This window comes from Oryza brachyantha, chromosome 4 (genome assembly GCF_000231095.2).
Source record: "Oryza brachyantha chromosome 4, ObraRS2, whole genome shotgun sequence".
Classification (NCBI taxonomy): domain Eukaryota; kingdom Viridiplantae; phylum Streptophyta; class Magnoliopsida; order Poales; family Poaceae; genus Oryza; species Oryza brachyantha.
The window spans coordinates 12,797,497-12,916,035 of NC_023166.2; the positions used below are offsets into that span (position 1 = coordinate 12,797,497).

At 44.2% G+C, this 118,539-nt stretch overlaps 20 protein-coding genes across 25 annotated transcripts; 8 read left to right on the forward strand and 12 right to left on the reverse strand.

The window, feature by feature from the left end:
• The first annotated feature begins 4,829 nt into the window (after positions 1-4,829).
• Positions 4,830-9,262, forward strand: LOC102700982 (pachytene checkpoint protein 2 homolog). Its single transcript, XM_015836014.2, has 15 exons — positions 4,830-5,001; positions 5,114-5,177; positions 5,266-5,319; positions 5,784-5,890; positions 5,971-6,038; positions 6,439-6,542; positions 6,646-6,750; positions 6,865-6,954; positions 7,030-7,105; positions 7,324-7,393; positions 7,853-7,923; positions 7,997-8,087; positions 8,360-8,487; positions 8,720-8,848; positions 8,935-9,262. Exons 1-15 carry the CDS (start codon positions 4,830-4,832, stop codon positions 9,073-9,075), a joined length of 1,470 nt encoding a protein of 489 aa, XP_015691500.2. The 3' UTR covers positions 9,076-9,262.
• Positions 9,263-9,591: 329 nt separating this feature from the next.
• Positions 9,592-15,767, reverse strand: LOC102700329 (protein FLX-like 2). Of its 2 annotated transcripts, XM_006652354.3 has the most exons (5): positions 15,460-15,767; positions 14,750-14,850; positions 10,926-11,465; positions 10,694-10,833; positions 9,592-10,155 (listed from the first exon to the last, which is right to left on the reverse strand). In XM_006652354.3, exons 3-5 carry the CDS (start codon positions 11,459-11,461, stop codon positions 9,608-9,610), a joined length of 1,224 nt encoding a protein of 407 aa, XP_006652417.1. In that variant the 5' UTR covers positions 11,462-11,465; positions 14,750-14,850; positions 15,460-15,767; the 3' UTR covers positions 9,592-9,607. The 2 variants fall into 2 exon arrangements, with proteins under 2 accessions (XP_006652417.1, XP_006652418.1); XM_006652355.3 differs by lacking the exons at positions 14,750-14,850; positions 15,460-15,767 and adding an exon at positions 12,528-12,856.
• Positions 15,768-18,444: 2,677 nt separating this feature from the next.
• Positions 18,445-22,236, reverse strand: LOC102701256 (isocitrate dehydrogenase [NAD] regulatory subunit 1, mitochondrial-like). The gene is made up of 4 exons (XM_015836655.2): positions 21,576-22,236; positions 20,400-20,639; positions 19,495-19,573; positions 18,445-18,989 (listed from the first exon to the last, which is right to left on the reverse strand). The coding sequence occupies exons 1-4, from the start codon at positions 22,119-22,121 to the stop codon at positions 18,715-18,717; spliced, it is 1,140 nt and encodes a 379-aa protein (XP_015692141.2). The 5' UTR covers positions 22,122-22,236; the 3' UTR covers positions 18,445-18,714.
• A 1,560-nt stretch (positions 22,237-23,796) lies between these two features.
• LOC102708054 lies at positions 23,797-28,628 on the reverse strand. 3 transcript variants are annotated; one of them, XM_006653461.3, is made up of 3 exons: positions 27,768-28,628; positions 24,721-24,791; positions 23,797-24,020 (listed from the first exon to the last, which is right to left on the reverse strand). In XM_006653461.3, the coding sequence occupies exons 1-2, from the start codon at positions 28,563-28,565 to the stop codon at positions 24,744-24,746; spliced, it is 846 nt and encodes a 281-aa protein (XP_006653524.2). In that variant the 5' UTR covers positions 28,566-28,628; the 3' UTR covers positions 23,797-24,020; positions 24,721-24,743. The 3 variants fall into 3 exon arrangements, with proteins under 3 accessions (XP_006653524.2, XP_040379660.1, XP_040379659.1); XM_040523726.1 differs by lacking the exons at positions 23,797-24,020; positions 24,721-24,791 and adding an exon at positions 26,883-27,682; XM_040523725.1 differs by lacking the exons at positions 23,797-24,020; positions 24,721-24,791 and adding an exon at positions 26,883-27,686.
• A 6,425-nt stretch (positions 28,629-35,053) lies between these two features.
• LOC102708333 (eukaryotic translation initiation factor 4B1-like) lies at positions 35,054-38,772 on the forward strand. Its single transcript, XM_006653462.2, has 3 exons — positions 35,054-36,319; positions 37,174-37,575; positions 38,385-38,772. The coding sequence occupies exons 1-3, from the start codon at positions 35,163-35,165 to the stop codon at positions 38,407-38,409; spliced, it is 1,584 nt and encodes a 527-aa protein (XP_006653525.2). The 5' UTR covers positions 35,054-35,162; the 3' UTR covers positions 38,410-38,772.
• Positions 38,773-41,002: 2,230 nt separating this feature from the next.
• Positions 41,003-42,559, reverse strand: LOC102708615 (probable high-affinity nitrate transporter-activating protein 2.2). The gene is made up of 2 exons (XM_040523651.1): positions 42,240-42,559; positions 41,003-41,744 (listed from the first exon to the last, which is right to left on the reverse strand). Exons 1-2 carry the CDS (start codon positions 42,472-42,474, stop codon positions 41,281-41,283), a joined length of 699 nt encoding a protein of 232 aa, XP_040379585.1. The 5' UTR covers positions 42,475-42,559; the 3' UTR covers positions 41,003-41,280.
• Positions 42,560-44,051: 1,492 nt separating this feature from the next.
• LOC102701534 (SWI/SNF complex subunit SWI3A) lies at positions 44,052-48,924 on the forward strand. Its single transcript, XM_006652357.3, has 7 exons — positions 44,052-44,254; positions 44,392-44,912; positions 45,688-46,173; positions 46,267-46,430; positions 46,505-46,551; positions 46,872-47,026; positions 48,258-48,924. The coding sequence occupies exons 1-7, from the start codon at positions 44,164-44,166 to the stop codon at positions 48,456-48,458; spliced, it is 1,665 nt and encodes a 554-aa protein (XP_006652420.3). The 5' UTR covers positions 44,052-44,163; the 3' UTR covers positions 48,459-48,924.
• Positions 48,925-51,225: 2,301 nt separating this feature from the next.
• LOC121054176 (surfeit locus protein 2-like) lies at positions 51,226-53,969 on the forward strand. Of its 2 annotated transcripts, none has more exons than XM_040523133.1 (5): positions 51,226-51,602; positions 51,902-51,999; positions 52,408-52,692; positions 53,493-53,553; positions 53,629-53,969. In XM_040523133.1, exons 1-5 carry the CDS (start codon positions 51,295-51,297, stop codon positions 53,708-53,710), a joined length of 834 nt encoding a protein of 277 aa, XP_040379067.1. In that variant the 5' UTR covers positions 51,226-51,294; the 3' UTR covers positions 53,711-53,969. The 2 variants fall into 2 exon arrangements, with proteins under 2 accessions (XP_040379067.1, XP_040379068.1); XM_040523134.1 differs by having other exon boundaries at positions 51,237-51,602; positions 53,632-53,969.
• A 4,750-nt stretch (positions 53,970-58,719) lies between these two features.
• Positions 58,720-60,793, reverse strand: LOC102708893 (cytochrome P450 71A9-like). The gene is made up of 2 exons (XM_040523669.1): positions 59,848-60,793; positions 58,720-59,543 (listed from the first exon to the last, which is right to left on the reverse strand). Exons 1-2 carry the CDS (start codon positions 60,754-60,756, stop codon positions 58,923-58,925), a joined length of 1,530 nt encoding a protein of 509 aa, XP_040379603.1. The 5' UTR covers positions 60,757-60,793; the 3' UTR covers positions 58,720-58,922.
• A 3,202-nt stretch (positions 60,794-63,995) lies between these two features.
• LOC102702088 (glycosyl hydrolase 5 family protein-like) lies at positions 63,996-68,244 on the forward strand. Its single transcript, XM_006652359.3, has 4 exons — positions 63,996-64,413; positions 66,341-66,588; positions 66,698-67,218; positions 67,646-68,244. The coding sequence occupies exons 1-4, from the start codon at positions 64,000-64,002 to the stop codon at positions 68,134-68,136; spliced, it is 1,674 nt and encodes a 557-aa protein (XP_006652422.2). The 5' UTR covers positions 63,996-63,999; the 3' UTR covers positions 68,137-68,244.
• A 2,073-nt stretch (positions 68,245-70,317) lies between these two features.
• On the forward strand, positions 70,318-73,498 carry LOC102709173 (glycosyl hydrolase 5 family protein-like). Its single transcript, XM_040523220.1, is given in 6 exon segments — positions 70,318-70,343; positions 70,450-70,504; positions 70,506-70,949; positions 71,040-71,287; positions 72,121-72,641; positions 72,742-73,498. Coding segments are annotated over 6 exon segments (1,821 nt in total). The 3' UTR covers positions 73,269-73,498.
• Positions 73,444-77,510, reverse strand: LOC102702368 (probable galactinol--sucrose galactosyltransferase 2). The gene is made up of 14 exons (XM_006652360.3): positions 77,248-77,510; positions 76,887-77,128; positions 76,705-76,795; positions 76,574-76,622; positions 76,350-76,441; positions 76,136-76,243; positions 75,702-75,809; positions 75,207-75,617; positions 74,996-75,137; positions 74,843-74,910; positions 74,612-74,746; positions 74,307-74,524; positions 74,144-74,232; positions 73,444-74,058 (listed from the first exon to the last, which is right to left on the reverse strand). Exons 1-14 carry the CDS (start codon positions 77,424-77,426, stop codon positions 73,759-73,761), a joined length of 2,232 nt encoding a protein of 743 aa, XP_006652423.2. The 5' UTR covers positions 77,427-77,510; the 3' UTR covers positions 73,444-73,758.
• A 363-nt stretch (positions 77,511-77,873) lies between these two features.
• Positions 77,874-79,052, forward strand: LOC102709460. Its single transcript, XM_006653465.3, has 2 exons — positions 77,874-78,446; positions 78,528-79,052. The coding sequence occupies exons 1-2, from the start codon at positions 77,964-77,966 to the stop codon at positions 78,840-78,842; spliced, it is 798 nt and encodes a 265-aa protein (XP_006653528.2). The 5' UTR covers positions 77,874-77,963; the 3' UTR covers positions 78,843-79,052.
• A 39-nt stretch (positions 79,053-79,091) lies between these two features.
• LOC102702650 (protein-L-isoaspartate O-methyltransferase) lies at positions 79,092-81,232 on the reverse strand. Its single transcript, XM_006652361.3, has 4 exons — positions 80,755-81,232; positions 79,956-80,226; positions 79,658-79,822; positions 79,092-79,532 (listed from the first exon to the last, which is right to left on the reverse strand). The coding sequence occupies exons 1-4, from the start codon at positions 80,899-80,901 to the stop codon at positions 79,282-79,284; spliced, it is 834 nt and encodes a 277-aa protein (XP_006652424.1). The 5' UTR covers positions 80,902-81,232; the 3' UTR covers positions 79,092-79,281.
• Positions 81,233-81,986: 754 nt separating this feature from the next.
• LOC102702930 (protein MHF2 homolog) lies at positions 81,987-83,990 on the reverse strand. The gene is made up of 5 exons (XM_015836366.2): positions 83,898-83,990; positions 83,685-83,780; positions 83,497-83,536; positions 82,368-82,421; positions 81,987-82,272 (listed from the first exon to the last, which is right to left on the reverse strand). Exons 1-5 carry the CDS (start codon positions 83,934-83,936, stop codon positions 82,169-82,171), a joined length of 333 nt encoding a protein of 110 aa, XP_015691852.1. The 5' UTR covers positions 83,937-83,990; the 3' UTR covers positions 81,987-82,168.
• Positions 83,991-90,247: 6,257 nt separating this feature from the next.
• Positions 90,248-95,997, reverse strand: LOC102709737 (protein JINGUBANG-like). The gene is made up of 3 exons (XM_040523221.1): positions 95,914-95,997; positions 90,757-92,248; positions 90,248-90,312 (listed from the first exon to the last, which is right to left on the reverse strand). The coding sequence occupies exons 1-2, from the start codon at positions 95,995-95,997 to the stop codon at positions 90,785-90,787; spliced, it is 1,548 nt and encodes a 515-aa protein (XP_040379155.1). The 3' UTR covers positions 90,248-90,312; positions 90,757-90,784.
• A 4,533-nt stretch (positions 95,998-100,530) lies between these two features.
• On the forward strand, positions 100,531-104,996 carry LOC102710018 (ABC transporter B family member 15-like). The gene is made up of 6 exons (XM_040523660.1): positions 100,531-100,737; positions 100,822-100,876; positions 100,977-101,631; positions 101,717-102,257; positions 102,339-103,051; positions 103,140-104,996. The coding sequence occupies exons 1-6, from the start codon at positions 100,531-100,533 to the stop codon at positions 104,770-104,772; spliced, it is 3,804 nt and encodes a 1,267-aa protein (XP_040379594.1). The 3' UTR covers positions 104,773-104,996.
• Positions 104,997-105,629: 633 nt separating this feature from the next.
• Positions 105,630-107,785, reverse strand: LOC102710300 (probable long-chain-alcohol O-fatty-acyltransferase 5). Of its 2 annotated transcripts, none has more exons than XM_040523679.1 (2): positions 106,646-107,785; positions 105,630-105,901 (listed from the first exon to the last, which is right to left on the reverse strand). In XM_040523679.1, exon 1 carries the CDS (start codon positions 107,711-107,713, stop codon positions 106,667-106,669), a length of 1,047 nt encoding a protein of 348 aa, XP_040379613.1. In that variant the 5' UTR covers positions 107,714-107,785; the 3' UTR covers positions 105,630-105,901; positions 106,646-106,666. The 2 variants fall into 2 exon arrangements, with proteins under 2 accessions (XP_040379613.1, XP_006653531.2); XM_006653468.3 differs by having other exon boundaries at positions 105,630-105,920.
• A 2,084-nt stretch (positions 107,786-109,869) lies between these two features.
• Positions 109,870-111,099, reverse strand: LOC121054303 (probable long-chain-alcohol O-fatty-acyltransferase 5). The gene has a single exon (XM_040523719.1). The coding sequence runs from the start codon at positions 111,097-111,099 to the stop codon at positions 110,056-110,058; it is 1,044 nt and encodes a 347-aa protein (XP_040379653.1). The 3' UTR covers positions 109,870-110,055.
• Positions 111,100-113,300: 2,201 nt separating this feature from the next.
• Positions 113,301-116,117, reverse strand: LOC102710586 (peptide methionine sulfoxide reductase A2-1). The gene is made up of 2 exons (XM_015836017.2): positions 115,545-116,117; positions 113,301-113,778 (listed from the first exon to the last, which is right to left on the reverse strand). Exons 1-2 carry the CDS (start codon positions 115,869-115,871, stop codon positions 113,542-113,544), a joined length of 564 nt encoding a protein of 187 aa, XP_015691503.2. The 5' UTR covers positions 115,872-116,117; the 3' UTR covers positions 113,301-113,541.
• Between the last annotated feature and the right edge of the window lie 2,422 nt (positions 116,118-118,539).

The window sequence follows — 118,539 nt, forward strand, 5'->3', positions numbered from 1 at the left end:
TTTTTTGAAGGTTCGATTTTTATCCATTATAAAAAAAATATGCCTAGGGAAAAGCTGAGCTCATTTTAGAATTCAGGAATTTGACCTACGATTTCAATTTGCTCTCTTTTGCGATTTCTTTTAGCCCCGTTTAGAGATAAGTCGTCATGTATGCACACGACTGCTTTAACAACCCAATCCGTATCATCTAATCAACCACCAATTCATCAAAGCGTTGAAGATGTTTGCATCTAAATCGTTGTTTACTCCGCATTATTCTCTCTATCCTGTCACCATATACACACACATATATAATTACCGGTCAATTTGCATCAAACGATATAAACAAATCCATCTCATAGTTCTTTCCGATGGGTATTTTACATCCACAGGCGAGGGTTACACATAGTTTAAGCCTGGATGATCGAGATCATCAAACAGACGTCCGTGGTGTCACTGTCAGGAAACGAACTGGCCGGCCGGTTAATTTAAATTTTTGAGTTTAGTCGGCGAAAAGATGAAACTTGGCAGAAATTTACTGGGGGTAACGACCGCTTCGTTGGACTTGTGCTGCATCCATGTCTAAATTTCGAACTGGTCCGACGAGTTGGGGACTTTGGGGGTCACTTTTTTTTTTTCTGTTGTTGTTGTTTGTTTCGTTTTCTTCTCTGACAGCGAAGGGTAGACTGATCGTATGGTGTTTGGATCCAGAGACTTTTTTTTTAAGTTCTTTATCATATCGAATATTTGGACGTTAATTAGGAGTATTAAATATAGACTGATAACAAAACTAATTATATAAATAAAGACTATTTCATTAGACAAATTTTTTAAGCCTAATTAAACCATGATTAGCAAATGTTTACTGTAGCATCACATTCGCTAATCATGGCCTAATTAGGCTCAATAGATTCGTCTCGCGTAATAGTCCAGAGTATGAGATGATTTTATTAATAGTCTATATTTAATACTTCTAATTAGTATCTAAACATTCGATAGGATATGGATTAAAGAAAGTCCTATAGTTTCCAAATAGGGTTTGAAGCTTTCGTTTTCTTATTTTACTGTTTGGCTCGTGGCAGAATCCAAAGGCCGGATTTCCCCTTTACAGCGATTTGTGGTCGACGCGATTCGGATTTTGGAGGCACAATTTGACCAACCGGAGTTCAAAAGGCTTAACATCTGATTGGGTTGTTTAACCCCTTTCGCCATTGTAGTGATAAACAACACAGGAGGGTTGTGAATACAAATCCACTCGCACACACATAGGGGGCGCTCTTTTCCTCTCGTTATTCTCATACTTTTCGTCAGCATTATGTGCACGCTTATCTTATAACTAAATGGTATTTTTTTAATATGCATAGAAGTTCATTATATTACCTTTTTCAAAATATATTTTAACTTTATAGTAGCTAATTTAATTATTTACATAATTAAATAGCTATCACATAAATCAGACAATCTTTCAGTGTGGTGCTCATTTGATCAGACAAAAATAAAATAAAATTGGACACGATTTTGGTCTTCAACTAATTTTGATCGCTAGAAACTTACGATCAATTGGTCTTAATAAAATAATGAGTACATAAAAAATCAGAATCATGGATTTTTTTATGATTTCATAGCACAAAAATCACAAAAATTAATATTACGGGTGCAACTACATATAATGCATCCCAGTCCCAACGCAAATTCCCCCCACCTCGTACTTCTATTTCCAATTTTGTTTCTATTTATGTTTTATCGTTTTCGAATTAGTTTCCTATAAATAATATGGTTGCGGAGATGTTTTGGTTTCTTTTCGATGTTTTCATCCCTAAGTATGAGCGTGTCAATAATCTTACGCGTTGCCTTCCTAGGGAGAGTATGGATGTGGAAATTAGGGTCAAATCCTATTAAACCTATTGGGTTGGAGGTTGCATTTAGGATTTTTTTAATTAATTTGTTTTTTAGTTAACCAAGGTGACTAGCCGGATAGACCGAACAAAATGCATTCTTTACTACCTGAAACCATATTTCTTGGTCAAGGTTTTTTCAGTCACGGTCATGGTCTTTTTTTTTATTTGGTACTATCTCCATTTCATAATTAAGATGTTTAATTTTTTTAGTTACAACGTTTGATCATTTGTCTTATTCAAAAATTTAGTACAAATATAAAAAACGACAAGTCATGCTTAAAGTTCTTTTGATAATAAAGTAAGTCACAAGCAAAATAAATGATATTTCCTTATTTTTTTAATAAGACAAATGGTCAAACATTACAAGTAAAAAAATCAAACATCTTAGATTATGAAACGGAGGGAGGCCGCGTTCGGCCGATGCCTGTTAGTTAACTTATGGCCTGACACGAAAAACGTAGTAATAGATTAGTACCTGATTAATTAATTATTAATTATTAAAAAATATCAAATAGATTAATATGATTTTTTAAAACAACTTTTCTATAAAATTTTTTTATAAAAAATATATCGTTTAGTAGTTTGGAAAGCGTGCGCGTGGAGAGATAAGTTAACTAATAGGGGCGGCAAACACGGCCGGAGTATTTTGGTTCGGTCTTTTTTGCCACCCCTAGCACGTACTAATGGGAGGTCAGATGAGCCCTATGATCAGAAATTCAGAATCAACAATCCACCTCGAGAGGATCTATAGCTAATACTAATCAAACTAATCATTTTTTATGTTTCTAAGAGCGGCACATAAGCAATGCACATTTAGGCCTTGTTTAGTTCCCAAATTTTTTTTTCCAAAAACATCACATCGAATTTTTGGATACATAAATAAAGCATTAAATATAGATGAACCAAAAAACTAATTGCACAGTTATGGAAGAAATCTTGAGATGAATCTTTTGAGCCTAATTAGCCCATGATTAGCCATAAGTGCTACAGTAATCAACATGTGCTAATGACGGATTAATTAGGCTCAAAAGATTTGTCTCGCAGTTTCTAGGCTAGCCGCGAAATTCGTTTTTTCATTCTTGTCCGAAAACCCTTCCAACATCCGATCAAACATTTGATGTGACACTTCTCCCAAAAATTTTCTCAATCTAAACACCACCTTAGTGGCTGAAATAAGCTGCATTCAAAACAATGTGAACATGGTTTCGTCTATATATAACCATTTTATATTTCTCTTTCTTAATTTATTGTCACACCATCAAAAAGTATATACATGACACCTCTATTAATGAAAAATTCCTACTGGGAGGGGCCTAGTTGGTAAGGCATAGCACAATGGCAACACACAACCATTTCTGATTTTGAGTCAGATGTGGAGAGTTGACGATGGACAAGCTTTATCCTCAACACAACCATTGCTTTTCTCAACATCTTCTTGTTCACCGGTTCATGTGGAAGACAAGGACGACACCTCTTATCCTCTTCCTCCCATCTACTAGCAAAGCTTTGACAACGTCAAGGCGACGGCGAGGTCTTTCTTCCCCATCCACAATGAAACACATGCGAAACCGTCTCTATCCCTCTTCCTCCTCCCTTCGTCCTCCTTGCCAACGAGCTTCATATCTCAGCCCCAACGACATTGAGAACATGTGGCTCCTTCCTCGGCTCTAGCCAACTTAAAGGTTTATGTTGAAATGCCTATAACTTGAAGAAGTTTGGCTCAATGTTTAGGTTTGAGTGTTTAGATGAAGGCTTCAGATATTTAAATTTTGAGATGAAAATTACATGTTTTGGATTTTAAAGTCCTGTGATTTTTAATTGAAACTTTTAGATGTTGGAATGAAACTTTATTGATTGTGAATCGGAAGTTTTGTGATTTTGAATGAAAATTTTTCATTAGGTAGTATTGGGGATTTGGGAAAGGGAATGCACATATGCTCTCTACTAATTGGAGTTCGTCCCGTGTTGCCTCGAACGTTGACCGCCTTGAGCTCGCCACAGAGGATGGATATAACAGGATGAATGATAGTGTGACAATGGGAGGAAGCAACCCCAAGCGACCGACGCAAAGGGGACTTGTATCCCTCGTCATTGACAGGACTCCATCGCAACTCCTACAACTCCCCTATCACCGAGGACCCCTGTCGCCATCTCTGGAACTTCGCTCGAACCCATTACCCATATATCTGAAGTAACGCCTAATAACTTGAGAAATCTGAGAAGCAAGCATTTAGCAACCAACTGCCCTATGATTCTATCTCTAACCCTAAGCTCTCTGGTTGACTTGTCAGCCCACGTTCTCCCTGTCGATGTAGTTGCATGGTACATCTTGCAGGCCCATTGGCAACCTCCTCCTTGCACCTACCCTACACCTGTCATGCCCTTTGTAGAAGCTTTGGATACCTACATTGTTGCCAGTTTATAGCTCCTGCTAACACATCTTGCCCTCTTGGCTAAACTGAAAGCTTCACCATTGGACGTCTTAACCGCCTCTACCTAAGTTGTGCCACCGACTCTACCTCCACTATTCTAGACTCCTCCCAATCTGATCTGGACATCACTATTGTTGGTCTTCTTGCCTTTGACACTTGATAAGCCTCATCCAAACAACCAAGGCAGATAAATTAACCTGGTCTTGATTGTCGAGGAGGCCTCCATATCTGATTTACGGTTAAGAGATATAAATCAAACTCGACCGATGGTTGAGAAAGTCAAAGTTGACCTTTTCCAATGCAAATATACCTTCACCTTTTGTTTCTCTCCTACACCTGGGCTGTATGAATTGTTGGGCCGATCAGGCAAAGCCCAGGAGCAGTCCGCTACATTGGTAGCGCGGGAAATCCAAAATTTTCCTCCCGTTCCACCGGCCTCGTCGTTCCCCGTCCGAAACCCTAGCGGGAAAATCTCTCCTCCCAGCATCTCGCGCACTGCTCGGCCGCCATGAGCGCCCCCATGGAGGTCTCCTTCTCCGTGCCACCTCCTCCGGATGCCGCATCTGCTGTCGCGGCCTCCGCCGCGGCCCCATCACTGGCGCCCACCGTGTCGGCGGCGGCGGCCGCCGTTTCCTGCTCGCCGCAGTCACCGACGGCGCCGCCCGCGGCGGACGACAGGGTCCTCGTGTCAGGTGGATTCCTTGGCCCTCCGACCCTATCTATGCGCGATTACTGTGGTTAGCGAATGCTGAGCTTTGTGGCTGTTCTTCTTTCTTTTTTTGTCTTGTCGATTTGTGCTTGCAGTTGAGGTGCTTCTGCACTCCACAAGCACGGCTCGAGCCGAGGACGTCTGCGCGGCGGTGGAGAGGTTGATGCTTGTTCTCAGCTTATCCCTGTGGCTGTTATTTTTCGGTTTGGACTTTGGTTATGCGTGAAATTTAGGTGTGTTGGTTCAGAAATGGTGGGTTTCTGGAATTTTGGGCGATGATTTTGAACATTGATGGAAAGCGGTGAGTCGAGCTTTTGCAGTCGACTTGGCGGAATCTGTTGTGAGTTGGTGACAAACTAAGATTAATCGCATTTCCGATGGTGTAATACAAATGCTGTGTATCTAATACATCAGAACCTGAGGTTCTGCATGTTCAGAAGTTGCAGCAAATTTTGGTACTGCAACTAGTGATTCAATGTAACATATTGATAATAGTGGTAAAAAAGCATCAACCCCAAGTCCCCAGTTCTGTGGAAGGTTCCAATAGCAGAATAATGATAGCAGACTCTTGGTGGTGCTACGGTGGGGGCCTTGGGCAGAGCTGCCGATCGCTACTGTGATGGACTTAACAAAGTTTCCTGAAGAAAGTTTCTGGATTTTATTACTCGCTCACAGAGTTGGCACTGTTATTGGCATCTTATTTCATGAGGCATTATCAGCTGTTATTTCTCGTACTTAATATTTACAACTTGCTTGATCAATCAGGATGTTAGAAGCTCGAAGCTTAAGCTATGTCGATGGCCCTGTCCCTATTCCTAACGATGATAATTTTCTTCTTGCAAATGTTAAAAGGATCCAAATCTGTGACACTGGTACGATGATCTATCTAGTCTAGAAATTGTCCTTTCTTGCCCTCGTTACCTATGCATCTCTATACTTGCCTTTTATGTAGATGAATGGATTGAGAATCACAAAGTTCTGTTGTTTTGGCAAGTGAAGCCTGTTGTTCATGTGTTCCAGGTATGCAACTATATAGTACTCCCTCTGGTTTTTAATGTTTGACACCATTGACTTTTTGGCACACGCTTGATCATTCGTCTTATTAAAATGTATGTTAGCTTGCAACTGCTTAAATCTCTTCCACCTCTTTCAAGAACTGTGATTATGCATTTTCCATTGACATGTGGCCTATCTTGCTTCGTTGATCAATTGCATGCTCAGTTGACTTAGTTTTCTCATTTTCTTTTTCTTTGGAGAGTGGAGACTTCCAAAGTTACACTGTGCATACTAATTTCTTAATATTGACCCAGAGGAGTATTTTCCTTCCAAGAGAAGGATTGCTTTATGTTGTTTTTTTTATTGAATATAAATTGCTCTAGTTCAAATGTATGTACCTCAATCTGGTTGGTTTATGCTACAGTTGAGCGAAGATGGTCCAGGTGAGGAACCGGGTGAGGATGATACACTCTCTAGCTTCAATGAGTGGGCTTTGCCTGCCAAAGAATTTGATGGATTGTGGGAAAGGTTTGTTTTCAGTTCATTTTAGGCTTAACCTGTACAACTTTTATTCCCTTGATCAAGTACACTATCCTTGTCTATTCTGATGGTGACCTCTAAGTCTTTGCAGCTTACTATATGAAGTTGGTCTCAAGCAGAGGTTGCTGAGATATGCTGCTAGTGCTTTGCTGTTTACGGAAAGAGCTGTAGACCCATGTCTTGTTTCATGGAACAGGTAAGCATATTAGGTCCAAATGCCTGAGATATTAATGAAAAAATGAGTCATATTGAATTATACAGTGGCCTTTCCCTTCTCTTAGTAGTTTATATATTTTTTAACATATTGCAGGATTGTGCTTTTGCATGGTCCACCTGGAACAGGAAAGACTTCCTTGTGTAAAGCACTCGCACAAAAACTTTCCATTCGCTTCAAGTCAAGGTTCGTGCTGAATGAGACACAGTACTATATTTTTGGGTAATGAATATCCTTTATTCAATTCTACAATTCTATCAGGTATTCCATGTGTCAACTGATTGAAGTCAATGCCCATTCGCTGTTCAGCAAGTGGTTTTCTGAAAGTGGAAAACTGGTATGTCCTTTTTTGTACTACCCATAAAGACTGTTATATTCACTTCTTTATTCATATGCTAGCATAAAGGCTTCAATATGTTTGTGCATGATTTTGCATGGCATGGAAGTTTTGTTCTTATGATACATTTTGGCTTTTTTATGCTAGACTTCACCCAGTATAGTTAACCAATGTATATACATCTTATATTGTGCATATTTGTGTGCAATCCTTTTTAGGTGGCCAAACTTTTCCAGAAGATTCAGGAGATGGTGGAAGAAGAAAGCAATCTGGTATTTGTATTGATAGGTATGTGTTTGAGCAGTGAGGCAGTGACAAGTTAACACTCTAATGTGACAAGTAGCCCAGACCGATTAAATGACTGAGTTTTCACTGTATGGTTCGTGAATGTGAAGTGATTAGATGAGTCCACCCTTTGCTTATCTTGTATATTAATAGTTCATGAAAACCAAATTTTTGTCCCGACTTGTCAGTTACTTCTCTACTAAACAAACATATACTACTAAACAAACACATCTGTACTAACTTATAATCAACCTTGGCCACCTGTTTGACATATGAGTGAAGGATCGTTACAATCTATATTATGTTCTCTTTTGTGTGTGACTTTAGATTATAAGACAAAAAACTGATTTCATGAAATTGACATAAAAATTTACTTACCTTAGCAATGCCTCCTGGTTACAGATTAGCAATTGAGCATTGGGCAAGTAGAATGATTTGGTTTGCTTGATTTGCAATTTGTAGATGAAGTTGAAAGCCTTGCCGCTGCCAGACAGGCTGCCATATCTGGATCTGAACCTTCAGATTCCATAAGGGTAAAGTTTTTATTTTCCACGTACCATTTATCTGTAAATGTTCATACCTTATTCTTCATTGTGCATTCTGCAGGTTGTAAATGCGTTACTTACACAAATGGACAAACTCAAGTCTTGGCCAAATGTTATAATTTTGACGACATCAAATATCACCACAGCTATTGGTATTAAGTTTTACCTTTTATACTTTTATGAAGTTAGTAAATTGCCCATCCCCTAATCATCTAATCTATCATTTTTGTGAGAGGTCACTATCAGCTTTTGTCTGTATTTTGAACAGTAGCACTGCATTATCTTTAACATACTGGCATTCGTTCTTAGGTTGTTAATTGTTCAATCTCTGCAAATTCTCTGTAGATGCCGATGTACAATTTATCTTGTTCATGGTGATATTGGCTCTACAGCGAGTAAATCCTAACTTTTGTCTAGTTTGCAGATATTGCATTTGTTGACAGAGCAGACATCAAGGCATATGTTGGCCCCCCTACTCTTCAAGCACGATACGAAATCTTGAGGTCATGCTTACAGGAACTTTTGCGAGTTGGGATTCTTACATATACTCAGGTATTTGTTCTGTGCCTGCCAACTTGGCTGATGCCTATGGTACCCACCTTTTCATTATTATGATCCAACAGACACGAAAGTTGCTCTCGATTGCTTTAGGCATGGGGCACTTGATTGGAGCAAACAATGCTTTTGGACCTTGATCGATGAACCGATCAAAACTTTTCTACAAAGCTTTGATCTTTTTTGTAAATTGTCTGAATGCTAAATAAACTATTCTCGCAAATTGCAGGGTGGCAATTCGGTTTGCATTCTGAGTTATTTTAGTCTGAAGGAGAAGCAGCACTGTTCTGAGTTCGCAGAACCTCACGGTTCGCTTCACCTCTCTAACCTACTGCATAAAGCTGCAGAAATATGTGAGGTAGGTAATTGAAATGACGCATGCGCCATCAGCGGTAATCAAGACATTCTCATCAGGCTGACAGGAACATTTATTTTCTGTTACAGGGATTAAGCGGCCGATCATTGAGGAAACTTCCTTTTCTGGCACATGCCTCTGTTGCTAACCCTTCATGCTGCGACGCTTCTACTTTCCTGCATACGTTGATACAGACTGCTCAAAGAGAGCTCTCCGAGTCTCGTGGCTAGATGATTCATGCCCGTCACTTCGAAGAGCAAATGGTTAGCAGTTCAATTCAAGATAGTTCTGAAGAGCAAGTCAGGATAGCTGGAAGCTGGTCCAAAGTCTGATGCTGAATACCGGCAGACCCCTCTCATATCATCGTTAGGTTTAGAAGAGAAGAAGCCCAGAATTGATCTGCTTTGATACTTTTGTAGATTAGGAGTATTATATAGATGATGTCAAATTGTACACTCTAAACCTGGTGTTTGTCTAGCAAAGAAGCCCTGTTTTACGTGTACTGCATATACAGCAAGCACACTCAACATGGCCATGTCTCGGAGCACTGAGGAAAACAACCATTCAGTAAATTGCTGGCTGACGATCTTAATGCAGTAACTCAGTATACAATTAATTCTCGACAACAACTAAATGTATAGAGAAGGAATCTACAAGAAATGAAATGGAGTCATGCTGTTGTTGCACTCTCCCAAAGATCTTACTACAGCTACACCACAAAATGGGTATGGCAAATAGCAACTTCGGTTTGGAACTGGGATTTCATCTCTGGCCTGCTCTGGTTGGGTCATACGCGCCAGGATAAGTTGCTGGTGCTTGTCCTGCATTGGCAGCTGCAGCTCCACTGCTTGACTGAACAGCTCCAGTAGGATATCCAGCACTACTGACCACACCATACATGCTCGCAGCATCTGTAGCTACCCCACTGCTTATTGGGTGCTGAGGTGCAGCATAAGCACCAGGATAACCTTGTAGGGCGGCCTGTGTGTAACCTGCAACCTGATAGCCAGGATAGCCTGCATATGCATTCGCTTGCGCAGCATGCATCTGGTAAGCGGCAGCAGCATCATAAGCAGTTGGGTAAGCATATGCCCCAGCTTGGGCAGATCCTTGTTGATACACCCCAGCTTGGGTTGTCCCTTGCTGATAAACCCCAGGTTGGGTGGCTCCTTGCTGATATGCAGAGGCATGGCTGGTAAATGCATTGGCATATGGGTTTGTGGCAGCTGGCACTGCTGTAGCTTGTGCTGCCCCAGGTTGCGAAGCTGTCACATGTGCTGCCCCCGCCTGTGCTGCCACTGACTGTGCTGCTGCTTGTTGGAAGAGTAAGATGGAATTGAAATACTATAGTACATTATAAAGCACAGAAGGCACAAAATAGATGCACACATTTATAGATATATTATGGATATGCACACAAATAAGCCAATCATACAAAATAAATAAGCATATACTGAAGTGAGCAACAAGCTCTGGATACTAAAATGGGGAGTAGGCTTTGTATGTTGTGTAGCATGGATATAGACATTTAAATGTCATTAGGACGAAAATTTTTGGCAAAAGATAGTTATTTTGGTCTTCCAAAGTGTCATGCATCAGTGACTGGAGTATATATATCTTAAAGCACTGATATGGCTGTTGCATATCTCAAAAGCATTGATATATCTATCACTCACAATTCACAATACATATGGAGATCAGATATAAATCAAAAGAAAGGATTTAAGTAACTAAGTGCAGCAGGGGTTCAGAAGGGAATGAAACTGCCCATCTATGAGGACAAGACAGTCTGGTCCTTACCAAAGTTACAACTTACAGTTAAACAATAAGGGAATGAGGATAAATTACCTTGTGCTCGCTTTTCAGCATTTGCCACGTCAGCACGTAACTTGTCAGCCTCTTTGGTCATAGTCATTAAATTTATTTCCATCGTCCGCATCTGCTCAACTTGCTTGATGTTTGTATTTTTCTCATATTCAAAAGCAGATCTAGCATGATTAAAGAAAGATATTATCACAGGCCTGTTCGCCACCAAAGCTCAGGAGTGTATGGAAAATGTGAAAAGAACTAACTCACAAACCTTAGACCCTGATGCTCTTTCCGGAGCCCATCTAGCTCAGCCAGTAATTCAGGAAGTTTCTTACCGTCACCAGAGAGTTTATTTATCTCTTTAGTTACTTTATCTATCTCAACGCTAAGCATCTGCCTCTCAGCAATAAGTCTCTTTGCCTCCATATGCACGTGATGAAGATCCGTCTTCACTGCATCACCAGCTTGTATATCTGCCTCCATCAACCTCATTCTCTCAGCCAAATTTCTCATCTGCATATCAGTCTCTGTCTGAACATCGCTTAGGTGAGCACGGATCATTTGCATCTCTTTCTCAGTATCAACAATATCCTGCCTCAAGACCACATGGCTTGTTGCCAATCGTTGATTCTCTCTAATAAGCTTTTCTGCCTCGGCAGTCTGCGCAGCAAGCTTCTTTTCCAAGATTTCCAGAGTGGTGGCAGTATGATCCAAAGGTTGGCGGCCAGAAAGGCTGGATCCAGGGAAGGAGCCATCACGCATCAAACCTAAAGCTTGGCGTCCATCCAGTTGTCCACGGTATGCCATTATACTGAAATAGTAAGTAGCACCAAAAGGACCTTAAATTGGGGAATTGGGAGCTTCGTTCAAAAGCGAAAAATGATATTACCTATGTTTCACATTATAAGATGTTCTAGTCCTACCTAGATTCATATAGATGCTAATGAATCTGGACACATATATAAAACACACCATTTATCCATGGCTGAATCTAGGTACGGCCAACCATCTTGTAATATGGAGCAGAGGGAGTATTAAAATTGTCATGTTAAGCCTTGCATACATAACAACACCTGACATGGCACTCAACATTAAATACAGAGCACATTTTAGTCTCATCATAGGTGATGGTAATTTGAAAGCTTGTAGCTCCTACAGTTGTATACATGAAGTTGCTCAAAGAACATGTGGGCACCGAGAGGTTTCCTTACAAGGTGAAATACAAAGACTCCCTATTAGTACCACGTCTCATCATAGGTGATAATAATTTGAAAGCTTCTAGCTGCTACAGTTATATTAATGAAGTTTTTCAAAGAAGATGTGGATGCCAAGAGGTTTACTTACAGGGGAAAATACAAAGACTCCCTATTAATCCAGTAGAACCGACAGAGGAGATTACATTGGTGGAGTTAAAATACAAAACGGCAAACGGCTCACACATGATCCTGCTTTGAAATGCATGCACAAAAATACTCTCGGAAATCACATAAGGCTGATTTGCTGCTAAGTGGACATCAAAATTCCAAGCCAAACCTGTATCAACAATCCATAGACCTAAACTAACAGGGGAGGACCTAAGGCCATACCCAATGCAAAAAAAAAAAAAAGCTTTCCACGCCATTAATTAACCTTACATATGAACACAGCCTTGAGAATGACCTAAATTAGGGCATGGGGTTCAGCTCAACCCCCAACTTTTTTTTTTAACAGACCAGTGCTGCAACACGCACGTATCACACAAAGGAAATCTAGAAGATACTGGGTAGATCAATCGAAGGGAAATCAACCTAGGTATGGATCCCCAGTCTACACCACGCCGGCCTCATGGAGCGCACGGGAGAGGAGGGAGGGCTACGAGAGAAGAAACCGATACCTTACAAGTCGATTTCACCGAGACGAAGACCGGCGGAAAGAGGCCAAAGCCGCGTGGAGCCTCCCTGGTTCCAAGGCCCTGCTCGCCGGCAGGGACCCCGCGCGCGAGGGAGATCGCTAGGGCGCGGTCGGGGACGAGAGGAGACTAGTCCGTCCGCAACCACGTGTACGCTGGACTGTTCACCGGCCGCCCGGGCGAGGGGGAGGAGGGGCGGGGGAGAAGGCCGGCCGTGCCGCCACGGCGCCGCCGGTGACAGAGCTCGGAGAGACGAGGAGAGGGTAGAGGCAAGGAAGGAGGAAGACGGTAACTTTATTTATTGGGGCTTTTATAAATTCGTTATTGTATTTTTTAAAATTATATGCCATTAGACTGAGGTATTTTTTATACTAATAAACGTGCACGTGGAATCCACGTCGCTAATAAAATAAAAATAAAACAAACAGTTATTTGTTCATATATAATTTAGTTTAGGTTTAGGACCGTGTGTTCAGAATATTTGTTCAGTACTCCTATAAAAATAGCCAAATCTATATCATATGTGCGCAATATAAAAGTTAGGATTTGTTTGACGGCATTTTCTTAATCGTCCATATTGTTCTTGGATATTTGTCTGCCTTCGATATTAAATCATCTCAGATAAATATCGAGGTTAAACTTGACATACAATTCATTGATAACCTGAAAGAGTTTATCAATCATCTAACAAAGATTATGCATGCGGCTGTTCCTGGATCATTAGTCATATGGTAGGGCTGACAAATTAATATTTCTTACTGTATTATAAGAGGCCACGTAAAACTTCGTTTGGTGAGTTTGACAAAATTATCATGGTGTCTCTCCGTTAATGATACATCGTTAACTATAGAAAAGATAATTAGTTATAAATACAATAATCTATGTCAAATCTAGGATTTAAACTTGATGGATATTTTTCTACCATAAAAAATCTAACCAATTGGCCTATATCTTGTTCTGTTTCTATTATTGTTGTTTGCATATGTCTGCATTTGTCTGTGTTCCCCTTTGTACTTGTGTATATTTGAATTTTTTTTACCCATAGCAACGCACGGGCTATTTTCTATATATATACATATATATATATATATATATATCTTTATCTTTACTACTTAAAAACACGTAAATTTATGTCTTGGTACATCGTGTGGGCCCCGCGTACTAGCCACGCTGCAATCTCTTCTCGCGCGGCGCCTTGCCTTCACACGCGTGTGTTGCCGCCTTGTCTTCATGCGTGCATGTCGTGCTTCCGTTGGGCCACCTCGCCCCCGCTCTTGGGCTTCCTCAGCTGGGCCGGCTCGCCTCCGTGGCCCAGTCGGCCAGCGGCGCACAAAATTAATCCCAACTGCGACTCCGGTGTTGATGTCTGCCCGACCTGTGCTCTTGCAACGTAGCCAAATATGTCAACTCGCAAGTACTGAACTATTCCATGAGGAGCAAATAGAAACTGTTCGTTCATTTTTTCCCTTAACATTTTTTGACATAAGTTTAATTATTAAAAACTTTGTGCCGATTATTTAACTATTTAATAGGGTTAATTAAATTCATGTCGTTATAAATTTGTCAGTTTTTAATAAAACATATGGTCAAACGTATGCCAAAAAGTTACTCGAGTATTCATTAAATAATTTATACATGACACATATATATATGCCACGTATTTTAATAGAATTTTATATGAAATATTTAATTTTATCCCGTGGCGAAGCACGGGTATTATACTAGTAAAATATACAATATATTAATAACTTAAAATACCTCGTATAGATCTTTCCGATAGAATCCAAAATTTTGTATGTAAATGGAGCCCGTCTCACAACAATAGATCCTTTCCGTCAAAGATAGATAACAAAACATTCACATGTCAAGTCCACCAATTTACATCATATCGTACAAATATCAATTACATGACTACAATATATATACTAAAATTTAGACCCAAACTTGCCAATCCCCAAAATATTAGGTCACTATCTATTTCTTGAGGATGCACCAAGCTTGAAATACATAAGAGGCATAGCAAATCAGTTAAAGAACATGTAATAGCAGGATCATAGAGATTGAGCTCAAACTTGGTACTATCACACATGATAGATTATCTCACGGGACCGAAGAAATGCAAGTCATCATATATAATCCAACACCTACTCCAATACTTCAACCAGCCCTAGATTCTTCTTAAACTTGAATGTAAGCCAGAAAATTACCTGGATGGCTATTAGCTTTGGATGATTTCAACTGTCCTTTTTGTTTTCCTTGATCATTATATCAATCTTGATGTCAAGAGGGGCAAACCTAATAGAAACATCTGAACGGAAATCATTTGCAAAATCAGAACAACAATGAGAGTAAGAATAAGCCTGAGAAGAATCAATTCCAAAACTGAAATCAACCATAGCAGTAACTTGATGCACTTCAACTGAATTTGAGCTTCCATAACCACAAACCTCTTCCACACATGATTGATACTTTTGAGGGATAAAGATGGTCAAAATCTATCCTCTCTAAAGTTTAGCTAAAGAATATTCTTAATCAAAGCACTAAAATATGCATTAGATTTACTGATAAACTAAGAAACTATGAATATTGTGTAATGCAATATAACAACACTGAATTGAATTGCCAGACAGGTAGCTTGAGATGCTTTAGCTTTTTGGTTGGCTAACATACCCTCAGAGAAAAAACTGCAGTTAGTATTTACACAATTACTGATAACTCAAGTGTTTACGCAACAAACAAATCACCACACAATTGCATCGTCCTTCCACCAAAATCAGTCTACTGCCATCTTTCAAAGACTAAAATCATACGCATCCATGAAAAGAGAAAAAATACGAAGAAAGAAAAATATCCAAATCCACCAATTCTGCAGAACAAACACCATGAATGAAAACAAATCCCAAATCCATAGCATAACCTTCAATTAATTGTTTCTCCCATCTGCATAGAAGAGGTAGCATGGGCGCAGCAGGTGGCCGTCGTCTTTGGGGTGGAAGCAGGCGGCGGCCGATGGAGTGGGCGCGGTTAGCAGCATCCGGCCACGGCGGTTAGAGTTCAGTCGGGAGCAGGCGGCGGTGCTGGCACCGGCGCCGGTCGGGAGCACGGGCGCAGCGCCGGCCGGTGTTGGGGCTCCGGAGGTGCGCGTCGAAGTGGGGGCGAGAGCCAGCGCCGGCCGGTCGGAGTGGCAGCGTTTGGCGTTGGGGTGGTAGCAGGCAGCGACCTTCAGCGACACGTCGGGACGGAAGTTTTCACCGGCGTGGTAGGCATAGTTAGAGGGTGTGTCCTGCGTAGGATTGCAAAAGAGATATTTTAGATCGTTTTAGTCCATTGGATCTGTACATCTAATGGTACCAAATCGATTTAGTAGATCATGTGTACATTTTCTTGGGTAGCCATAGAGAAATTCTAACTTCTCTTTTTTATATTAGTATAGATTTTTAGGGGCAGTTTGAGTGTTTGACGGTAACATTTCAAATCACTGGTAAATTGTAATTGTCTTTTATTTATTTTGTTAAATACTCTGAAAAGGAATCCAGATTAGGGTTTATGTTATCGGAGAAATCTCGAAAACTGCCACTCGACAGATCGTGATTATCGTAGTTTTTCCGCGTTTTTAACTATTTCTTCTAATGTTTCTTCCAATAAAAGTTGTCGTTTTCACGGTGTTACTATCACCGGCTAACGCTGACCTATATAACTCAAGTCTCTGACCGTGCCTTTGCCATAAACCCTTACTCTAAAGGCATAGGTATCTTTTATATCACAGTAAATAAAAAGAAGTACATCTGCAATGTACTCTATTTATTTTGTTAAAGCCATATTAAGGTAGTTTTAACTATACAAACTGACACAATGGTTGACGATTTCATTAAAAACCACGAACCGTGATATCATACATTCATACGTACTACTCCCCTGTTTAAAAATATACGACGATTTTAACCATTACACAAATAACAGGTAATTGATTTGTTTATGTAATGTGCCGAAGATGCCTTGTGATCCATTTATATATTGAATAGATAGTTTTACTAACATGAATATTTAGTATTTTAATAAATTCCAAAGCCTCAATGAGAATCAGTACTCTATTACATCTTTTTTTTGCACATTCTAGAGTTGTTTTAGTTCTTCTAGAGTTTTTTTGCAACTGATTTGATTTGTGTACAGTGTGGGCCTTGATTATATCACACCATCTTTTCGCTTATGCTTATAAGCCAAAATTCAAATTAAACCTTAAATTTGGAGTTGATTTTAGGATTTTTTTCACCGAAGTTTATTTTTCAGCATTGGCTTTGAGATCGCTAAAAATACGTATTTAAACTTTTAAGTTTTTCCTTAGAAACGAAAAGTAATAGATATTTGTGAACAGGAGAATTTGCTAAAAGCAACGAGTCTTTATATAGTACATTTTTAAAATATGGATTTTCTTATTATTGATGGCAGGGGAGCCACCCATAGCCAACCTTGGGAACATGTATGGCTTCAACCATTTGGAAACTTCTTTTCATCAGATGGTGTTTCTAGATAAATGCTGGTACAAACGTAGTGATGCTTCGTTAGGTTTCAAACCTTGAAACTTTACTACTAAAATGCATGAAAAGCTGATTCTTGGGGTAATGTGATGATGTATAGATTAAGAGTTGTCGGTCCTACAGGATTATATGTGTTCATATGTAGGTTGAGATTTGGTTAGCATGAAAAGATAATTCTTAGATGTGCCTCCTATGGTCTTATTGTGTTTATGTTGACGAGAGTTGGCTAATGCGGGGATGTGATTCTTAGGTCGAACAACCCTATATTGTATTTGTGACAATTGAGAGTTGGTTGCTTGAGATTGAGAGTTGGTTGCTTGAGGCCAAGGGGGACACTTCAGTGTTGACTGAAAGGCACAAACAAAACAAGGTCACCTAGATCCACAAGTTAGGACCTCTTAGAAGAAAGTAAATACGGAGGATTTTTGTAGGATTTGAATTATATAGCAAGTTTTCATATATGGCTCTTTAGAAGCAATGATTGCACATATTTGAATTATATGAATTCCCTTTAGAGTTCATTTGCACATGTTAGGCCTACTTGAAAATCACGAAGATTTTAAAATTTTGGATTATCTGAATTTTTTTTATTAAGCAATTTAAGGACATAAACGGCTAAAATAACTACTGTAAATTAAAAATGGATGTTCCATAAAGACCTGATGAACTTTTACATAGAATATTCTTGCATGAAATACACCATTTATGCACCCAAAAAAATCCAAAATGAAGTACAACCTGTTGTAAATTTTCATTTGAGACCATCTCAGTGGTATGATTCCTATGCTTTTTATACACTATCCAAATACTCCCTCTATTCCAAATTATAAGTATTTTGTATTGTTTAGTAAATATAAGAATTGTGTCAAGATAACACACTTTTTTTCGAAGAACCACCGGGTGGGAGAGATTCCCCACCGGAAGAGATAAAGCAGCTAGGAAATAGCTTGCAGGGCAAGAGGGGAATAAAACTAAGAAGCTGTTAATCAGTGTTGATCTGCAGGCAGAACCTGGAGGAGCTGCTGCTTCCTATACTGTGATGCATCCTAGAAATGCTTATATTTTAGAATAGAAGAATAGTTGTTCCTGTATTTTTATCATAGCCATTCCAGTCGGTTATTCCTGCGTCTATCTTGTGTTTTGCATATGATAGTTCCTGCATTTCTCAAAAGTAAATGGTTGCTCAGTGTGTCCCAGTCAAAGACTGGACTTTTTAACACCAAAAGTTCAATGTTCCAAACTTCCAATGGTGGGCAAAAGTAGATGGACGATTCGGTAGCAATGCAAAGAATTATCATCTTGAGGTACGGGGAGGTTAGACAGCCACTGCTGAGAGGACTGAGAATCAACTCTCATAATCATTTTAGTTAAAAGGAATTAAGGCTGCCAGCATTTCCATTTGCAACAGAAGGTGTTGTACCTTGTTACACAATACCGTGTGAAGAATAATCCTCGTGGGTTCCTCCTGAATTATTTGTGAAACAGAACAAGAAATAAGATGCCTCACGATTCCTTCCAGGGAAGCGTCGTACAAATTGACGATCTAGAACTCTATACGAAACGAAAAATAATCGGAAGTCAGGACTAATGAACTAGTCCTCCAAAAGAATTAATCTCAGGCGTGCATCGTCCAGTATCTAATCCAGATTGGCAATTACTGCATCAGTAACTTCCTGAGTGGTGCTGGTGCCGCCCAGATCCTTTGTTCTGTACTTGCCTTCTGCAATGACACGCTTCACCGCCGTCTCCAGCCGGTCTGCGAATGACGGGAACTGTAAATGCCTCAACATCATGGCGGATGATAGAAGCAGCGCGACAGGGTTTGCTTTCTTCTGCTCCAAAATATTCTCGTTTCCGACATTTCCTGCAGAAGCACCTTGCTCGAAGACGGCATGGTCCTGACCCACATTTCCTGCAACAAGATGGAGAACACAAGGATTAGTAAACCACGTTGAACTGGGCGGTCCGGTCCGAACATGTAAAACGAGTGACAAATGTTGACAATCAACTAATGTAATCGTTCCAAGAGAACTGATGAAAGCTACAATAATGCATGATGCATGGACAACAACCATCTAGACAGCTGCATTAGTTGGTGACAGAAAACTAACATCTTGGCTGCCAGTAAGAGATTCTTTAGCTTGTTGTTGCTTATACGAATCACCTAAACAAAGTAAAAGCTAACGCCCCCATAGTTCTGCCAACAGCTTATAAGCATAAGCGGAAATTTGAATTTTGAACTTAACTTTGAAGTTGATTTTTGGGTTCTTTCAACGTAGTTCATTTTGCAACATTTGTTTTTATATCGCTAAGAACACGTATAGTAAAAGTTTTATCTATAAATTCTTTTTTAATTGTTGATAAGCCGTTTCACATATAATAAGTATAAGCCAATCAACGAGGAGCTAAGATCCTACCTCCAGGCATAACACCTGTCCCTCCAGCAATACCTGCAGCCGTGTTAGCAACCAAATTGCCGTAAAGGTTAGGTGTAACCTACAAAAAGTATCAAAGGAAAGCAAATTAGAAATTCTGTAGCAATTAGACAAGGATACATAACAGGGAATCATTTGGGAAAAGAAAGCCAGTGTTCAGGAAAGTTTCCTGTGGAACCGAAAGAAAAGGTAAACAAAAAAGTTGAATTAGACAACTGCAGTCAGCTAACATGCTTTATAAATCATATCAAGCTAAGTACACTGTCTATGGCTACATGATTGCAACATTTACATACCATTAGAGGCATGCTATAAATTAAAACATTGTATTCTCAATCACTAAAAGAACAAAATTTAATTTGATTTTCTGCATTTTCACATTATTGAATTTTTTCTTTCCTCCTATAAAGATGATGCTAAAGTAACCAAAGGATTCCCAATCCTCTGATGTTGTTCAGGACATAAAGTTTCCCGGAATGCCTTTAAAATTTTACACAAAAATTAGGTCAGATTTATAGAAAGCATTAGCAAAATAAAAAAAAATCCCAATGCAAAATTGCAAATGACTGAAGGAATTTTAATGTGGAGGCCAGATATGCCCATGCAAAATTTCAAAATCACAAACTAGTTCTAATACATTTACAGGAATGCATGCATGCTTCCCTAGTAATAACATCTCATAATTTTTCTCATTCAGAACCGTACTTTCTGAGGATGTATACATATTTACATTTATTCATCAAACATAAAACCAAAAAAAAAAACAAATGCTTAAATCGCATCAGAAATAGCAAAGCACATGCAAAGAAACTCAATGCAGTACTGGAAGGTAGCTCGTACTGAACAGATAGTGGTGTTTCAAACAGAATGTACAAAGAGATGCATACCATAACATCAAATTGCTCAGGCTTTGCAACAAGTTGCATACAGCAGTTGTCGACAATGATCTCATTATACTGAATACCAGGATATTTTGAGGCAACCTCACGGCAAGATTCCAAGAACAAACCATCAGCAAGCTTCATGATGTTTGCTTTATGCACTGCTGTGACTTTCTTTCGGTTGTTAAGGTAAGCATACTCAAAAGCATATTTGGCAATCCTCTCAGAGCAAAACTTTGTTATCACCTGACAAAAGTTAGTCAGTGAGAAAGATGGAAAGGAAAGTTTATAAAAAAGTGCATTTCATTTCATTGGTAATCATGTAAGACAACTGATCGGTGCTCAAATGGAAGAAAAGAAATAAGAACACATCTGACAAATTCATGTGTTCCAAATCAATAAACTTCAACCAACAGTCTACCTATTCCCAATAATCTATTTCCAACATCCCAAATCCATGAAACTGAACTGATTATACATCATATAAAAGCCTGGCCAAATAATCAGATCATTAGATTCTTCAAAATGCCAGCGTGTTTGATAAGAATACACGAATCAGGAACTAAACTAGCATTTAACAACTGAGTCAACACGCACATAATATTGAAGTCAACAAAACAATTACTTAAATTCATAGTTTGTATTATCCATATTCATTACAAGGCAAACGACAAACCATGGGCCTAAACTGGTCAGTATTGATAAAAGACCTGTTAATCCGCATTTTGAGATTGGAGAACCAAAGCATATGCCAAATAATAGGTAAAACAATTGAACAATATATATCAAAGAGTTCAGTTCACACCACCCCATCCTTAAGGAGACCATATTTCTGCAGACTAATATTGCACATTTACTAGAAAGTGGAAATTGCAGATCTAACTCAACCTGTGTAGTTATCTGTAATTCAGTATACCATATTTGGAGATAATAAGCTGGTCAGATCTTCCGTTTTGAACAATGTGGTCAAAGTGTCGCAGTTTTGTGATCGGACACCCTCATCTATACACTAAGTATGATCTGCAAAATCTACCATCCGTATGGCCAGTACCAGCAATTACGCCAACAAAATTGCAGCATAGCAATCACAAAAGGCACACATTAGGCCTGCGTCAATCAACGCACGGTAGCGATCCTCCAACCAACACACACAGAGCAAAGCGCGTACGCGATTGGCCGTACCTTGAGGCTCTCGACGACGCCGGGCACGACCTCGTGCTCGAGCCCCGAGTACTCGCCCTCGGTGTTCTCCCTGATGACGACGATGTCGACGTCCTGGTGCCTGGTGGGGAGCCCGGGGAAGTTGGAGCAGTTGACGAGCGAGGCGTAGAGGTCGAGCTCCTTGCGGAGCTGCATGTTGAGGGAGGAGACACCCCCTCCGACGGGGGTGGCGAGCCCTCCCTTGAGGCAGACCTTGTTCCGGCGGATGGACTCGATGACGGCGGGGGGCACGGTGGGCATGTCCCCCCGGACCTCGTAGGTCTCGAAGTAGACCGGCGCGTGCATCACCTCCATCACCTGCTGCACGGCCCCCGTCACGAGCGGCCCGATCCCGTCCCCCGGGATGAGCGTCACGGCCCGCGGGTTCCCGTCCCCTGGCCGGGGCATGTAGGTCACAGTGCGCCGCGCCCCGCCGTGACCGGGAAGCGGAGACGAGGCCGCCGGCGCCGGCGCCGGCGCCGGGGAGGAGAGGACGCGGCGCAGGAGAGGAGCGGATCGCCGCGCCATGGACGGTGGTCGGGGGGCGAATTGCGATCGGGGGAGGCGGAGGTGGGCGGCCGGGAAGGGAGGAGGAAGGAGACCGGGAGACTTGGAGAAGGGGAGGAGGAGGAGGAGAAAAAAGGGAAGGCGGAGATGTGTGCTCGAGTTGTTTTTTGCGGTCTAATCCCTCGGCAATTTTGTATTTGAAAAATGTTTATTTTAATAATGATTTTTTTTGAAGTTTAGACTTCTCTCACAAGAACAATGACCTCGAGCCACTGCCAAGTGGGCATGTAAAAAAGGAATTTGGTTTATTATTGAAATTCCGTACATTTTTAAAAACATATGGGGTAGTAACAAATGCTTCTTTCACTGCCAAGTGGGCTCATGAGAAGGGGAATTTACACTTGTCATATTTTCTTCGAGTTTTTAATTTAATGCCATTAATTTTATATGTTTAACTATTTGTTTTATTTATTTTTTAAAATGTATAAAAATACAAGTTATGTTTAAAATTTACTTAATGATAAAACATATTATAATAAAATAAGTAATCATTACATTTTTAAAATAAGATGTGGTTAAACATAGATTAAAAATAATTTCAAATATAAAAAAACGCGAGCTAGTATCGTAAATGAGTTTATGTTTCTTTTTCATCAACTTGCAGATAATAAGCTGCAATGCAATAGAGCAATCAAATAACGTTTGCCATCACATCAGTTGAGCTATTGAAGCAGCAATCGGAGCCAAACTATTGCTTGCTTGCTGAAATATATATCCTTTTTTGATTCACCGGACCGTATCGATCATGGCCATTCCAATACTCCACTAAACTAACCTAACGCATATCATCAACTATATGAGTTGGAAACTCAAGTATGAAGGTAGCAAACTTGGGCTTTTATTAGATAATAATAACAGGGAAAGCAAGCAAGAAGAATAGAGAACGAATATCGTTAAGCCTGAACGACTTACACAATATTTTTCCTTGGTCAACCCTTTTTTCAGACATTGATCACGACAGAGCTCAAACGGCTCTGTCCTGTCCGGAAGCTTGATCTATCACGGAGTGCGAATGGATTCGATAATATATTATAACTTCTTTTAAAGCTTAATCGATAGTATTTATAACAACACTACGCTAATGATGTATGATGTGAATCCTAATTCCTAACTGAGACTAAGTGTACTTTAGCCATCAAGATGGCAGTTTCAAACACGATACCGTGCCTTTTGTCTTTTAGATTTACACAACAGTTTTCACAATTTCTATCGTGGTTCCTACCATTAAAATCTATTTACGACGAAGTGCGTGCAGTGATAGCTAGCTTTAAAACATTGAAGAATTGAACCACAGTAGCCGTCACGAACAGTTCATAATATGCTGGCAGCAAAATTGAAATGGAACCTCACAGTGTTGTGTTGGCAGAGAATACCAGGGGTTGATAAACATATTTGCAAATAAAAAATAATTTACAAATAAAACTTATATATATATATATATATATATATGATCTAAAAGCCAAAATAAAAAAAAACTACAATATAAAAACCACAAAATCAACTCCAAATCTAAGGTTGGCAATTCATTTTTTTTACTTATAAACATAATCAGAAGAAAAAAAAAAGACGGTGATATTCCCTTCGCTGAATAAAGAGAACAAACAGAATAGCGAATGAATTCGCTTCGCTGATGCCAGAAAGGAAAAACATGTGTGCTTCACTCGTCACGATGGAAGTTTCGAAAACGATGATGTACATCGTCTTTTTAGATTTACACAACTGTTTTCACAATTTCTATCTTGGTTCCTACCGCTGAATCTGCTTACAATGAAGAGCAAGCACTCAGCCCTGAGAACAGCTTCTTCGGATCGAGGTAGTACAATGCTCCGAGCTCCAAACCTTTCTTGTAGCCAATGCACACTAACAAAGAAGGTGAGAAATAGTCAGCGTGCAGTGATAGCTAGCTTTAAAACATTGAAGAATCGAACCTCCACAAAACACATTTGATAGTTGGCAGGAAAATTTCAAATGGAACCTTACAATCAGTATTGTCCGGGGAGAGAATATAATTGACATGTAAAGGTGTGGGAACAGGTGGGCAGCGAGTAGCTTCAGTTCAACACTTACTAATTACAATAGATCACAACGAGATCCCTTAAAGAGGTGTGTTACTGTGTGCATTGTATGCAGGGGAGCTTCTACTAGGCTAGCAAGAGCCATGCCCTCTCCTAACCACCAAGCTAACGTTTGAAAAATTTATGATTACTACATATCCAGTGCATATTTGGGTGTGTTCTCTTGTTAATCCCTCCATCAGTAACTTGATTCATCTTTTTAGAGATATTTAAGGTGTGCTGATTGTGATATTTGATCATACCATGACAAGTTGCTGCGACAAAAGTGTAGAACTCAAGAACATAATCAAGAAATATAGTATGCAGTAAAGTAAGTTTTATTTTCAGTATAGATGCTTTTGTTTTAGAGTTATTATACTCATATCTTGCTTAGTCATGTGTTTTCTACAACTGTTTGATGTCTATAAGTTATACACATCGCAGTTTTATTTTCCTAATTGCCTGAATCATACCAGATTAAGTAACCAGGGTAAGTCAGCATATACCTAGCTGATAACAAATCATGTCCTTATTTCAACCCAGCAACTTTTTTCCTGAGCAAAGAATTCTGTTTTTCCTACAAAACAATATCAGAACACAGATAAGAAATATCATAATAAAGTAAGAAACAAGCCAAACTATTTATCTATCTATTATTATATTATAAAGACAGGTTGAAAAATGAGCCATCATGTTTGCTCGGGAGGCTAGAAATTACCACATTAATCCAAGGAAAAAAAATTGAACCGTTAGAACATTGTGGATTTAGATTATAGCAGTGTGGATTGATAGATGCAATTGCATCTACACAAATAGAAGCTAAGAGTTGTATATGAAATCCAAATATATGTAAATAATCTAAGAGTTGTGTATAAAATGCAAACCTTATAGGAATAGAAGTTAAGAGTTGTATATGAAATCCAACTCTGTTTTTGAAATAAGTAAGGTTGTATATTAAGAAGTATTATTTAAGATTTGTATATTAAATCTAATCACACTTTTAATACATCTTCCGTATAGAATATATATGTATATATAGAAATAGATATAACAGTTCTATATTAAATCCAATTTAACTAGCCCGCGCAATTTTTTGCGCGGGAAATTCCCTACTCACTCCTTTCCAAAATAAAAACATTTTGGGGATTTAAATCTTGTACCAACATATAAGCATTCTGACAATATTCATAGTACTACTTGTTCCATCAATCACTTATTTCTATCCAAAATTCTTTCCATTTTATTCCCATCTACCCTTCCACCACAGCACCACCCTATCGATTTCTTATTTATTAAGGGGCATCATAGTCATTTCTTCCCAACCTTAATTCCTGGTAAACAACCTAGAAATGCTTATATTTTGGAACAGATATAGTAGCTGTTACTAACAGTAACATATCTAAATGCAATCCTTGCAAACTGTGTGGCCAAGGATGACATGGCAGTGATCAAAAGAAGACAACAACACATTGTATACACCCTGTTAATTCAATTTGTATTACAAAGTAGTTCAATCACATGCCCATGCAAGATGAAATCATATTTAATATGCAGAAGCTTAAGTTCGACATATAGCCAATCTGAATTTACCATTCAAGTATTTAATATATCACTTTATAATATCTCTAAACCACCTTTAAAACGCCAAAAACAAGGATAATGATTATTGGCGGCCCAAACAAGTTGCATGCAGATGCATGTTACCATATTCATTTGCCATGATCAGCAGCATTCCAGGGTTTAATTTATGACTTTTAACGGCTTCGCAGCATGCTCCCAAAAAGTCTATAACTGCTATCAGTGTTTCTTGATAGCTTTTTTTTTATTTTTAGCTTTTATATCATATCGTATTACTCAAAGTCAATTACAGAATACAGAAAAACTTTTTTACATATAAAGCATGTCAAAAAAAGTACGAGTCTTAAACTCTTAATTGACAGTTCAGTATCCATTCAAGTGAAATTAAGAGTACTCGAGCTACAAAAATTATCTAATACATGAGAAACCACATAATCAAAATTCAAATATAAAAAATATCCATAGTAAATAAAGTATTGGACAGAGCTGATGTAGAAATTACCAAATTTTGTGGACTGCTGTACTGCTAATTGCAACTGTAGCTGCCTTTGCAGCTTTTTACAATACACTTTAGCAGCCACTGTCTAAAAACTGCGTCATGATACTATAGCGGCCTATCTAGAAGACTAGAACACTAAGCACTCAGTGGCAGAGGCAGGAATTTTCGTAAGCCTGGTCAAGCCTAACGATAATTAATAATTGTGCGCATAAATTATTCACACAAGCAAGGCTCATCATTAACTGAACCACTGTCTCGTATCAACCAAGAACCACCTCATTCTAAAATTTGAGCAAGAACTACAAATAAGAACAAAGGGCTCAAATCCAGTTATTTGATTATATTGTTGAACCTAATATAGATTATAAGTTAGTATGTTGTTTGCCTATTACTATCAATCAAAGTTCTTTCGCTGCTTTTGATCATGTGCTAATCGCTCCTTCATATTCTATTTGCTGTTTCATGCCAAAATAGCCAAATGCTAGGTGCTGTGTGCAGGCTACGCTGCGAGCACTAGGACATGGCCATGCGGCCAGCTGGCCACATAGAAACAACACGTCAGAACCTGGGCAAGAGCCCAGGGTGGGCAAGCGCTGAATCCGCTGCTGGCAGCACTCAATCTCATATGGATCTAAATCACCTAACTTGTTCAGCCATACTCCTGAGCTCCTGGCAATCAGAACTGGTATTGTTTCATGATATGGATGAATCTCTCTCAACAATCAGTCTATCAACAAACAAGTAAAAAAGGGCACTAGTTTGATTACAAAATCACAAAATTCATGTTTATACATGATTTTGGTAAAGAGTGTGGATTGTACATGTTGCACTCAAAATTGGTTTTGGACTATGCAATTTCTTGTCTCATAAATCCCCATAGTAATCCAGTTAAAGAGCTCACCATCTTGTTTTGACTTATGACAACTCAAATCATCATGGTTGTAGTTAAAACACAATGGCACGGCACATCACTATGTCCGAAATAGGCATTATAAAAGAATGCTTGATGTTTGGTGAATGCCTTGTTAATTATTAAAACCTCCTTAGCCACCTGGATCCTGCATAGCTGTTTCAGGCCCTGCTCCACCTCTTCATTCACCACTTCATCTCAGCCTCAGGAACTCCCAGCATATCCTGGCTAAATCCTATTTTGATAATTTTATTGAAGCGGGCAATGCCACATTGCAGATTAAGAAATTACTGAAGTGTCATACATCCAGAAAGGAAATTGATTTCAAGAGGCGATGCTACTGGGCTAAGCAGAAATAAATTCTTTGGAAACTAATTTGGCCTTTCCATCTTGAAATATTTCATATCCCCGCTGTCCATGATGACAGAATTCTCCTATCCAAAATGTTCCATCAGTTCTTCTATCCTGACGCGGATAGATCCTGACTAATTCGCATACAGATATATTGTTTCAATTGACACATGAGCAAAAATATGAGAACGCAAAACTCAGGATCAAACACTCACCTGATTGAGCACGCGTTCATTGCTCTGCTCAACCTGCCGGGCGAGCCCCTCCAGCTTCCTTAGCATCCCACCGTACATCTCCTCCATTTCGGAGGTTAGCCCAGAGGCTGAGGTCACAATCGCCCCTACCCTCTCCAGCCCAAACCCTTCCACCATTCCATCGAGCGCCTTCTGCTCACCAATGCTGTAGCCCTGCTTTACAGGCTGCTGTGGCAGCGACGGCAATGGGGACTCCGGCGCGAAGGCGTGGTACTGCTCCCGGAATCCGGGGCCGGCGTTGACGACGTTGAGGGAGGCCGGCACAAGGCGGGAGTCAACGAGGAGGAACGCACGGTAGTCGAACGAGTGAACGGAGAGGCCGGAGGAGGAGGAGGGCGTCACAAGGAGGAAGACGAGGGGGTGGTCCACCACAAGGGTCTTCGAGAGGGAGCGAGCGAGGGCGGCCTCGCGCATGGAGGGGCGGAGAGGCGAGCGGCGGCGGGAGGAGAAGAAGCCGATGGCCGCGGAGGGGTCAGGGAAGTGGGACCTGAAGCGGCCGAGCGGATCGGCGAGGGAGGAAGGCTGCGCGACCGAGGCGTGCCCTGCGACGGAGATGGAGAGGGAAGGGCCGGAGGAAGCGCGGGCCTGGTCGTCGTCGTCGTCGTAGAAGGAAGGGGGAGGCACGGGGGCGCGGGCGGTGTAGCCGAAGAGGAGCCCGTCGCAGTCGCCGTCGGCGTAGCCACAGCAGGCGAGCAGCGCCGCGAGGGCGGCGCCGGGTACGGAGAGCTTCGCGGCGTCGGTGCCGGCGGCGGGGGCCATTGCCGAGATGAGATTTTGGGGAAGCTTCAGTACCGTAGATCGGCTACGCCTTTCCGGGGAGAGTCACTTATATCATGCTAAAAAAGAAAAAAGTTTGCTCGTCTCGTCACTCGAGTGCACATTCTTGAACTTTCAATTTTACGATTGATTTTATATATTTATAATTGGTGAGAGTTTTTTTCTAATTTATTTATCAATTTTACCTGCATAAAACATATACATATGTTAGTGTGGGATGTATCATTAAAAAATATATTTCGACTCTTGTGAAACTTGAAAGTCAACTGCTCAATGCCAGTGGTGTTCATTCTTGACTATGATGTGAGCCAAACACATGGCATAGGACCTCAGCCAGAGGAGTAAGTGTCTAGAGAAGATGTGTTGCGGTCCCAGTGACCTCTAGCCACCTGCGATGGAGCTAGGTGAGCATCGATGGTGTGGCATCGGCGACGGCAACATTAGATAGCAACACGGTAACAAGGACGAGGAGGTGTCAGATTTCAAGAACGCTATGAAAATCGACTATCTTTCCTGGTGTTGAGGGCCATAGCAGCACCAACAATGGAACTTAAGCTTGACGTGGTGACGACGAAGCTCTGGCTCGTGGAAAAGACAATAGAGCTCCAACTTGATGAAGTGGCGACAAAGCTCGAGCTTATGGAAGATTAGTCAGAGCTTCAACTCGACAAGGTGACGGTTGAGCTCGAGCTCAACGAGATGGCGACTGAGGCCATGCCATATCGCAACAGGCCTGGCAACAACCTTGAGCACTACCAGTTTAGGCTCAACAGTGAGCTTGTCTATGGCGAGCCAACCACAACATGCATAGTTGTAAGCATGGAGGCAACAACACCATCATGAGGGAGCCTACGACACAGACTATTGTGGCAGTAGGCATCGCCCGCAAGAGTATGACATAGATTAGAGCTAGAATGATGTTGTTACTGGAGGACCAGAGCATTAAGGATGAAAATTGAAGGAGTTCTAAAGAGTAGTGGAGGTGGTTCCACTAGGAGAAAGAGTCATTTGCCCTGGACGTCCATGCTAATTTTGGGATGCTAATCATGGTCTCTACCAACGGCGATGTGATGAATTTTCATATACAAATCTAGGTGTGAAATGGATAATTTGCCTAAGCAATCCATGATGGCATGTCTATTTGTCATGCTAGTCTGCTACATTTGTAAAAGTGGCAAAAAAAATTAGAAAACTCTTTCCCACCAAAAAAGTCCAATAGCAAATACATAAGGTCAATGATAAAAGTGGTATTTGAAAATGTGCACTTGTAATAGTGGCAGATAGTTAAATTCCTCTTTTTTCGAGAGGTGAGACGAAGATTCTACTCATCTTCTACCTTTTTTGGGCTTATTTGAATTAGTGCTAATTTATGTCCTACTATTATATTATTTTGGTACCTCCCATAGCACTCTCTTGGATTTAAAATACCAATATTTTTAGTTTGGGAGCATCAATTAAGATTAAGGTAGAAATATTTTGGTTCAACTCAATAAATGTGAAATGCATAGAGAGGGGAGGGTAGGTGCAGGTAAGACAGGAAAAAAATGAGTGAGAAGTAATAAGTGGGCAAGTTGTACCATGAATGTGTTAAAATGATTATACTATAGAACAATATTTAAATCATAAAAATACTTACAATTTAAAATGTATGGCTATTTAATTAGAGTGAAGCCAGTTTTTATCCACACTAAACTATATCTAGTAGCAACTTCACCCTATCAAATTTGGTGTTCTCAAAACTTTTGGACCGACGGTAATGAATGACGGCATCATTGCAGGGCTATTGGGCTAGACTATACCATGTGTTTATTTTTGTCCCTTTAGCTAGGATAATTACGATGCGAGGGCTACGATAAGATGTGAGGGACCCAAGGCATGAATCATTGTCTTGACAAGTAGAGGGCCAACGAGGATGCATGAGTCATGCTCGAGTGGGTTCGAGAAAAGCACCAAGGCAACAAAAACATCGAGGACCAACCATCTTCTAGTTTGCTCACGACTAACTATGAGTGTTAATGCCAAAATTTAGTAAGATTCTTTAGTGGATTTGGTTAAGGAAAGAGCGCAATAAGCTGATGGAAAGCTTATCCGGAAGAGTCCGAGTTCAATAAGAAATCGTGAAGACTATGTCATGGCAGTTAATTCTATCTATTAATTAGACAAGTTTTAGTAATTTTCTTTATCTTTAGCAAGTTTTATCTCGTGCTCTATCAGGACTATGTTTCCTTTAGGTAAATGTGTGTAGTGTTCAATTAGGACTATGTTTCCTTTTGTCTTCAGGAAACATGTGGCGTGTACTAAGTTTAAAGTCACATTAGGACTAGGTTTTTTTGTCTTTAGGAAACATGTGGCATGTACTAAGTTTAGAGTTAGATTAGGACTGGCGTGCCCAATATAGACTAGTATTCACCCATGGGTATAAATATATACACACGATGTCCTTGTAAAATATCTTAGATCAATATAATTACTCTCAACACATCGTCACCTTCTTTAATGAGGTTTTATCATCGGCAGAACTTGGCACCTGACGCAGGGTTGCAATACCTCAATCTTTGATAAAGGGGTAAGTCCTACGTTCCGCCGACCCCTGTAGCCATGTCGGCTAGATCATGACTTCCTCAGTTCGATCCAAAACTTTGCTTTGGTTTTACAATTGTCGCTTATTGTATCAGTTTCATCTTAAGATATTTTTGCATCTTTGATCATTTTGGTTAATTATCTAGCAATCATATTGCTTAGATCGGGACTTTCTTGGTTAGGTCTAATATTCCGATCAAAACTTATACTATTGCTAGTGATTATATCGGTTTGGTTTTGAGTTACTCTTGTATATTCGGTTGATTTGGCCAGCTACTTAGGGTTATTTACATTGACGTGATATTTATTGTTTGTTATCTTCAATCTTATATTGTCTTAGTTTGGTCCGATCTATTAGATTGTATATCAAATAGTTTATCAGATCGATGTATCTTACTCACTATTTTACCAGAGTTTCAACCAATATTTTATTAGTCATCGGCTTTATAACAATCTTGATTATTTAGTATCTTGCGCGACATGGCTAGTCATAATCTTAAACTGCCTCGGTTCAGTCTGACCTTCTAAGATTATTTCCAATAAGCTATGCTAGTTATTTTATAGATCTTGACCGATCATCAATTATGTAGCCGATGATCCTTGTTGGTCTGCTTATTCATTATATTTATATCAATAGAATGGTTGATTGTCTTACTACATTACTTCTACACCAATCGACTTTATTTAAGTCAGTAGTTATTTAAGCGTTGCATCGACTTATAAGTATTACATACAAGTTGCTTTTAACCTATCGTAGCAAATGATTCATTGTCTATTTAACTTTCAAGTCTATTTTTATCAAACTTTCAGCTGATTCCAGTCTTCAACCATCGACTATTAAACCTATCGGCTAATCGTTGTTTCATCAACATCTTATCAGTTGGATCCCTAGTCACCTATTGGCTCGATAGCTAATTGGCTTTCTTTTGCTCTTCATCTTGTCAGTTGCAAGATCAAACTGACTAGCACACCCACGTGTCATTGAGATTTAGATTCTACACTAGGGTGACACAGAGATTCTTAGGCCTTCACGTATATTCAACACGCCAAGTCAATAGATTTTGGCATCAACAATGAGTCCCCAATAGGGAGCAAATGCACACCAACTCCCATGGAGACGCCATACAATATGGTGTTCGTTATCATGCTTTCACATAGGAGATCTGATAGGTGCACTAGCTGACCAAGTTCTAGTTGGCATCCTCGAACAAAATATAAGGGGTACCTCCATGCAATACTCCTATCGTAGCTTCAACACCCTAAAACACGAGACCACCTTGAGCTCACATACCACCCAACGCCTAAAGTGGTTGAGATACTCACTCACTTTCGACCAACATTTTAAGATAAATTTTAAATTTTAAAACTTAATTGTGGAGTTGATTTTGTGGTTTTTAAGTTCATTTAAAACATTTGTTTTGAATTAAATAAACACATCTATAGAAATTTTGTCCTTAAATTATAATTTACGTGCTAATAAGTCGTAAACGAATCGATGTGAGCCGGCCGGTACAGTCAGGTAGGTACTCAGGTCTGCACTCTCCTCAAATGAAGCGGACAGTCGGGCACCATTTCTTTCATCTAGACAAGGATCATCACTCATGTAAATATATGCAACCAGCCAACCACGCACGCAGGCACGTCAGCCGTGACATCAGAGCGGCAAGCCTGAAACTACGTGTGCCTCTGATGGTTTCACCCCAGTTGTTTCAGGCGTTGCAAGTTTAATCACAACGTCAACTTCAGAGACGCTTCGCTCGGCAGAAAACTAACACATCCCTTCCGCCTCTCAAAACACATCGTGTTATTGGCCCTGAACTCGGTTAAAAACGGCATGCGAGACTGATGCACTATCCGGGCCCGGGGGCGATAGCTGCTGCTGCCGCCGCCGCCGCCGTCGCTGTCAGCTGAGTCAATTCTGAACATTTTACATTTGTCATTGCCGCCGGAAAAAGTCGTCTGATTGGCATTTCACTGTACTACCGTCGTGCTGATTTCGACGACGGTACAGTGACTTAGCGAGGAAGCTAGGCGAGTTCGATTGGAGCAGAACTAAAGAAGAATCTGACTTGCATCGCAATACCCCATGGTACTTCTGAAAAGAAAAAAAAGGGAGATGAGCTCCTTTTTGCCAATGTCAAATAAGATATTTAAACTGTTAACCTCTTTACGGCTTGCTTTACCTACCGGCTACCGGTAGGCCTCACATCTTTGTCACCGTCTTTTTGTCTTGATTACTTCCACGCATTCGTGGCGGGAAGCTGGCGGCAGTGGTGGACTCAGATATCAGAATGTTCCTGAGATGGTTTCAGCGACGTATAAAAGCAAGTGATAAGCTATATATATATATATATGATGACGTGATTGTAGCAAAAATCACGCAGCTTTTGAAGGGCTGAAAAAATTGCAGTGGCTTGAGGTATGTACGTTTGTTGGGCCATGGATTCAACAAACCTCTGAAAATTGCTGGTGAAACAGACAATTGGATTCGACGGAAAAGAGAACAGGTGGTAGACGATGAAAATGAAAGAAAGGGATAAGGAAAACCACGGGATTATTCTGGTGGTATTTCACCAGGACAGAAAGAAGATATTCTTTAAGAAGTAGTATAGGGTGATTGTTTGTTTTTATTTTCCAAAAAAACGATATATTTGTATAGAAAAAACTTGAAAAATAAATTACGATGAAGAACCCAAAATCAATTTAAAGTAGAAAATCTAAATTTTAGCTTACAAACATAAAAAGGAAAAGGAAAAGGAAAAGAAAAAGAAAAAGACAGACCAAATGAGTCTATTAGTTAGACGAGCACCATTGACAAAGTTCTTCAGGAATTATAGTATCTTTTTTTAGGCAAGAGAATTATAGTATTCTTCTGTGATTTGCCAGTTGGATATTCTTCGTAGCATATGTCGAACTGATAATGATCCATGGTACGCAATGAGAACATCCAGATTTGAAGTTACCCGAATCAGCTCCTGGACACACTCTGAATGATGCTCATCTTCGGCACATTTTTCAGTGCTCAATAAGGGAGATCAAAATAGCAGATGCCCCCTGGATGGATTCCACAAGCACACATTTGAAGCCCAAAAGAAGCATTCTTTTGCGGATTTTTTTAAGAATTAATATTATTTTGATATGGAAAATCATAAAATTAAAGGACATCCGTAAAAAATCATAAATTTAGGACCCCTATCGAATAACCAACAATCGAACAATCGACTGAGAATGAGATCGGACTAGATCGCCAGCATTCCAGTTCGACAGGGCTTGTCGAACTGCCTCTGTTCGACATCGTGCCTAACTTTGGCAGTTTGACAGGCCCGACTAGCTTAGCAGTCGAATGGGGGTGGGCCTTGTCGAACTCTCTCTGTTCGATAGGCCCTAGTCAAACGCCCACCGTTCGATAGATCCTTAAATTTACGATTTTTCACGGATGCCATATACTTTTACGATTTTTCATTAAAATAATATTAATTCTCTAAAAAAATTCTTCTTTTCGGTGCCATGCCAAGCTCACGCAAATACAACACACAGCAGTAAACAGCACAAACGTAGCTTCACGCCAAGATACCTCTGAGTTGTGCTCAGTGCTCGTATCGGGCGTCCAGCTGCCGCCGCGAGAGCAGCTGCGACACGAGAAGGCCGCGCGCGCCCGCCACGAGTCGCTCGCCAGAGCGACGCGACGAGACCAACCGAGCCGACGCGACGCATGCGGCACCCACCCAGCCAGCGCGCGCGCACGCACGCACGCAACGGCGCGCGGGCGCGGCGATCCCACCCGGCCGGTAGGGGTACCCACAGCTAATCACGCAGCCGCGGGCACACCATTTTGCCGTTCCGCCCCTCGAACCCGCGCGATTTAGCACTCTTTCCACCCAACCCACCAGAAGCGCAAGCGACTCCCCCTCTTCTGAGCCTTCTCTCTCTCTCACACACACGCGCGCGAGCCTCCGCTCGCCTCCGAGCACCAAACCCTAGATCTCGCGGCGGCGGGAGATGGCGAAGCCCTGGGGCGGCGTCGGCGCGTGGGCGCTGGACGCGGAGCGGGCCGAGGAGGAGGAGCGGGAGATGGCGGCGGCGTTCCCCGCGCCGGAGCCGCCCGCGGCGGCCGGGGGCGCCGCCAGCTTCCCGAGCCTCCGCGAGGCCGCCGCGGTGGCCGGCGGGGGCAAGCAGAAGAAGAAGAGCAAGGGCACCACCCTGTCGCTGTCCGAGTTCAGCGGGTACGGCGCGCAGGGGCAGCGCCGGGGCGGCGCCGCGCCGATGGAGCCGAGGGGGCTCACCCCCGAGGAGATGATGATGCTGCCCACCGGCCCGAGGGAGCGCTCCGCCGAGGAGCTCGACCGCTCCCGGGGCTTCCGCTCCTATGGCGGAGGGTTTGGCTCCGGGGACGGGGACCGCCGCGGCGGGTTTGACGACGATGGCCGACGCGGGCCGAGTAGGAGTTCGGATCTCGACATGCCCTCCCGCGCCGACGAGGTGGATAACTGGGGGATGAATAAGAGGTTCACGCCGGCTCTCAGCGACTCCGGCCGTCGTGATAGGTTCGGTGGCCCCTCCCCAGCCGGCCGCTCTGACGACATCGATGACTGGTCGCGCGACAAGAAGCCACTGCCATCGCGCTACCCAAGCCTCGGGTCTGGTGGCGGCTTCCGTGAATCACCGGGTTTCCGCGATTCACCAGGCCCCTCCGATTCTGACCGGTGGGCTCGTGGTGGTAGCTTTGCTCCCACGGCGAACAACGGTGAGCGTGAGAGGCCGCGGCTCAACCTTGATCCACCTAAGCGGGATCCCGCCCCTACCGCTACGCCACCTGCTGAGGTGGCTCGCAACCGGCCAAGCCCATTTGGGGCTGCAAGGCCCCGGGAGGAGGTGCTGGCTGAGAAAGGGTTGGATTGGAGGAAGATGGAGAATGAGATTGAACAGAAAACTAGCCGCCCTACCAGCTCACAATCCAGCAGGCCGAATAGCGCTCATTCCTCCCGCCCTGGGAGCCCTGGATCACAGGTCTCAGCAGTTGGGAGTGAAGGGGCACCGAGGCCGCGGCCAAAGGTAAATCCATTTGGCAACGCCAAGCCACGGGAAGTGGTGCTGCAAGAGAAAGGGAAAGACTGGAGGAAGATAGACCTTGAGCTGGAACATCGTGCTGTTAATAGGTATGTATGTGAAGGTACCTCTTGATCATACTTAGCATTTCTCATGATAATACAACATGCAATGCAAGAGTGCTGATATAGGCTAGTGAAAGGTGTATTTCTTGTTATAGTGCAAACATGCAATGCTGAAAGACTGATAGGTTAGTAGAAGGAGCAGTTCTTGTGATAATGCAAACATGCATATTGTAATACTGGAGTATCAGTATATGCCAATAAAGGTGCAGACTTGGATAGAGAATTATGCAAGTTCTGTAAATCTTTTCCAATATAACAATTTATATAGCATGTTCTAACAACAATTGCCAGCTGTTTTTTTCTATGCAATGCTTTGGAAGAATTGCTTTTGTAACAACTTCATAATCCGTAATTGAAATCCAAAAGATAACAACTGGAAGTGGGGGTTTACCTTTATGACATGCTTCCAGTAAATTAAGTATTTAATATTAATGTGGGACCAATTATTATTATGAAGTTACCTGCATTAATTTTTTTGAACTATGCAGTGGAGTCAATAATCAACATTGACATAAATGGTTAAGTTAAATTTAACCTTTTGTTGTGGGTGCTGAATGTTGTGGTACGGTGCAGTTATATACTGTGGCTTCCATTCAAACTTGATTGATCACCATTACACTTAATTTATTTTTGAAGTCGTAAAATTGTTGCTGGCCACAAGCAAAATGATGTAGCTGCTATTGTAGCAACAAAGTCATATTTTGCCTTCAAAATTCATAACTCATCAATAGTAAGGACGTCAATACTTGTATTGGTTACTTCTCTCTGAAATTCTGTTCTCTTAGACTGTGCAGGTTTGTTTTATAGTAATTTAATATAAACCATACATTATTTCTCAGGCCAGAGTCAAATGAAGAAAGGATTTTGAAAGAAGAAATCAGTCTTCTCAAGGAGAAAATGAAAGAGACTGAGGCTAATAAAACTGATGATTCGGACCAAACTGTCCCTGAGGATGCAAAAGATTTGTCTGAGAAGATAGCTCAGATGGAAAAGCAGCTTGAGTTGCTTACTATTGAACTGGATGACAAAGTTAGATTTGGGCAAAGACCTGGTTCTGGAGCTGGCAGGGTTTCAACAGTTCCACCTGCCATTGTAGAGGAGCCACAGATTATGGCATCCATTGTGGATAGGCCGCGCTCCCGTGGTGGTATAGAGCCATTTCCCAAACCAGCTGAGGAAAGATGGGGTTTTCAAGGTAGCAGAGAGAGGGGCTCATTTGGTGGAAGCAGAAGTTCAGACAGGTTTGTGCAATTTGCTTCCTCTATTTAATCATACAGATTTCTTTCCAGGTTCATCTTTCATAATGACAGTTGCATGTTATTTACTGGTTAGTTAAATATGCCTCCTTAATCCTTTTATATAGTTTATTATTCTTTTCATATGGTGTATGATGATGTGTCACGTACTCACATTTTCACACTGGCATTAATTTTTCATGCTTGTCTTGATGTGTTTGTCATGTTTAGTTGATTACATAACCTTTTATAATGTTATTCTTTTAGTATGATACGTACTCACATTTTCGCACTGGCATTAATTTTTCATGCCTGTCTTGGTGTGTTTGTCATGTTTAGTTGATTACAGAACCTTTTATAATGTTATTCTTTTAGTATGATGTATCACGTTTTGATAAAACTAAGTAGCATTTCAACTTTGGGCAACTTGGAGATTGTAAGATGGGTGGAGGAATGTGATATTTGTCCAGGTAGGAAGTTATAGATTCATAGAGGATGCAAAGTTCGCAGTTTTTTTTTTTTTTAATTTGAAGTTAGATGGGGTGTAGAACCAACCATGATTGCCAACAGATCAAACTTTATAAAGCAGGGATGAACTGTTGTATCTACCATGTTCATTTTATTTGCTTTAGCTGTTGATGTGATGTAATCTGTGCTGCTTAAGCGGGTCAAAGTATGATGAAAGTTTTTATTTTCTTTTGTTCTGTCAAGCAGTTAAGTTTTTTTTTCTTTTGTTCTATCAAGCAGTTAAACCAATTAATGTTTGTATGATCGGTTGTGCAACTCTGAGTTGGTTTCCTTTTGTTTTTGTTCAGGCCAATGACAAGGCAGAGATGGTGAGGAACAGCTTTTGAACATTTGTTAAGGAAACTCTGGGTCCTCGTTTTTTGTTTTGAAAGAATGGGAAGTAATAAGTCATTTTCTTCTGTGTTTTGACTCCCATTTTGTCTAGTCTAGAAGTCGATTGGAGAGAAGCTTGTCAATGGAGGATACTCTGCGTGAAGCTATTTATTACCACCTCTTAAGTTGTAGGGTATTTTGGTTCCCTTTTTGTTATCTTCCATGCCAAAAGAAGACCTGGCAAACTTTGATGCTAACTATTGTTCCTGATCTGTTCTTGTCGCATGTGGTCTCTTAAGCATTCAGGGACAGAGGCCTTTGTATGGATGATTTGATATTTTGTACAGTGGCATGTGTTAGCAACCAAGTGTGACTTCGTACTTCCGTAGTGCACGTGCATAACTCTGCTTTCACGCCAGTTACATTGCAACAGAATGTCGGAATGGGTTTAACCTGGAAATGTCACACTTGGTTGCCGCACGATGGTGTGAAGCAAGTGGCTTCTGTTTTTTTCCTTGTTTTATTGAGTTGGTGGCATCTGCGCTGCGCTGTATTATAGACTCACTTGTCATGGCTTCTGTTTTTTTCCTTGTTTTATCAGCTCTTGCCATGTATAAAGTTGCTCCTTTGCTAAAAAAAATATTCGCTTTATTAATTTTAGATGAATATAGATGTTCTATTTTTATTAGATCCATATGGATGTGTTTTAGAATATTCTTCCTATATTTATATGAATTTCCTAGATTTATATGAATGTTAGTAAATTTGGCACACTCATTTTTTTTTACTTCTACTTAGCTTTATAAGCTAAATTTTAAATTTTCAATAACAAATTTGGAGTATTTTTTGTCTTTTTTTATCATTCTTTATTTTCCGGCCATTGTTATTAGATTCCTTTGAAGAACACGTTTGTGCATAGAACTGCCAGCGGACTGCAATTCGTAGGCCAACGTACCAATACGGCCAAGAATTTAGAAAGGACCAAAATATTTAATTATTTACAAGTCAGCTGGTGATTTTGTGATTTTTCTTGTTGGGCCACCGCTGTATGGACATAAGGTTGAAGTTTCATGCAAACACAATCATCGATTTTAACTGCATTGATCTAGACAGCTGCCAATTCCACAAGGGGCTTGGTAGGTCTTGCGTAGATTTTTGACTCCTATTTCGTGATTGTTGACAAATCATTTCCTTTTTGTAGTCCATTGTACTGATGCTGTTGAATTTTGTGGCGTAATAAGGCTCAATTCGATAAGTATGATAAGATCATTTTTTTCTTTTCTTGTTCTTATGCTTATAAGCAAAACTTTGAATTTTCCAGCTTAAATTTAAAAGTTGATTTTGGATTTTTTCATTGTAATTTATTTTTTTAGTCTTTAATTTTAAATAATTAAGAACATGTATATAAAAGTTTCTTTACAAATTATTTTCATTTACAAATATGACGTTTGATTTTTTTCTAAAGGAAAGATGACCCCATGATTTTTGTGGATACACTCTCCAAGCTTTTAAACATTGCTTTTCGTGTAAACTGTAAAACTTCTTATTTAAAAGCTCCTCATCATCTTATCTTTTTGACCAAGCCTTCAACTTTGTAGCAGCTAAATCATTATTTTATGCCCTTAAACAACTGTCACAGGAATCACAGGACACTTTAATCTCCGCTATCTATAAACCGGGAAAAAATTTGGTGGGCACGGTGCGCACCAACGCACCCGTGCGCACCCGATTTAGATCGTCGACGCGTGCCCACGCAGCCCATCGGACGGAGCGCGCGCGATGGCTCGTCTGTGCGGCAGGAGATCGATCGCATCAGCCTCGGCTCGGCTCGGCTCTCCACCCGGCTCGCTCGCTTGATCGCACACCATCTGCATGGCAGCACGCTGTAATTTCGGATCACCCTCACGTATTGCTGACAAAGGATTTTTCAAGACTATTTTGTTAAACACCAAATCATTTCTCACAAGCCACAAGGGCCAGCTAGCAGCAGCTAAAACCAACAACAAAACATCTTTAATGTTTTGCGAAGTATGAGATAGCATTAGAAAAAAATCTTGAAAACTAAAGGGAATTGTATTCTACTGTTCTCTTGTTTGATTCTAATCTTGTTATCTTCACAAGAAGGAAGGAGACGTTAGTTGATTTTGATAGATGCCATAAACCTGCTTGACTTCCACTCCATCTGCAAACTGCAAACTAAGTATGAAAAGTCCAATACAAGTTCATCTATAAGTTTGAATAGCGGCATAGTCAACTAATAGCAAACAAACACAAAGATGTAATCGTGATTATCTCATCCAAGGTTGCTAATGAACTACTAATGCACTAATGGTATAGTCTAAAAATTCAATTTCCAAGCAATCAGCTATCAGCGCACAATTGAGGTAAGGCTAAGATCTTCCTCACGGCTCCCATGGCCAGCAACAAGTTGGATGGGAAGAGGCCGCTGCCATGGCCGTTTCCGCCGTTTCCATTGCCCGCCGATGGTTGCCGCCATCGATGGCAGATCAAGAAACCATTCTGCACCTGAAATTTTCAAATATCCTACTATCCATTTTGGCGACGCCCAGAGGAGTATGTTCTGGTCCCCGATCGTCTGCATTACAGCGTACAGAAGCTGTTTATACAGTGGACCAGTAAAAATACCATAAATAGTGGCATAAATACTATAGACACCGTGCTTTAGATATTGTAGCATATGCTACCGTGTATCCTAATTCGTATGTTCCAGACGCGATAGATACTTGAATACACTGCACAGTTACACTTATTTTTATATAGAAAACAGTGACACCACATAATACCTTCTTAAAAATGGGAAAAATGCAATACAGTCTGAGTACAAGCTGACTTGCAACTACTTGCAAGCAATCACTCGGTCTTCTTCCTGTTCTCGAGGACAAAGAAGACGGCGAGCGCGGCGACGGAGAACGCGGAGAGCACGGCAGCGGCGATCTCGACCGGCGTGGTGATGCCGGTGACGCCCGCGACGGCGAAGCAGGCCGAGGGCGCCGTCTCGCCGTAGGCCACCTGCGCCCCGGACGCGTCGAGCGCGTAGGCGCGCACGCAGTACGACGCGGCCGGGACGTCGCGCTCCACCGTGTACGCGAGCTTGCCGCCGGCGGCGGCGTACGGCTCCTGGGCGATCTTGAGCTGGCACGCCTTGTCCTTGCTCAGGTCGTCGTGGGCCTTGCGCCACCCGCGGTCGACCTGGCTCGCCGGCGCGTAGCAGAGGCTCACCTTCACCGCCCTGTAGCCGGCGTCCGCCCCGGGCGCCGCCGCCGTCGCGTTCAGCGACCACGTCACGGTGATGGCGTCCTCGCCGGCGTGCAGCACTGGCCATAATTTTGACATCGCCGACAAAAGTTAGATCGACATGCTCTCCGACTTGGAGACTTAGCCCTCACTATTCCACGTGAGACCGTGAGCCTCAGTCAGAGCCCAAAACTAAGGGAAATTTTATCCTGCTTTGCTTGAAAAAAAATACTTTAAATAATTTTTTCGTAGCTCAACATACATAATATCAAAGTATTTATACTAGAAAATATGACATCTCCTATTTTAAAGATGGTAAAAATGCTTTAGAACTAGCGAAGAAACTTATGAGCAAAGACGCTCTCTGCCAAGTCCATATCATGCTCCAGAGCCAACCAAGTGAAGAAAACCACGGACTCAACTATTTGTCATGAACTTCGCATGCAGATTACGCTAGGACACGTGCAAAGATCTAAAGTTGCAAAAAATATTGGCAATCCGCTTCAGTTTTCACCAAATCAAACAGCATGGATGGTGCACAAATCACACAGACGGATGCGCACTACTGCACCAACCTTGCCCGGCCCGGGGCGACGCCTCGACGACGAGCGTCCTCGCGAGCGCGGAGAGCCGCACCCCGGCGGCCGCCGCCGGCGCCGTCCAAGCCCCAAGAACGAGCAGCAGCACGCGGAGATTAACCACCAGAAGCCGAGCCATCTGTCGCCGAGGAGATCGATCGAACGAGCGGCACGCGCGCGCGCGCGGGAGGGCGACCTGTGACTGTGAGATGTGTCCGGAGGAGATGGCCATTGGATTGGAGCGGGAGCTATATACATATAGGTGTACGTCCTTGATTGAGTTGACTCGTGGAAGGAGATGATAGCTGTGAGTTCAACTTTGTATGGGGGGCTTTAGCGACGGGTGGCTCTGAAAAAGTCGGATATGATCTCGATGGATCACAAGTCTAACTGCCATAGACAGCACGTTTGGTTCATTGGCTGTCTACCTGTTCCAAAATCAATGGGGGCACCTTAGAGCAAGTTCAATAGTATAGCTAACGGCCGGTTATAAATTGTTTATAGCCAACTTAATAGCTAATTCATGCAATAGTCGTATACTACATAATTAATATCCGATCGCAACTATCATACACACATATGTCACGAGCTCATGCTGCAGCTGGCTATAAATCTATAACCCATTACTCTTCTCTTATCACCTTAAAATATGTTTATAGCGAGCTTATAGTTTACTATTGTACCTGCTCTCAGTGAGAAGCGGCAAAGAGTGTAGCTGTGGAATCTGTAGTAATCCATGCATTTCAAAATAATAGAAAGCACACATCTTAGTACTACAAATGCAACAACTATCTATACAAATACATAATACCAAGATATATCATATCTAATATATATATTCGTTTTGGGACTGGGGAAATACGTTGCACGGTGCTAGATGGATAAATTAACGATATGGGAAATCTATTACTAGTAGATTAGTAGATGACGTTTTACTTCAAAAGATTTTGTGATTGTAGGTAAAATAACTTGTAATTTTTGGTAGTGTCAAGACTACTAACGAATTTGAAGTAGCATAGGAATAAACTGATAGCGAATCAATCATTAGTGTAAAAATCAAAGAAGCTCTAATTACCTGTGAGTTATTATGGATAATATCAGAGTCGGAATGCTCGAAGAATATGCAGTCATGATGCAGAGTCCCCGAGTATGTCGGCACGATGACAATGGGCAGGACACAGAGTACTCGTGTAAACAGTGCAGCAAATTGACCCAAGGAATCAACTTGGTGGTGACCACTGACCAGAACACGCAACTAGGACGCTTGGCTCATCCGTTTGCTTTTGAAAGCACGATGATAACCCGGACAAAATTTTTATATACGTCTTTTTAGCGATATAAGAAACAGAAAAATAACTACAATAAAAAATCTAAGATCAACTCTAAACTTAAATTTTAAATTTTAGCTTTTAATTATAAAAATAAACGAAAAGATCAAGAATTAGCCTGGGCTGTTAAATCATAAATACATATAGTAAATATTTTATCCATAAATTTCCCATGCTTATAGCAGAGCTCGTTTGTTCGTGACGAAATTCTACGGCCAATCGGCCCAACACAAGAGAAGCCTCCGAGATCGACGGCCCGGTAGCCAAAGCCCAAACACGTTAGGCCCAACCAAGATACACCCACCCTCGCGGCCCACACGCAGCAAAATGCCCACGAGACAAATCCCATCCCATCCCATCCATCCACCGTGATCCTCCTCCTCGTCCTCGCACGCCTCCGCCGCGCCGTCCGTCACTCCGTCTCCTTCCTCGTGCCGTCTCGTCGTCGTCGTCTCCCTCCGCGAGAACCCAAAAAAAAAAAGGGTCCACACAACGCAAGCCACGCGCGCGTCACAAAACCCCACCACCCCATCTGATCCGACGGCCTAGATCGCTCCTTTTGCCGCACAATTCCCGCCCTCTTTTCCACCCCCATGTCGCCGCCGGGGGCCGGCGCCGCCTCCTCCGGCGACGGGTCGCCGGGCCGCCCGCCGCGGGAGCTCTACACCATCCCGGCCTCCTCGGGTAAGCAAGCCCCTCTCCGCCCTCCGCCGAATCAAGGGAGTGTTTCCCCCCACGTCCGTCCTTGGGGTCCACTCTTAGGGTTAGGGGGGGTTGGGACTGACGAATTTTTGTGTTCTGCTCTGCTGCCGCGCTCGCAGGTTGGTTCCGGTGGGATGAGATCCACGAGACGGAGCGGCGGGCGCTGCCGGAGTTCTTCGGCGGCGCCGGGGGGAGCGGGTTCGGGACGGCGTCGCGGAACCCCCGGATCTACAGGGAGTACCGCGACTACATCATCAGCAAGTACCGCGAGGACACCTCCCGACGCCTCACCTTCACCGAGGTCCGCAAGGCGCTCGTCGGCGACGTCACGCTGCTCCGGAAGCTCTTCGGCTTCCTCGACTCCTCGGGCCTCATCAACTTCTCCGCCTCCCCCTCTCGTCCGGGGCAGCAGCAGGAGGCGGAAGCCGTCGTGGAGGCGCCCGTGGGGCTGCAGGTGACGCCGCGGCCGCCGGCGTCGTACTTCGCGGAGGATAAGAGAGGAGGGGCCGGGGAGAACGGGTTCCGATTGCCTCCGCTGACCTCGTACAGTGATGTGTTTGGAGAATGGGCTCCCGGGATGGGGCCTATATGTGGGTTCTGTGGTGAGGTGTGCAGCGACGGGAGTGTCCAAACGTTGAAGGTACTGTCGACTTTTGAATCTCCTTTTTGCATTAGCTGGGAAAATTGAAGGTACTATGGAGGAACACGATATCTCAGTTATCACGGAGGAACCGAGCTGAGTGCTGTAATATCTCCTTTTGCATTATATTTCTTCATTAGCAAATTTCGGGTTTGTAATCCTGTATTGCTAAATTTTTAGCAAATTCTGGGTTTTTAATCCTGTATTGCTAAGTTTTAGGACACAATTGCTTCAAAAAAAAAAAGTGTTAGGACACAATTGTTGTGGTGCTACTGTTTGGCATTCAAATGGCTACTTCCTACTTTGGCATGCCATGTAATTAGTCCAAGGTTTAAATTCTAGGCCTTTGCAACATTTAGTGATTAATCATGGCAAATTGGATTTATGAATATTTTGTGAACAGTTGTCACAGAATATGAAAGTATACTGGCTCTGGGATAGGTAAATCAGTTAGTATATGATAAAGTGGATCCCCATGTACTTATCTAGGATGATCTCCTTCACAGGAAGTCTGATCAATTAGCTCTACCAGATACCAAACGGGATGCACCAGTGTTTTCATGGAATACATACTGCAAGATGTTTCTGTTGTTATTTTATTATAGGATTTCTCGTGGTCTCTTCATTTTATTTAAGGCATTCTGTTTATGTTGTCGGCTACACTTTGACATGATTTTTGTTGCTTACCTTCAGAGCAGATTAAGCTTTAATGAAAATATTCTGAGAAACTTACCTGTTATATGTTCCTTATTATTTGTTATGTTTGCCTTTTCAGGATGGCTTTAAAGTATGCTCGAAGTGTTGTGCCAATAATGCTAATAAGGGAGAAGCAAACATACATCCAGGTGACAGTAAGGAGCATACTGACAATCATGCTTCTAGTGCATGGACAGATGCAGAAACTCTCCTTCTCTTAGAAGGTGTTCTAAAACATGGAGATGACTGGGATCTCATTGCTCAGCATGTCCGCACTAAGAATAAATCAGAATGCATTGCAAGGCTTATTCAGTTGCCTTTTGGTGAACATATGCTGGGCACAGTAAATGGTAAATTGGATGGCAGGCTCCATAAAAGCCAAACAACCGATGGAAAAGTGAACAAGTCCACTGTGAAGGAGTCTTCAAGTCAACCATCTGAAACGGTTGACAGCATGCAGATTGATGGAAATGAAAATGGCACTGATAAATCTATTGAAGAACGTCCTGCAAAACCTAGACAGTTATTTTCTTCAATAGATACCACTGTCTCATTAATGGAGCAGGTAATAAATAAAATACAAACAGATAATGATAAACTTGTGTGAGGGACACAGATTTTAAATGAAAAGAACTGATGTTTGCTACTGGTACCTCAGCTAGCGCTGCTTACCACATCAACAAGCCCAGATGTTGTTGCTGCGGCTGCTGACGCCGCAATTAAAGCACTGGGTAATGAAAATCCCCAAGCAAGGAGAGCTTTTCTACTCAGTGAGAAAGAGTACCAGACCAGGACATTATCTTCTAACCACGTCCGACGGAGGTAAAAATGCAATCTATATTGTTTTTGCCAGAATTAGTGAAGTTTGTTTGTATTAACTGATAGTATTATTGCAGTGATGACGTCGTTGGTGGGCAGGACGTGGAGATGCATACACACCCTGGTAGGTCAAATATGTGGATGCTAATTATTGCAGAATTATTTCTATATCTGTTGGCACAGTTTGATCTGACCAGTTCTATTATTATGTTTTTTAGATTTGATTTGAGCCATCACTACTAGTAACTATTAAGAATTAGAATCAACATGAAGTTTGTCATACCTTGTTACTAATGATAGGTGAATAGATGGCAATTCTGAACATAAATTATTACCCTTGATTTGGAACTTTGATTTTGAGCCTCCTGGTTTGCGTTAATGTCATTGTCTATTCATGTTTCTACTGTGATAGTCTAAGATGCATGTCCTTTCTTCATGTTCCAGATAAAAAGCAGGGGAAGATGTTTATTTCTACCGCATATCAAGTAAGGGCAGCTGTTGCTACAAGTCTAGGTGTAGCTGTTGCCCGTGCTAAAATGCTTGCAGATCAGGAAGAGCGGGAAATGGAGCTCCTAATGGCATCCATAATTGAAACTCAGGTTAATTTTCTTGCACTTTTCTTATTTCCATCAATGGGTATAAAGTTTGTGGTTCTAACACTGTTCATTCATCTGAAAGCTACCTATCTGATACATCATGGACATTATTACGAATCATTTGAGATCACAAGACTTAATTATTTGAGTGTTGCAATATTTTGACTTCATAGTTTTTTTTTTGAGTAAATTTCACAAAACTCCAGGCTTAGAGTCATGCGTAACACAAAGCCCCACGTATAGTGATTTGTTTGAAGAAACCCCGTGTTTTGAGACTAAATGTTTTAAGACTATATATCATAATAGAAATAAGTAATTTTACATAAACATGGGTTCCTTGAAACATTTTGCCCCAAAATATAGGGTTTCGTGAAACAAATTACAATACCCGGACCAGGGTTTTGTGTTCCATATACCCCCAAAAATGGGGTTTTGTGAAATTTCCTCTTTTTTTTAATGTGATAATAAGTAGTGACCAGTTGAAAGTTGGATGGTATAGCTAACATCACACTTGCATGGTCAGGGGATAAATAATCAGGGTGTTCTTCTACGTTAGATAGATGATTGTAGAGAAAACTCATCGTTCAATTTCATTGTCTGAGTTATTTCCTTTATATTTTCCATGACATATTCTATGGTATGGCTGAAGTGAAGAGGTCCTCTAGTTTAGTCTGTTCACCCAGATGCCATTTTAAACTGTTCTGGATCTTGCAATAGTTTATGTATTATGATTGAAGTTATTAGGTTGATTCCTGCTGCTAGCTGAACTCATACTACGGCAGCGTTCGAAGTTGACTATGTCAGCATGGCTAATCAGCGCACGTAAAACGAAGAAAGCCATTAACACATGATTAATTGAGTATTAGCTTTTGTAAACTTGAAAAATGGATTAATCTGATTTTTTTAAACAACTTTCATATAAAACCTTTTTCCAAATAATATACCGTTTAACCGCTTGGGAAGCGTGCGCGCGGAAAAAGAGGGAAAACTGTCGCTGGTTGGTTGGTTTCGCACGAGGCCTACATCCCTCAACCCCCTCTTTCACTTCGGTACAGGGCTTGGAGAAATGAAATATTTATTGCTACAAATCACAATCCTATTTTCATGCCCTAACACTTGTATTGCTGGCTAGGTGAACATCCTTTTCTTTTGTTTGGAATGAAGTAAACTATGCATCATATCAGTACTTTATGGATGCATTTCTTTAATCACTGACTTCTGTCTATTTGACCAGCTAAAAAAGATCCAGTACAAGATCAAACACTTTGAGGAGCTAGAGTTGATCATGGATCAAGAATATGCTACTATACAGCAAATAAAGGTCTCCCTCGTCGATGAATGGCTAAAGGTCCTCAAGCGAGCATTTGAGAGTGGAACACCGATACCGAGGGATGAAGTGCTTATAAAGTTGTTCCAAAACAAGCCAAATCTGTAGAGAAGTTGACCTGATTCATTTAGAAGAAACTCCTCGAGGGAGCATTTGAGGCTGGAATATCAATTATCTATACTGTGGGATGAAATACTTACGATGCTGTTCGTGTACCATCCCTACTCGGAGAAGTTGACTGAAGTCAGATTAGCTCTGCTCTGATCTGCCATACCATAGAGCACCTCATCTAAAAGTTAACATTATGCGTGTCCAAGAGGGCGGCTGTAAAGGTGCTGATCGAGCTTTCGGTTGATCTCAAAATTTTGCATTTGAGATCACATCAAACCTCTGTAGTCTGTACCATCATCCTGTGTAATTTGCACATTACTGCTCCGTTATTACCAACCAACTAGGTTAGAAACTTAGAATGTTAGACAACAGGTGCTGCTAATAGATTCCTGTATCCGTCTACATTTCGTTGATTTAATTTGTTGGAATGCCCAAACCTTCCTCCAGTTGGGGGTTTCTGTAACTGTGGTGTATGTCTGATTGTCTGATCACATCGTCTGGTTGGTTACTTTGACAAGTTGATAGCCATTGGATCAACACATGACAATTCTAACTTCTACGGGGTACACCTCTAAAATGTGATGTAATGTTCAATATCCACAACGTTTTAGGGTCTGTTTGGACTGATGACATTTTTTGCCCATTCAAAATATTGCCAAAAGTTGCCAAGGTTTTGGCACTACCAAATTTAGTAGTGTATACATAATTTATACTAATCCAAACACAGATGTGGTACTATTAAAGTTGCCAAAGTTTTGGTATGGCAAAAAATTGGCTCCAATCCAAACAAGCCCTTGTCAGTAGGAATTTCTTCATATTGTAAAACATTGTGGTAATAGTATTAATGTATATTGTTTATATATATATGTCTAGGTTCATTTAGGGGCGTAGAGGAGGGGTCTGTGACTACCCTCTATTTTGACCCACGCAAACCTCATATATATCATTTTTATATTTATATTACCTTTTAATTACAATTATATTCTATTTATGAGTCATGATGTTTGATAATTTAGATATGCAATATTGACTTATGGCCAGGGTTTCGATAGCATGATTATCGGTGATAATTGCAATAATCGCGCAAAAATCGTATGAATGTGAATTTAAAAGTTTTGAACAAAATTACCATGGTTTTGAAGCGAATAACACACGGTAGGGTGCGATAATCATGCGGTTTATAGCAATTACCACCGCAGTTTTGGCAAAAATGATAATCGTGGTTTTGTGCGAAAACCGCACGATATGTTGTGATTATCGCTATATACGTCATAATTACCACGATATATATATCCATGACTCTTTTTTATTTTTTTTTGAAAAATTCCAAATTCTCGCGATATTTACCGAATCAAATCACGGTTTACTGTTTATGCCATGGTGATATGGCCAATTTATCACGATAATCGTGATGATTATCGTGATATCGTAAACCCTGCTTATGGCGTAGGGCTACCCAAAGAAAAAAGTTATTGCTAGTATGTGTGAGGGTGATTATTTGATTTTTTTCATGTGAAAAACCAAACGATATATTTGTAAACAAAAAATAATTTATGAATAAAATTTTTAATACATATTCTTAGCGATCTAGTTAAGGTTGAAAAATAAATTTTGGTGAAAAAACCATAAAATAAACTCATTTAAGGTTAAAAATTTAAATTGGGGCTTATAAGTATAAGCACAAACGAAAATATGGGTTGTACAACTTTTATTTTAGTTTTATTTGTCGTTTAAAAGAGGCTGGAAAATAGACTAAAGACAAAACCCCTTCACGTGTTAAAAAAAACCTTCAAAAGGGAGGAGGAGACGAGAGTTTCGCACGGATTCTAATTGGACGAACGACGGAACGCCCGCAGGGGCGAGCCGGCCCACGGAGGCGAGGACACCGTATACCATACAAGACGCGATCACGCGAGAAAATTGCTATTTTACTATCTTCAAAACATTACTTTGCTAAAATATCACTACATTTTGGGAATGCCATAATCATATGAGAGCAGTTCCTATAAATAAAAATTATTTTGCCCCTTTTTTCCAATTTTGACCAAATTACCCCTAGTTGAATCAATTCAATCAGGTGAGCTTACATGCGTTGATTCGAGTGTTGAAAATATACATGTTTTTTACCAACCAAAATAAACATGGTGACTATAATCCAGCAAACAAAATATCTTTTTGCATCAATCACTTCGTTTTTTTAAAAAAAAACTAGCACACGCGTAGAGATTTAGCACCAAGGCATTGTTTCAGAAAAAAAAAAGCAAGGCTAAATCGATATCGAAAGGCGCTCCAACATTTAAATACTTTAATTAATTTAAACTCAACAACAAGAAAAGACTTAAAAAAAAGTTCTATCTGTCATGCGCAACCGGGGTAGTTTATTTAAATCCCCGTGAAAACAGTGCCAAATTTCTTTTATTTATCACAAGAAGGAAATCAATGACATTTTAGAGTCTTGCCCATTTAAGTTTAGCGTTCAGTGTTATTTCAGCGAACGAGTATAAAAGCAGGTACAATAGTATGCTATAAGCCAGCTATAAGCATATTTTTAAGAGATAAGAGGGGAGAAAGAAAAGAGATAGACTATTAATTTATAGCCAGTTGTACACACGCTCCAAGTCAAAATATGTGTATGACATGTGGAATCATGTATTTATGTTTTATATCTAAATATTATATAAATTAACTATTTAATTTTTGCTGCAATTTTCTCCGAGCGCGCGCCTCTATTAGACCTGCGGGCTGCGGCAGCCAAAAAAAACCCTTCCCCCTTAGCTAACCTCGCGCGCCACCTCTCCTCCGGCCTCAGGACTCGCGGTTCGCGGGCGCCCTAATGGCGAAAAGGAGCAAGGCCCCCGCGGCGGCGGCGGCGGCGGAGGATACCGCGGCGCCCGAGGCGGGAGTCTCGAGCCCGCACGGAGGCGGCGGCGGGGAGAAGGAGGGCAGCTTCCTGCTGGGCTCGCCGACCTGGGAGGAAGCCGGGGGCGGGCGGTGGCGGTGCGCCGAGACGGGGCACGAGCTGCCGGAGCGGGAGAAGGAGGCGTACGGGCGATCCCGCGCGTGCCGGCTCGCGCTCATCGACCACGCCCTCGCGCGCAAGAAGCCGCCGCTCAACGCCTTCAAGCCACACCCCGAGCATAAGTGCGCACCCAAATCTTCCCCCCTTCTGCTGCCATGTCGTATACTATTTATTTTGTCTTGCTCTTGCGTGCCACGCTGAATTGTATCCGCCGTATTGCTCTTCGAGTGACGCACTGAGGCGTACTCGACGTGCCTTGCTCCGAATTTGTCTAAGTTTGCTCTTGTCGGTTTAATCGGCTATATGCTAATGCTATTTAATTCGAGGATTCTAATGTCCCGACATTAACTAAGTCGATGTTCCTTTTAGGACGTTGTTGTGATGTGCGAGATTTTCAATCGAGTTGGGAATTGTTTTGTAGGTCGAAGCTCATATGCAACATTACTGGGGACGTCGTAAACAAATCGGAGGAACACATCTGGAAGCACATCAACGGCAAGAGGTTTCTCAACAAACTAGGTAAACAATCCTGTAGTGTTAAATTTTTATCTGTAATGCCAGGTGTGGCATCATATGCTGTTGCTATTGAACCGAGCTCTGCTTTTTTTTCATGTATTGCTAGACTAATTTAAGAATCCATTAGGTTGAACATCTCCATGCAGCTATCCTTTTATCATAACAATTCTGAATGGATTCTACTGTCAATGATTATTCAAGTGAACTATGTGCCTTGCTCTGGAATGGCTGTTTGAACTTTATTTTTATTTATTTTCCCATGGTTCTGGAATAATAAATAAGGCTTCTGGTTGTTAAAACATCATCTAGAACAGTTTGCGTAGAATTTTTGTTTGCCACAAACTAATTGTTTTCTAATTGGAATGTTTGGTCGCTCCTACATCTAACATGCCTATTATTCATATTTAATAGAAAAAATAGAAGAAAAGATGGCATCAGGTGAAATGGCCAGAGGGGAAGCTGAACAGACAAATGAAGTGGCAAAGAAGGCCAAGTCAAGCAAGAAGAAGGATAAGAAGAAAGCTACTGTTGTTAACCCTTCGTTGCCACGAGAACCTAAACCGGAGATCGATGATTCGGATAACTCTGATGATCCAGATTTCTGGGTTCCTCCTGTTGGAAGTCGTTGGGATGATGATGATGGGAAAAACCGATGGAGCTCCTCTCCAGTGAAAGATGATGCAGCAGAGGATGAAGGTGAACTTGGCAAACTTTACTTAACTCTTTAGCCTAACAAACCTTAAAGTCATGATCATAGCTCTTAGCACATGAGGTAGATGTTGTTGCTGCTTTTCTCGACGTAGTGTTGGTCTTAGAGTTCGTTGTTAGATTTATGGTATCTAAAGAGTAAAAAAGAGGTTTATCTATACTAGATTCTTTATGTGCAGACTAAAAAAAATGAGAAACAGGATGATTTTCAGTTGATCTACTGTTTCTTCAGGCAGGGCATGGTAACAAATTTGTTATTTAGTGCAAGTCATAGATAGCTTTACTTGCAATTTCGATGTATACATTTGTCACTGTCAAATTTTCTCTGAACGAAAATGAAAAGTTCCATGTGAAGCTTTTATTTTTGTGAAAAGACTTTATGCAGACATTCCAGATGTCTTTTGTATTCCTTTTTGTCGAGACTCTTTTTCTGAACCATGTAGTGTGTAACTGAACTCTGATCCACACTTTGTTGTTCATGACAATTTTCTGCTTTTGAGAGTATATAACCAGTTTTGAACATCAAATGGTCCTTTTTCAAGCTCTTGTTTGATTATTCTTTTTGGAAACTTATTTAGATTGCCCTTATAAAATTAACTTAGTAATGTATGTGAGGTTTCCTTAGTAATACCTGTGAGTTTCCTTTTGATCTGTTCAATACTTTCAGTGGAACTATTTCAACTGCTGAGTTTTGTGATTAGCTTATTATAGCCTTTTGCTATCATGAAATTGACATTTGAACTATATGATCTGGCATGTCCTATGTCTAATTTGGTAAATCATTATAGATGGTGATGATGATGATATGGCTGACAAGGATGATGAGGAGACAACAGAAATTGCTTCAAGGTATTCTCAAACATTTCTTTCAAAATTTCTATCAATGTTGCATGCAGCATAGTTAAGAAATGTTACTTAATATAGCAGGACAAAGCGGCTGTCAGTAGAAGCAGTTGGCCCAAGTAGCTTCGCTTCAAGGAAGAAAAAACCCAGAAAGGAGAAGTAAAATTGGTCCGCAGCTTATCATCAAAGTTGGTCAAGAACTCATTTGATATTTCTGTGTGGACGAACAAAGTTCGTCTTTATTCCCTCTCGGTTGGCTAGTCAGGTGTGAATTGTTTTAATTGGCATGCTTTTAGTTAATGCTTCTCAGTGTAAACTTATCACTGCACCTTTCAATACTACTATTGCATGGCAATTCTCTACACTTGCATTAGTTAATTCCTATGATTTTGACATGAGAATGAACTGTGTTACTTGTGCTATATTTACTCTTGCCATATAGTTTCCATATGTTTCTGTAGAATCATTCAGATGGCTCTTAACTATCGGTTCTGTCTAAATTTACAAGGCGTGCTTGGTTAAAGTAAAAGAATGATAATTGACAGGATGAGCACCTGACAAGTCGATTGACCGAAGAATAGTAATCCTGCACATTATCAAGTCAGCTGTTTCGATGATCCTTTTCAGCTTATATAGTGCTTATGTTAGTTAGAAAATGGACAGTTATGAATTACATCAATATTGTATTGCTGATAGCAAATGACTCGTCGAACCTAGATGATCACACTACTTGCAGCTGTGTGCAGGATCGCTGACATAACGTAAGCAATTCTTGAACCTAGAGATATTGCAGGCTTTGCAGCTATGTTGCAATTCATTGCCAGGGCCAGTTCCAGGCCGGCTTCTTATTATCTCTCCCACGATTGGAGTTCATGTCGCTCGTGTCAAACAATCTAGCCTGTCCAATCCAGGAATTCGTCAATCCTTCTCTGTTGCTAACACCAGTTTAGCTGAATAACAATCAATTAAATGGATCAATGCCGATGTCTTTCTTTGATCTCATGAGCTTACAGACACTATATCTATCTAGGAACAGCATGAACGAGGGATTACAACTTATAGCTACTTTTGGTGACACAAATCTATAAGCAACCTCTGCCTGTCAGCTGATAGACTGACAGTGATAGTTGTTGATGAAGGCTGCTACAACAGGTCTTCTTCTGCATCACTCCCTCGATCCAATGCCCTTGGGTTAGCATGCTGCAATATGACCAAACTAAGAGGTTTTTACCTGTGTGCCATTAAAAAAAATGGTGCATGTCTCTGTGCCACTAAAAAGTTCGAGCCTCCCTCTATACCATGTCAAACTTTATTGCGCCATTTATACCACTCCGTCTGTTTTTGCTTCTAACGGTGGATAACGGGGTATCAAAATGACTTAGTTGTCCTTAGGTTTGAGAGACCATTTTAACAAGTAGTTTTTTTTCTGACATTTGGAGATTATGTTTGGGTTGGTTGCATCTATCAAATATATAAGATCTATATATATTTTTGTTAAGATGTCAATATATATATATATATATATATATATATATATATATAACGTAAACTAGTTTTTTTCATTAAAACCATGAAAGAAGGATAAAAAAAAACTGAGATCTGTAGTAGGTTGGACCTGTTTGAAACACATAATAAATTTGGTGTAACATGAAAATTATTAAAATGTTCTGAGATAAAAAAAAATTATATGTACACTGACGTGTTGGAAAACTAAACCATTACAGAGTATATAGTATACACACAGTTCTGGTGTAAATTATTGCTATACTAATTCCATTGATTTTCATATGGTGGCAGAGTAGCAATAGTAGTCTAGCACACCAACGTTGCCCTCGTCGAGGAGGAGAACCAACCAACCAATCAATCCGGCGGCACTAGCCCTCGCCGCCGCCACCGCCTGTGCCTGCCATGGCCTCCCGCTGCGGCCCGCACTATCTGCGCCGCCGCTACTCGGTCGCACGCCGATGGCACCGCCGCCTGGTGCCTGCGACGAGCCTCTGCCAGCCACCGTGCTCATCCACCACCCGTGAGGGGGCTCGCCCCTCATCCCGCCATCGCGGTGCTTGAGGACCGGCTGTCCGCCCGAGACAGCGACATCCAGGACCTCGTCGACAACCAGCGGTTCGTGGCCACACACGCCGCGCTCCAGCAGCAGCTCATCTGCGCACAGCACGAGCTCCGGGTGGTGTCGATCGCCGCCACCAAGGCACGAGCCGAGCGCGAGGATGGGGTCCGCGCCATGGCGAAGCAGGCCGAGGCTCGGACCTTCGTTGCCGTTGCGCATCGAGTGAGAGGAGAGTGACACAGGCTGTTAAATGGGCAAGATGGATATTTTTCCCGCCTGGCCCACATGTCAGAGCTAAATTCTAACAGAATAGCGACGAAATGGTATGGAGGACGCGATAAAGTTCGACGATGATATAGAGAGGCTCGAACTTTTTAGTGGTATAGAGGCAGACACCATATTTCTTAATGGCGTATAGGTAAAGACCTCCCAAACTAAGGTATGTTGTGGCATATGACCTTGATCTCTAGTGCAACCAGCTCGATGGACCTGTACCCGATTGGATATGGGCAAATCAGTGTGATAACATAGATGTGTTTAAGTTTAATCTTTCACGCAATAGATTTACTAACATGGAGCTGCCTTTGGCTAATGCGAGCGTGTACTACCTTGATCTAGTTTCAACAATCTTCAAGGGTCTACCCATCCCCAATCTTCACGGTTCTTACATTACTCCAACGCCTATTCACCCCTCTCCCCCCCCCCCCCCACACCTCTAAGCAGGGATGGTAGTGAGCCTAATCATTTTGCCTGTAAAATTTAAGGACCGGACACAAAACGAGTTAAAAATAAAATTGTGTAGAGTTTTAAGCTAATTTTTTTAAGAATTAAATAGGGTTGTGAAAGAACTCACGAGCCTTGGCCCATTTTCACCCCTACCTCTAAGTGACAACTTTGGATTTTAGTGAAGACGCCGGTCACCATGCCAGCGTGCCCCGCCGCCGGGCCGTCACCACTTTCGCTTGGTTGTGAGGTAGAGAGACTGAGGGAGAGTGCAGCTAGGGTTTGTTAGGATTTTATTGGGCTTTTAGCATTTTGTGCCTTCAAGTCTTCAATGTACTATATTTTAAAGTCTAATAGATCTTTTTGGATCGCCAGAGTTCTCCATGGTGTAAACCCTCCCTCGACCCTGCTCCTGCCCCTCAGGAGAAATTGTCATCCCTACGTGGCATTGCAGCTACATACCAACATTGTCGCTGGTTGTATTTCCACTTCACCACTGTCACTTACCCATCCAATTCAAGAGGGCATGTACATATCCGCCGGTACAGTAAACCTACATGTCTCACCTCCCTAACTTTGGCTACTTTCTATTTGATGTCGTTTACCTTTTAGTTTATGTTTGAACGTTCATCTATTAAAAATATATAATTATTAATTATTGCTTTGATTTAATTTATCATTAAAATTAATTTAAATATGATTTCTAATTTTGAATTTTAAAAAAAATGTATAAGACAACCGCTCAAACATAAATATAAAATTTAACAAAATAAAATAAAAAAATGTGGAGGGATGTTTTAGCTCACGTTGATGTGGCCGTGGCGTTCAAGGCCCAATCAGAAGTGTCCATGTCGTCCAGATACGGCGGAGAGATGGAGGACGGGGCCGGACGCTCGATCGCAGCTGGCAACAACGGTGGCGTTTCCTACCCGATCGTGTGCGACGCGCAAACTAATGGCGATTTGGCAGCCGATCGAGCTGACCGTTTATTTGGGTGGTGTTTAGATTGAAAAATTTTTTGAAAGAAGTGTCACGTTAAATATTTGACTGGATGTTGGAAGAAGTTTTTGGACACGAATGAAAAAACGAATTTCACGGCTAGCCTAGAAACCGCGAGACGAATTTTTGAGCATAAATACTCCGTCATTAGCACATGTTGGTTACTGTAGCACTTATGGCTAATCATGAGCTAATTAGGCTCAAAAGATTCGTCTCAAAATTTCTTACATAACTGTGCAATTAGTTTTTTGGTTTATCTATGTTTAATGCTTTATTTAGGTGTTTAAAAGTTCGATGGAATGTTTTTGGAAAAAAATTTTGTAAACCAAACATGGCCTTAGCTGGAGCGCCAGCGGCCCAGCGCAACCCGTACAGTCCGTACTACTGTACTTCTCTCTGTCTTCGAGCTCGCAATCGGGCCTGACTTGGAACTTGACGACGGGCTTCCGTGCCGCGTCTCCTTCCCTTGTTGATGAAGAGTAGTAAAGCCTGGCCGGGAACCCAACCAATGGCTACTATGGCTCTTGGCAAATGCAGTAGCTAGCCAACAACACAGTTTGACGGCGACGCACGCGTCAGGCCGAGGCCGGCGCCATCCAGAGTTCCAGACCGTTCCGGCAGCGCCGGCCGCGCCGGCCGCGCCTATCAACCAATCCTCCATATCTCGAATATTCAGATACGCACCAACGCCGGTGGCTCGTCTGGTACTAACTGAGATCCATCTCAATTAGAGATTGCAATGGACCTGATACCCCACGGGTATTTGCTTTATTAGAGGACAGATATAAAATTATATCTTTTCCCGCGGGTATTAAAATAGACAAGAATCCATCCCAAACGGGTACTAGGGATACGAGGACGTTCTATATATAGCTGTCCCCATTACCTGTCGGATAACTCATTTATTTTAGCGGTTATATCAAAATGGGCTCAAATATGCCCATCAACTATTGTGGCCCAATAGCCTAAATCCTTATCGTATATATTGCAATTGCCAGGTCCAAACCCTAGGACATGTCGCCGCACTCACGCACGTAGCCACACTCGCCTGCTCACGAACGTCGTTGTCATTGCCACCGCCGCCACTGCACTTGCTCGCCTGCTCACACACGCCGTCGTCGTTGCCCTACTCGCTAAGTCGTGCCTGCCACCGCTCGCTCGCGCATGCTGCTACCTCACTCGGGCTTGTGCCTGCAGCACCTCCCGACCTCTGCTTGCCCTTCGCTCCACTGCCGCCTCCTCGAAAGACCGTCGCGCTCCTCTGCACCAAGCCACCAGGTGTGTACTCGGATACGGGTTACCCGTCGGGTTTGTTTTACTCGGTCAGGAATGGGGACAGAAAAAATCTATACCCACAACCGTTAAGAGGGATGTGTGTGGGCCAATTATATTTATACGGGGTTAATATTAAATACCTAACGAGTATATATCCATTGCCATCCCTAATGTCGATGGTGTATTATTGGGTGCAAGGCAACATGACACATTGTTCACGCTGTGTAGCAGGAAAACAAGATTGTGTTTACGGTGACATGAACACGCGAATTCGTGATTGTGTGTTGGTGAGTAAGCTATGTCGATGACTGCGTTACGATGTGTTTCGCTTGGCCAGGAGCACGAGAGGGTTCTTCTTGCGCACGGCCAGGCCGTTCTCCTCCTCCACGTCCACCACGTCGTGGCCCGGCGGCGGGCGCCAGTCGAAGCAGAAGAGCAGGTTGGCCAGCAGCAGCTCGACCACGGCCGTCGCGAAGTGCACGCCGGGGCAGCTCCTCCGCCCGACCCCGAACGGCACCAGCGCGAACCCGTCGTGCCACGGCGTCCTGTGCTCGCCGCCGCCGCCGCGGTGGCGCTCGGGCACGAACCGCTCCGCGTCGGGGCCCCAGACGCCGGGGTCCGTGTGTATGGCCGTCGCGTTGATGAGCACGCGCGTCTTGGCCGGTACCTCGACGCCGTGCACCGTGCATGGCTCGGTCGTCTCCCTGGGCACCAGCAGCGGCGCCGCCGGGTGCAGCCGCATGGCCTCCCTGATGACCAGCCTCAGGTAGTGCAGCTCCGGGAGGTCGGCTTCCCGCACCATGCCGCGGCCGCCGCCGACGACGCTGCGCACCTCGCGCTGCGCCTTGGCGAGCACGGCCGGGTTCCTGAGGAGCTCCGTCATCGCCCACTGCACCGTCACCGCCGACGTGTCGCTCCCGGCAATGAAAATGTCCTGTAAAACCACACGTTTCAGACGACCAGCACGTCGAGGAGGAGAGCGTATATGATCACAGCGTGAAGTGATCTTGTTCGCGTAGTTATACGTAGGAAGCAGTTTTTTTTAAGTACACGGTACCGGTGTATGTTTATCCGTTGCTTGTATGTCATCTAAATAGTTATAAAAAATATAGAAAAAATTAATAAGATAGTTTAATATAAGTTATATTATTTTATAAATATGTAAGTTTAAATTCAATTTTAAATGTTGTAGAAAAATAATAAACCAATTATTAATATGCGTATCCTAACGTACGTACCGTTAGTATGCCTTTGATGTGGCTACGGCTGCTGAACGTGCTCCGGTGAGCTGGATCGCCGTGGAGGCGGAGGAGCACGTCGACCAGGTCGTCTTCCTCCTCGGAGGCGCCCTTGCTCCTGTTGAGGTGGTCGTCGATGACGCGCTCGTAGAGCGCGTCGAGCTGCTGGAACCGCCGCTCGAGCCGCCGCCTGATGCCGCGGAGGGCGTCCAGCCACCGGAGCCACGGCACGTAGTCGCCGACAAAGAAATCGCAAAGAAGAGCCTGGGTCTCGTCTATGAGAGCCTTAGCGTCCAGGCTCTCGTGGTCGCCGAAGGCGACGCGGCGAACGATCCCGTTGCTCGTGGCGGCGACCATGTCGCTCAGGTTCACGGGAGAGCCAGCGTCCGACGCGCGCGCCACGGCCGCGACGAGCGCGGCGGCCTCGCGCTCCCGTGCGTCGCGGAACGCGCGCACGCGCGGCGCGCCGAGGAGCTCAGACAGGCAGGCGCGGCGCGCGGCGCGCCAGTACGCGCCGTCGGGCGCGAAGGAGATGCTCTTGTGGCCGTACGAGAGCTTGGTGGCCGCGTACAGGTCCGGACGCCCCGACAGCGCGCGGTCGTTGTCCCGGAACAGCTCCCGCGCCGCGTCGGCGGTGGAGACGACGAGCGTCGGCACGGAGCCGAGGCGGAGCAGCATGAGCGGCGCCGCATGCCTGGCGGCGAGCGCGGCGAGGGAGCGGTGCGGGAGCGTGCCGATCTGGTGGAGGTTTCCGATGAGAGGGAGGCCTCTCGGGCGTGGCAGCGACGGCTTGGACGACGGCGCGAGAAGCTGCCTGAAGAGGAGAATGGTAGCGAGGAGGAGGAGGAGGCATGATGCAAGGAACTCAGGAGCTTGCAGTTGGAGAGACGCCATGGACACTGCTGCCATGGTTGTTCCGTTGCTTGTCTCTAGGGCGGCTATCTTTGTCTATACATATATACTACGTGATGGAAGAGTTGTCTGATTTGACCCGTGCATCCTTTTCGTGGTCATGAATATGGAATAATACTCTTCTCTCTCTTGTTCCACGTCATAAGATATTTCAAAGTTATCATAATTTAAAATTTTATAAATTTAATTTAATATATAGAAAATGTAGTCCTATATAGTGTTTGTGCTACCATGGATAGCTTCAAAACCGTCGTCTAGCAGAGCACAATTATGACGGTTTTTTCGTGTTTTGGGTAGTTTCTCGTTAAGATAATCACAATTATCACGATAACAAAGCGAAATAATGGAAAAAAAGCTTATATTTTGGAATTACTTGAGAGAGAAGAGGGTGATACTTTACTCTTACGGGGTAAGAAGTTGCAATTAATAAGCATCGCCGTTCTTTAATTAGTCAATGTATCTAGGATAGCAACTAGCAAGTGACAACTCATAAGCATAACATAAAAGTATTTTTTCTTTCCTTGAGTAGGTACCACTATTTTCTGTATAAAAACGATGATACCTTATGATATCTATTTAAGAATGGAAAAATTGCTCTAATATAAAGATGCAATGGATAAGTGTATCATTCCTTGTTTCTTGGAAGTGACTAAGCACTTTCGTTTATGATCGAGCAACATCGAATTTTAATCTTTTTTCGTCGAAGTAGACATTCTGAAATGTAAAAGAGAAAAGAAAAAGAAAGAAAAGTGAGATGCTGACAACTTTGACCTTTGAGCTAAGTTCATTTGTTACTCCACGAACGAAACAGAAAGGTGGGATACTGGGATCAACGCTGAGAGCTTTGACCTTTGTTAGACATGTACAGGGATGAGTTGATTGATGACTGTATTCAAGATTCAAAATGCAAAATGTATTCCTTTTGTAAAAGGCTAAACACAACTCGAAAGGTTGATTGCTCACTTGAATCCATGCATAAGGGCACGTGAGAAAATATGGTAACATAAAAAAAGAGAGATAGGAAAAGAAAAAAAAATAGTTGTTATGACAATGACTTAGGGTCGTTTTTGATATTTATTTAAAAAAATTGTTGCATGACATAGATTGAAAGAAAAAAGTAATAAAAATGTTTTGCTATATTAACGAAGAATTATATTCGCTTACTTATAGAATATTTTAGTGTTACTGAATGAATGAAAAGTCAATACTAAACTCCACGTATAAACATGTCCTAGCACCGCAGTACGTGATATGGTACTCTGATTAGTACCTTAGAAGTTTTTTTTCTACTAGTATTTATTTTCTGCTTATAGCACTATAGCAGGGTATTGTTGTTACGTGTCTGTACTATGCTTCAACAAATGAATTACGAATCAGTTATGTCTGGTGTTATATACCTCCTAAAAAGAACCGTAAAATTGCTCATACTCCTGTACGAAAGAAAACTCAGTATAGAGAATAAATATAAAAACTCACCAGTAATATCGCAGGAGTAAGAACCATCACCTTTGAGATCAATTTTGTCGCAGAGAGACGGTCCATTGCACACCCTTACACTCACATCTTTTCACTTATGTTAATACTTATAAACTAATATTTAAATTTTAAATTTTAAATTTAGAGTTGATTTTGAGATTTTTTTCATTGTAGTTTATTTTCTAGCATTATCTTTTAGATAGCTAAAAGTACATATATAAAAATTATAGTCACAAATTATATTTAGTGTGTAAATATGTCATTTGACATTTTACCTGCAAAACCAAACAATCACCTGAACACCAAGACGCAGTGGGTGTGTTCTCAAGTGATTGAGCTATTTTGTCTCATTTTTCATACACATACTATCTAAACAGCATGCGCTAATGATTTTTTTTCTTTTTGCGTGTGCTAATTAGCCTAATAACCATATGTAGTTGCGACCGAGGCCATTTCGTCAGGCCGAACGCAATGGCCAGCTTCTCGTTGTGAAACAGTCACCTCTGTGTTGTGTCTGCAAGCCAGTAAAACACCACATCCATGGACGACTAGAGCTCCGGTGCTTCTCTGCCTCCATTGCTTTCTATGCCCTTCTTTTTATCAAGGCTGTCCAAGTCCATGAGTTCCTCAAAAGGCATCAACTTGAATACCTCAACTGCGTTGTCGATGCTTCCACACCACACTTCACACAGAAGTCCACCAGTACAGTACCAAGAGCAACGATGAGGCAGTGCAGACTCTTCCTCCTAATGTACGAGCTAGTGCATCCACTTCCAAATCTCTCAGGTGTACCCAGGACAGCACAAGAGAGCAGCACACTGACCACGGTCCACGATCGCATCGTTTAGATCACTGACAGCACAGTAGACCTTGGTAAGTCTGTATCACGTCGAAAAGAGTAGTAAGATCACTGCACTCCAAGCAAGCACCTCCAAGCAACCACATAGCGTGATGGCGTTCCATTAGACAACCTCCCGTATCTTGTCAAGCTCACCACACTTGGCGAATTGGCATGCATGTCCATCAATCAGCGCAGTTGCCTCCGCCACCCCCATTCTTCTCCACATGCTCCACAATCCATTCCCCAAGCTTGACATCCCCTATTCGCTCACAAGCTGTGAGCCTGTGACGATGGCCACCAATGTGTCAAAATTCAGATGGTGCCCCAACCTCACGCATGGCGGTAAACATCTCCACCACCTCCCTCCAATCTCATCTACTGCGGGCCTGCGGCCAACATTTCCACGAACATGACTCGAGTGTGCTGCTTGTCTGGGATGGCGCCAGAGGCGTCGAGCATTTCCACGGACAGGTGGAGGGCGACGGGCGTCCAGCGGGTGCCCCCCCCCCCTCCCCCCCACGTAGCAAGGACGTCGTACAACCGCGCCGATGGAGGCCGGGCGGGGACCGAGGAGGAAAGAACACGCAGCGCTCATCGATGAAGGTTGGCAGGGGTAGCTGCCTGGACCCTGGAGCGCGGTGTCGTCGATGATGTCGTGAGTGGACGGATTTGAGCGCGGCGGCACATGTCCGGCTCCGGCGCCGTACTTGCGGTGGAGGCAGGGAGAGCCGCCGCCGTCCTGCTGCCCACTGGCCATTGGATTGGGACTTCGCTTGCGCGTTGGACCTAACCGCACGAACCGGCCTGTCACGTTTCGCTAATTAGCCGGATCCACCTTATGGTGGTCCCACCTGTCATAGGGACATCTCCTTCCTTTTAAACCCCCTCAGATCCGCCTCGCTGGCCGCACCCCACTCGTGACCATGGCTTCCACTCCAACTCCGCTGCTGCTGCTGCTGCTGCTGCTCCTGCTCCCGTTCCCGCTCGCCGCCGCCTCATCGCTCCCGCCGCTGCCGCTCTCGACGGCGTCGCGGTGGGTGGTGGGCGCGGACGGGCGGCGCGTGAAGCTGGCGTGCGCCAACTGGGCGTCGCACCTGGAGCCCGCGGCCGCGGAGGGCCTGTCGCGGCGCGGCGTGGGGGACATCGCGGCGCGCGTGGCGGCGATGGGCTTCAACTGCGTCAGGCTCACCTGGCCGACCTACCTCGCCACCAACGCCACGCTGGCGAACCTGCCGCTGCGGTGGTCGCTGGAGCTCCTCGGCATGCGGGAGTCCGCCGCCGGCGTCCGGGTCAACAACCCTCAACTCCTCGACCTGCCCCTCATCGATGTGTTCAAGGTAAGTGTCTCTCCTCGAATGGCCAAAACAATACCTTGTTGGAGCTATCGGTGGTTCTAGCCTCCTTAGAATTTTGGCATTGTTAATCAAACCATATTAATGATAGTCGTAAGAAATAGTTCCTCGATTTTTTTTACAACCACCATTGAATTGGCAGCTGTTTCTACTGTTAGCAAGTTCAAAATGATCGATTTTTACAATGCATTATCTCTTACGGCTAGAAACAAGTCATCTATTATATATATAAAGTAATAGGAAAATAAGCCTACACGTTGTCTCTGACGGACTAGAAATTCTAACATTAACAGAAGAAAAATATGAGAAAAGAAAAAAAGAACAATCGGACAAAAGGAAAATTATCAATTGGACAGAGATGTTAATGACCGATTACTATGTTTGTGGGTAGTGGGTACTAAGTAAAGTATTTTTGTATATATATGACACAAACAGATTAGGTAAAGCTGTAGGAGATTTCAGGTGTCATCTGACTTGGAAAATTATCAATCGTACAGAGATGTTAATGACCGATTACTATGTTTGTGGGTACTAAGTAAAATATTTTAGTATATATATATGACGCAAACAGATTAGGTAGAGCTATAGGAGATTTCAGCTGTCATCTGACTTAAATTAAAAATAAAGAAAAATAATAAAAAGAGTCCATGTGGAAATACATTTTAGAAAAATTCAAAACTCGGAATAAAAATTTTAAAATAACTATATTGAGGGAAGAGTCCATCTATAAATGCAATTTGGAAATATCTAAAATTCCGGTTTAAAAAATCGGATTAGAAATACAATTTCAGAAATAAAAATAAAGAAAAAATAATAAAAGAGTCCATGTGTAAATACAGTTTAGGAAAATTCAAAACTCAGTTTAGAATACAAGTAAATGGGGTTCCATGTAAAAAATATAATTTAGAAAAATTTAAATTCAAATTAAACAATTAAAAAACAATCATTATCTCGATAAGAGACCATATATAGATACAATTTATAACGATGCAAGCCACGCAATTTGCGCGGGCCACTATACTAGTTCTGCTGATAGGGCCAAAAAAGTAGAGATTTTCCCTAGATAACATTGTTGAGACGAACAGACTGATTTACAATCCTGTTGAAAGCAATGGGTTCGTTTAAACAACTAAGTCGGAGTCCATATAAACTCTATATTGTGTGAAGAAATAGTCATTATGATTTGTAAGATTGTAGACTTACATTGTAGCAAGTAATATAATGCGATGAATCAATTGACTTATAACTAAACTTACATTGTAGCAAGTAATATAATGCGATGAATCAATTGACTTATAACTAAACCGAATGCAATTCATCCTGTTTTATTTAATTAAAACAAGTTGCTTGGAAGTCAAAACTTTGAAGATCATGTATTTTGATAAGATGATCTCATCACAATCTTGTCACCCATGATTTTAAACTTATACTTAGGATATCCATTTTTTGCTTGTTTCAATAGAACAATCAATTTCAAGTTGAATCTCAGGAAAAAGCAACACTAGTTGTTTGAATAGCTTTCCCTTTCCCTTTTGTTTTTCTTCCAAGCCAGTTTAATTTTATCTACATTATACGTACTAGTCACCAAGTTGATGGTCCAAGATGAGTGTGCCTTGCAAGTCACAATGCTCTAGCTAGAACAGTCCCTTTTTGTGTTATTTATTCTGAAGATAGATGGCAACTGGTTGCATTAGGTGGCCTGCTTCTTCTTTTTCTTAATCCAAAACAGCAATCTTTTGCTTATCTATCTTTTTGCAATGAGGTATCTAGTTCGTTGACCCAGTAATATACCAAAATAGATGCTTATAAACTCAGCAGACAGGAGTATATTTTAAGAGAATTCATCTATACTATACATCAAAGGAATTCTGATTATCTGTTGCTTCTAACACAGTTAAATTAATTACTTCAGGAAGTGGTGTCAGCTTTGGGCAGGAATAATATTATGGTTATACTTGATAACCAAATGACCACACCAGGATGGTGTTGCAGCCAACGAGATGGTAATGGTTTTTTTGGTGACACTTACTTTGACCCAGATGAATGGTTGAGTGGCCTCAGTACAATGGCAACAATGTTTAGGAACACAAAAAATGTTGTGGGCATGAGCTTAAGAAATGAGCTTCGAGGTGACAAACAAAATGTTACTTTGTGGTTCAGGTTTGTTACTTGGACGCTAAGGCTTTTTCTTTAACAAAGTATTGAAAATATTTTTCTGTGTGACTCATATTTTTGGAAAATTTTCCTTTATAATATATTCCCATCTTAGGTACATGCAACAGGGTGCTGAGGTTGTTCATGCAGCAAACCCTGGCGTCCTTGTTATTTTGTCAGGCCTGGAATTTGACAATACTCTCGACTTCTTGTTCTCAAAAAAAGTTCAACTATCATTTACTGGAAAGTTAGTCTATGAGCAGCACTGGTATGGTTTCTCAGATGGTGGCAACTGGGGATCCCAGAATCAAAATGATGTTTGTGGGATGGTTGTTGGCTTCATAAAATACAAAGGACTGTTCCTACTTCAGCAAGGCTGGCCATTGTTTTTCTCTGAGTTTGGGTTTGACATGTCTGGCGCACACGTCGCTGACAATCGCTATCTTACCTGCTTCTTAAGTGTGGCAGCTGAAATGGATCTGGACTGGGCTATTTGGGCTCTGCAAGGGAGCTATTATATCAGGGAGGGTACTCTAGCTTATGATGAATCATATGGATTGCTGTCGTGGGATTGGTCTGCCACTAGAAACCCCAGCTTTATTAAAAGGATCAATTCTCTGCAATCACCATTTCAAGGTTTGTGCCTCACCTATATCAATTTTTTTCTTATCTAGCAACATTAGCTGGATCCAATATTTTTTAGATTTTTGGAATTGTGCCTTGCGTTTTACATTGAATTTTATATCATAGTCTTTACAGTGGTTATTTGTGGTTAAAAAATGGTCCGCTTTTTAATGAACCAACACATAAACTTCTGCATATCTCGTCTAGGATTGAACACCTTCTCTATTATTCGGTTGTTGGTAGAAATTTTTTTGGCCCTTATATAAAGTTTGTTCTAAAGAGGCTACTTTGATAAATGGATAGGGCCAGTGCAATGCATTATTTAAACATTGTTGTGCTCCATGTAAAAGTTCACTAAATTTTTGGTCATGTCGTCATGGTATTATGCATTATATTTGCTTCAGCTACATAGTAATATGCATACTTATGTACACTCCAGGCCCAGGACTACCAAACAGCAAAGAACCTTACAACGTAATATTTCATCCTTTAACTGGGCTCTGTCTAGTGGTGAAATCATCAGAGGCACTTGAGTTGGGTCCATGCGATGAATCAAACGCTTGGAGCTACACTTCAACAAACCAGTTAGTGCTGAAACACACTGGTCAATGCCTCCAGGCCAAGTCCGTCGGTGAAAATGCAAAGCTGGGGACAGATTGCAGCAAATCCAGTGCAAAGTGGCAACTAATATCATATTCAGGAATGCATGTTTCGGCTGAACTCACTAAAAATGGAACCAGAGTATGCTTGGATGCCACTCCTGATGGTACCATTGAAACGAATCTGTGCGAGTGCCTCACCTTGGATCCAAATTGCAACCCTGAGAGTCAGTGGTTCAAAATTATATTAAGCAGTAAAGGTATACCAGGCGGCACCTCCATTTTGCAGTTGCCATCTCTTGGTCCCTGGTCTCCAACATCGTCTAGCTAAGCATGACATTATTTCGAAAATATATGTGGTCAGACAGAATAAGCGGAAGAGTTTTTTAGCACACGGGTGTATATATACCCGTTGCTTCAGATCATCTAAATAGTTATAAAAAATTTAGAAAAATTAAACAAGATAGTTTAATATGAGTTATATCACTCCACCAACATGCAAGTTTATATTCATCTTTTACAAGTTATAGCAAAAATAACAAAAACAATTATGAATATGCGTATAGTTAGTTTCAGTTTTGTTTTTGCTAGAACTTGTAGAAGTTGAATTTAAACTTGTATGTTTGTGGAGTGATATAACTCATATTAATCTATCTTATTAATTTTTTTCATATTTTTTTATAACTATTTAGATGACATGCAAGCACACGGGTATACCTACACCCGTGTGCTAAAAGCTGTTTCTCCAAGAATAAGCGTCAAGTTCTACGGAGTTGTTGGAGGCAATTGGATGACTACAGTATTGTAATTTGCAGAATAATACACAGAACATCACATGTGTACAGTATTGTGATTGAATTTACTTGTGTCTTGTTTTACAGAGTTGTATTAAAATATCTCCTATGTGTACAGATACTGCAGAGAATAAAAGGAGTGTACAGAAAAATACCGTGCTTATTCTTCCATACTATAGATAATAAAAGGAGTATTTTTTTAGGAAATTTTAGTAGGTATTAAAAGGTACTTACTTTAAATACTATAAGATACCGAATTTTATATTGGTACCTTGTGGTATTTCTAAGGATGAGAAAAATAATCATCTTTTTAGGGTTGGTATGTTTGACATGGATAAAAACATTGCAAAAGGTAAGTTCACTCAAAGGAATTGTGTGCAGATATTGAGGTAACAATGTCACATACATGAGTTGTCCACTTGCCATTGTAATTTCTTATGCACATCTCAACTTGTTCGATGGATAGTTGGATACCTTTTTTTTCCCTAAAGACTGCATAGATACTGGCTCAACGACCTCAGAAGTCAGTGTTTTGATGCGAGGGATGAAGCAAAAACCACAGCAGGAGCATCAGTCTGGGATCAATATTTTTTCATTTCATCAGTGATTTACTACAGTTTACAGCAGCTAGGAATTTGCACCTCCAATCTGAAATATGCAAACAGCAAACATGGGCCATGGCACCAGAGAAAGCTTTCCTTTTTTTCAGTACTCTGACTCAACTCCTTCCCCTCTTTTTGTTCATTTCCATCTCTTTTTCTCCTTTTCGCGAAAAGGCATATAGCCCAGTGGTTATAAAAATTTTAGTAGCACTTGTGTTTTCGGTGACATAGCCCAGTGGTTACAAAGGCTTTAGTAGCACTTGTGCTTTCGGTGACGGTGTGAGCGTCTGCGTTGTAATGTGTTAAATCTCTTTTTCTCCTTTTCTTTTAGTTGAAGGACACAATCCACATTCATCAGCTTATCAGCTGTGCACATTCAGGAATCAGGACGTCATTTCTTTAACTGATCTGATGTGAGACAGATACGTAATCGCACGCAGTTTACATGATCTGGAACACGGCTATCACCATTCTTGGAGTAAAAGCAAAACCCCTAAACTGTCCTCTCCTAGCTGAATTGGTGACAACAGCGTGAAGCTTTGGACGAGCTCCTCAAATAAATCTCGAGTAAAGTTGTGCGCACAATGCCGCACTACCGAATATTGATTGCTTCACGAAAAAATTATACAAACGAACCACGATTAGCTCTCCTTTTAATTGCAAAGTAAGGTACAGCTAATAATCGCTACAGGTAACCAACATCAATACTCCATTATCACTATAAAAGGTCCAAACCGAAGTTCTAACTGCAAGAGTTTGGTGGCCATTTTTACTCCAACCACCTACCGACCGACGTGCAGAGAAATTCTTTGTTTTCTGAGACATTCTTTGTTTTCTCTGAGCCAAGTTTTGTATAGTAAGAGCATAGCCCAGCCCTGCATTGTCACGGACTAAGGATTATCTCGTGAACACGTTTTTTAAACTTTTAAACGGTACGATTTTTGCATAAATTTTCTTTTAGCACTGTTTATCAGAGAGTTTTCTTCGTTCAATTTTATACGGAGTAATACTTAATTAATCGTTTGTGTCCTCGGATCATTGTCCTGCCTTGAAGTATAAAACAGTAGTTGCATTCTTGAGACGTCAGCAATGTGATCGTGATTTGCTCACTCGTTCATGGCCCCATCGCCTCCACTTCACACGTGCCAAGGACCAGCTTAATTGGGGTAGGAGAGATCGTCGGCGTCGGCGGCGGTGGCGGCGTCGCCACGGTGATGCCTTGAAGGCTCGCCCATCCCCATGCTGAAGCAACCCCGGCACTCGCTATAAATCCACCTCGCTGTTGCTTCTTGGAGGCCACCATTGCCTGCCGGCCGGCCGGCGTCGCCATGAGGCCGATGCAGCGTCGTCCGCTCGTCGCGGCGGCGTTGTGGCTCGCCGTTCTTGGCTTGGCCAGCCACGGGCGGTCGGCGGCGGGGGCGCCGACGCTGTCGACGGCGTCGAGGTGGATCGTCGACGAGGGCGGGAACCGGGTGAAGCTGGCGTGCGTGAACTGGCCGTCGCACCTGGAGACGATGCTGGCGGAGGGGCTCGGGAAGCAGCCGGTGGACGCCATCGCCAAGGACGTGGCCGCCATGGGGTTCAACTGCGTCCGGCTCACCTGGGCGACGTTCATGGTGACCAACGCCTCCTACTCGTCGCTCACCGTCGCGCAGTCCTTCCAGCGGCTCAACCTCACCGAGTCGCTCGCCGCCATCCGGGTCAACAACCCCGCCGTCGTCGACCTCAAGCTCATCGACGCGTTCAAGGCAAGTTCGCTGCCACCTTTGCTTTGATCTGACAATGCGAGAGAGAGGCTGATGATCGCCGGCGCCGCCGCCGTGTGTGTGCCCGTGCAGGCGGTGGTGAGCAGCCTGGGCGAGAACGGCGTCATGGTGATCTTGGACAACCACGTGAGCAAGCCAGGGTGGTGCTGCGGCAACAACGACGGCAATGGCTTCTTCGGCGACGCCTACTTCGACCCGGACGTCTGGGTCGACGGCCTCACCAAGATGGCCACCATGTTCGCCGGCGTCCCCAACGTCGTCGCCATGAGCCTCCGCAACGAGCTCCGCGGCTCCAGGCAGAATTCCGCCGACTGGTACAAGTAAGTGACCAGTGACCACTCATTGATCCATCGCTCTCCATCTCCTCATCAATTTGCACGCCAGTACACGAACCGAACCACATTGTTCATCGGCCATGTCCTGCATCAGTAAATGAACCTGGAGGAGCTAGTGGTTGGCAGCTGAGTAGCTGGCCCGGCCGCGTCCGCCATGGCGCCATTGCTCACCTCTGGACAAGCATGTGAAAGAACAGTAATGGCCTTCGTTTCAGTAGCAGTAGCAGTTTTGCATCAGGAAGCAGTTTATTAGCACACGAGTGTATATACATCCGTTGTTTGCATGTCATTTAAATAGTTATAAAAAATATAAAAAAATTAATAAGATAGTTTAATATGAGTTATATCACTCCACCAACATGCACGCTTAAATTCATCTTCTACAAGTTGTAGCAAAAATAACAAAAACTATTATAAATATGCGTATAGTTAGTTTCAGTTTTATTTATTTTTTCTACAACTTGTAGAAGTTGAATTTAAACTTACATGTTTATGAAGTGATATAACTCATATTAATCTATCTTATCAATTTTTTTATATTTTTTATGACTATTTAGATAACTTACAAGCACACGGGTGTAGGTACATTGGTGTGCTAAAAACTGTTTTCCGTTTGCATCATTCATTCCAGTCAGTCACCCAGTGTAGTGTAGTGTGTACTGCCACTAGTAATGGCGCCATCGGCAAAAAGATGCACACAGAAAAAAAGTACAGGCTTGGTCTGCTGCTTGTACTGTAGTAATGGCGCCGCGGGCGGCGAGGCTGATCGGCGGCTAAGCTGACGAGTGTGCCGGGCCGGGGGAAAAACGGCAATGCAGGTACATGCAGCGCGGCGCGGAGGCGGTGCACGCGGCGAACCCGCGGGTGGTCGTCATCCTCTCCGGGCTGAGCTTCGACAACGACCTGGCGTTCCTCAACTCGCGGCAGGTGAACGTCAGCTTCGCCGGGAAGGTGGCGTTCGAGGTGCACTGGTACGGCTTCTCCAACGGGCAGGAGTGGCGGACGGGGAACGCCAACCAGGTGTGCGCCAGGATCGCGGCGAGCGTGGCGCGGCGCGCGCTGTACCTGCTCGACCAGGGCTGGCCGGTGTTCCTCAGCGAGTTCGGCGTCGACAACCGCGGTGGCAACGTCAACGACAACCGGTTCTACGGCTGCGTCGCCGCCGTCGCCGCCGACCTCGACCTGGACTGGGCGCTCTGGACGCTGCAGGGGAGCTACTACCTCCGCGAGGGCGTGCTCGGCCTCGACGAGGTCTACGGCGTGCTCGACTGGGCGTGGTGCAAGCCCCGCAACGAGACCGCCCTGGCCAGGATCCACGCCCTGCAGCGCCCCTTCAGAGGTAGGTTCGCCAGCCACGCGTCTCTGCCGCCGGCGAACGCCGCTATCTTCTCCGGCGAGTCTTCCGAGCCGTTAATGGTGACTGTGCTTTCGGCTTGCAGGGCCTGGTCTGGCGGAGGCGGCGCCGTACACGGTGCTGTTCCACCCGACGACGGGGCGGTGCGTGGTGCGGCGGTCGTCGCTGCTGCAGACGACGCTGGAGCTGGGGCCGTGCGGCCAGACGGAGGCGTGGGCGCACACGGCGAGCCAGCAGAGGCTGGCGCTGCGCGACAACCCGCTGCTGTGCCTCCGCGCCGAGGGCGCCGGCCGGCCGGCGCGCCTCGGCCTGTCCTGCGGCGACGAGCTGGCGCGGTGGAGCCTCGTCTCGGACTCCAAGCTGCACGTCGCCGTCAACGCCTCGTCGTCGTCCTCCTCCTCCGGTGGCGGCGGCATGCTCTGCCTGGACGTCGGCGACGACGGCCGGAGCGTGGTGACCAACCCGTGCCGGTGCCTGAGCGCGGACAACAGCTGCGACCCGGAGAGCCAGTGGTTCAAGCTCGTTACCAGCACGAGGAGCGTGGCGGCGGCCGACACCATGCTCGCGCGGCTGCCGCTCAAGCTCAGGTCATGGAAGATTAGGTCACTCTGATTCCGATTAGCCAAGCCATCTTGCATTCGTGAGCACGAGATCGCCATACACGGTGGAGTAATCCACGCATCCAATTGTAAAATGATCTTGCAATCGAGACGACACTGCCCTAGAACAAGAGCGCTAGTTCTTGATGTAACTGAAAGGTCTAAGCTAAAAGGAATTCAATTCATGGCTCATCCATGCAATTCCTTCCTGCCTCTTATACAAGTTATTAAAATTTTACTGCACATAGATGATCTTTTGTTCTAAATTAATATTGGCACAAAATGGGAATCATAATCTGGCAAAATATCAACTCTATGTTATAACTGCGACTAGCAAATTAGAAATATAGAACAAGCCCAAATTAAATTGGCACAAACAATACGCGTGATACAGTAATTCAGAGCGAACACACGCTCCCGTGAAGCAGTAGCTGTCCACAGCGAGCGAAGAACAGCATAAATTGCTTGAAAGAGCGTAGAAATCGAGCCTGAAAAATGGGGGTTCAGGAAGCCCTGTACAGAATCTCAATGTTTCTGAGGTTGTTCTGGGAAGAACCATGAGGGAGATCAAAGGCCAGAAAGCCATCATCCTCTCTGTGGTTGAACTCTACTTCGTGCTCATCAACTCTGCAAATGTCCGGCCTGGTGGCTGAATACGCCCCAAACCGCCCTGGCCCTCGGCATTTGATCTGAACTGTGGTTGCCGAAGAATCATCAGCGCTTGTCAAATCTTCGAGTGCGCCACCAGAGTTGTACATGTTGATCAGTCCAAGAGGCGCAAACTGAACAAGCCCACCAAAGACCTGGTACAAAAACAAGGGCATTTCTGTAAGAAGAATAGATTGAGTCAGTGGTTGCTCAAAGTAGGTGAATGGACAAAAACCTGACCTTTATTGGTGATATGGTGTATATCTCACATGTCATAGTGGATAAAGAAACCTCCAAATTCTGGTGTTTCTGAAGCCTTGCGAGAGAAACTGAAGGCATAACCGAGGTTAATAATCGTGAAAAGGTTCGATGAATGAAATGAGCGGTGTGCAACGGAATTTACATGAATTGAAAGCAAATACTGCGGTCTCTCCATTCCACTCATCCCCGGCTATCTCCTCAAGTAAATCCACATCTGATGGGGAGAGATCACCAGTGATGCGGACGGTAGTGAGAACAGGAGCATTTTCTTTCACTGGCCAAGTCCAATTTCCAGCTCCCTGACAGTTAAACACTCCAATGACTCCAGAGAACTTGTTCAGGTTCCATATTTTCAACAGACTGCACAAAAGTTAATGAGTTTGTAACTTTGCAATATTTGTAGAATAAGTAGGAAACTGGATAAGCTAAATTAGTTTATATATATACCTTTTGCCGTCCATGACCGGGTCATTGAACAGGCAATCACGAGTTGGACGACCAGCATACTTTGCTCTTAGAATCAAGCCATCTGGTAGAACAAGTTTTTTAAGAATACTGAAATCATGCACTCCTGGTTTGTCGCTGCATATCAGTTCAGAAATATAAATCCATAATAAGCTCATACAAATCTCTTAAAATGCAAACACCACACCTGAATAAAATATATTGCAAAATCACCTGACATAAACACCACCACCACTCAGAGCTCTCGTAGCTCCATGAAATTCTGCTGAATCATGCTTACTCTTTACATTGGCAAGAAGGGAAAATTAGCTAGCAGCCTGACACGAAAGAATAGAAAAGGAGCTATTGGGAGTGCCAGAATCTCACATGAAACATATCCCAATCAGGTATGAAAATTTCTCCCAATAAAAGGCTATTGAATGCCACAGTAGCAATGTGCAGGGTTTGCATTTTTGGCTCCCGAGGCATGAAATCTTCTGATGCTCTAGCAACTGCACTCTTCAATGCACTACAAAGAACCCAGACATACGCTAAATTCCATGTGTATCACACATTAGTCACATATAAGGATATCTACCTAAAAATATTCTCTGTGTTGTGACTCATGCAGCAGATTAGGTTGTTTCCTTTGAAATTCCGAGCAATGGATTCCTCAAGAGCTTGTTGGTACTTCTGAGTTAATGCAACACGACCACCAAAACCCATCCCAATAGTCTCCATCACATTCTGCACATCAACCTTCACACCATCCACACCCACACTAGAAAGGTAGCTGTGCTGATCATTGTAGAACTCATATATCTTGGCAGGATCAATGATAGCGACTCCAAATTTCTGCAAGCTGTCCATGGCTATATCCCTCAAATTTGCAACATTACCTGGAGACTGGACTGGGTAAACTAGCCTTGGATTGTACTTCTTCATTGCATCAGATGTCGTGACGACACCACCCCAATACCCATGTAAAGCATGCCATATGTAGACATACCTGTAGTTTCATACACAATTTTTTTCTCAGCACATATTACGAAAATATAGTTAAAGGACTAGTATTTCAATAAGAATCAAGTACTTGACTCCATAATTTTCTTTAATTTTCTTTACATGGTCTTCAAGATTCTTGCAGGTTTCTCCCCTAAACTTATCGTTCTCCATCACATCAACAAGCCTCTCAGCAAACCTAACAATTTGCAACACAATCAGAAACAGAGGAATGCACATTTCTGCGTATAAAGTGTATGTATATAGCGATGACAGTGATTAAAAATCTGAGAGAGGAAAAAAATGGAAACTGCCTGCAAAATCTCACAATAAAGATAAAATATATAGCTTATTTTGGTGGATCCAGATTCTCTCTTTAACAATCACATATGGAGAGACTTCAAAATATATTGGTGTTTATTTAATATGAAATCAAGTATTCTGGACTAAATTTTGTTAGCTAAACAAGAATTTAAATAGATTGCATGGGCCAATCAGCTAATTAAAAAATGGATAGGTGCTAACACAGTCTGTTCGACGAGGGCCTCATCCTCTTCTTTGAATTCGTTGATAGTATCTTGCCACCCATCATCTATAATCAGAAACTTTGGTGGTGCACCTCCTTCACACAAACTATAAAACAAGAAATGCATCATCAGGAATTCACAACAATATGTTGGCAAAAAATTGGCACTCCATTTTTTTCGAGTATCACGTAAATAAAATTATTCATCCATACCTTTTAAGGCCTCTTTCAATCCCCGCTGGGTTAACGGCTTTATAAAAAGCATCCCAAGTGCACCACCCAAACCAGTCCAGGTTTGCAGGGATCTGACATATGTGAAAAAAAATTTAAAACAAAATAAGAAAGAACTATTAGCTTGAAAAGGTTTACATGACTAACAATATAATTCTAAGTAGGGGATAGAATTACAAAAATGAACATTCTTAGCTACACTATACCTCCTTGTCCTCTATGTGACTGAAAGTTCCTTTGATCTTAGATAATATCCTACATGGAGATAGATACAAGTGAAGTGAGCAAGCTGCAAATTGAACAAAAACTCCATGTCATTGTTGGAGTATAGCATTACTTGATTGATTCCTTCATAAGCTTGAAAGGATTGTCCCCTGAGTTGATGAATACAGCATCTACTGCTTCCAGTGTCTGAACCTCAGGATCACCTAACAACAGTCCACCATGTACTCGTTCAGAAATCCCAACCAAATTTCCTAAATGTGCGGTACTGCAGTGTGTTTTGATTCGAACACCTACCGCTCTCGAAGCAGAATTGGAGCTCATTGTCGAGGCTCCCCTGGAGGCTGGCTCGGAATCCGCCGTCAAGAACCGGCAGCATGAGCACGTACAACGCTTCCCCCGCCGCTGCCGCACCCGCCCCGTTTCTCGCCTCCAGGAGCAGCATCTGCGTCTCCGCTTGAACGCCGGCGGCGTCCTCGCCCATGGTCGGGATCATCCACCAGATCTTGAACCTGAACAGGGACAACCACCTCCACCCCCTGCGCAGCCACCCCCACCGGAGAACCAACCGATCACGAATCAGTACCACCAGGCCGGGACAGGCGGCGCCGGCGCCGGCGGCTGCACACATCGCAATCTCTGCTCTGGGCGGGCTTACCTGGCGAGGGTACCGAGGGAGAACACGTGGCGGCTGGACGGCGCCGGAGCCGTGGCGCCAAGGAACGCGGCGCCCGGGGCGGCGGCGATGGCGGCGGAGCGGAGGGCGACGTTGGGTGGGGCGCTCGCGAGGAGCTCGTGCCCCCCGACCACCAGTGACCCGCCTTCCAGATGCGGCATCGTCTCGCTCCTCGGGCAACGCCTCGGCGGCGGCGGCAGAGGCTCTAATGCTGCGATACGGCCACGGCCGGCATTGCGCCGGGAGGGCGCGCGAGTTATACCCGCGCGGGGGACGACGAGGAGGGGCCCGAAGAGCCCACCACCTCGTAGCCGTCAGCCTCGTCACCGCCGTGTCAGCTTTGCACCGGGATAAGCTAACTAAATCATTTTGGTACGCGCGAGAGCGAGACATGCCTTTCTCGTGCGCGCGACAGCGACAGGGAGAGCGAGAGGGAGGAGAAAATTGTAGGGAGAGGGAGACGGCAGCGCAACGCGAAGCGCTACGTTTGGAGACCCAATTCTCCCATTTTCTCGGGGGGAGACCGGCCGGGGAGGGAACGGACGGCCTCAAAAGAACAAGCTTTGATCTGGTCGGTCACCGCGTCGCCAACACCACCAGCCCACCAGCCACTCAAACTCCAACTCGACGAGATAACGCGGCGCCGTCAGCGACGAGCCAGCGAGTGAGCCTCTCAAGTCTCCACAGCGGCGTACGCCATGCTCCGTGCTCCGCCTCGCGCGCCGCGTCCGCCCCCGCCGCGGTGCTCCCCTGCACCGGCAGGCGCGCCGCCGCCGCCGCCGCCCTCGGCAGGCGGCATCCGGCGGCTGGTGCTGACGCCGGACGGCCGCGCCAAGCTGGACGCGCGGCCGGACCGCGACTTCTACGCGTTCCCGCGCCTCGTCAAGCACGTGGACGACGGCTTCCTCGCCGCGCTCACCGACCTCTACCGCGAGCGCCTCCGGCCCGGGTGGGACGTGCTGGACCTCATGAGCTCCTGGGTCAGCCACCTGCCGCCGGAGATGCCGTTCCGGCGTGTCGTCGGCCACGGCCTCAACGCCCAGGAGCTCGCCAAGAACCCGCGCCTCGACTACTTCTTCGTCAAGGACCTCAACAAGGAGCAGCAGCTCGAGCTCGAGGGCTCCAGCTTCGACGCCGTCCTCTGCACCGTCAGCGTCCAGTACCTTCAGTCCCCTGAGAAGGTAGCACATCCCAGTTCATTGCGTGGCGCCATTGCTGCGTTCTTCTCCAAATCTCATGGATTGAATTCTTGTGTCATCTAGGTTTTCGCGGAGATCTTCCGGGTGCTGAAGCCGGGAGGCGTGTGCATCGTCAGCTTCAGCAACCGGATGTTCTACGAGAAGGCGGTCGGGGCGTGGCGGGAGGGCACCGCCTACAGCCGCGTGCAGCTCGTCATGCAGTACTTCCAGTGCGTCGAGGGGTTCACGCAGCCGGAGGTGGTGAGGAAGCTGCCCTCCGACGCCGCCGGCGGGAAGCCGGCGTCGCCGCTGGACGCCGTGATGAGGCTGTTCGGGATGGGAAGCTCGTCCGACCCGTTTTACGCGGTCATCTCGTATAGAAATTTCAAGCCAATGTGAAGTATACAATGTATGTTTTTGGCGCCAAAAAGTCAAACTGCCAAAACACCTGAAAATCTTGAGATGTACTATGCAGTTTACAAATTGGGATGTAGTATATAGTTCACAGAGTATAACACTGTTTGTGAATTTTTTAGGTATTTGGGAGAGAAAACAAATGATGTATGGTGTTGTCCTTTCATCCAAAGAAACAACGGAGGAATCATAATACAAGTATGAAATAAATCACGCACCAAAGCATCACTTGTATAAAATGCAAAATGGTACTTTTATTGGTTATTGCTCAGAACTCATGTCCTACAGCATCGCCAGATGAGTAGATGATCAGGCTCAACCAAACCACACACCACCTAGCTAGTTAGAAGAAGAAACTATTCCAGTAGATAAGTGTCTGAAGTATTTACACGTGTTTCGACGCCTCCTAGAGCCGTAGAGGAATTTAGGAGTCTTGCAGCTGAGCTGAGCGGCTGGTCAGAGGGACGTAGCGGACGGACGCGTCGTTCCGTACAGTGACCGAGCCGTCGTCGTTCTTGTCGACCACCTGCAGGTCCTGGAAGTAGCTGCCGACGGGTATGACCATCCGGCCACCGGGCTTCAGCTGATCGACCAGAGGCTGGGGTATTTCCGGTGCCGCTGCCCCCACATGAATGGCATCGTATGGCGCCTCGTCGGGCCAGCCAAGCCTGCCATCTGCAGTGTTGAGAACGGCAAAGACAAGTTAAAGCTCCGTGTGATCTTAAATTTTTAGACTTCGCTAAGATGGAAGCAAAGCATGCTCAGTGGTACTGGTGCCATTGTCACACCAGTTAGCATACCTGCAACATGGAGAGAAAGAGACCCATCCTTCAGTAACTGAGCTGCATCACTTCTTTGGACATTCTCAGTTGAAGCAGCAACAAGCTCAGGAATATGTTCTATCCCAACTGCACGGCCTTCTGGTCCAACCATCATTGCAAAACAAGCTGTCAAGTAACCACTGCCTACAAGATCAGAGGTATACGTGCAAACGAAATGTGTCAGTAGTCAGAAAAATGTTTTGATTTAGTGGATAATGGCAAATCATTCATACAACTGCATCCTTAAAGTACAGGAGAATGCTGTTTCAGCAAGAACCTGATCCAACATCTAGAGCATGCATTCCAGGCTGCAGGTGATCCTTCAGTAGCTCCAAGCAGGTCGCATGCATGTGAGGAGCAGATATGGTCGCGTTATAACCAATAGGCATAGGGCTGTCAGTGTAAGGAGTAAGGCCCTCTGCTACAAATAATGCTCTGTCAATACTTTCCATTACTTCAGCCACTTTATCAGTTCTAACAGCACCATACTGCTTCAGGTATTCAACCAGAGCTTTGTTCTTGTCCAGTGATCCTTGGGTCCAAAATTGCTGAAAGGCAAACAAGAAATTATCGGATACAAGCATACAGCTGTTCATCATAGCCTCGTAGACATAGGTATGACCAGGGTTAAACTGAAGCAAAAAGGAAATAACGAAAGAAAGAAATGGTGGTATTCTTCGAAAGTGCTACAGGGATCATTTGGAAAGCAACCAGTTTCTCAATTCAGAAAGCTGAATGTTAATCATGTCTATGTCACTGCATCTGTACGTGGATCAATTCGTAAAGCATGGTTCATCTCAGTAAGACATAGGGTTCAATTACAGCATGAATTGCAGTTCAGTTACAGCCACATGTAAAGTAGGTTGCCAAAAGCTGAACATCACTAGTTATAAAGGCAAAAGAAACAATTGAGCATACGGTGCTCCTACGAATCCATTGGTTTCAGGCTCGTGGTTCAACTGATTCGCCCAAATTGAACAGCGTGAGCGCAGCAGCCACGTAATTTTGCCCTAACCGAACACACCAGCGCAATTCATAGGGGGAACAGCAAGTACTGAGGGAGTGAGGGGGAATACCGCCATCCGGTGGAACGGGATGCAGCGCAGCGACGACCGGAGAGGAGGCGCGGCGAGGAGGTGGTGGAGGAAGCGGCGGGGGAGCGCGGAGGAGGAGGGCGACAGGAAGCGGGAGGGTGATGCGGCGGAGGCGGCGGAGAGGCACATGACGGCCGCCCCCGCGCGCGCCAGGAGCCCGTTAAAAGGGAGGCTGGAGCGGAGCGGAGCGGGAGCGGTGAGCCAGCCAGCGCAGGGACAGGTGGGGGGAGGGTTGCTGCTGCGGTGGCGGTGTGGAGAAGCTCCCTCTCGTCCCGTTCGACAGGTGGCGGCGGGGCGGGGCGGGGCTGGTGGACTGTTTGTTGGCTGAGGCCGGTGGGGGATGCCGAGCCAGGCGGCCGCGAGCTCGCCGCGCCGTCACGGGCGCGCGCGCGTGGGCTTGCCTATCCAGACTTTTCACCGGTTCGAGCCTTTCGAGGGCGTTCCCTCGCTCGCACGCCTGCGCCCTGCGGCCGATATCCGCGACTTCTACCTCGTTTCTGGAACCCAAAGATCGTGAAGGCTCTGGTTCACCGACTCACGATTGCAATATAGACGCGATAACGATAAAATCACGGTTTAGTTCAGTAAATATCATGAGAATTTTAAAAGAATTAAAAACAATTGGAAGATTTTTTTTTAGAAAAATCACGATAGTGATGTATATAGCAATAACCATGACATATTATGCATTTCGTAAAAAAAACAGTGGTTCGTTAGCTCGCTCGACTCGTGACAAACTCGGCTCAGTTCGGTTCGGCTTATTTCATTTTTCTAACAAGTCAAGCTAGCATTTTAGCTCGTTAGAGATAATGAGCCAGCTTGAGCTGGCTCGTGAGCTGCTCGCGAGCCTAACGAATTAGACCAAAGATACACGATTCGCCGGCATTCATTGATTCCACCCCGAAAAGCATATGTTCAATACTTTATAGGTTCGCCATATGATTTGTTGGTTCAAACTTTAATATTTAGATATAATTTTATATGATTTGCATGTTTGAACTGAAAATTTGCTTGTATAATCTATTGAATAATTGTTTAAGTTAATTTTTCATGCACGGCTCGCGAGCTAACGAGCTAGCTCGAGCTTTGTAACGAGCCGAGCCGAGCTGGGTTTTTAGCTCGTTACGATAACGAGCCGAGCCAAGCCAGCTCGTTATCTTAACGAGCCAGACCAAGCCGAGCCGAGTCGGCTCGTTATCCACCCCTACCTGTACGTGTATACATCAAGTCAGTAAATTGATTTAACCAGACGAGTTTGCCATTTTAGTATTTTAGATAATGAAACTACATGGTTTTGCTGATGCCATAGTTTAAAACTATCTGCAATTAGGTGTTTTCATATCTTTCAACCAATGGTGACCTATAGAATTTGGAAGATAGAGATCCTTGGAGTATCTCAAAAGTCCAGAAGAAGTTGTGGCAACACACGCTCCAGATGGGTTGGTTCAATAGTAATAGTGCCCTCTGCTTCGGCAATAAAAGCAGAACGTTGAACGGCCTCTGCAAGAAATTTTCTCGAGTTACACTATAGATATGGAGTATGTACTCGATGTCAATTAACACCATAAGGTAATGAATTGGTAAGAGGTGCATACCTGTAACAAATATCCGTAGAAGTTCACAGCTCACTTTAAGCGCACTGGCATTGGCTGTAAAGGTTAACAGAATGTCACGAGCAGTTGAACACCACACAAGTAGGCTCATAGCCATGGGATGAATGGAAGTTACTTTCAAGTCCAAAGTTTGAACTATATAACATAAATCTAGGGGTGGAGATTTCATTTTTAGTATTTGCTTTGTAATTGGGCGAAGATCTGAATTTTCACAATCATGGCTATTCTTTTGACAAACAGCTATTCTTCTGACAAACACTAGATAGAAAATCTGATAATATTGTTGTTTTGATGCCTTAAACATTTGAGGAAAGTTATTATTGCCCGCTAGGTCTATTCTAATTTCTTATCCAACAGGATCAAATTGTTATAGCCTGGTTGGCACAGTTGGTGCTGACATTAGTTGCTGCTGTAAGGATATACCAAACCCTGAAAGGGCTAGAGGTCTAGAACCTATCTGATACAATATAAAACAGTAATAAACACTGAATTGTACTACACAAGTGATCATCAAATGTCCACTACTGCAGCATGAAAATATAAAATACGAAGGGCTAACTGATGAATATCTAAACTAGTTTACCGACCAGATCCTATTATATCATAAGTGGCTGGATCGATTGATGGTCGTACTGAAATCAGATAAACTTCTTGTTCCCCACTGTATTACACAACAAAGCTATCAGGATTCACTCGTAAATTTTAAAAACAGCAGGCAAGCATCACTATAAAGCTATCCAAAGTAACACTTACCAGTTATTAGTACTAAGAGAATTTAGCTAGATTGATAATAACGCGATTATGTTCCAAGAAATAATTGCAGGAAATGTAAAAGCCTCTGATGCTGCTAGCCTGCTACTGGTGTTGCTACCTGATGCCATTTGAAAGAACCGTATCCTACTAACAGATGCACATGGCGAAGCTTCTTACTAGTTCCTACCACTCTACCAGTGGCTTAGAGTGACTAGAGCTTAAGGGAGACACTAATAAGATGTAACAGCACAAATAGCCTCACTAGTTCCTGCCATGGCTGAGGGAGTCACTAATAAGATAACAACCCAAATAGCATAAATCGTGTGTTCCAGTATAGCAAAAGGAGGTTATCATTTACCAGTGGCACTACGATTCCTCCTTGATGTCTCCGGAACAGGCTGTGAATTAGTAAAAAGGTAAACATTCAGACCAGACAGCATACCCAACCACAAGAGTAGTCTGAAACAAATTAGGGGTGGCTGAAAGAGGAACGGCCACAGGAATCAATCATTTGGGATAAGGGTATAAACCAGATCAAGGAATCACCTCGACATCGATGGCATCTTCGTCAGGACCGCCGCCGCCGCCACCCCTGTCGCCCCGCCGGCTCCACACCAGCTTGAAGATGGCGTGGATCAGGTCCTGCCCAGATCCCCCAAACAAGGCCCGTCACCGTACCGCATCAACCCAAAACCCATACTTACTCCGACCAAAACGAGGAGGGGGGGGGGGGTGTCCCGGGTTGGATGGGGCGCTCACCGGATCGAAGGTCTCGCCGCGCGTCGCCTCCTCGTCCATCGCCGGTGGTCCGCTTTCCCTGGGGCCGCGCGCGGCGGGAAGGGGAGGGGATTAGGGCAGTAAATGGCGGGAAGAGGCTTCCAGGTGGGCCTTAATGGGCCCCATTTTAGGTTAGTAAATTCTGAATTGGGCTTAATTTTGGGCTCCAAATTCTCTTAAAGCTTTTTTCCTCCATTTCTCCCTCTCCGTTCCTAGCCACCATTGCCAAGCTGACGCAAGATGGTTTACTTTTACCTTACCGGAGAATCGAAGTTTTTTTAGAAAAGAATGGAAAGGCAATGTTGATTGAACTGGCATGTCAATCACCAATTCGCCAAGATATATACTCTGACCATCCCACATATATATATATATATATATATATATATATATACTGCACTGCACGTCGTAAAGCCGTAATTAATCTGTTTGAAGATGGCCAGGTAGCATAATGCAGTGATTAACTTCAGGGTTGTTTATGCTTGCGTGATTAAGCATCTTTGGCAGTACTACTAGTTGCGTGATTAAGCAGATGATTACTTCCTCAATGGCAGGTGAGTCAGGATGGTCGGAGAAAAAGGCAGAGCACGACCTTTTCGGGACAACATGATCATCACTTTCTTCAAGAACATTTCCATGTTTTCCCACCACTTTTAAGTTTTGTCGCCAACTTCTGAAGATTGTTAAAGAAAACTTGCATTCGCCATTCCTCTAGTCAAATGTCCAAACGAACACATTATTCAAAGAACCAGTTTCCGCTCTCCGAAGGGATTATTGTTTGTCTTTTTCATAAAAAACGTCAAATGACATATTTACAAATTAAAAATAACGTATGAATAAAACTTTTATATATTCATTCTTAGCGATCTAAATACAAGACAACAAAATAAACTATGACAAAAAAATCCTCAAAATTAAATTCAGATTAAAAATTTAAATTTTAGTTTATAAACTTAAATAGAAACGAAATTACCTCTCCCTCGGTCTCTTCTGAATTTCTAAAGCCATTCATCTCCATGCTTGCATTCAAGCTAGCAGTGCGTGGCGTGGTAGAATACTTCACTTCTTCTCGCACGCATTTGGTTTGGAGAGCAGAGCAGGGCAGATATGACAAGCAGAACTGGTAGTTTGGGTGCATCCATTTCGCAGGTCAAATCTGCTCCCTGATCGCTTGCGATCGAGATCTGAACAACAGTACTACTGTGCCACGCCATCCTTTTCCGCATAAGCTTTTATCCTATCATGTTCATCTTCGTCACCATCCTTGTCCGCTTGCTGGGGCAGGGCTAGCCCAGCTGCACCGGTGACAGTTGACCAAACGCGATCGCTTCAATTCTTAATGACTTTCTTTCTTCCTTCCTTTTCTTTTTTTCTCTTCTTCTTCTTCTCCCGTCGCCTACTCCAGCACGTTCGGTTTATCTTTTCTCTTTCTCCTCTCCCTGTCTCTCTCTCTCTCTTATGTGGGGGAAGGTTCTGGAAGCGGAATATCTCGCCGGCTCCGTCCATCCAATCATGGGGGGCCTGGAGGATGGGGGGCCTGGAGGATGGAAGCTCCGCCATCGTTGTGTCAGACTGTCACTCACGCCAGTGGTCCTGCTGCAAAAAATCGCACCGTGCAGGACATGCAGTGCAAGCACCGACCGCCACGCGTACGGCTTGGATCTCGTTGGCTCGTCGCCACATGGATCCATCCATCAAGGTACAACAAGAAATGGGGACAGGAGCTCTGCCAATTCCTTCCAGAAGAAAGAAAAATGCGAGGCAGCACGCCAGCACTCCGTAACAACTTTTCATGTACATCTTGTCTTTACGTTTTTATTTATATTTATATAAACTAAAATTTAAATTTATAATTTTTTTTAAGTTTTTACTTTAAGCACTGTAAACACGTATATAAAAACATTATTTATAAATTATTTTTAAATTATAAATATACTAAAAAACCAAAAGTAATGACAGCCATAGAGTGGATATGGGCTAACTCGTGAATATTATGTTGCCGACTCTACTTTAAATAAATAAATCAAGTTTTATTTTTGAGGATATCGGCGGATCGACCTGTGGGCGGTGGGCCTGTTCGATGTCAATCGTCGCGTAGGACGCTTGGATGGCCATCGCTGGAGTAGCTCACTGTGCATGCGAGATGAGATAATATTCGATAATGACGTTAGGAGTAAAACAGTATAGACGGTTAGACGGTTGATTTATATTTGATACAGACAGATAATTAAATAGACAGCTTGTGCAATGATTAGTCTATGGGTTTGTCTGTAAAATATTTAATTTATCATTTAACACATAAATCAAAATAATCAATAGTATTAGCGAATAGACGAGACAGTGTATAACCGTGCTAGCGGTATCAGTTTGGTATTGGAGCACGTACTAGTCATCTATTAGATAAAGAGAGTTCTTTTTATAAAATTCGTAAAACGGCTTAAAGACATGTGATATGCGTACCCCCAATATAATACTCTACGTGCTGACTTATGAGAAGCTAGCTAGGTAGGCAAATAAAGACAGAGAGCCGACTAGCTAGTTGATCCAGTGGCGGCCGTGTTGACGAAAACTAATAATGGTCGAATATTCCAAGACTTAAGGCACATGGAGGTACAGTAATACTAATATATATATATATATATATATATATATATATAGATGGAGATGGAAACTAAATACATAATCTTAGGTGGTGTTTAAATTGAGAAAATTTTTTGGAGAAGTGTCACGTCAAATATTTGACCGGATGTCGGAAAGGGTTTTTTGGACACGGATGAAAAAACGAATTTTACGGCTAGCCTAGAAACCGCGAGACGAATCTTTTGAGCCTAATTAATTCGTCATTAGCACATGTTGGTTACTGTAGCACTTATGGCTAATCATGAGCTAATTAGGCTTAAAAGATTCGTCTCAAGATTTCTTCCATAACTGTGCAATTAGTTTTTTGATTTAGCTATGTTTAATACTTTATTTAGGTGTCTAAAAATTCGATACGATATTTTTGAAAAAAAAATTTAGAAACTAAACAAGCTCTTAGCGTGCTCCTTGCATGGTGGTGCATCATGGACGCACCTAAACCTGAAACTTCCTTGGCCCGGCGAAACCATGGGTGTATGACCGATGGTTTTGCCACTTGTTTCTGACCTCTGCTTGCATGCAATTTCTCGTAGACACCAGGTTCCAGGCTGCCACGATAACTTAAACTTGGACTGTACAGTCAGCTACACTGCATCACCCACTCCCTCTTCCGCGTTTGTTGGTCAAATACTCCACATCGTCTCCCAATATTTTGATCATCACAAACAGTCCAGGAAAAAAAAAAAAGAGTGAAAGACCATGACCCTTTACACGCCCCCGCATGTACTGAATAGCAGGGGAAAGTGTTTTCATCATCGCGTCATATATTGCATGTTACCTAATAATAATAAATATACGAGATATATCATTTTACAAATATATAAGTATAAGCATATGGTAGTTTTAGTTTGTTTGTTTTATAACTTGTACTCATTGAATTTGGGGTTGTATGTCTTTAGAGTATCCCATATTCGTCTTGCTACTTTTTAGAAAAAGAAAAATATGATTGACTAAATTAGTAAGAAAAAGTGAGGTATTAATTCCTTCTAGGGGCGATGATTAACTTCCGAGTACGTGCCAAAGTACGCACTACCTGTTGAACGAATCCCACACTAATAAAACAAGCCGTTCCATTAGAAAAAGAAAATCTGCCTCCTCCCCTGTAGCAAGTACCCACCGGTTGCATAATTGCATTTGACTCCTCGAGCTAGCAACGCCTACGTGATTAAAAGAAGATGCCGCTGAGGCAGACGTGAGTCAGTGTCGCGATTAACTAATCGACAGCTGCTGCTGCTGCTCCGCCACCACCGCGCGACACCCCTCGTCCGGCCAACGTAGCCGGATCATTAGTGTCTTGTTGCGAGTATTCTTCCCCGATGCCACAAACGGTATAACAGCGACAAAACCAGTAATTTATTAAGTCTAGCATTCAACAATAAAATATAAATCTTTTTAATAAATTTTAACTAAAAAATATTTCCAATGCAACTTTTAGACTATGCGTGGGGCTCCAGCCTAAGCTGCCTCACGCCTAGTACCGTCCTAGGTGTAACCGTGAAAAAGCATACAAAATTTATTAAAATTTCAAATTACATCCAAACTTTGATAGTATTATCGTAATAATATCCGATAATAACCGAAGATACGAAAAAACAACTTATGGCCTATTTGGATGCCGTCCTAAGCATCTTGCCTAACTCAGGCGGTCGCCTGCGGCTGGATTAACGTGCTTGAGCTCGAGCGACCAGGCGAAGGCACGAACCAAACAGTCCCTTGCATGCCACGCCTACCTTTGTCCATCGGGATGGATCGCGCTGCAAGCTGGTTACCTGTGAACGCCAAGTGCGATTACTTTACGCGAATTTTTAAATCCTGAAGGGTGATGTGTACAGATCTATTGCCACAACATGGGCTGGTTAAGCTACTGGCTAATAGAATAGAGTATACTACAAAGTGTTTATCTGATTATATGCTGCCGTATACAATCGAATAGATAGATATAGTGTTTCATCAGCGTGTGCCGTTTCGCCATCCAGCTCATGCAGCCACCAACCCCTGACCCTGGGCCCTTGTGCCTTGTGGCCTTCTTGCCACTGCTAAATAACATCACATTAAATTTTTGGACACCTAAATAAAGCATTAAACATAGATGAACTAAAAAAAACTAATTACACTAAATCTTAAGAAGAATCTTTTAAGCCTAATTAGCCATAAGTGCTACAGTAACCAATATATACTAATGATGGATTAATTAGACTCGAAAAGATTCGTTTTGCGGTTTATAGGCTAGCCGTGAAATTCGTTTTTTCATTCGTGTCCGAAAACTTCTTCCGACGTACAGTCCAACGTTCGATGTGATGTTTTTGCAAAAAATTTAGTTAACTAAACACCACCTAAAATATCTCCCGGGAAAGGCTGCAGCGGATACTCCCCTTTCGGCTTCAATCACCCACGTACTCCCTCCGTCCTAAAATAAACCAATTTTTTACTTTTTACCTTTAATTTTTGACTTTTCGTTTTATTCAAAAAAATTTTGTGATTGATATTTTTATTTTTATTAGATAATAAATCATGAATAGTATTTTACGTATAACTAATTTTTTTTTAATTTTCTGAAATTTTTCAAATAAGACGAATAATCAAACATTGGACATGAAAACCAAAAAATTCATTTTTTAATGACAGAGGGAGTACAACAGAAACAAAAATGTTCAGTTTAAGGACAGTTCAGTGACAGTCTTCACTCATCAGACGTGTACACGTCTGTCCAGAATTTACCCAGACCATTGCTAGCGGGCAATGTTTACACTGACAGAACAGGATTCAAAAATCAAACAGCGAAATAAGTATAGCATGTACGACTGCGTTTTTTTTTCTTTTTTTTCTCTATTTTTTCTGCATGCTTCTCAAACTACTAGACATTATGTTTTCTGGAAAATATTTTTATATAAAAAATCATCATCTTGTTTCTTAAATAGATTTTTAACTTTTCAGTGATCAATGTATACAAAATAAATATCTATTACAAAAATTAAATAACTTTTAATCTTTCGTCAACAAAAAAACGCAACCGTGATCATGTACTCGCTACGTTGTCGAAATATAGCTAAGTTCAAATCTGATAAGTGCAGGATCATTGCCCTGCGTGGGTGGTCTTAAGCCAACTCGATCGACGCGTGCATCAGCCTCTGCAGGGCCAGAGGCGCACAGAATCTTATCATTGTATCCAGCGGGATCGGTAGGGTTCGTCACGCTCACGACGTCGATCTCAATCCGATCACGCCAGCATGAAAGCGATCGAGCCTGGCTGCACTGCACTGCCTCCTCTGCTTTGGCTCCAGCTCGATCTCATCTCCAAATCCCCAGCGGTACACGGCTGCTTTACAGGCTTACAGCTGCACCCCGTGTCACCCACGAACTGGTACAATTATGTGTGCCGTTTCGCAATGGCAGATCGGCGATCGTCGTCGGATTTTGGATATCTTTTGGTAAGAAGTACTAAACGGTAGCTCCATTTTGGTTGAACTCTTTGAAGACAGAGCGTGTTCGTGATGATGGGTTAGGGGTTGAAATTAATGGTGCACTTAAAATAAGAAGTATTATTAGCATATGATTAAGTAAGTATTAGCTACTATAAAAATAAATTAATCTGATTCTTTTTAAGTAACTTTTATATACTTTTTTAAACAAAAGATGCAGTAACTAACCGTTTTTAAAAAGTAGACGTGAAAAAGAGATAGAGATTAGACCGGGCAGCTCTTCCGTACCCTCCCAATAGTTATCTCAGACATTCTCGTGGTTGCTCTGACAGTAGCCAAACCTGGAGCAATGGAATGGATAAATTGTTTTTTTGACTTCTTTTTACCGGGCCATTCATGTCGATTTTGACACTTGATAACCAAGTTATTTCGTTAAGAATAGAGTGTGGGAGATGACAAATGAAGAGGTTCTTTTCCTTTCGGAAAGTTACAGATCGGAACAGGACACCAACCTAAAGTTAAATGAACCAGCCCAATTTTCTTCCAACCCAATCTTTGTCAAAGCAGATAACGATACAGCTAAAATGCCAAAAAAACACATGGAATGTTTTGTAAGCAAATTTGAAATAACCAAACAACCTTAAAAAAATTTGTCCAATAATATAGTGGACCGCATAGACCTCTCTATCCCGTATTTACACAAGCGTATCTCAAATAGTCAAACTTCTACGAGTCAATTTTCAAAAACTGGATAAAAGCGGAGAAAAAAAAACAAACTTTTCTACCTCAAAAATCGTGCCAAACCGGGACCTGCTACGAGGCCGCCGCCATCCGCAGCGACCAGAGCCGCACCTCGCCGTCAAAACTGGCGCTGCACACCCTCCACTCCTCGTCGCCGTCGTCGTCGGCACGATGCTTCTTCTGCACCGGCACGGGCGCCGCCGCGACCGACCTGACCGCGCTGCTGTGCCCGTCGATCACCGCGACGCACGCGTACCCGCGGCCGTCCGCCGCGCGCCGCCAGGCGCGGACCGTCTGGTCCGCTGACCCGCTGACCACCAGCGCGCCGTCGGCGGCGTCCCCCGAGGCGCACGCGACGGAGAGCACCGCCTTGCGGTGCCCGCGCAGCGCGCCGACCGCGACCATGTGGCTCGCGCTGTCCTCCCGCTCCCACACCACGACGCAGCGGTCGTTGCCGCCGGAGTAGAGCACCTGGCCCCCGAACCCGACGGCCACGGCGTTCACGGCCGCCGTGTGCCGTGACAGGGTGGCCACCAGGTGGTAGGCCGGCTTCTTGCTGCGGCGGCGGGTGGCCTTGTCGGGCTCGGCCGGCCGCGGCGCCCAGACGCGGACGCGCCTGTCGGCGGAGCCGGTGTAGACCGTGCCGTCGGGCGCTACGGCGACGGCGTTGACGGCGTCGTCGTGCGCCTGCAGCGACTGCAGGCAGCGGAGAGACGGGACGGCCCACACCTTGAGCGTCTTGTCCCAGGAGACGGAGAAGAGGAGACGCCCGTCGGCGGAGGCTGCGACGCCGGACACGGCGTCGGCGTGCTCTATCCAGAGCCGACGGTGGTGGCGCCGGACGACAACGTGGTTGGACGGCACGGGGAAACGGCGGAGCCGGTCGGAAACGGTGGGGAGCGCGGCGGCGAGGCGGAGCCGGTCGGAAGCGCGCGAGGACACCCGCCACAGGCGCAGCCTCCCGTCCTGGTGCCCCGTCACCGCGACCTTCCCGCCGTGAAGGTGCGCCACGCACTTGACCGACCCGGCGGACGAAGCAGCATCCGCCATATCTGACGTGGAGGTCGCCTCCATACTGAACAGATCATAGACCGCCACGGCCGCCGGCCTTGCAACGACGATGAGACCACCACCATGAACCGGGTCCGCCGCCGCGACGGCGGCAGCGGCTGACCCAGGCGCCGTGGGAAGATCGCACAGAGTAGTCACGTGGGCGAACGACGCGGCGAGGCAGCTCGTACTGCCCCCCACAACAGCTGACAGCGAAGGCAACGACGGGACCGACATCGACGACGAGGCCTCCGACACCGCGGCCGCCGCCGCCGCTGAAGACGACGTCGAGACCGTCGACGAGGAGGAGGAGGACGACACCGCCGTCTGCTTACTGACGCTATTGCTGTCTCCCTCGCCGGCGGCCGCTGCGTTGCCGTTGGCCATGCAAAGCCGCGGGAGAAGCCGCATGAGGAGACCACCGGTCCACCAACACTGTTGCCCGCGTGAGGCGCACCGTGAGACAGCAATAGCGAGGCGGGGCCGCTATTTGTACGCGCTGGCTTCCACCATCCGACGGCTAGGAGTGGCCCCGGCACATGTGCGGGTAGAGATCGGACGGCCAGGATGGCCCTGACGTGACCTGTCGGTACGCGCTCGGTCGGAGTCAGTGACCGTGCGGGGACAAGGTGTCGGGTGTACGCTCGCTAGGGTCGCGGTCGGCCTATTCTGCCGGGGTGGGATCACCGGGGGGCGTCGAGTCAACATGTGATCTTTCAGAAAAAAAAAATTAAACGAGTGATGTGATTAACCTCTGTACACCTGCTTCTCAGATCGTGATTACCATGCACTCGCTGCAGTAGACGGATAAAATTGAGCTTTGCAGGAACATAAATGCATATATATTGAATATTAGAAAGTTGATTACTTTTAAAGGTATTTCTAAAGAATGCTCATAAAAAGTGTGTCCACATTAATATATACGCAATCAAAAAATAATCTATAAATATAATTTTTATATACTTATTCTCGATGATCTAAAAGCCAATGTCAAAAAATAAGCTACGGTAAAAAAACATCCCAAAAAAGAGTAATTTTATCATTCTTAAGGAGGTGCCAAGAGGTACCAAATTTTATATAGAAAAGAGTAGTACCTCATGTTACCTCCTCAAGGATGGGGAAAAACTCTCCAAAAAAACTTTAGATTTAAGTTTAAAAATTTAAACTTTTAATACTTATAAGTATAAACAGAATTAAAAAGATGGGTTTCTAAGTGTAAAATTTAGGAGTAAATTCTATCTCAGTGAATAAACTGGCATGAATTTTGTCTATCAAACCCAGCTACAGGCTGAAAGGTTAAAAATGTAGGGCACCTCTCGCTTCAAAAGGTTACAGCTAGCGATGAATATGTATCGATCCGTGAATAACCCTCTATTTGTTTTTAGATTATCTAAATAAACTAAATAAAATTTAATTTATTTATTTAAATTAAAGGCAGCCGCGAATTACCAATGGTCAGCCCTACTGTAACAAATCGCCAATTCCCTTTGTGCACACACAGGATGGCCGGGTGGTTCTCTCTCGTTGAACACTACCTTACGTACTCCCGGGTCCCAAGTGAAAGTTGGCGAGTGGTTCGCGTCAGGACTGCGTGCAAAACCTGTACGAGTGCGACGCTACGTGACATCTGGGCTCCGGTCGAGGCGTGGGGATGGTTACGACTTACGATGGATTTTGTTTCAACTTGTCAAGTGCATCGGTACTTGAAAAAACCTGAGTCATATGCGTTATATATATATATATATATAGCTTCACCTATGACACGCCCATGGCGTCTCCGGTACATATCTATATATGTCGATATGTGCTCCAATTCAACGAAGTTGTTCCTCAAAAAAAAAAAAAATTCAACTAAGTTTGGTCCACTACTTAGGTATCTTCAGTTCGGCTATGTTCGGAGCATTTCCAAAACCATGAGCAATCTAAGGCTGAAACTGCTATGGTGCTAGGGGTGGGAATGGGCCAAGACCCGTGGGTTATTTCACAACCCTATTTAATTCTTAAAATTTTTTTAACTCAAAACTCTATACAATTTTATTTTCAATCTATTTTAAGTCCGATCCTTAAATTTTATAGGTTTGGATTAATCGAATGGCCGGGAAAGCGTTGTTTTGATCCAACATGCAGGCCCGTCAGAGAAAAGGACTGCTGCAATTTGGAGAGCGAAATCTTGCAAATCTACTGTGGAGGAAACGGCAGGGGGTAAGGACAAGCGTCCTCGAAAAAACAATCCGAGGACAGATGCTGATCATGTAAGAGAGAGACAAGATTGTACTATTAGCAAAGTAGAGAGTAGGTCATGCCATAGAAAATTTTTTGAGCAGTAAATAATAGTAGGATGCAAGTAATTAGCTATTGCAAAAGCTAGCCTCGATTTGATCCAGCATGCATGTGATCCCAAGATTGGATTATTTAGGCAACATTATCTTACAACACTTAATGCAGGAAAGGAAAAGGCTAATTATAAGAGCTTGGACAAGTCTCGACCGAATATATATGGTTGCAAAAAGAGAACGGGGCTACATGTAAAGCAATGCAATATAGAATGTCAAATGAGGATCATGTCCTAATCTCTGCTCCCCCAGTGCTTCACTTTACGCCAAAATTAAGCAGGTTTTAAGGGATGGTTACGGGCATGTGTGCTTTCTGGTCCCCTTTGCCAGCTCCGTAGCCGTCCTAGAATATAATTCTGCATAGTCCATGTTGATAGTACTGTAGCTTATTCAGCTCGGATCTCAAAATGTTCTGTATTTGTAGAGACTAGAGAGGATTTGTCAAACAATGCCAAAAAGATGTATCATGGTCAGAGATGTGATTTGAGTGGCGAAGCAGCAAAGAATATGTGTTCCCTTCTGGAGAAATGCAACATAAACAAATCTCTTGTCATCTTCTCTTTTTGTCATGCTCCTCAACTTTTGCTTTTACCTCGCAGGGGTGTTCAAAACTAAGATCATGACCAAAACAAATTTGTAACTAAAACACATATTCTCAAGACAAATTGGGAGCTGCTAGTACGTTTGAAATGCTGCGAGAAATGGCCGATCAATTGAACAGGTCAAGTTGGCTGCGCTTGAAGATGTTGTGTAGCCTGTTGCGCTTGTTTAGTCAAGCAGCAGCAACTGGAAATAGTGATATCAAGCTGATTGGAACGTCGAGCAACTGCACAGTGTTTTTTTTATCTGCACACTAACATCAGCGTCACGCTAGGTAAGAAAATCAGCGGACAAAATCCACAGGACCACAGTGCAATCAGAAAGAGGTGCCACGAGGTGAGTTGTCACCGGTCACCATCACCTTTTCTTTTGCTTACATTTATAAGCTAAAATATAAATTTTTAATCTTAAATTTTAGAGTTAATTTAAAGATTTTTTACAATGAAGCTTATTTTATAGCTTAGTTTTTGATCGTCAAAAATATGTATATAAAAAAATTTTATTTACAAATTATTTTCCATCTACAAACGTACGGGTTTGCCTTTTTCAAACAATCATCCACTGTGACGACGGGGACAGGCACATGCTCAGCAACTAGATAAGCAGCAGCAGATAGCAAGATAACACGGCCGATAAACTCAAAGACCGGTCTTCTTCCCGAACAGCATAGAACAACTACGAGCTAGTGTGTCTGGATTAGTTAATTCTTGCGTGAGCGTGACACACGCAAGACACGAACCGGCCGGCCGGGGGCGCAGAGACAGAGAGGCAAGCAGATCGAACTGGGAAAAAAAGCCTGGGTCGAGTACTCGAGTACGCATGCTTGGTCTCCAAGCGTTGTTGTTCGCAAACGAAAGAAAAAAAGGCGCTAAAGCAAAGCAGACGAGTATCGAGCAAAGGCGACCAATCATGCACGCAGTACGTTTCGTTTCATGTCCGATCAAGCAAACCACATCCTGCACCAGCGATACAATACATGTTGGGCGTAAATTACCGCCAAATTGCAGAAACCCCCAAAAAGGCACGCAGAGCGAGCTTATTACACGCAGCCTGATTGATGGCCGTCGGTATCATCGTGTTCGTTGTGACCTCGATTGGGTGGCAACGAATGGGCATTGTGGTGGGGCTCTGGCACCACGGAATGATCCACATGCCTCCTCGTTTCTTCCAGGTGGCGAGCTCTCGAGAGCAGGTCAAGGAGTTCCATCGAGTAGGTACCTGAAACTTTTGTGCACGGAGCCATCGGTGGAGCCACCGGTGGTGGCGTCCTGCTTGCAGTGGGGCGCGTACGTCACTCCGCATGTGCGCTTGTTTGGTCGCTAGTTCGTGCGCTCGATCAGGCAGGCCGAACAGTAGACCACCTGGCCTGCCCTAACTGGGCGCTCGAGACGGTCCAGACGAAACGAACGCGTCGCTCTCCTTGCACATCACGTAGTACTAGATTCGTCGTACCGCACATGATGATAGTGTGCTGCGTTTCGTGCGTGCTTGGGATGGTGGTGTACTGGTGTGGACCGTGTGGTTGTCAGATGAGGTGGTCCGTCGAGATGGCATGGACGGGTCCGGGTTTTTCTTCTCAGGGTTTGGTTACGCGGCGCCGATGGGGTGTGGTTCGGTGTCAGGGCGCGCATGATTGGGAGTAGCAGTGTAGTACATTGGTTGTCTGGAAAAGATGGTTTCTTTAGGCCCTGTTTACACCTTTTGTCCCTATCATATCGAATGTTTAGACTAACTAGAAGTATTAAATATAGGCTATTAATAAAACCTACCCTATAATTTGGACTATTTCGTGAGACGAATCTATTAAGCCTAATTAGTCCATGATTAACGAATGTGATGCTACAGTAAATATTTACTAATCGTGGATTAATTAGGCTTAAAAAATTTGTCTAGTGAAATAGCCTTTATTTATGAAATTAGTTTTGTTATCAGTCTATATTTAATACTCCTAATTAACGTCCAAACATCTGACGTGACAAGGGACAAAAAAAAGTCCCTGAATCCAAACAGCCCATTAGTCACCAAAAACTTTTTTCAAAAATATCACATCGAATCTTTAGAAATCTAAATAAAACATTAAGTATACATGAACATTAAAACTAATTACACAGTTATAGGAAAAATCGTGAGACGAATCTTTTGAGCCTATTAGGACGTGATTAGTTATAAGTGCTATACTATCAACATGTGCTAATGACGAATTAATTAGACTCAAAAGATTCGTCTCGCGGTTTCCATGCGAAATCTAAAATTTGTTTTGTAATTAGACTACGTTTAATATTTTAAATGTGTGTTCAAAGATTGAACGCGATGTTTTTTTTAAAAAAAAATTACAAACTAAACCGGCCTTTATTGAAGGTGTCACGGAATATGATCGCAGCTATCGAGTCAACTTATAATCGAAGGAGGTCTTTTCTCGATCCAACCTAATCACATTGCCCATAGTTTGATCTGAGGGGCTGTTTGAATTCATGGATTTTTTTGTCCCTTGTCATATCAGATGTTTGAACTTTAATATGGAGTATTAAATTTAGATTGATAACAAAACTAATTGAATAAATAAATGCTATTTCATTAGACAAATTTTTTGAACCTAATTAATCCACGATTAGCAAATGTTTACTGTAGCATCACATTCGCTAATCATGGACTAATTAGCTCAATAGATGAAATAGTCTAAAATATAAAGTGAGTTTTATTAATAGTCTATATTTAATACTTCTAATTAATGTCTAAACATTCGATGTGACAGCAACAGTATCCAAACACCCACTAAACGTTGCGTGTGTCGAACAGACGGTGACTCGGGGCAAGGGGAGGAGCCGTAGGGTGGTTGCCTCTCATATCACTTCCCTCACTTCCTAAAGAAGACTTTGGCCAGTTAGTATGGTACCGATAAGTTAACTTATTTCTGTTACAGAAAATATAACATATATAGTAATATATCAGTACATGATTAATTAATTATTAAAAAATATAAAATAGATTAATATGATTGTTTAAAACAATTTTTCTATATAAATTTTTTTAAAAAATATACCATTTAGCAGTTTGAGAAATATGACGAAAAATAAGGAGGGATAAGTTAACTAAGCGGGGGCGGGTAACGCGGCCTTTGACATGAGCGGAAACGGGGCGTTCTTCGCAAGAATGTGTGACGCTTAGGCATGGATGTATCATCTCGACGACTCTCGAACAAACCCCGTTCGTCCTTTTTCAAAATACAGATGAACTCCTGCTATCCTGCACGGTGTAAACCGTGTTGCGTCGACGAAACATGGGGTGATTCTTTGGAATTCCTTATAGAAAAGGAGTACTATCGACACATTTTAAAAAAATAATTTATAAATAAAACTTTTATATATATATATATATTCTTAGCGTTTTAAGATTTAAAATTAAAAATAAAATTCGAAAAAAAATACTAAAATCAATTATAAATTTATGGTTAAAAAGGATTTTGGTTTATAAATATAAGAAAAACAAAAGATTGAGGTGATAGCCCGATATGGCGGCGACAGTGCTGCGTAGCCAAAAAAGGGTCATCATCATGCCTACTGATGACAATGGTAAATACCTATTGGGTATTGCTATCCTATATCTATATCTACTAGTAAAATTTCGTACTATTAAAATACACATACCCGTCATGGGTAAGAAAATTTCTCCATACCCATACCCGCTTGGGTAAACCTTACCCGTCGGGTCACCCATATACCCGCAAAAGTTCAAAACAATCTAAATATCACGGTTTCATATAGTATATTGCATAGACGCTAGATACTTAGGACATCACATGTTCATATAGTGTGATGAAAAAGGTACGGATGGTTTAAATACTTATGGTTTTGGTTAATTAGACTAGGCTAATTTGATATTAGGTCATGATATGCATTTAAACTTACGGGTATTTATTATCTATGGGTAAACGGGTATAGGGATCATAAGAACGTTTTCATACCCACGTACCCATCAGGTGAAAGTATTTACTTAATTACTTACCCACAGGTAATATATTTAGCTTATACTCATATCCTAATAGAGTAAATACTAATTGGGTCTCTGATCCCGTTGCCATCTCTAATCAGGCCGAGTCCGACGCAGGGGTTATATCGATTCACTCACCGGCGTGATGTGTCGACTTCCCGTATAACGCGGGGCCAAAAGCTTCTCCGCGCGGGGGGTGCGCAAAAACGGGCCGGAAAACGAGCGATCGGCAGCATCACGCATTCAGGCATGGGCCTTTGAGATGATAGCAACTACTCAATTCTATGGAGCGCAGCCGCGTCGCTGCAACGCCGGGGCGTGGTGATATGCATGGATGGAGGGGATCGCTTTTAGGCTTTACGAAGTTGCAGCGATCTAGCCATGTATGTAGGGGGCGTTTGTTTCCCGGTGACTTTTTGTTTTAAAGTCACTGTCACATCGAATATTTAGATATTAATTAGAAATATTAAATATAAACTATTAATAAAACTTACCCCATACTCTGGACTTAATTTGTGAGACGAATCTATTGAGCTTAATTAGTCCATGATTAGCGAATATGATGCTACATATGCTAAAGTAAACATTTGCTAATCGTGGATTAATTAGGTTTTAAAAATTACTCTAATAAAATAGTCTTTTTTTATTTATACAATTAGTTTTGTTATCACTCTATATTTAATGAACCTAATTAACGTCAAACATCCGATGTGGCGATGTGATAAGGAATAAGTCACCTAATCCAAACAACACCATAACGAACTCCCTAGTTGGGTTGGCTGGGTGCGCCCCCGTGAGATCTTTACCGGCCATGGCACTCGACGCCGCGGTGGGTGATGATGGACTGCGAACCTGTGAAAGGAGCAGGTCAGGGACGCAGATTCGGGCGGACCATGCTGCCGAAAGAGAGACTCCACATCGACGAAGCAAGGGATCAAAGCAGCTTTGGGAATGGTACGTACGAGAGGACGGTGGTGATGACATGGGCCGAGCTAGTGGAAGTTGCAATAAACTGGCACTGGATCTGGCACTCTTTTTACGTGTGCCAAGAGAGGTTTGCAAAGAGATCAGCTGCGCGAGGTTTGCTAAGAGAGAAAGAGCCATGGACAAAGCCGGCGGAATAATCCAAGCAGGGCCATAAAACAAGAGCAATTTTACTATATTTTATTTGAGTAGGTAACATAAGATACCGTCATTTTCTATATATCTCAAGGATGGGAAAAATGCTTATAAAACAAACGGATGAGTACTACTCCCTCCATCACAAAAGGTAAATTTTTGACCATCTGTGTTCAACGTTTGACCCTCTATCTTATTTGAATTTTTTTTAAGAAATTAAAAAAATAGTCATACGTAAAGTACTATTAATGATTTATCATCTAATAAAAATAAAAATATTAATCATAATTTTCTTAATAAGTCAAAGCGTCATTGTAGCTAAAAAGTGAAAGATTGATTTATTTTGGAACGGAAGGAGTACGCGCTAATGGGCTAACTACTGGCTATGGTGCAGGTCCGGTGCACATATTCTCCTCTGCTGTTCTTTCAGCTGACTTGGCTGCATCGGTGGGGACAAAACAGCCGTACTCAACTGGTTACCAGAATTATCCCTCCAATAAACAGTCCCAGACCTGAGGATCAAGTCCAAACGATATTGATATGATCAGTATATTCCTCACTCGAAATGCTTGCTCTGACACTTGGCTACGTGACAAGCTCGGATAGTCGGATTAAGCTGTCCGGTTTTAGGACACAGTCAATGCCCGATTGGCAATTAGTGTCTGATTAATAGCGAAATTTTGGTTTAAGTCTTGATGATCGTTTTAGCTTGCCTGGGAATCGGGATCCATGGGCGACAAGGAGAAGCCGTCGTTTCTGCGGCTGGTTCGCTACGCCGACGCGTACGACCGGTGCCTGATGGCGCTGGGCGTGCTGGGCAGCTTCGGCGACGGCATGATGCAGCCGCTGTCAATGCTGGTGCTCGGCGACATCATCAACAACTACGGCGGCGCCCGTGGCGCCGGGAGCACCTTCAGCTCCGGCGCCGTCGACAAGGTGAATCACCCACGACCGTTCAGTTACGTCCCCATGAAAACTCATTTTCCTGAATCTTACTCTTGCGTGTAAGGTGCAATGCAGTTTGCACTTCGGTTACTGTACGTCGCAGTTGCAGTGGCTGCCTGCTCCTTCCTAGGTAACCAGCTTTGATCAGGATTCAGGAGTAGTGTTTGGTTGATGAGAGATTTACCTTGGATGGATCGATCATGGCGAACGTGTATGTTGGTGATCTTCAGAGGGACTGTGCTGGACGAGGACGGCGGAGCGGCAGGCGTCGAGGATGAGGAGGCTCTACCTGGAGGCCGTCCTGCGGCAGGAGGTGGCGTTCTTCGACGCCGCCGCGCCGTCGCAGGCCCAGGCCACCACGTTCCGGGTCATCTCCACCGTCTCCGACGACGCCGACACCATCCAGGACTTCCTCGGCGAGAAGCTCCCCATGGTCCTGGCCAACGCGACGCTCTTCTTCGGCGCGCTGGCGGTGTCGTTCGTGTTCGCGTGGCGGCTGGCGCTGGCGGGCCTGCCCTTCACGCTCCTCCTCTTCGTCGTGCCGAGCCTGCTCCTCGGCAGGCGCATGGCCGCCGCGGCCGGGGAGGCGCGCGCGGCGTACGAGGCGGCCGGCGGGATCGCCGAGCAGGCGGTGTCGTCCATCCGGACGGTGGCGTCGTACACCGCGGAGCGGCGGACGCTGGAGCGGTTCCGCGGCGCGCTGGCGCGGAGCACCGCGCTCGGCATCCGGCAGGGGCTCATCAAGGGCGCCGTGATCGGGAGCATGGGCGTCATCTACGCCGTCTGGTCCTTCTTGTCGTGGATCGGCAGCCTCCTCGTCATCCACCTGCACGCCCAGGGCGGCCACGTCTTCGTCGCTTCCATCTCCATCATCTTGGCGGGAATGTAAGCATTCAAATCTCAAGCTACCCTCTCCTTCAAAAAAAAATAAAAATAAAGGATGACATTTTGATGGCAACGTGATTCTCAGGTCGATCATGATGGCGCTCCCGAACCTCCGGTACTTCATCGACGCGACGGCGGCGGCGGGCCGGATGCGGGAGATGATCGAGATGCTCCCGCCTCTCGAGGCGGCGGGGAAGAAGGGCGCCACCATGGATAAGATCAGGGGCGAGATCGTGTTCCGCGACGTTCACTTCTCGTACCCGTCGAGGCTGGAGACGCGGGTGCTGAACGGCTTCAGCCTGACCATCTCCGAGGGCGACACCGTCGGCCTCGTCGGCGGCAGCGGGTCGGGGAAGTCCACCGTGATCTCGCTGCTGCAGAGGTTCTACAGCCCGGACGCCGGGGAGATATTGCTGGATGGCCATGGCATTGGCACGCTTAACGCGGAGTGGCTTCGGAGCCAGATAGGCCTAGTGAGCCAAGAACCTGTGCTGTTTGCTACCTCCATTAGAGAGAACATACTGTTCGGCAACGAGACGGCCTCCCTGAAGCAGGTTGTCGCCGCGGCGAAGATGGCCAACGCTCACGAGTTCATCGTCAAATTGCCCCATGGATACGAAACACATGTACGCAATACTTACAGATTTACACTGCTAGCCGCGGCGCGATGAGTAGGCTTCAATCATGGCGTTTCTTCTCCGGCGCAGGTTGGGCAGTTCGGGACGCAGCTGTCGGGAGGGCAGAAGCAGCGCATCGCCATCGCGCGGGCGCTCGTCCGGGACCCAAGGATCTTGCTTCTGGACGAGGCGACGAGCGCGCTGGACGCCGGGTCGGAGCGGACGGTGCAGGACGCGCTGGACAGGGCGTCCATGGGCCGGACCACCGTCATCGTGGCGCACCGCCTCTCGACGCTCCGGAAGGCGGACATGATCGCTGTGCTCGATGTCGGCCGTGTCGTGGAGTCCGGCACGCACGACGAGCTCGTCGGCATGGACGGGGGCGAAGGCGGCGTGTACTCCAGGATGGTGCACCTGCAGAAGGCGCCGCCCGTGGCGGCGAGGGAGGAGCGCCACAGCGCCGTGGATGTGGTGGAGAGCGAGATGGTGTCGTTCTGCAGCGTGGAGATCATGTCGGCGGCCAGCGCCAGCGACCACCGTCCTAGCCCGGCGTCGTCGTTCCGGTCGGTCGAACACTCGACGGAGCTAGGGAGCAAGACCGTGGTCCACGGTGTGGCGCGCTCGAGGAAGCCTTCCAAGCTTCGCCTGCTGAAGATGAACAGGCCGGAGTGGAAGCAGGCGCTGCTCGGGTGCGCTGGCGCCGTCGTCTTCGGCGCGGTGCTGCCACTCTACTCGTACAGCCTAGGCTCGTTGCCGGAGGTGTATTTCCTCGCCGACGATGCCCTGATCCGTTCCAAGACCAGGTTGCAATTCTGCATCTCCATCGATGATCGATGCTTGACGATACAGCACCAGCGACGTCATTGACGTCTTCTCTGAACATCTGGACAGGTTGTACTCCCTGATCTTCCTTGCCATCGCCGTCGTCTGCATCACGGCGAACATCATGCAGCACTACAACTTCGCGGTGATGGGCGAGCGCCTGACGGAGCGTGTGCGGGGCCAGATGCTCGCCAAGATCCTCTCCTTCGAGGCCGGGTGGTTCGACGAGGACGAGAACACGAGCGCCGCGGTGTGCGCGCGGCTGGCGACGCAGGCCAGCAAGGTCCGCTCCCTCGTCGGCGACCGCATGTGCCTGCTGGTCCAGGCGGGCGCCACCGCGTCGCTGGGCTTCTCGCTCGCGCTCGCCGTGTCGTGGCGGCTCGCGGCGGCGATGATGGCCATGCAGCCTCTCATCATCGCGAGCTTCTACTTCAAGAAGGTGCTGATGACGGGCATGTCCAGGAAGGCGAAGAAGGCGCAGGTGCAGGGGAGCCAGCTCGCCAGCGAGGCCGTGGTGAACCACCGGATGATCACCGCGTTCTCGTCGCAGCGGCGGATGCTCCGCCTGTACGAGGCCGCGCAGGAAGGGCCCCGGAAGGACAACGTGACGCACTCGTGGTTCTCCGGCTTCTGCCTGTGCTTGTGCCAGTTCAGCAACACCGGCAGCATGGCGGTCGCGCTCTGGTACGGAGGCAAGCTCATGGCCAAGGGGCTCATCACCCCCACACACCTGTTCCAGGTGTTCTTCATGCTGATGACCATGGGGAGGGTGATCGCCGACGCCGGGAGCTTGACGTCGGACCTGGCGCAAGGCGGCGACGCGGTGCGCTCCGTCCTTGACACGCTGGACCGTGAACCGACGATCAAGGACGACGAAGACGACAGCGAGGGCAACGAGGGGAAGAGGAGGAAGAAGAAGAAGAAGAAGCACGAGGAGATACAAGGCGCCATCGAGTTCAAGAACGTGCACTTCAGCTACCCGACGCGGCCAGAGGTGGCCGTGCTCTCCGGGTTCAGCCTCGAGATCGGCGTGGGCAAGACGGTGGCGCTCGTCGGGCCGAGCGGGTCCGGCAAGTCGACGGTGATCGGGCTGATCGAGCGGTTCTACGACGTGCAGAGGGGCGCCGTCCTGATCGACGGCGAAGACATCAGGAGCTACAGCCTGGCGCGCCTCCGGTCGAACGTGGCGCTCGTCAGCCAGGAGCCGGCGCTCTTCTCCGGCACGATACGCGACAACATCGCGTACGGCGACGAGCGCGCCACCGAGGAGGAGGTGGCCCGCGCCGCCGCGCTCGCCAACGCCCACGAGTTCATCAGCGCGATGGAGCGCGGCTACGACACGCGCGTCGGGGAGCGCGGCGCGCAGCTGTCCGGCGGTCAGAGGCAGCGGGTGGCGCTGGCGCGGGCGGTCCTCAAGGACGCGAGGGTCCTGCTGCTGGACGAGGCGACGAGCGCGCTGGACGCCGCGTCGGAGAGGGCGGTGCAGGACGCCGTCGACCGGATGCTGCGTGGGAGGACGTGCGTCGTCGTGGCGCACCGGCTCTCGACGGTGCAGAAGTCCGACACGATCGCCGTGGTGAAGGACGGGAGGGTGGCGGAGAGAGGGAGGCACCACGAGCTCCTCGCCGTCGGCCGCGCCGGGACGTACTACAACCTGATCAAACTCCAACACGGCAGATCGCCGTGCCTTAGTCCCATCTGAACTTGTCCACAGTCCACACGAACCATCTGAACTTCTGAAGTTGAAGTAGGCATTGGGATTTGGCAGATCAACAGCACGGCTTAATGGATCAAAAGTTATTCAAAACACGAAAGAAGCTCATTTACGTATAGCTAGTAATATAATCATGTAATGCAATATGTCCATACAATTAATGATGGACGTCACATGCCTATAGAGAAAATCAACAATTTATATAACTGACAATGGACTGCATAGATCCATAAAGAAAGTAAACGGCAATAGAACTGATAATGGATTGTACATGCCCATTAAAAAATGAAAATGGTTTTCTTAAATAAACCACTTGATTTTTGAAGCGATGACTTTTACGTGACGTGTCACATGGATGAGTAGGAGGATGGACGACTCATCTTTTTAAGTAGTAAAAGGGATGGACACAGGTGGCGGGTAATCCTTTATTAGCTTTAGTTCCAATAAATAAACTAAGTTTGATTCAATTATTTGAATTAGAGTTGTACACGGATTATCCCTGGGACGACCTGTGTACATCCCTAAGTAGTATAGATAACTTGGTTCAAGCTGGGGTAGATCTAGGCCTAGGGTAGCTAAAACTCAAGCCCTTTGCCCGAGATCCAAATTTCACATAAATTTTCTATAAATTTTAGAAAAAGTGAATTTGTAACGAGTTAAGAACAAAATAATTGATTTGAGCTCAAGGCGTGACTTCTGGCTGTTTCCGCCCTTGGGTGCAAGGCTGCACTACATCGTTGATTTAGGTTCAATTCCTTGATCCAAACTACAACATTGAAATAAAGTAGTCTTATGGTTTTCTGCAAACTATAAACAGGAATGAACGTGAATCGACCCATGAACAAACTATAAACTCAGTTGCAAATCCTTAAACAACTCTATTTGGATCAAATAAATAAAGTTTTATTCTTTATACTTTAGTTCATCTAGTTAATTAAAGCAACGAATAGATTACCCATTATTCAATATGTATCCATATCCATCCCTTGCTACAAACAATCGCTAGCGCGCCAATGTGTTGCCAGGAACTCAGGTAGCAATAGCATCTTGTATTCATGCCTGATCGTTTCTGCTGGTGGACAGTTTAGGCCCATGTTCGCACGAACTAGCCACGTTACTGTACCAAAATGAGCAATCTGCAAGTTGTTATTCTTATTTACACACAACTCGCCAGTCTCCATATCATGATCGTAATTTACTCATCAAGAACATAGAACGAGTATAACTTTATAGGAGTATTTACCAACAGTTTGGAAATTCTATTTAGCGGCACTAATAAAAGAAAACTTAACTTATTTACATACTACTTAAAATAAAATTTATACAAATTTGTGTCATGACCGAGATTTACACTCCTTATCTTTTCGCTTATACTAAAGCTAATTTTGGAATTTTAAACCTTACATCTGAAGATGACTTTAAGATTTTTTCAAGTTGAGCAATTTGTAAATTATTGTATCAAAATGAGCAATTTGCAAGTTGTAGTTCTTATTTACACACCACTCGCCAGTCTCCATATCATGATCGTAATTTACTCATCAAGAACATAGAACAAGTATAACTTTATATTTACCAACAGTTTTGAAATTCTATTTAGCGGCACTAATAAAAGAAAACTTAACTTATTTACATACTACTTAAAATAAAGTTTTAAGTATACAAATTTGTGTCATGACCGAGACTTACACCCTTGTCTTTTCGCTTATCTAAAGTTAAAATTAGAATTTTAAACCTTACATTTGAAGATGACTTTAGAATATTTTTTATCATTTATTTTTAGATCGCTAAGAACACATATAAAAATATCTGTATAAAGTATTTTTCGTTCGTAAATGTAACCGCAAAAGCCAAACATACTCACCTGTCGTACCGAAGTACCGAACTAGGAGCGACCGGTAAAAAATGATCGGACGGAGGAGGCCGCCCAGCTACCGGCGTCGCGAACGAACACGACGACGGCCTCGGTCTCGGCGATCACCACCTTGTCGGTCTCGGTCCTCGTGATCGGCGGGACGATGAGCCAGAACCCCGTCGCCAGGATGAACGCCAGCGTCAGGGTGGTCGCGACGGCGCGCGGCGGCCGCGGCCACCCACTGTGCGCGGCCCACCACCCCTCCGCCACCGCGCACACCCCCTGCAGCGCGAAGAACGCGGTGGCCTCCCCCGTCGGCGGACGCAGCGTGGCGTAGTAGATGATCGCCTCGTGCATGATCCCGGAGACGAGGAACGCCGCGAGGACCCCCGCGGCGACGCCGCCGACGCCGCCGACGCGCGCCCGCACGGGGCGGCTCACGCATTGGCGGAGCAGCGCGGGCACCGAGAGGTTCCACCGCCGTCCCCAGAACTCCCGCAGGCTCGCCGACAGGTACGGCCGGTCGAACTGCGGCTCCAGATCCATCCCCATCACCACGCGCGCCGCCGCCGCCGTGAACGCCAGGATGAGCTCCAGCGACAGGTAGACGTGCAGCGAGTACAGCATCAACAGGGCGTAATTGTTCATCTTCTCCCCGTGCCGGTACAGCGACACGATGGCCGCGAGCAGCGCGGCCATCACGGCGGACGTGACGAGGCCAAGGCCCGAGCGCGGGGCGTTCTCGGAACCTGCAGGCCTTCGCTGCCGGACGGGCAAGGAGGCGACGGCGACGAAGGCGGGCAGAGGGAGGGACGCGTCGAGCGGGCCCTGCCCCCCCGAGGCGAGGAGCAGCAGCTTGAACTCGGCGAGCCAGGCGAGGAAGAACCCGGAGACGGCCCGGAGATGGAGCGCGCGGAACGCGAGCGGGAGGACCGGGAGCACGGCGAGCACCGGGACGAACGCGGCGAGGCGGGGCAGCCCAGGGCGGAGGCGGCGCGCGGCGAAGCGGACATACGACATGGCAGCGGCCACGCCGGCCGCGACCGCCGTAAGGCTGCGCAGGTCGCCGCCGGCCATCCCCCCAAGCCTCCGGTCGACGGCGCGGGCCGAAAAAGAGCAGAGCAGATTTGATCAAGATGGTGAACACCTGAATTTGCCAAATCAGCTCAAGTGATCTCTGAAATTTGGCCACTCGCCGTGGAACAAAAACTATAGTGCATCCGATGATGCGAAACCATGGGCCGGTAGCGCAACCCACTGCCATTACAGCCCATATGTTATCGAGCGAACAAAATGCGGATAATAGTTAAATGATAATTAAACCCTAATGGTTATATCCTATATAGCATAGGAGTACCAAAGAAAAAAAAAGAAATCGTAGCAAAAAAAGATGAGACGCAACCGTGAGTTGATTACGTAAAAGGATTGTTCTAGAACTTGATTTTTTTTTTGTGCTTCGTATAATTCGAAGCTGAACTGTTGTAGTGTTGTGCTTTTATTTCCATGCAGTAAGAAAGAGATTATATATGCCATAAGGTAGAGTAAATGCAATATAAGAATAAATGAATATTTCCGTACATGTATGATATTTTTAGTTTGATCGAGTATTCTTTCTTTCCTTTTTTTACTATGGTCATAAGGGTATAATGTTCATTTAATTACCTCCCTTGCATGCGAGGATGACGTGGCAAATTCACATTGTGTTTTTGGTGGTTCAGGGTCCTCAGGGATTATGCTAAATCAAATGGTAAAATTTAAGGACTTGTTGGACTAACCTGAAACATCAAGCGATGACCCCTTAGAAACTTCATGGACAAAATTGGCCATTACACCTTCTATATTATTACAAGGTGTTTTGATCATATATATTTATCTATGAATTGAATAAATATTTTTGATATATGTATCTAATTTGATTAATATTTATATAAATCTAGAGAAAACCATGCCATTTTATAATATGAATATACTCACTCTATTCTAAAATATAAGACACAACCACCTTATACGAAGACCAAAGAATATTTAATTATATATTTATTTATTTATTTAGTACGAACAAAACCGCCTCCCCCGCTCGAGCTCCGCCGGAAGCCACGGCCGTAGCTCCCATTGGCCGTCGCTGCCTCCCCTGCCCGAGCTCTGCCAGAAGCCTGGATCTGGAGGATTGAGAAGATTGGGAGTAGAGGAGAAGAGACTAGCAGACCTGCTGGGGTGGATGGATGGGGGGATTGAGAAAAAGAAAAGGTTGCATCAAGGGCCACTCAAGGATGCATGCACGGTGAAAGAAGTGATTTTAAACAAGATTTATCCTAGTTGGAATGGGAGACTACTCGGCGAGTCATTTTGCAGTGTGGATGGCCTTAAAGCCCCGAGGCACATATATGTGTTGGCCATGGCCTCAGCCGTGCCGGAACTTCATATGAGGAAATGAGATGTATGTTGCCTTGGTTTAACTGATTACTATCGGACTATTTCTTAGCGTTATTCGCTAGTGTATTTTATGGAAAAGTTTATAAAGAAATTCATCAAGTAGATTTCCAATTTTATATTAATTAATTAATCATTTATATATTTAAATAAACAATAAAAAATCTGTTTCATCACTAAAGCTCTATTTATTTTTATTTAGGATTATTATAATCTCGATTATTAAGTTAGATTGCTATGTGCTAGATTATTATAAATTGAACTAAATAATGCAGGGTAAGATGGGTAATTAATTTAAAGTTACAAAGATAGTGGATCTTTAGCCTTCAATAATCTAGAAAAACATCATTGATGAGCTTCTTAAATTATATTAATCTGTATTCTAGATTACAGTAAGTTGACAAAATAATATAATTATTGGTTTAAAATTATTTATAGAATCTATATTTAAACAACGCAGCACTACAATATTTTTCAGCCGGTCTGGATACTGTAGCCCCAAGATGCAACCGAGAAAAGAACACACCAACAACATGCATTGGGATTCCTGGATCCAACATAAATATCTTCTCCCTCCGTTTTATAACGTAAATGTTTAACTTTTTTCTATCAATATTTGATCATTTATCTTATTTAAAAAATCATATAAATATTATTTTTTTTCTTGCGACTAACTTTATTATCAAAAGAACTTTAAACTTTTTTCTATTTATACTAAATTTTTAAATAAAACGAATAATCAAACGTTATAAAAAAAATCAAACAATTTACATTACGATAAGCTACGAAACGGAGGTTGAGGTAGTACCATTTTCCTTTTTGTAGTCGAGAGGAATATACGATCACGAAGGACTACATGGCATCAGTACAGTTTGTTTCACAAAAGGAGGCGACGCCGCCACTTCTAGTCAATCTGCTCGCTTGCAGGGGATCCTTCGCCTTTGGAATTTTGGATAGTGATGATCGAGAGATGCAGCCGTCGTATCAAACTACGAGCGGCCGGTCAAAGCCGACCGGACGGTGGCGGCCGCCCAGCCGCCGGCGTCCCGCACGAACGCGACGACCGCCTCGCTCTCGGCGATCACCATCTTGTCGGCTCCCGGCCTCGTGATCGGCGGGAAGAAGAGCCAGAACCCCGTCGCCATGACGAGCGCCAGCGACAGGGCGGTCGCGACGGGGCGCGGCGGCCGGGGCCACCCCTTGTGCGCCGCCCACCACCCCTCCGCCACCGCGCACGCCCCGTGCAGCGCGAAGAACGCGGTCGCCTCCCCCGTCGGCGGGTGCAGCGTGATGTAGTAGAACATGAGCTCGTGCATGACGCCGGAGACGAGGAACGCCGCAAGGACCCCTGCCGCGGCGCCGGCGGCGCCGCCGCCGGCGAGCGCGCGCACGGGGCGGCTCACGCACGGGCGGAGCACCGCGGGCACCGACAGGTTCCACCGCCGGCCCCAGAAGTCCCGCAGGTGCGCCGACAGGTAGGGCTGGTCGAACTGCGGCTCCAGATCCATCCCCATCACCGCGCGCACCACCGCCGCCGCGAACGCCAAGACGAGCTCCAGCGCGAGGTACACGTGCAGCGAGTACAGGACGAGCAGGGCGTACGGGTTCATCCGCTCCTTGTGCCGGTACAGCGACACGATGGCGGCGAGCAGCGCGGCCATCACGGCGGAGGTCACGGGGGCGAGGCCGGACCCCGTGGCGTTCTTGGTGGTGGGATCACGCTGCCTGACGGGGAAGATGGCAATGGCAACGAAAGCGGGGAGCGGGAGGGACGGGTCGAGCGGGCCCTGTCCCGCGGCGAGGAGCAGCAGCTTGAACTCGGCGAGCCAGGCGAGGAAGAACCCGGAGATGGCCCGGGGGTGGACCGCGCGGAAGGCGAGCGGGAGGACCGGGAGGACGGCGAGCACCGGGAGGAACGCCACGAGGCGGGGCAGGCCGGGGCGGAGGCGCCGGGAGGCCAGGCGGACGTACCACATGGCTACGGACACCGCCGCCGCCACGGCGACGAGGCTGCGCAGGTCGCCGGTGGCCATTGCCAGGTTCCAAAAGAGCCACTGGACCGTGGACGGCAGCACATGCGAGAGAGTGGGAATACCAGAAAGTTCGCTCGTTAATCTAGATTAGTGCAGTTTGATACCTTCGTGGACGTGGCGGCCCCAATTGGCCACTTGCCGTGCAATGCAACAGCCAACAAGTCGGGGTCGTCGGCCACACCCCGCGAGTCCGCGACAGATTACCCTCCACGCTGTCGGGAAACTGGTTTAAGCTCTCGAGAAACGTCCTCGTCTATTACATATTATCTAAATAGTTATAAAAAATGTAAATAAAAAATATAAAAAATTGTGAAGATAGATTAATATGTTAATCACCACACAAACATATAGGTTAAAATATAACTTCTACAATCCATAATTCTTTAAAGAAAGATAAGATGATGGACTTCTGTCCAGAAACTTTTCGCGAAACACGTAGTTTAGCAATTCAAGGTGCAAAAACCAAGAAATAATGTGGGAATAATGCAATAAAAGAACACTACCATAGTCACATAAAGCCAGTCAACCTCATCCTCGTATTTCAAAATCAATCTATCTATATAAGGAAAATGCTAAATCCCAGACATACTACTAGGAGAGTAGGAGCTGACAAGCTCCTTACAGTCACCAATGTCCTCTATGCCTCTAGTCACTACTCTCCTCAAGCCACCGACTTGTTTAGGGCATACTCAACTCAAGGACATGACAAGTTATCTTATTATACTACGTTCAATGGTTGCTTCTATAGAAGAGACGTGCTTCAATAAAACCCGGGGTGGTGAGTACCGATGTGGCGATAGCCGACAGAGGTAAGATCAGCGTGACAGTAGCCGGTGGAGCTCCAGGTGGCACAGATTGATGCTCATGCAAGTTTGTCGTTTCCCTCTTAGTCGTCATTGTCTGATCCATTTCCACTCATTTCTACTTGTTTATTGCTAGATTTCATTCTCTTCCCCAAGCAACCGTGTCTTCTATGGGACACGATACCACCCCGAGCCTCCACCATGGCACCTGAGTCTAGTTAAAAATTGAGACCATATATTGGATGCTACGTATTTGACATGGCCTAAATGGAGTGTCGTCAACCTCAGCTTTGGGGTAGGCCACTGCTACCTCATTGTATGTCACTAGTTTTATCCATTTGATCTGGACGTTATGTACTCGTACTCGTATCATGTAGCGGCGGTGCTATGTACTACTGCCAAGGTATGTGGTGATGAATTTCTCTTTCATACGAGGTTGATTCGGATTTAGTTGATTTTGATGTATCAAATCTAGCCAGTGTGTGAGCATGTCCCTATATTTTTTAGCCACCACGGCACCACACCAAGCCCTTCTATATATTTTCCTAGTCTTTTGTTATCGCTTCAATGTTGCCTTAGATTTGCTGGAGCCCAGTTCTTCTAGCTCCATTGCAACCTCTAGCGAAAGAGGCAAAGCTTGGAGGCAACTGTGGGGGCTATAGATTGGCTAGCGGTGACGAGTAACACGATGTTCATGAATTTCTCGTTTTTGTTTTGTTATCAACCAACAAATTTGTGAGTGATCCCCTTTTAGAAAAAACCAATGACAAATTTACAAATGCCCGTTTTCTAAATGAGTTATCCTGTGTTATTCTATGCTATCCAGACTTCAGATCACATTATTATTTTGCAGCATTCCCTGTCTCGGTTTCTCTTTGGTACCAACAGGTTACTGTCTTGATATACCAGAGGTCCATAGATATCATACAGTTCTGTATATTCATATCTGATATTGATGGGTGTTGGCTAATTCTGAAGGGTACTAACAGGTATCCGGTTTGACATTGGTATTGATGATATAAAATCTGACGCCGACGTGTTGGCCACTAGGCTAGTATACTTAATTTATGGCTACTAACCGTCTCAAAACCCAGCTAAAAAATATTAGGGTGATCGTTTGGTTTTCCTTTTCATGAAAAAAAGTCAAACAACACATTTGCATTTGTAAATGAAAAATAATATTTTTAAAAAAATTGTATATGTATTCTTAGAAATATAAAAACTAAGGCTGAAAAATAAACTTTGGTAAAAAAATTCTTAAAATTAACTTCGAATTTAAGATTAAAATTTTAAATTTTAGCTGCAAAAGCGGAAAGACAGGGGTGATTGTTGTCGTTAGTTCGTCGGTAACCCAAGGAAATAATGCATGGGTATCAGATGATCGAGCAATGAAGCAAAGACAGCATTGACTTCACTGCACCTCCATACGCAAATACGATTCATTACAATACAGTTACACTGATATAATCTCACTGTTATAATCTCAGAGTCACGGTTTCACGGGCACAACACAAATGTGTGTGCCGCAATGCAGAATTAAGCTGCAGGTTTTGACGATACACCACTACTTATTAGCATGGACATCTGCAATGCGATGCCGGCAAATCGAGCGCACACAGTCCGGCGAGCGGCGGCGGTGTCAGCCGTAGCAGCGGATGGGGTCGCTGCAGCTCTTCCTGGCGGACTGGCCGCCCTTCTCGAGGTAGCGCTGGTGGTACTCCTCGGCGGGGTAGAACCTCCTCGCCGGGAGGACCTCCGTCACGATCTTCTCCTTCCACTCCTTCTGCTTCTCCGCCCGCGAGCCCCGCGCCGCCTTCTCCTGCTCCGCCGTGTAGTAGTAGATCCCCGACCGGTACTGCGTCCCGACGTCGTTGCCCTGCCGCATACATGCGCGTGCATATGTACTCGCCGGAGTTAGCAGAGGTGACAACTAGCTAGAACGATATACCTTTACCTAGTCTCGTGGATGGTTGATACTCCTTCCTTATTTTAATACTCACTTAGTTTTATAATATAAGATATTTAATTTTTTCTACTTGCAATATTTAACCGTTTGCCTTATTTAAAAAATTATAGAAATATTATTTATTTTGCTTGTGACTTACTTTATTATCAAAAAAAAACTTTAAGCACGACTTATTATATTTTATATTTGTACTAAATTGTAAATTGTTGAATAAGACGAATGATGAAACGTTGTAAAAAAATCAAATATCTTATATTAAAAAACGAAGGTAGTACAATTTTCTTATTTTAATAAAGGATGTCTTGATTTTTATATATGTTTGATTATTCATCTTACTATAAAACTTATATAACTATTATTTTTTTATTAAATCTATTGTTAAATATATTTAAATTATTTTGTGTAAATATAAAAATGTAAGCAGTAATTTAAATACATTTAGTAATAAATTCAATGACAATAAAATAAATAATAATTACGTTTGAGTTGTTTAATAAGACAAGTGATCAAACTAGTGACTTCATCTGTAAAATTATGGAAGCATCCTAGCTTGATCGGTTCAATCAGACCCCATTCGGCAGGAGGGACGGTAAGTTAACTTACACACGAAAAACGTGATAATAGATTAGTATATAATTAATTAATTATTAATTATTAAAAAAATATAAAATAGATTAATATGATTTTTTAAAACAACTTTTCTATAGAAAATTTTTGCAAAAAATACACTGTTTAGTAGTTTGGGAAGCATGTACGTGGCAAACGAGGAAGATAAGTTAACTTAAGTCGTGTTCGGCTGAGAGGGGAAGAGTATATGTTATCCGGCACGGAAAACGTAGTAATAGATTAGTATATGATTAATTAATTATTAATTATTAAAAAATATAAAATAGATTAATATGATTTTTTAAAACAACTTTTCTATAGAAAATTTTCACAAAAAATACACCGTTTAACAATTTGGGAAGCATATGCGTGGAAAATGAGGGCTCTTATATATCTAACCTGGCTGCCGAACGGGGCCTTACCCTTCCTGCCGAACGCGGGCTAATGACATAATCTGGCATTAAGCTAACTTTTTATAAACTAGTTCTTGCAGCCTGCAAGTTTTATAGCACAGATCAATTAATGGAGAATTGCATTCCACATATGATGCTTTTGTCATAAACTAGTACTAGTAATTTAAGCAATCAATTCGATCACTAGCAATTGTAAATTAATTAGTACAGAGTTGGCACGTCTCTATCTAACACGGGCCCGTGTCGTCTGACCAATCTAACACAGTAGCAGATAAGATAAGCACTGTATTATCAAGTTTAGCTATTTTCCTTCAGAAGAAAGGAATGCTAGTGAAGAAGTTCTATCTTTCCATCAACAGTAGCTGGGAGTACGTACAGTGTTAAACCAATAGCCGTGTGAAATGTAAGCGAGCAATGGATAGTCAGATAGATAGCCACGTCGGAGTGTCTAAAACCACAGATTTTTATGATCCAAAATATTTGCGTCTCTCTGTGTGCCGATCAAAGTCAACACAAAAAAGGGGCCAGGTTCACTGAACCTCCTGCAACGCCGGCGAAAAGGCCGCCGCCGCCCTGTCTCGGCCGCCGGCACGCGCATGCGGCGGCAGGCAGGCATCGCTCCTACGAACGAACAAAACGAAGGTGAATAGGTTGTACCTGTCTGTTGAGCGTGGTGGGGTTGTGCTTGGCCCAGAAGACGTCGAGGAGGACCTCGTAGGGGCACTCCTTGGGGTCGTAGTGCACGCGCACCACCTCGGCGTGGCCGGTGCCGCCGTCGCAGACGCCGCGGTAGGTCGGCTCGTGGCGGTGGCCCTGCGAGTAGCCCACCTCCGTGTGCGCCACGCCCGGGAGCCGCTGGTACGTCAGCTCCACGCTCCAGAAGCACCCCGCCGCGAACTGCGCCAGCTCCAGGCCCTCGCCGGCGGGCGGGTCGGCGTCGGGCCCCAGGGCGGGGTTCGCCGCGCCCCCGCCGCTGTCGGACATGGCGATCGGCCGGCGGCGCGTCGCGACGCCGGGTGGGCGGGTGGCCGATCTGCCGCTGGCTGGTTCGGGATTTGGGGTAAAACTTTTCGAAGACTGATTCGCCGGTGGGGTCTATAAACAAGTCCCGCAAAAGGTATCACCGAATGGTTGGAGTTTGCGAATAGATCTGGCACAAATAATACATACATCACTGTATCATTGACCTGGGCTTATTTTTGAAGTCAAGATATTTTGACAGAAAAAATTGAAGTCAGCTCTTTGGAGGAAAAAAAACATCGATGAATCTGTAAAAAGGAAGTCGGCTTACTCCCATCGGGAACATGCCACATATTTGTAATGCCATATATAAATAAAAATTATATATATATATTTTTAGTGAGATAAGAAAAGCCACTATCATGAAAACAGGGTCGACTATAGTTAGCGCAGCGGCAATGCCAACCCTTGAAACAGTGTGGAGTGTGGATGATGTGCTTGCATTGCATTTCATGGTGGCACTATCTGCAACACTGCAAGAGTCGCAGGCGTGACTGCGTGAGCGGTGCGGCGGCTAGAAGTCCGTATAGTTTGATTCGTGCCTTCGTGCCATGGCCCATCATAGCCCAGTAGAAGAACATAGCTTCTGGGCCTTTTTTGGGGGCCCAGAGGAAGATTGCTCCCCGATCCTGAACAGTGAAAAGTCCACTTGGACTTCCTCAGTCATAGTCCGAGTTTGATAATTTGATTCATATCTCCAACTACAAAATCCGATACAAATACCCTCAAACTATTCAGGCCAACTCGTTTTGCCTTCTTTAGATGATTTGACATTGGTTTTGTCCTAGGTGGTGCCTACGTGACAGGATAAGCTAGACTCCAGATAAGTGGCGCATACGTGACATTTCTCAGGACTGCTTGGGCAAGGCGATGATAGCACGCATGTAATATAAACTCTGTCTGAGAGCCCTGTAGGGCTCAGGCTAGCCTCCTCTCCCCCCTTCTTTCTCTTCTGCTGTAACTGTCGGGTCTTTACCCGAATTCTTGTAATTATTATTCCCCCTTCTTAATACAAAGTCACCCCTCCGGGCTTCAAAAAAACACAGGCACACAGCGGTGCACGTACGGTGCGTGAGTGATCCACATGTTGCCATCCCAAGTGACCCAGAGTTGTGGAGTCCTCGATACCAACCGCGAGCAACCACATATCCGCGCGCCCATTCCTCCCGGTCCCGGTCCCTCCAGGCTCCAGCTAGCTGGGCCGCGGCAACGAATGCAGCCATCCGCAGATCAGCCAGCCGATGTGTGCATCGATCCAAGCATGTGCCCATGCGCGGGCAAGAAGAGAACTCCACTCACTGGCTCACCCGCCTTCCCTCCCCGAGACCAAACCAAACACAAGTTTTCCTTCGTGCGGTGCGAAACGACACCGTGCATCCGTGCGTACGGGCATACGCACGACACAATGACACATCTCCCTCTAGCTGGACACCAATACGTTATATTTTTTCCCGTTTTGCGCATGAGTCACCAGTGACAGGCAGTGAGCACACCATCTGGCCGCCACCATTTCTGGATGGAATCCTCGGCTCCTCTTCGTCACCAACTCACCGTTTCTTGTCCTGTTTCCCGCAGGAGAATAACCAGTTCGCCTCTCCCATCTCCAAGCGATCGAGCGGTGTGCATACATACCACGGCGATTTCGCCGTCGCCGTGGCCTAGGATTAGGACGAGGGCGTAAGATCTTCCCGTGAATCCAAGCCACCACACTGAAACGCGCACTAGCTGACAGCCTGGGAGCCTTTTGCGTCTCATGTTCTCCCTTCGCACAGCGACTTCACCACCACAGAAAAATATCAGAGAAAAAAAATCTGTGAAGGAGCACGCTACCAGCAGTACATCACCCTTGTCCTCTTCTTTGCTGACACCCCTGTTGCAATTTGGCGAGTGCTCTGACAATGACGTGAACGGTGCACCAAGACCGAATGTACTACTTACTGCTACAGTACCACGTATACTACATACCCGTGCAAACCTAACCCATGTTAAAGTCGTCACTTTTTGTTAATCATCGTCGTACGTACGCCGTCGCCATTCATTCGAGAAGAGACTAAGACCGGTTTGGTTTGCTTATCAACGTGATGTGGACTGAAACTGATATCCTACCTCGCCTATTGATCTGTTCCTGTTACCTGATTGGCTATCCCCGAGACAATTGCAACGAGGAAGATTATTCTTGTCCGTCCATATGACTCCAGATTGATTTTTTTTTTTGCGTGATTTAGGTGACGTTTTATGCCATGAGGGATGTATTTTCTCGTAGACAATTTTTTTTTGGCCTTACTTGTAGCGTCGATCGGTTGTCCTTTTGTTATATAAACACGAACATATAAAAGTACCGCTGGGTATATACTAAGTAAATAAAAGTATTCCCAATTAGGCATGAATAACACATAACACAGGTAATAAGGTATACATATCCTACCTGACGGAGCAATGATCATCGATCATGATTAAAATAGCAGCAATTAAACTGCCGCGTTTGGATTGGATACGAGATTGGAATTAAACGTGTGTCCTAGTCAGCAACTCCACCGCCAAGCAAATCTTTCCCTTCCCTTCTTCTCTCTCCAATCCAGCTAGTGGCGATCACCCCGCCTACGTGGACGCATCGCGGCCGTTCGCATCGCCA

Excerpts from the sequence above, each read along its gene's own strand:
- LOC102700329 (XM_006652354.3), bottom strand. The coding sequence starts at position 11,461 with ATGGCATACCGTGGACAACTGGATGGACGCCAAGCTTTAGGTTTGATG. Across the intron at positions 10,834-10,925 it reads AAAGAGCATCAGGGTCTAAG|ATCTGCTTTTGAATATGAGA; the intron begins GTTTGTGAGTTA and ends TAATCATGCTAG. Across the intron at positions 10,156-10,693 it reads TGCTGAAAAGCGAGCACAAG|CAGCACAGTCAGTGGCAGCA; the intron begins GTAATTTATCCT and ends TCCAACAAGCAG.
- LOC102708893 (XM_040523669.1), bottom strand. The coding sequence starts at position 60,756 with ATGGCAGCAGTGTCCATGGCGTCTCTCCAACTGCAAGCTCCTGAGTTC. Across the intron at positions 59,544-59,847 it reads ACATCAAAGGCATACTAACG|GACATTTTCATTGCCGGGAG; the intron begins GTACGTACGTTA and ends GTGGTTTTACAG.
- LOC121054176 (XM_040523133.1), top strand. The coding sequence starts at position 51,295 with ATGGCGAAAAGGAGCAAGGCCCCCGCGGCGGCGGCGGCGGCGGAGGAT. Across the intron at positions 52,000-52,407 it reads GAGGTTTCTCAACAAACTAG|AAAAAATAGAAGAAAAGATG; the intron begins GTAAACAATCCT and ends CATATTTAATAG. Across the intron at positions 53,554-53,628 it reads ACAACAGAAATTGCTTCAAG|CAGGACAAAGCGGCTGTCAG; the intron begins GTATTCTCAAAC and ends TACTTAATATAG.
- LOC102708615 (XM_040523651.1), bottom strand. The coding sequence starts at position 42,474 with ATGGCCATCTCCTCCGGACACATCTCACAGTCACAGGTCGCCCTCCCG. Across the intron at positions 41,745-42,239 it reads GTCGCCCCGGGCCGGGCAAG|TGCTGCACGCCGGCGAGGAC; the intron begins GTTGGTGCAGTA and ends AATTATGGCCAG.
- LOC102702930 (XM_015836366.2), bottom strand. The coding sequence starts at position 83,936 with ATGGACGAGGAGGCGACGCGCGGCGAGACCTTCGATCCG. Across the intron at positions 83,781-83,897 it reads GCGGCGAGACCTTCGATCCG|GACCTGATCCACGCCATCTT; the intron begins GTGAGCGCCCCA and ends GGATCTGGGCAG. Across the intron at positions 82,422-83,496 it reads GAGGAATCGTAGTGCCACTG|CCAATGCCAGTGCGCTTAAA; the intron begins GTAAATGATAAC and ends TAACCTTTACAG.
- LOC102700982 (XM_015836014.2), top strand. The coding sequence starts at position 4,830 with ATGGAGGTCTCCTTCTCCGTGCCACCTCCTCCGGATGCCGCATCTGCT. Across the intron at positions 5,320-5,783 it reads TTGAACATTGATGGAAAGCG|GATGTTAGAAGCTCGAAGCT; the intron begins GTGAGTCGAGCT and ends TTGATCAATCAG. Across the intron at positions 7,106-7,323 it reads TTTCTGAAAGTGGAAAACTG|GTGGCCAAACTTTTCCAGAA; the intron begins GTATGTCCTTTT and ends AATCCTTTTTAG.
- LOC121054303 (XM_040523719.1), bottom strand. The coding sequence starts at position 111,099 with ATGGCCACCGGCGACCTGCGCAGCCTCGTCGCCGTGGCGGCGGCGGTG.
- LOC102702650 (XM_006652361.3), bottom strand. The coding sequence starts at position 80,901 with ATGTGCCTCTCCGCCGCCTCCGCCGCATCACCCTCCCGCTTCCTGTCG. Across the intron at positions 80,227-80,754 it reads TCCCGTTCCACCGGATGGCG|CAATTTTGGACCCAAGGATC; the intron begins GTATTCCCCCTC and ends TTTGCCTTTCAG. Across the intron at positions 79,823-79,955 it reads TGCTCTAGATGTTGGATCAG|GCAGTGGTTACTTGACAGCT; the intron begins GTTCTTGCTGAA and ends CTGATCTTGTAG.
- LOC102709737 (XM_040523221.1), bottom strand. The coding sequence starts at position 95,997 with ATGCGGAGTGACGTACGCGCCCCACTGCAAGCAGGACGCCACCACCGG. Across the intron at positions 92,249-95,913 it reads TCCGTGCACAAAAGTTTCAG|CGGCCCCGCCTCGCTATTGC; the intron begins GTACCTACTCGA and ends GCGTACAAATAG.
- LOC102709460 (XM_006653465.3), top strand. The coding sequence starts at position 77,964 with ATGCTCCGTGCTCCGCCTCGCGCGCCGCGTCCGCCCCCGCCGCGGTGC. Across the intron at positions 78,447-78,527 it reads ACCTTCAGTCCCCTGAGAAG|GTTTTCGCGGAGATCTTCCG; the intron begins GTAGCACATCCC and ends TGTGTCATCTAG.
- LOC102702368 (XM_006652360.3), bottom strand. The coding sequence starts at position 77,426 with ATGCCGCATCTGGAAGGCGGGTCACTGGTGGTCGGGGGGCACGAGCTC. Across the intron at positions 76,442-76,573 it reads GTCACATAGAGGACAAGGAG|ATCCCTGCAAACCTGGACTG; the intron begins GTATAGTGTAGC and ends CACATATGTCAG. Across the intron at positions 74,525-74,611 it reads CCGGTCATGGACGGCAAAAG|TCTGTTGAAAATATGGAACC; the intron begins GTATATATATAA and ends ACTTTTGTGCAG.
- LOC102701256 (XM_015836655.2), bottom strand. The coding sequence starts at position 22,121 with ATGGCGCGGCGATCCGCTCCTCTCCTGCGCCGCGTCCTCTCCTCCCCG. Across the intron at positions 19,574-20,399 it reads CTGAGCAATTTGATGTTATG|GTTACACCTAACCTTTACGG; the intron begins GTATGCATCTCT and ends TACTTTTTGTAG. Across the intron at positions 18,990-19,494 it reads GACAGGTGTTATGCCTGGAG|GAAATGTGGGTCAGGACCAT; the intron begins GTAGGATCTTAG and ends ATCTTGTTGCAG.
- LOC102710586 (XM_015836017.2), bottom strand. The coding sequence starts at position 115,871 with ATGTCCGACAGCGGCGGGGGCGCGGCGAACCCCGCCCTGGGGCCCGAC. Across the intron at positions 113,779-115,544 it reads CCACCACGCTCAACAGACAG|GGCAACGACGTCGGGACGCA; the intron begins GTACAACCTATT and ends TGTATGCGGCAG.
- LOC102710300 (XM_040523679.1), bottom strand. The coding sequence starts at position 107,713 with ATGGCCGGCGGCGACCTGCGCAGCCTTACGGCGGTCGCGGCCGGCGTG.
- LOC102702088 (XM_006652359.3), top strand. The coding sequence starts at position 64,000 with ATGGCTTCCACTCCAACTCCGCTGCTGCTGCTGCTGCTGCTGCTCCTG. Across the intron at positions 66,589-66,697 it reads AATGTTACTTTGTGGTTCAG|GTACATGCAACAGGGTGCTG; the intron begins GTTTGTTACTTG and ends TTCCCATCTTAG. Across the intron at positions 67,219-67,645 it reads TCTGCAATCACCATTTCAAG|GCCCAGGACTACCAAACAGC; the intron begins GTTTGTGCCTCA and ends TGTACACTCCAG.
- LOC102710018 (XM_040523660.1), top strand. The coding sequence starts at position 100,531 with ATGGGCGACAAGGAGAAGCCGTCGTTTCTGCGGCTGGTTCGCTACGCC. Across the intron at positions 100,738-100,821 it reads GCTCCGGCGCCGTCGACAAG|TTTGCACTTCGGTTACTGTA; the intron begins GTGAATCACCCA and ends GGTGCAATGCAG. Across the intron at positions 103,052-103,139 it reads CTGATCCGTTCCAAGACCAG|GTTGTACTCCCTGATCTTCC; the intron begins GTTGCAATTCTG and ends ACATCTGGACAG.
- LOC102701534 (XM_006652357.3), top strand. The coding sequence starts at position 44,164 with ATGTCGCCGCCGGGGGCCGGCGCCGCCTCCTCCGGCGACGGGTCGCCG. Across the intron at positions 46,431-46,504 it reads TCTAACCACGTCCGACGGAG|TGATGACGTCGTTGGTGGGC; the intron begins GTAAAAATGCAA and ends GTATTATTGCAG. Across the intron at positions 46,552-46,871 it reads GGAGATGCATACACACCCTG|ATAAAAAGCAGGGGAAGATG; the intron begins GTAGGTCAAATA and ends TTCATGTTCCAG.
- LOC102708054 (XM_040523725.1), bottom strand. The coding sequence starts at position 28,565 with ATGGCCCCCGCCGCCGGCACCGACGCCGCGAAGCTCTCCGTACCCGGC. Across the intron at positions 27,687-27,767 it reads ATGAACGCGTGCTCAATCAG|TCAGGATCTATCCGCGTCAG; the intron begins GTGAGTGTTTGA and ends TATGCGAATTAG.
- LOC102708333 (XM_006653462.2), top strand. The coding sequence starts at position 35,163 with ATGGCGAAGCCCTGGGGCGGCGTCGGCGCGTGGGCGCTGGACGCGGAG. Across the intron at positions 36,320-37,173 it reads GAACATCGTGCTGTTAATAG|GCCAGAGTCAAATGAAGAAA; the intron begins GTATGTATGTGA and ends ATTATTTCTCAG. Across the intron at positions 37,576-38,384 it reads GGAAGCAGAAGTTCAGACAG|GCCAATGACAAGGCAGAGAT; the intron begins GTTTGTGCAATT and ends GTTTTTGTTCAG.